The following is a 144179-nucleotide window of genomic DNA, read 5'->3' on the forward strand; positions in this document are numbered from 1 at the left end:
ACAGAACACGCAGGACCTCCTTACCTTACCCTATGCTGGAGAGTGCTCTGGCTGTTATTATCCTATTCCTACCGTACCACTGTCCTGTTTCCATAAAAATTACGCGTCAGCGGAATTCCTGACGCTCCACTTTATCCGATGGTCCGACTACAAGCAGCACGCACAGAACACAAAGGACCTCCTTACCTTACCTATGCTGGAGAGTGCTCTGGCTGTTATTATCTTATTCCTACCGTACCATTGTCCTGTTTCCATAAATATTATGCGTCAGCGGAATTCCTGGCGCTCCACTTTATCCGACGGTCCGACTACAAGCAGCACGCACAGAGCACGCAGGACCTCCTTACCTTACCCTATGCTGGAGAGTGCTCTGGCTGTTATTATCCTATTCCTACCGTACCACCGTCCGGTTTCCATCAATATACAATGCGTCAGCGGAATTCCTGGCGCCCCACTCTATCCAACGGTCCGAATACAAGGAGCACACATAGACTTTGCCGCAGACGAAATATATGTAACTGTACCCCACATGGACACTGCAAGGGACGAAACCGGGAGATAGATGATGCATGTCACGCCCCTGTGCGTGGAAAGTCCACCGACGCGGCCATGGGTTAGGAGGGAGATGAGAAGCGTGTGAAATGGAAGAAGGCTGTACACGTAGAGGAATCGGATTTACTGAATGAAGTTCAGCTCGGATAGACTCCACTTAATAGTAGGCCTCGCTTGGGTAAGCCCTGGATACGTGCAATAAGTCGCGAAGTGAAGAGAAAGGGTGAGAGCGAGTTGAGGATCGATTATTGAGGATGAGTGCATAGCCGACGAAGGCTAATCCGTTCGGTTGCCGGCGCGGGCCCCATAAAGCCGTGGCTATACGGAGACGATGCAGGCAGCCCGGAGGGACCTAGTGACCCCGCCCGGTTTTAAAAGATAGGTTAGGTCCGCTATCGGTCCATTGAGTGATCAGCGCAGGATGACATTCGATAAGCGACGTAGGTAGTTTCGGAGATGGTTAGGACCCCAGGCGTCCCAGCGAGGAGACGTATGCCGCCGGTTAAGTAATGTCCCGCGAAGAAACGTGTGATGCTGCAGGACGGGGGTGAACATTAAATACCAAAGCATGCGAGTCGGGTGATCGCGGTAAGTCGGTACTGGCCACCCCGCTGTCAGTCGATTTACTCCGGCCGTGCAGCGGTCATTTCGGTTAGGTCTGTGACGACAGCTTAACTACCAGCAACGGATAGATAGGGCTTCGGGCACCTATAACGCTGGTAGTCGTGGATTGTGTGAAGCCAACGGAGGCTAACCCGTTCGGTCGCCGGTGCTGTTTCAAAAGCCGTGGCTATACGGAGACGATGCAGGCAGCCCGGACGGACCTAGTTACCCAGCCCGGTTTCAAAGTTTAGATAAGCCCACCGCGGGCCGTGGTACGCTTAGTTTTCGTTTTCTTATAGGCAATTTGGCATAACTGGTAGTCATGGATTCGTGTAAAGCCGACGAACGACTAATCCCTTTCGGTCGCCGGGGGCTGGCCCGAAAACCGCGGCTATACGGAGACGACGCAGGCAGCCCGGACGGACCTTAGTTACCCAGCCCCGGTCTCAAATTTCAAATAAGTCCCCCGCGGAAACCGGACTACACAGTGTCCTGCGAGCCGTAGTCTCGGAACCGCTGGCCGAAGGACATTTATGTTTTTTGTGTAGGTAGTTCGACATGGTGATGGGACGGACCGCAATAAGTCACGTAACGCGAAGGTCGAGTGCCGAAATCTGTGGTGGGTCGTATCTCTAATTGTGTAGCGTGAGCGTTATGAAGCGTTTGTCTGATGTACGGAGCATTGTGGTTATGAAGGGATAACGGTTAAATGAAATTTAAGGCCAATGACTTAATTACGACTTGCGCACGTCTTAGCACCACCGGGGGAAGTTAGGAAAAAGAGGGAGGGATCGGAGACGGCTAACTCTGATTATTTTGAGGTATGACTGGACGTATGACAGAAGTGAGAGGGGATGGACAAGTGAAAGTGTGATTGTCGTGTATATCCGGTGGGAGATAGCCCTCAGCTAGGACGGGTGCCGTTGTTAAGAGTGGGAGAGCAGTTGAGTTGAGTTAATTTCTTAATTCAATGTGATCAGGGACAATTGGTTATCACTTATCACTCATCCCATCCCTCAACCCTAGCCTATGTGTTTCCGATGATTGATCGCCCCGGAAAGATAGAGTCAGAGTCGGAACGGGTTCGCGAGGGGCTGGACACTGAGAAGGGCTCCTAGGAGCGCACCGACGGAGCTCTCATCTCAATATCTCTCACTATCGAAAGAATGCCCGGTTAGCCCCGCAGCGACGCGAAACCCCGCTACATACTCATACCTATATTTCATTCAAAATTAGGAGGCATTATTACTGTTTTTTCTTGTAACATGAACTGAGTTTGGGTACGGTGCTCCGGAAACGTTGTGGAACTTTAAGCTAGCTAGAGCAGTTTCCATAAAAATTGTTTAGATAGTTGACATGGCTTGTTGACAACTCTTTTGCTGTTTCTAAAAAAGTGAAAAAAATATTTTCCTGCATTAAGCACACAAGGCATGTTATTCTCATAAGCTATCGAATGTGTGTGTGTTTTTTTAAGCTGTTTTTTAAGCTTTTAAGCTGTAACTTCAGTTACTTCACTTTAGAACATATTGCCCAGAATGCGTCACTGATCATGAGCTGGTATATCATATCATATGTAGCAAATACATAAATGAGAATAGTGTGTCATGAATTTTTGTGCATGCTTCTGGATCATCTGTAATTACATCAAAGGCTCGGCTCAAGAGTGTCCTGCCGACCAGCTTATGCCCAACCCTTTCTGTCCGCAGAACGTCGCCTGCGACTCCCGCACGCCGTTTGCCCCGGCCGTCCGTACTGGTCTTCGCGCTGCGAGCCGCGCTGGAGTTCGCGGCGGCGTCGTGGAGCTCCCATCGGGACGGCGTGTGATGCCCGCGTCGAGCTTATAAGCCGTGAGCTTCGATTGGCGGCTCACGCGGTCACCAGCTGTATGTACAGCCTCGGCCCCGACGACCCCGCTAATGGCCGAGACCGGCATACCCCCGGCATGGGTCCGCTGTCCGGCGCAGCGCTGGCCGCCCGCATGCTACTTTTGGCTGTATCGCTGCCCAGCGGGAGCGCGCTCCACGCTGCGGAAGACCCGACTGAGGACCGCAACCGGATGGTGACACGTCGGCCTCTGCGCCCTGGCCGGGGCAGGCGTGACCGACGTCACAGTGGAGGATAGAGGTGTCAATTTCAGAAATTTCTTGTCCGATGTCCGTCCAATGTCCAAAATCCTAGCTCACTTTTGTCCGAAAAATGTCCAAGGCATGGATTTGTCCGAAAACTGTCCGAAAGCTGGATATGGAAGGAGAGGATGGGGGAATTGATCTATATTAGGTATATGTTATTATGTACCACATGATAACTAAATAACCGATATCCGCCATCTGGTTTTGAGTGCAAAATATTGCCAACTAAAAATTTTGAAGCAATATCATATGCAGTAGGGAATGGGCATTTGGGCAAAAGGCCTAATCTGATATACAACACAAACACAGCATATTGAGACAATTAGCCTATTCTGCTTTAAAATGTGCTACAGCCTACAACTGAAGCTGAGTAAGCAGGAATAATGCAAAAGATTGCCTTATCCCTCAAACTTGCGTTCTCAAATATTGACTTCTTGCCGCATCCCTTTGACACTAAGCCACTTGATGATGAATTAATACAGCAATAATGCAAGAAGCTAGTCACTTACAATAATGCATATCTTCATCTTATATCACACTGGCTGACATGTAAAGTAGAACACTTCTTGCAAAAGCAAAATAGTTCAAGTTCATGTAAGAAGAAACATGTGAGATAGGTAGGTACATCTGGTAGAAACGTGCTCTTCACTGAGCAACACATCTCTGAATATCGAAACAAAATAAGCGATCACAAAAATAAAAATACTTGCTATGATTTAACACAAATTCACTGAAATTCACAAGCAAAAAGAAGTTGTAATGCTTGGTAGAATGGAAAACACATTTCATGCTACCATTCTCGGTAGAATGGAATATGGTATCCGGCTTTGAGTCGATGATGTGAAAGTAAATCAGTAATATGACGTCATTATCAGATAATTTGTCCTATTGAAGTACATTTACCATTAGTTGTTTGATTTAAATATAATATGCAGTGCGAAATATGATAATTTTTCAAAAATTATTCTATTGTTAAGCAAACTGACTGTATTTATTATTTTAGACGTCATTTTTTTGTCTCCTCTGATTCTCATCCGGGGGCCATCTTTCCTTAGGTGACATTTATGACGCTTTCGCCGCATTTCATCATCTTTTGGTAGGTAATCATTTTATTTGGATAGGCTATCGGCATAATGTAGCATTTATTCCATATTTCGGCACGGATTTTTTTGGGGGGAAGGGGTGGAAGGGGAAGAGTTTATGATAGGGGGTTCTAGGTAAGACTCTTGTGCTACTTGGCACACCTTGATATTTGCAATTTTCTTCAGCCTCTTCTGTTAACTTTCAAGTGAGGCAAGTCTATTTTTGGATTTCCTACTTTACTGCTTTGGTGTCTAGTGCTTCCCACAGGTCAATGATTGTACTTACATCATATTCATAACTGTGTTATCTAATGATGGGCCTGCTGACAACAATGTCACCTATTGGCTATTGCCATTCGTAAACACATTTTCAAATTTAGAGTTAAAAGTTGTCACAGTATAGGTGGGTATATATTTGACTCAGAGCTACGTGCTACATGCAATTATGTTGATGTTCATCTTGCACTATAATTATGAATGATGTATGAACCACCTATCCCCTGCCAATTTTGATGACATGTTTTGCAATTTGCATATTGATAATGGTATTAAGTTTGAACTTTAACTTATTTAAGAAATTTGTAATTTTCAACTAGTTTTCCGAATATGTCCGATGTGTTTGTCACTTGTCCGTCCGATTTCCGAATCGGAATTCGGAAATTTTCGGAATTCCAAAATTTTCGGTTCCAATTGACACCTCTAGTGGAGGAACGCCCAAACAAGACCAGCCCACCGTCGGAGCAGCATGGAAATATCATGTTCTGCCTGGACGTCGGACCCGGCGGCCTCAGTGCACCTGCACACGTGCGGAGAGGGGCGCTGGAGGCTACTCTGGAGCTTCTGCCATTCCGCGGCGCGACTGCTGGCAAAACGGCGGCGATTGAGGCGGTTGGGAACAGCTGCAGCAATGGTGATGGCGGTGATGGCGACATGGCGGTTTGGGACTTCATCTCAGCGCGGCCGCCGCTCAGGCGCCGCTGCGCCCGGCTGCTCAGCCACCTACCGGATGGCGGGTGGCCCTTACGGCCCTCACGCCCGTTCGGTCTGCGGCCACGTTGTGGGGTGGCGGTCGCGGGGTTAGCGGCGTTGGACTTCGTCCTTTATCCAGACTGCACCGTACCATCTGAACGGATGGATCTGCCAAGAAAGATGACATCCAAGGCGGCTATGAGGCGATCACAAAGCTTCACCAAGAGCTTCTCCTTCATGGAGCCGGCCGGCCGTTAAGTCGCAACACCGGCTGCCGAGTGCCAACAGCTGCGTGCGCTGGCGCCGACGCGTTGTGGGCCGCGCTGCTGACGCCCAAGCTGCGATATCAACCATCTATGAATAAGTGGCAGCGGTGGCGGCTTGTCAGTTGTTAACGTGCCTTAACAGACGTTGCGAATAGCCCGCGTTGGAATCGCATGGTTGGCAACACAACGCAAGTAAAAATGGGCTTCCTTGATGAACCTACTTTTTAAGCATTGTAGCCTTTGTAATTTTGGATGTTTTGCTGTAGATATTATTTTCTACATATATACTATATAGGCACTCACGTGCTTTAACCCTATTAGTGGCAGGCTCCTGGCTACCCCATATTAGTGGCAGGGGGGGGGGGCTGTTTACGACCCCCCCCCCTTGATATCTCGAGATCTAACCGGCCGATTTTCAAAATTCAAACGGCATTCGATTTGGCTCAACGAGATCTACATTTCTAAAAAAAAAAAAAAAATGTCAATAGGGGGGTAGAGGGGGGTAAAAACGGGCAAATTGCAGATACATTTTAGACTGTTTATCACGGCCAGGTTTCTGAACCAATCTTAACGCAACTTTTGCCGATCGATAGAGAATGAACCAGGAATTCACATGGATCCTAAAAATATGCATTTTCAAAAATCATAGGCGGATACAGATCATTGAGATTGAGGGTACACAAAAAGTATAGTAAATAAGGTTTTTGTTGGTACTGTTTCTAAAAAGGGTGGCAATGGTCTTGTTATGTTACAATTTTCTTATGGGAGAACGACTAAAATTGTATTGGTCATGCATAGGCGGTGTCAGGGCACCTATGTTGGGAGGTAAAAAATAACCCCCCTTTTTGGACGCCTGGATCCGCCTATTATAGCAAAAACGTGTCAAAAGAGGATGCACAATAACTTTGTATATGTTATCACATGATACCTTTCATTCACTGTTCGTAAAACTGGTGCAGCATCGTGATCTTCGCCCAAATGACTCGCTTCACGAATAGGACCCCCAATTCCCAGTGCTCTGGAGCCGCCCCTGGTAAAGTTATGAACTTGAAATTTTCAGGGAATGTGCCCAATTTAGTTTTAGGAAAAGTCAGAAAATTTCAGCATCGTAGCTTCAGCGGTTTCGGAGATATTCCCGAAAAACCTGAGGGGTGGATAAAAACAACCCCCCCTGCCACTAATAGGGTTAAATCGCGCAATGCAATTGAACCATGGTAAAGACAATGATAAATGAACTGAGAGCTGACATGCCCCATGCTTTGTGTGTGTATGTGTGTGTGTTTTTTTGTTGTTTTTTTTTGGCTAGTCGATAAAAGTGGTTTTGGACACTGGATGAGTTTTTAGGGGTGTGGTGAGGGGGGATGTAATTCCACAGACCTTCTGTCAGATTCACTAATCCAGTAGGTCTGTGCGGTGTTTAGTTATCGGAGCATTCTTTGAAAGTCGTGAATAGGGCCACCGAGTACCTAAAGCCGTGATATTCCCCCACAAAAACTTCTTTTAAATAACCGGGGATAGGTACATGAGCAGAGTAAATGCTATTACGAACGCCTATCACAATGCTGAGCGAATAGGAAAATCCATAGATGGAGAATTGTGCCGCGTTACGGGTGCTCGGGCGCAGCCAATCCACCGTTACCCCAGCGGTGACCTTGACCCGCATCGTCTGTCTCGGCTCCAAAGCCAAACCGGCGTGGAATTGGGAGCGTTCGAGCACTCATGGTCCAGCGCAATTCTCCACCTAAATCCATTCCTGATACACATTTGCTTGCTCATAGTCATGTAACCCCGGTAAATTCACCCAACTTTCATATTGGTCGCTCCATAGACAGATGGCCACAGAGATCAACTTAAAAGGCCATTGTTGCATTCATTTAGTGGAGATCATTAAAGAGCCGTGACAGGCCACAAGTCGCGTGACATCATACGTGTAACGACCAATGACGTCGGCCTGCAAAACCCAATGGAAGCGGCTAGCAGCGTGCAATAAAACAGGGCGCTGCTTTCTAAATGTCTGTCGTGCGCCATAAATGAATATATTCTTTGTAGCCTGGCAACTCAGTATCTTTTTTTAACTATTGTACTAGTATTTAATAATTTCATAATTTTATAATTGTGCTTACGCTTTATGTTGATATTAGTGATAAATCCTTAGATAAAGTAAATCGATGTGATATTTAATAGAAAAATAGCAAACTAACGCACCATTCATTCGAAAGCTGGGGAACCTACTAAAAAGAACTACTAAAATTCCTGAGGAACCCAAGGATCAAATGGGGATTAAATAGATGCCTGCTATTCCGTCGTGAAAACGGCCAATTTAATTAAAAAATTATATTTTTAGGCAAGATATAAATACGATAATAGCAAACCCAAAAGAGCTAATCTTCATCCGTGTTTTGAACATAGAGTCATCCCAACAAGTTAAGAAGTGTAAAGAACACAAGCGTCTAAAGTTGAAAACATGGCAAAGTCACCCCCGTTTACGGTACCGTAATCATTCGCATGTCGGAATGGTTGTAACTTTCCATCTCAAACCGGCTGAATGTATTGTTGCATGTTTTCAGTCATCATTTCGATATCCGCAAGAAGCAATAGTCTCTAACTGGCTGGAAGACCGGCCCACAACCTACACAGTCCACAGTCAATAGTCCACACCGTTCTTTGAACATTATAAATATGAAGGTCGGCGCAAGTGATTTTTTCGATCATGAATTTTGTTCTTCACGGAAGCTGAAAACGCCTGTACCGCAAAGCTCGTCAAAAAAATTGAAATTCATCAAGATCAGATGGCCATGGAGAGAGGTAGCATAAACTTAAGCTTAGCTAAAATCAAATTATTTTTTCTGTGTCTCAGAATTTCATGGCCAATGCCAACACTGCTGGAGAAAACTTTTTTGTTCTATCCCGAATTATCTTTCACATAATTTTTTTCACCAAATTTTTACTAGCACAATGAAAGTTATTAGCATGCTAGCTATGCGTAAAATGAAAATGTCTTCTTTCACGCACCCAAACGGCGAAAAGTAACTTTGGTGAGATTGTTGTAACTCGGGAAGTTCGTTTGTTGGTGACATTGAAGTAAGTTTACTATTCCGATCCACGGCTTGTGACTATTTAATCATGTCCTTCCTTAGATCATTTTCTCCTGGTTGTCACCGCTCATTTACCTGACCATCTGTTTTGGTGCGTGATTTCCCGGCCTCAGTCGTGTGCCAGTATCACGGGAGCCGAGCCGAGGGGCGCGCCGCCACCATCCATTAGGTGCGCGGGCCGCTGTCAAATGACGACAGGTCATACGATGGGTCACTGTGGGCCGCTAATGAGCGTGCTGACCGGTCGGCGGCGGCGGTGGCGCGGTACCTGGCGGCGCTGGGTGCCACACGCACCTGGGTGGCGCGCGACCAATCGGCCCCAGCAGGCGACCGCCTGCTCGCAGCGAGAGCGCGTCAGTGGCGGCTGCGGGGCTCCACCGCCTGCTGGAAGGGCTGAGACCTCAGACTACACAATGGTGACTTGATGGTACGCGCTATGTGATGCTGTGTGACGTTCTGTGACACTGAGGAACGTGCTGAATTCCGCCCGATCCTCGGCGAGTTAACCGCTCTAGAACGGGAATGACAAAGCTGATCACAACCATGCACTATGTACTACGTAGTAGCAATAAGAACACGTATGTCAGAACTTTTCCGTATTCGTAATGCCATGTAAACAAATTTGCACAAGACGAAATTTGTACCTCCGTTATTCTTAGCTACCTACATAAAATTGCCATGAATCTTTAAAGGTAGGTAACGGAAGTAATGCTAATATGCTTACTCGTATTATGGCATTGCTTTTAAAAAACTACCACCCGTCTACACGACTATCTTATAAATATTTAATCTCACAAATAAACGCCACGACCATGAACAAACACATCAACTTAAACCGCCGACTATCATGCAACGAGGTCAAGATTTCCAGGTCGCTATGTGCATATATCATGACAAGGTTACCGGTCGAGTCGCGAGTAACCATGGCGACACGGGCACGCCTCCGGTAAATACCGCCGCCGGGCACGGTTCGATCACCTGGTGCGGCCGCGCGCTGCGGTCACGTGACCGGCCGGCGCGCGCCCGCGCTCGGTCGGCTGGCGCGCGGTCAGTTGACAGCGCCTCGGGGCACGGAGGGGTCACGCGCGGTGCCGGCTCATGGGTGTGCTATATCGTGGTGGAACGGTGCGTCGGTCGAGGAGGAGCTGAGCTGAAGGTGGGTGCAAGGAGGCAGCGCGCGGATAGACGGGCCGGCAGACGTGGTTGGTCCAAAAGGTCAAGGATGCTGTATGTAAAAGGTGCTGCATAGACCACGCGTGCCTCGGTATATAGCTATGTCTATGGCTTCTGCCATTGATGCTTTCAATCATCCCTCTGTTTGATAACGCTTCGAAATGCGTTACCACTGCAAATATGCACGTGTTACCAGCGCTTGAACGGAGGTGCAAATGCACTGTATGGCTAGGAGGATCCTTTTATGCAGAGATTGAGATAAAGTGCTGATCACATGCGCCAATGGCGAGCGACGCCATGTGGCTATGCCGTAGAACGATAGGTCCGTAGGGGATACGTGAGGAAGGATACGTGACGGTAGTAGGCTAGTGACTAGTGCAAAATATTATCTCAAATAGGTACTCAAAAGGTAAACGTCATCAATGCGGATGCCAAGTCTAAGAGACATATTGATTCACATCTGGTTTAATGTAACGATTTTTTTCTCTCGACGAAACCGGTGAAAAAAAGATCGCATGAACTATTCAGCTTAATTATAGTTACGTTAACTTAGCTAAAATAGTTGTTTATCAAATAACTTATGAGCTGTCATACTTAATGCAAATAACGTCAGTCAATCACCTCAAATGATCCTCAAATTACGAATACTCAAATTAATAAATGATACCTCAAATGACACGGTTGTTTCGATACCTACATATTTATTTGTTTTAAAGGCATACCTATTGGTGCACCTAGAAATATCACATTGTAAACAATTGTCACATTACAACTCAACATGTCAAATAATGTAAGAGATGCAACATATACTTTACGACACGAATTTTATCTACGAGACAAGTATTACCGAACGAGAAACCAACTGAGTTTTTTAGACGAAGAATTGCCCGCGCTGTTACATATCCCATGTTCTCGTAGATAAATGTGTCTTTTCATTACCCTTGAAGAAGTTATAATAAACGAAACGTCGGGTAATTTTTGTTGTAATATCTTGCATATTTATGAAATAATTGTCACATTACAACTCAACATGTCAAATAATGTAAGAGATGCAACATATACGATACGACACGAATTTTATCTACGAGACAAGTATTACCGAACGAGAAACCAACTGAGTTTTTTAGACGAAGAATTGCCCGCGCTGTTTCATATCCCATGTTCTCGTAGATAAATGTGTCTTTTCATTACCCTTGAAAAAGTTATAATAAACGAAACGTCGGGTAATTTTTGTTGTAATATCTTGCATATTTATGAAATACTTGTCACATTACAACTCAGCTGGAATGTTAATGCATCGCCTATTTTGTTACAGCCACGGAAAGATATCATCCGAGACATAGTTATTCAGCACTGTTTTAGAACTTGTTGCGACGCTCAGATGCACGGCAGACCAAAGAGACTTATTTTACGGTGCCCGTTGTTATCCTATCACCCGTTCACTCGGGATTCCTCCCCGGCAGGAGCACCACTGACAATCTTGTCAGGCTCACAGTTGACGTGCAATCCAGCTTTGCAAGGAAAACCTGCACAGCAGCACTATTTCTCGACATACAAAACGCATACGACACACTGAACATCACCGCACTTCTCGCCTATCTCAAACGCATTGGCATAGATGGACACCTCATGGCCTACCTGAACAACTACCTCACAAAACGCACATTCAAAGTCAGACACCTCACACACACACATCAAACACACAGTACCCGAGCACCGGACTCATGCAAGGGACAGTACTCAGTCCACTGCTCTTCGTACTTGCACTCAACTCACAACTCAAACAGAACACAAGACAAGTCAAGATAGCCACCTACGCCGACGATATAGCAATCTGGACAACACAAAACCAGCTAGGAAGCACTCTAACACAACTCGAAAGGACACTCAACAACATTACTCAAAAACTTCAGACACTCAACCTTCACATCTCACCTTCAAAGACACAATGTGTCGTCTTTGGGCGACATAGCACCGAAAACAGCCAACCGCTCATGCTCAATGGCACACCTATCCCTTTCAGTAACAATGCAAAATTTCTTGGCATCACTTTTGACAAGAACTTGACATTCAGCAAACACATCAATGACATCCGCGACAGAGCGACACGACGCATTAACATTCTCAGAGCACTCACCAGCACGGAATGGGGAGGTGACAGACACACGCTCACCAAACTCTACGAAGCAATCATCCGACCGGTTCTTGAGTACGGAGCAATCATTTTTGAAAACGCTGCACCTACACACCTGAAGAAACTCGACGTCATCCAAAACAAATGCATTAGGACCATCACAGGCGCCTACCGCACTTCACCTGCAGCAGCACTCCACGTTTACAACAACACGCCACCTCTGCACTACAGGAGATCACAAGCACTCTTCAGATACTTCTTCAAAATCCAACAAATCCCACAACACCCATGCATTCCACTGATCAACAGGAGGTCGTGTTACACTACCACACGGAGATCACGCAACAGAATCACAATCGGCAGACGACTTAAACAACTATCAAAGACACTTGACATCACACTTCCAAGGTCACACCCTGCACCACCCCTTCCAGCCTACTGGGCTGACACAGCACCCACCACCCACACCCTCATAGATCAAAGCAAACACACACTCACAGACACAGAAATACAGCAAAGTTTCCTCGAATACATACACCATCACAAACCGACCAACATCTTTTTCACTGACGGCTCAAAGCACAACGACAGAACAGCCGCAGCAACCATTCTTCACCGACACCAAGCACAACCGACAATCACCTTCAGGGCCCGCCTCCCAGACCACACATCTGTATACACAGCAGAGCTATACGCCATCTACACAGCATACACCACAATCCAAGAACATCAACTAACAAACAGCATCATCGCAACAGACTCCAAGTCTGCGGTGACCGCTATCAGACACACCACTACGACCCGAACACACCCCATAATCCACCACATTCTATACACGCAACACCAACTTGACCCGGAACAACAGCCTGCCATTATCTGGATCCCCGGGCACTGCGGCATCCCCGGCAATACGCAAGCAGACGCACACGCCAAACATGCACTTCAGCAACCACAACCGATCCACATCCCACTCTCACTAAATGACTTTACACCCATTATCTCAGCCCAACTACACAAACACTACCAGTCAATATGGCACAACACACGAACCGCACTACAAACCATTCAACCACGCATAGAACACTGGCACACCAAGAACATGAACTCACGCAAAAACGAGAGGGCTATCACACGACTTCGCATCGGACACACCACTATCACACACAACTACATCATCACAAGAAGCCCGAGACCAAAATGCAACACCTGCAACACTTTCATCACTGTCAAACATCTGCTACTCACATGCCCACAATACCAACACCACAGGACAAACATACAAACGTACTGCAGAGACGCCAACATCCCACTAACACTCACAACACTGCTCGGGGACTTACACCCCGAGCTAACAACACTACTCATCCACTACATACACAACACTGGGCTGATAAATGACCTGTAAATCTCCTCCCTTAGAGCCAAGGACAAAAAAGCCAAAAAAGCCAAAAAAAAAAGCCAAAAGAAAGAAAAAAGCCAAAAAAAAACATTCAAAACAATGACAATCAAAATAAAAGACCCCAGAATGGCAAAATGGCAAAAAAAAAAAGAGACAAAAAAGCATAAAAAAAGAAAAAAAATAGAAGGGGCAATCCGGCTACCCGGGAGGAGATAGCTAGGAACCCTGACCCACCCCTCACCCCACCCTTTCGAGCCAAAGAAGACGACGGACACTGCAAGACAACGGACGGACCAACAATGAAGACGGACGACAGAACCGGGCCCAAATACAGGACGCTGTGGTGGCCCGTAAGCCACAAATACCTACCTACCTACCTGCGTATGGCACGTAAAAAGACGTCCGTGTACCTACTATCCGGGATGAAACATAAAACTGTAAAAATATGAAGGTTGAATGGCATTTAGGTAAATACTGCCTACGTACGGACATGTCATAGGTATCGTGTTGTCTGCGCCTATATAGCAACCAGAAAAATCATTGCGTAAAGATTAAAAATCGTTAGATGATCTAAGCAAGTGTTCCCAGCCACATGCGATTACAAATACTGATTGACCGACTTCGTATAGAAACGAGAGCTCGTGAAGATGGCTAAAAAAGCACGGTGACGACTGACGAGTTACAACCAGTGCAGCATACGAGCTACGGAACATAGCTTCTTTCCGTTGTGACTACGAGACAGCTTCATGTGTCACAATTCAGTGATTTTTTTCGGACATCTGCTTTGTGGTGCTGCCTTTTATAAAATTAAATATGTAATGGAGCTTTCATTTCTCATCAAGGGACTGAAGTCCGTTTGCGAGTACGTTACCGTGAGTGATAGTCGTTCTAACGTAGCTACAAGATGTTTGGCAACTACGAGACGCGAGCCAAAGTGTGATTCTATTCTGTGTATATGTATTCGTGACTCGAAAGCGTAACAACCATGGGTAGAATCAGAAGGGCGGTCTTGGACGCTGCGGGCCGTGCGGGGGGGGGGGCATACCCACAGAAAAGTTTCTCTAAATTAAAAAAATAATAATTGGATTTCGATTCCTTATGCACTGCTGTGCCGTTTAAAGCAATCTTTTCCAAATAAAAGTTTTTTAAGTTTTTTTTTATTCCAGAAAAAAAACTACAAATTTTCATCGACCTCTGGCGTTGCGAGGGGTGTATTTGGCCCAAATACACCCCCTGGATCCGCCAGTGGTAACAACATGATACATGTGGTCCGTTTCTTGTGTAACATTGCATGACATTAAAAAAGGGTACCTTATGACTGCGCTAATTTTGTCTAACGTTGCTGTCACTCCGCTGTCTCCTTGCATTATCGGGGGACATCTCAGACAGCGATTGAGAAAACAGCGACTTAAAAACAGCGGCTCACTCATAACAGCGTGCGTACATTGTACAGGCATTTCAAATTCTTTTCACTTCAGCCGAGGAAGGTCTAGGTTTGAGATTGCCGTCTGTAATTGCATTCTATAGTTTGATAACATTGGTTTTCAATTTTCAAATCCTATCTTGTCTTTACTAAATTATGTAGAAAATCAAAGTCAGCTGTGTTTGTCCCGCACCGATTGTACGGAAGTCTGCATGACGGTTGCTATAAATGAGTCATGATGCTTCGACGAACCGATTTGGATTTCCAGGGAAGGGTGACGCACGTACCGAGACCAGTATCTGTTGGCTGTTGATGTTCTTATTGCCGTAACGTGACGGCTTCATACAGGCGGTGTCTACTTTCCGTGAGGCCAGAGAGGGCATACCTCTTGTGACGGTGTGTGAGGTCAACCTAGAGCCGTGTCGGTGTTACAGATGCTACAAATAACCTCTGCTGTGACGATGGTGGAGAACGTGATATGGTCACAGAGGCGTACTTTTTATGTGACGGTGTCGACGCTGTACTTAACCCGCGCCCCAGTGGCGGTCTCAGCCAACTTCGCCCTAGTGGGGGGGGGGGGGGCATATGTTACCACCCACTTCTATCTAAAAAACTAAGAGGGCTAGAAAGACGCGGTAAAAAGCAGTCGATAGCTCTCAATGCGTACGTTTGAAAGTATTTCTGTCATTTTTCATCTTAGAGCAATGTTGGGGTCACCAGAGGTCATCAAAGGTCAAAATTTGCCAATTGTCATCATATTTTTCAGAAAACATGCCGTTATCTCAGGAACTATGGTGGCTAGAAAAACGCATGGAAAAGCAATCGATAGCTTTTGAACTCTTCTTTTGATAAGGTCACATCAAAATTGACCTCAGGTCAACGGTTTAGCCTCCAGAGGGCAAAAACTCCAAAAATAGCTGTTTTTACGAAAAGTGTTTTTCGACAATAACTTTCTACTGCAAAAAGCCACGACATTTCTATTGCCAGAATCGTGTTCCTCTCGCCGAAACGCGTCGAATGAACTATAATTTGACCTTGAAAGGTCAGCTTGAAAATTTGACCTCAGGTCAAGGTCATGACCTGACCGGAAAAGGTCATGTTGCATATCAGTCGATGCGTCTCAACAAGACAAACACAATGAGACCATCCAGCGTTCTATCTCTTTCCAATCGCGAGTTATTGGCAAAAATCTGTTTGTAGCCTCAAATGACCTCGGATGACCTTTCTAGAGACTATCAGCAAAAATGACACCTTGGTCATCACAGGTGATCCAAATCATTGTGATTCTGAAATATTTGGACTGTTCCTATGCGTACACACGGATCTAGAGGCATTTTCATTTTTCTCCATTGACTTGTAATGGAAAGGTCACGCCATTGACCTGACCTTAGGTCACGGATATAAAAAATCCGAGATATACAAATTGTAGGCGTCCATAACAGCATGCAATCCACCAAGTTTAAAACCTTTCTGACAAACACTGCAGGCTGGGCATGATTACAAACTTTTTTAGGCTTGGTCAGTTAACTTGACCTGATGACCTGACCTGACATGACCTGGGGTCAAAAATTTCACACATTGTCCAAAATTGATGTACCAAAAGCTACCCCAAGCGGCGCGGCGCTACACGCTGCGGTTTTTTATTCACACGCAAAAAACGCGACAGGGTGGTACCATATGCCCCCCCCCCCCTACTGGGGCGAAGGTTAACGAGAAGGTGTCGAAGAGGAAACAGCTGCTATGTCGGTGTCAGAGAAGTCATCCCATATGTTATGGTGTCAAAAGTCATGCCTGCCGTGTCGGAATGTCAGAGATCATACCTGCCGTGATGGTGTCAGAATCATATCTTGTCAGAGAGATTGTCAAAGATCAAACCTGCTGTGTCGGAGTATCAGAGTCCGAACTTGAAGTGTCATTGTCGGAGGTCATTCTACAATGGCAGTGTCGGAGAGACCGCACCTGACCTGAGTCCCTGACGGTATCAAAAGGCAAAAACCAAAGGTTCCTGCTATGTCTGAGGGGTCTGAAAGTTTATAACTGCCGTGACGGTGTCGGAGAAGTCATACCTGCCGTGAATGACTGTGAGACAGGGCGAACCTGCTCTGACAACGTCGGGGAGGTCATACCTGCCGTTGCGTTGCAGGGCCGTTGCGGTGTCGAAAACTGAAAAGGACACGCTTTACTCCTGCCTGGAAAATACGGAGGTCATTTTGCCCTGACAATGTCGAAGAGCGGCCGCATCTGCCGCGACTGTGTCGGAAATCATACCTGACGCAACTGTGTCAAGATCATACCTGCTGAGACAGTATTGGAGGTTATTCTGCCCCGGCAATGTCTGAGAGCGGTGGCACCTGCCGTGACTGTGTCGGGGGCAGGTGTGGCCTCCATCGTCCGTCGACATTATCGGTGCCATCGCGCCCGGGCCGCGCCGGCCGGTTGACACGGACATGCATATTTCAGCGTCACATCGACCTCCACCCAAGCAGCACCCGTCTCAGTTGCCAGGCAACGGCGTCACCAAACAGCGGCACTGATTGCGCGCCGGTGCCGCCTCCGCGCCACTTTCAGCCGCATCGAGACGGCATAGAGCTAAGGAAGGAACGGGCACGTGGGGGAAAACCTGCGCACCAAGGGGCTCGCAGTACGCTAAGCCAATGCCGAATGCGTAGGATTGATTCCCCAGAACAGTGTGGATGTGATTGCTTCTCGAGCCAGATGTAATCCGTGAAGAGATTCCGAATAAGTAATCTGAGTAATCACCATACGTGCTGGGATTTAGGGGATACTAATACTTAGACATATTTATGGGAAAATTTCACTTACCCCAATGAAATGATAAATATAGGTATAATGAAGTTATGCGAAAAGTTCTACGGTGGGAATGACGCCACGAGAATAGTTCCAAGGCCTTCCAAGATTCTTCCGAATTCTTACCAAAGTGTCAGCCACTTTGGTAATCAGAATAGCCCTGTCCTTGTAAGCCTGGTCTAAGCCATCCCGGTATGCATTCAGCCTCCGTTTACAAGTGTTTTCTGAGCAGAGCACCTAGAATGCGGGTGTGACGGCACGTTATGTTAACCCGCGCACCGACGGGTTAACATAACACTGCGCCAACTTCGTACCGACGGGGGGGGGGGGGATGACCGCCCCCCCTGAGATCTCGAGAACGAAGCAAGATAGCGACAAGCGGTAAACGGCAAGGAATACGCACGGACAAGGTCTACAATTTTTACAAAGGTCATTTTCAGGTCAGGTCAAAGATGACGTCACAGGGGTCAAAAAAGTCAAAATGGCGGCGCTAGGTATGGAGAGAGTTTTTCTCGAATAACTTTCGAACTAGTCAATATAGGAACAAACTAAGGGCAGCATCGTGATCCTCTCGTCAATCCGCATCGAATGATATATATGTTGACCTCGAAAGGTCAAGGTCAAAGGTTGACCTCAGGTCACGTGACCTCGAGGTTATCATGTATATCATTTGATGCGCCTTGACGAGCTGAACACAATGAGACCATCCGCGCGGCTGTATCTTGTTCCTGTACGGAGTTATTGTCAAAAAAACCGCTGGTGACCTTTGATGACGTCACATGACCTTACAGCTGCCCAACAGCAAAACAGACCTCAAGGTAGTGAAGGTTGATCGTATATGAGGTCATGTATGGTTTATGGGGCCATTCTGACCCGTTTTAGTGGTAAAAACAGGGAGTTGATTTTTCCCCCGTTGACTTATAATGGGGAGGTCGAGAAATTGACCTGACCTTAGGTCATCGATATCAAAATTCCGAGATATACAAATTGTAGCTACTAATGACCTTATAACATCCTGCGACTTTCAAAGGCCTTCGACATCTACCGTACCTCTGGCACGGTGACAAAGTTGCGAAAAAGTGACTTGAGGTTGGGTCATTCAAAGAGACCTGGTGACCTGACCTTAAAAGATAGGAGGTTCAAACTTGCACACGTCTAAAATTGATGAGAGAATAGTCGTACCAAATTTCGCGGCGCTACGCGCCGCGGTTTTCCCGCTATTTGCGAAAAACCTCAGGGGGGGGGGGCGGATATCCGCCCCCCGTCGGTGCGCGTGTTAAAGGGACTATCCCACCTTCTAAAATGTTGTTAAAACCAGTTAAATTGTGCCCGACTTTATAGATTGGATGACCAGGAACACGGTTCTGGCATTTATTTTTCATTAAACATCTTAGGCTTCCCATATTCCAAACACAAACTTTCAAATATGTGACGTCACAGCCCAAAATTACCTCCTTCCCCAGGCCACATTACTGTCATAAAGCTGATTCTTTTTACTCTGTAGGCACCACAACAAAGTTCAGACCAAGTTTTAAGCGATTTTTCAACGAACAAACCCATTTAAATCAGAATGACTAAACGAGGTGACGTCACACTAACGGTCGCTCCATGTTGAAGATAGGGCCTTGCGCAAGGCCCATTTTCAAATGAAGGGAACGAATTTCTTCAACACCAAGAGGCCGCGGGGGCTGCAACCTAGATAGATAGTGGTTTCTGAACCTCGCCGCAAACTTGGCTATCTCAACTCAAACCCCATGTTAAAGGTGGGATAGTCCCTTTAAGACCTAACTATGTGTATTTTGCCTTTTACCTTTTATTGCTTAGGGGTCAGGGTGTGCTAGTCTGTGCTGCTACGAATGTGATAACTCATGTCGCTAGCTGATCGACTTTTCGTGTCCCTTTTGAATTGTTAAAACAATGAAGACTTATTTGTCCGGAAACAGAATGCTGATATGTAAATACCGATATTGTCGTCTCTCATGAACTATATATATATATATATATATATATATATATATATGTAGGTTCCCACGGGCCACGGGAACTTGCGACCCATAAGTTCCTATGGGACTGCAGTCGCAATAACTCATGCAAGTCGACAGTCGTTATATTCTCTCGGCCCCCAACAACCCGTGTGCATAGCAACTCAATGAGTTGTAACCTGTCGCTTACCAATGTCTCTGACCAGTCCGCTGTTCTATTTCTCTATGTTAACTTGTCCCACCGTTCCTCGGCAGACGGGGATGCCGGCGTGCGGCGGCGCCCTCTCTGCATGGCCCGGCTGCTGAGTGTCCTCCGGCGCGCCGTGCAGCGCCCCCGGCCCTACAGCGGCGCCCCTGAGCCCTCGCGCCGCCGACGCCCCCACCGCCGGCCATGCCGGGAGGCAGGAGGGGCCTCGTCGCCCCGCAAAACACCTTCCTTGAGAACATCATACGTCGGTCGTCATCGCAACGTGAGTATTACTAGCGCTAGACGCGCTCACTGCACAGTGCACATGCAGCCTTTAAACTTCAGACGTACCGAAACTGTATGCGCAACTCGAGACCACGCACCACTGCATGCGTGCAAAATGCACATGCCAACTCCTGAAGTGCTCACTGCACGCCTGTTATGCCAACGCTAGCAACTCCGGGGTATCCTCCGCACGGCGCACGCGTCAAGCACGCGTAGAATGTCCAGTGTCCACTCCAGACACGCCCTGCATGCATGGTATGCCAACTCCAGACGCCTGAAATGTCAACTGGTAATTAGGGAGCGTCATGCAGTGACGTGAACTCATTGTTACGTGACAAAAAAAAATAGGCGGATGTTATCTGGAAACTCTTGTAAAATTAGTGTCGTTCTTGAATTTTATCTGCTTACGTCTTTATTGAGATACATATAGGCATCATTCCTAAGTCGGAGTCTATAAAGTTCATTTTTCTTTTTTGTTATTTTTCGGAATCGCTGAGCAAGCATGACATCATTCTTTAGGATTGAATGATTTGCGACATCAGTTCGGTCCCATTCTTTGATGTGGCTGTAAACAATGCATGTTTTGCTGTAATGCTTGTAGGGCAGTAGCATTTATGAGCCTCCTTTGACTCGTGAACGTCATGTCTTCATAATGTCAATGTCTTTACGTCTAAGTGGCGTCTGCTTATGTCATCAATACGAGAGATTGAGGAGCGATTATGTAATAACTGTCGATATTATGCAATTATAGATCCCCGACAATGCGTGACCAAAGTAGGTATCATTTTTCACCATTTTGACAGACAATTTCATCCCAAATTACCTCCCGTTAAGACTCATAAGATCTCAGCGGATATCAAGAGACAATCGGCAGACGTCCAACACAGAACCTATCCGTCCTTTCCCGAGTTTTCGTCGACATCGACGACCGCTGCGTCGTTGCCGTCGCCGGCGCGATGTCAGCTGCTGTGGCGGCCTCCAATCCGATTATCGGTGCCCGCACCGCACCTGGGACGGTGGTAGGCCCGGTGACGACTGATGACCACTTGGCTCAGATGGCCAGGAGGATCCGATAGCCGGAGACCAGAGATCACCACCGAAATACCGCCGAGCTCGCGTGCACGGAGAGTGAAAATGGAACTGCCATGTATCGAAAGATGGTGGAGTCATGATTTTTACCGCCAACTACTAATGTTGCACAATGCGCATTACTATGTATTTGTTGGAAATTTGGCTGATTCCTTGAATATGAAAGGCTGCATTTATTCGTTTACTTTGAATAATGAAATTCTTATCTTGCGCAGTATTTCTGCCATGACCAGCGAAATGGGACGTCAAGGAAGAGCTACGCCGAGTGGTTAGTATTTAAGGAACATTTTACGTGCTTCGTATTTTAAGAACATTTTACTGAATTTAGCTGGGAACATAATCGGCTCTCCTTGTTCCGTGCAGCCACATCATCCGATTTTCGCACAAATCTACAATGTCAGCTGCAACCGTTTCGTTACAGCAGCAACCTGCCAAGTCCGCGACGGGTAAAGGGTGCGTCAGTCATTTCGCTCATTACACCCGTCGCGATGCTCCTCCCTCGCACTCAGGGCTCTCCTCCACTCATCCATAAAACGCTCTCACTCCATCCGTCACTTGTTAACTCACATTCCGCCCCTCTCATTCCACCAACATTCCACGCACCTTTGTCGTCGCTATTTTCAGCTTCCACGACCTGACTGAAAACCTTTCCTTCGGCTCGGACGAACCTACATCCCAGCATTTCGTTTTCATCAAGGCCTGTGCCATCTGTCAGCCGTCATGCCTTGTTCGCTCTCCGTCTGCGTGCCGCGTCTTTCCCCGTCGGCACGGCGTTCCCCGGGGCTCGACACAGCGTCGCGTGGAGCGCGGCTCGCCACCCGTTCTCTCCGCTTCGTCATTGATTGGTCAGCTATTTCGGGTACTCCAGAGCCCGGCGCCGGGTATTTTGAAGTGCGCAGTCTCGTGGGACACGGTGGCACGATGGACGACGCGACAGGATGGACTCTGACTTTGCGCAGCTGGTGATGGGGATGGGATGTGGCCAAGCCGGCTGTCGCTCAGGGTGTTCGGCCACCGCGCAGTGTGCTACTACTAATGCATTTCAGACCCCATGAGACCCTGTTTTTCGGCGATAATTTATTTAATATTTATCCAATTGACTTCAAATTTTCGCAAAACCCATTTCAGCTCAAGCGCCAATTTTCGCTAATATGGTCTCTTAACAAAATATCAATTGTTAGAGTACCTGTCGTTGCCTCGTAATGTTAAAATCAGCTCCGTAAATTCGTCAGTGGAGTAGAGGCTATCCGTACGTAGGCGTGACGTCACAGGCACGTGACCATTAAGCTCCGCCCTCCCGGCGGACGGAGCGGTGACCTTGGCCGGCCAGTCGGATGCGTGGAGCCGACGGGGCAGTAGCTGCCGGACCCAAGGCCGTATGCCAGACCGGGGCGGCTCGCATTGGATGTGGCTGCCTTGCGGTTGACGTTGCAGTAATAACGATACAGCAGAAACTGGCGCTCGTAATAAGCGCACTAGCCTTCATTATTGCATTTATCGCAAATTAGCCTACACCATGTCAATCAATACAGATATACCTACTTTACTTCTAAGTACAGGGCTAGTGACTGCATTTTTGCTTGATTGAACGTCATCAAAAAAGCCGTTGATGTCAACTGACTGTGAACTGATGCAAGACTTCGGTCAGCCTACGTCAAATTTGCAAGACATGATAAACAATTACACCGTAGCATTTAAGAAGTGTGGTTGCAATATGAAATATATTATGCTTATGCGTATGCTTGAGATGGATTCATGCGATTGCGGTGCAACATGAACACCTTCAGAACTAACCCATCGTATAATTGGCTAGATTGAGGTCACCGTACTGGCGGACTGACTTGACCCCAGGCTTTCGTGTTGAACTGCAAATAATTGAAATACCTGTAAGTAAGTAACATACTGCCTCACTATTGGAGAGCTTGAAAAGTTACTTTAGTTTCAGAAAGAAAGACGCGATTTCTTTACTAGCGTATGCGCTTGTTTCCCTTATGCTGATGTCACCTTTCTACCATACGCAATAATTCGCACACCACATTTCCGCTCCTTTCTCAACGCTTCCCGAATTACGAACACAGCTCGTGGAGCGATGTCTTAGGCAATCGGAAGTGCTCGCGACTCATCGTCCTACTCTGTTGTTTTCTGCATATAGGTATAACAGCGTCTTCAGAAACAGCGATTGACGCAGCCAACCAATATCGATATTTTCGAGTAGTGCAGAGGCTTCGCATGACGTCATAGGTGACAGAATAGTGGCACGACCTGACCATGAGATAGGCGCCAGAATGTACATTCATTCAGATATTCAGATAGTGCATAACTCAGCTCTCTATTTAAGGTTGGTTCTGGGGAGGTTAATATCCTCATTATGATTATTCTTCATATTCTGAGCTGGATCGGTGTTGATATTCAAAAAAAGAGAAAAGCGGTTACCAGCTCCCCCAAATGAAGAGCAGGCTTTCGCTCAGACACTTCCTGTCGATTCCATGCATGTTTCCAGTGCGCGGCCCCGTGCGACCTCTCCGCGGTGCTGCCGCCGACTGAGCCTGCATAGACCCAGCGCGGTCACGGCCAGTGGGCGGAGTTTGGTTGGGCCCGGCGCAACGTGATTGGCCAGCGCTCCCATCCAATCCGCTGCGGTAGCGAACGAGCCTCTATCCGGGTGCAAAATCTAATTAGCATTACGAGCCTATGACAAGTGATCTAAATATTGACATTTTGTTAAGAGACCATATTGATGAAAATTGGCGCTTGAGCTGAAATGTCTAATGTCAAAATTTCAAGCCAATTAGACAAAAACTGAAGAAATTATCGCCGAAAAACAGGGTCTCATGGGGTCTGAAATACATAGTAGGTCAGAAGGGTGTCAGTGTGCGAGGTTTCTAGGGAATGCAAGAGAGTCAGCTGTCCACCGAAAACTGCATGATAGCCTGGGAAGCGGGTGGGAAGCCCAAATCTGGGAGCAGTGTTCGCTTATTTCTGTCTAAAAACCACTGTGGATCCGAAGGTCAAACAGAGTGCCCCGATGGGCGCCGCGCAGACACGTCAACTGGTCTCCAGCTGGTTTATGCTCCTGGAAATATCCAGCAGCATTTGCAGAAAGGGTTTGGTGGGCCATTTGTCAGCTCAGGCCGGTATCAATTGGATGTGGCGAAGCTTTTGAGCACAGCTGCAGCCGTATTTTACGGCGACCTCCCACCAGCTTGTCTTCAGTCGTGAAAAGGGAGAATGTCGATTTTATTGGCCAGTTCATAGGTCAGGAACTAATATGGCATTGTGATTCATGGTCTCATTTAACGAGAGCAGACACCAATAAATGTTTTGATCATGGATTCTCGTTTCCTTGTGTGACAGCGCGCCTGCTCTAAATCAGATCGGATGTCAGACACTGTCGCGCACATTTCCCGGAGGTCTTTCCATCAGTCCAGTGGCGTCTGCCTTAGAGAACTCGTTTGTAAATCAGGGGATCAGGAGTCATAGTGTGAACAGTGGACAGAGGCTCTCGCAATGATGAAGTCGCCACCTTCTGTCGCCGTCCGTTGCTGGGGTCGCCGGGGTCGTTGATTCCGTGTTGGTGCGCCGCGGTATTGGACATCGGATCTAAATCGATGGGCACCGCACAGTGGATCGACACGGGCTAATTGGACATGGCTTGCGGCCCTGCCGGCGGCGACAGTCACATCTCACGGCGCTAGTGAAGGGCGAAGCCCCCCCCCCCCCCCCGCAGGAACAAATGGCACGAATGCATCTTCATCCATCACCGTACCCTTGAACTACAAGGCCTTGAAACTGAGTTGTAACTTTCAATGGCAGATTGGCAGTTCATTTGCCGTTTTCCTGAAGTACTCGCCCATTTGCCAACGTCTGCCATCCATATTTATTTCCCATTTGGCGACTGACTTTGTTTTTATTGCATTTCCTTTATGTTTTAAAAGCACGTCCTAGTTCAATGCTTGCACTAGGTTGAATGAGTTTCGCGTATTTTATGTGATGAAATGTGTTCTCTTCGCGCATACTAGAAGATGTCCATATCCGATTCCGTTCATAAACGCTAAAGCTCTCTTTTTAATCTCTCTGTTTCTCTCTCTCTCTCTCTCTCTCTCTCTCTCTCTCTCTCTCTCTCTCTCTCTCTCTCTCTCTCACTCTCTCGCCTCCGTCCCGTCTCGGTCCCGTGTCTTGTCCCGGTCCCGCCATCGTCCCGTCTCCGTTCCGTCCCTCACTCGTCTCCACCCCGCCCGAGCCACGTCTCTGTGCTCCGTCTCCACCCCGCCTGAGCCCGGTCTCTGTGCTCCGTTTCCGTATCCCGTTGCACGTCGATAGCGTGCGCCCGTGATGGTTCCATGGGATGGAGCGGCCCGATCGACCCGGCTCCGACTGACGAGCCGGCCGGCCGGGCTCAACTGAGCCCCGGGGCAGACACAGCCCGATGGCGTCCACAGCGCAGCGGGGGTCGTGGAGCAGACACGTAGGGTCCGTGGTGGATGGTTTCAGATCTAATTTTAGAAGCTAAGAATGTGAAAGTCACGTGAACATTTGAATGGTTACAACCTCATGAGATCTTTATGACAGTTGAGTGATGTATAGACAAATAGATATATATTGAGTAGGAAAAACATACAGCACATGGGTGGACGCGTTTCGTCAGAGACTTTTTCAACACCCGAATATCGACATATTCGGGTGTTGAAAAAGCCTACTCAATATATATCTTTATGACAGTGTTTGGAATGGATTTCTAGCGACATTGATGCTAAGTGCATTGCATAATATTTAAAATGCACATGGCTTACGTATACTCAATGCACAACATAGCAAATGCACATTGCACATTCCTTTGTTCTAGCATAGGCTTGTAGGCTATTGCCTACTTATCAAGAAGCTTAACCCGCGCCCCACTGGGGTCTGTGTATAACACGCCCTACTGGGGGGGGGGGGGGCTATTCATAGCCCCCCCCTCTTAACTCCGAAACTACTGGGCCGATCGTCAAAATTCAAACGGCGTGTGATAGCCCCGGAAAAACTGTCGTGCGAAACCTAATTTCATTGACCTCGAGGTCACCGATGACGTCACAGGTCAGGTCAAAGTAAAAATTATTAGCATTTTGGCTTCTTCACGTTTTGGGCTCTGGCCGCCGTCTTACAAGTCAGATCAGGCTCATTTTTGGTTCACACACTCGTGAACAGATGCTCTAGATACTCTGAGGGTACCAAACTTGTACTTTGATTTTCAGGTCAAGGTCAGGTCATCACAGGTCACGAAAATATTATATCATCCGTCGGTCACGTGACACATGTTTTATGGTCCATTTAGGCCAAAAATTTCGAATTTGATGTCGGCTGTGTCATTCGAGGTCATTTTGAGTCAAATTTAGCTTAGGTCAGGTCACTTTCAGGTCAAAAAAGGTCAAATTTTGAAGTTAAAATTTTTCAACAAAAAAGGTGTCTTTTGGATGCAGTTTGAGCTCAGGAACACGATGGTGCTATTTATATTGGCGTACGATGTCAAATTCGTGCTGAAAAATTGATTTGAAAAATTAATAATTGTTAATTTTTTTTCAATAGTGCGTATAACTTGGCCATTTTTGAAGATATTTAGCTAAAACTTGCTAGAGTTAGTCATAATAATGCGTTCTATCACATATATTCCGGTTTTATCGAAAAGTCAAAAAAAAAGAAAAAATGTAAAAATATAAATTTTGAATTTTATTATATAAAATTTTTAAAATTTTCAAAATTTCGAAAATCCGAGATAGCAGTTTGATAGCGCAGTCTATTCTAAGTCCTCTCATGCAAAGAAATTGGATCTAGCTTAAAAAACTGAGCTCTTGGGAGCGATTGCCGTGGTTCAATGTTTTGCGTCGAAATCGGCCGAACATGACGTCACTCTGACGTCATTTCCGGCCGACCTATGTTAGGTACGAAGTTCAAATTTTGACACAAGGTTTCAAATTGATGCAGCCGAAGGTACTGAAAGTTTGGCGTTGATACGTCAAGCGGTTTGAAAGTGATTGCAGAAAAACGGGAGAGGGGGCTATAAATAGCCCCCCCAGTGGGGCGCGGGTTAATGAACTTACGATTTATAGTGCTTGGCGTGAAAGCAACTGTGCAGCAAAAAGCGACAACTGACAGAAAGCTGAACGCATATCACCTACGGCCTACCTGCTTCACGGCTTTGAGCTAAGCTGCTTTGCCTGACCGCTCCTGCATGGTTTCAACGTCCTCTTCTAATCCTGTCATGAACACCGCCGGTCGTCGGCCGGTGCTCGGACGGATCGTCGCTCTCGACACGTGGCTGCCGTTTTACGTGTCCGACATCCTCTCGACGGGAGAGCTACTTCAGCGCCGGCGGCATTTAGGGGACACTGCACTGCGCTGCTCTTCATTGTACCTAGATGGCCCAGCCTATCGGTGTTTGGCATGCTCTTGATGGGTGTTCTGACTTCTGAGGAATGTTAAAGCATGCCTAAAAGCGGGTGATGACAAAAATATATATAAAGATGATACCAGTAAAACGCCTTTTGGGCGAAGAACGAGCGAGCGAGATAGTGAGCCCTGCACGTGCGGAAGGGCGAGAGGGTACTTCCAACGGGCTTGTGCAAAGCACCCTTCTAACCGGTTGCTAGCGGTGTACCAAATTTGAACGCAATCGGCCCAGCCGTTCCTGAGATCTGGAGACGGCATTCTGCACGTGCGCACGTGCAAACGGGGTCCAAACTGACTTTTGCACGACACCCTACTAACTGGTCCCCAACCGTGTACCAAATTTGAGCGCAATCGGCCCAGCCGTTCTCGAGATCTGGAAGCGCCCCCTGCACGTGCGCACGTGCAGTAGCACCTTAACCGCAACACATGGGAATGCATTGCCTGGAGGGTGCCTACCTGTATGCCAAGTTTCAGCGAAATCGCCCCAGTAATTACCGAGTTATTAAAATGGGAACAAATTTGACACCTCTTATTGTTGTATTTTGCACGTGCACTGGGGGTGACCCACATGCATCGAGAGTATCCTATTTTTGGAAGAAGGGATGCTGCTACCCTACAAAAATTACCGCAAGTCAATCGCCCAAGCGGCTGCTGAGATATGAGCCTCTCAAAATCACCACTTTTGCAAAACAGCTTGAACACCCTTGACTTTTCACGTGGCACGTGCCACGACGGTCGCTGAGATGTATCAAAAGTAGTCAATTACGGGGTAGAAGGGATGGGGCTACCCAGCAAAAAAGACCGCAGGCCAATCGGTCCAGCGGTTGCTGAGATATAAGCCTCTCAAAAGCGTTACAGGCCGGGCCGGGCCGGGCCGGGCCGGGCCGGGCCGGGCCGGGCCGGGCCGCTCATACTGAGATTTTTCCCTTATATTGAAAAGACTCGCTTCGCTCGCTGCGCTCGCTCGCTCGTAATTAAATGAATGTTGGTCAGTGACAAAATGGGCATCGTTTCTACGTTAAACCAGCACGGTTTGTTAGCTCATGCGTTGGTGGCTGGTCGATGGTTTGTGCACGGTGCACTGCTCGTGTGACGTAGGGAAACTATTGACAGATCATTTCACTGACAGAAAGAGTGACAGCTGAATCGGCTGCTACAGAGCTTATTCTCGTTTTAAGTGATGCTCAAACACCGGCCGATTGTACTGACATGGGAAGGAGGCCATCCCATTTCATAGAGTATGAACTAAAAAAAAAACAAGCATACTGATACCTATTGCCATAAAATGTTAGGTCCTACGCGTTACATGCAAAGCTTGGCTAGTTTTTGCTAAGGAACAGACGCATTTTATAACGCGCAGCAATTTTCAATGTGGGGTTATTTTAATCGCTGATGACACTGGAATAAAACGTTACAACAGGCGGCTACTATCCGCACGCAGAGCGACCCGGCTGTGCCTCTGTAGGTCCGTCGCCCGGGGCCAACCGGCCGGTCAAGGCTTTGCCCCCGGGAGGTAGGCTGACCCGCTGTTGCTAGGCGACGGCCGGTGACCTGCCGGCGCGTGTAGGGGCTGAATGGGAGGCACACCCGTCCACACTCCGCAGCAGCGTTGTATAATAGCATTCCGAGTTCGTCTTATTCTGTTGTTCCTCGTCTTGTGGAAAACGTGTTAGGCAATAGTTGATCCAGCTGAACACATTTTTATTCCGTTTCGACTTGAATCATTTCCAACTAGACCGCCACTCGCCAGCCCCGCCAAAGATAATTAATATCGTAAATAAGATATAATAAATAAGATCGTGAACACATGGTTGTGTCAGCTTAGGTCACTTTTGAGTTGGATAGAGATTGCAGGGAATCGGAACTATCCCCTTATTGGCATGCCTATTGCCTACCTACTCCACGATGCCTATATAGTTCATTGTTAAAATTGCTCTAAGCGCCCGATCCATTGAGGTCCCCGGTGTCTTATATCATGTGAAATTGTGCCGTGCATATAAGGTGTTGGCTGAATCTGCGCTTTGTGATGATCTCATTATCACTTGGAGCTACATCAACCAAACTTACTCGTTTGTCTTTTTCAGCGGACAGCAGCTTTTTACTGGCCAATGCGCAGATTGTGGACTACCCGATCGTCTACTGCAACGAGACATTCTGCAAAATATCCGGCTTTAACCGAGCTGAGGTAAGAACAGTAAACTGGTGACCGTTCAGCTTGTAGCACAACAAAGCACTTCTGAAATGTATCCGGCTTCAATCGACCCGAGGCAAAACAGGAGCACCAAAGTCGTGAAGATAGGGTGTTTTTCTGTGGCTCTTTGCCATAACGATATCGATAGGTATTTGTTGACTATGGAAACTCCGGTGTTGCAACAACCAATGCCATAAAGATAGATTAATTCACAACTGCAGCATTACGTGTTTGAAATGTCAAGTAGAGACGTGTTTAAAGGGAGATAATGAGCTTCCTTTTTTCTTAAATAAAAATTACTCGACATCTATACTATTTCTACTGTAGTTTCTATAAAATATGAAAATTTCCTAGCACATTTTCGTATCTGAAAAAGGTTTTTATTTTTGCAAAAAAGAAGCAGTACTTGCAGTACTTGTAACACCCACCGAAATGCGTTGTCCTTCTCTATAAAAAAGTCGCAGTATATGGCGCTTTTGTTTCAAACAGCGACGCTTGGGTTTTTGTTTATGTTATCGCCTTGTCGTTGCTTGGTTGTAAGGATTCTAATTTGAATTAGAGTTAATTCGGTTTAGAATTAATTAGATTCTAATTCGGGGGTACATAGTGCCTAAGAGAAATGACACTGTTTACATTATTTTGCGCCACAAATGAACGGCATGCGCCAGAAACGCAGCCAAATCTTGCGATTGCGACTACGAAACCATGGTCTGGCTCGAGGAGCTCCAGAGCCAACGCCTCAGCATTCAACTCCCATCGGCAGTGCACGCCTCTGTTTGATGATGCCAAGATCCTCGACCGTGCCGCTCACCATCAGATGAGACTCCTCTTGGAGTCGGCCTACATCAGAACCGTAGGACGACGGGAGACTGTGTTAGTGTCACCAAATGATGCCAATTTGAACAGGAATTCAGGTGCTATGCTACAAGATCGCTGGCTACCCATTATCCGCAGTGCCTGCCGCTAAAAGATTGTACGATTTTGACTTGTCTTGTTTATATATTTCACGCCCCCCCCCCCCCCACTGCAATATGGCTACTTTTCTCGTGAACTTTATATCCTCCTTTTATTAATGTTATTAGTTGTGAATGTTCTAGCCTATTGATGGAGTGTTTTTGATCATTGCTATCATTTTTACTCTTTACCTATTGAATGATTTTCTTGGTCGTTTATAGTGTATTGTATATAACTGGTACCTTTGTTAGCCTATTACCTATTGATGTTGCATACATGTTTATATCACTTGCTATATATCCTAGGTAGGTCTTTATTACTATTTATCACTCTATATAACCCTTGTTATTTAACAGATTTAGATATAGTTAGAATGTATATCGCTTATGAGATATTTTCTTCTTTTTCATATATGTTAAATGTTTTATCATAGAATGTCACGTGCTATTTATCTATTTTACTATCTGTGACATGTCCTTGTCTGCCAAAGACGAATCGCCCTCAATTTTGCGACCGATACCCCCGAACCCGATTACGATACGCCGACGAAGCTTTGTAATACAATTCGAAAGCTCCGACCCGAACGATTTCTTGTGGAGTAAAGTCCTCATTCAATTATTAATAAACTTCGAGTTATGTCAAGTTTCATGTTGACACGCACAATGCAATCGACCGATTCTAGATCAAGAAGGTGTCCGATAAAGTGCTCAATTCTTCACAGTATGGCGCTATTAAAAGGGAAATCTGCTATCACTTCACGGCACTAGTTGTGGAACAAAGCCATGCTGCACATTTCCCCGATGAGAGCGGGGCGTGGCCGTGAACGATGAACCCCATGATTGATTATTTTTTGCGAACAGCCAACGGAAGAATATATTGGTTTTAAAATCACATCCGGGAAAAGATTTTACGGGCTATTCAATGATAATGATTATTCGAAGAATGAGGATACCTCGTCGCAAATTTCATTTTCCCTACATATCTTTATTTGGAGTCCCATGGAGCATTGCTAGCCAGACCTACGCTACGTTTCTATTAATTTTGTTATCGACATGCACGATAAAATGTCGATTTTTGACAAGCTTTTGATAAAGCGTTCAATTTTGCACAAAATGACACTGAAAATAAGGGATAATCCCACATAGTTTAACCCTCACCGGCACAGGGTCGTACCACAGTACAGGGTCGTACAGGGTCGTAACCCCCCTCCCCCCCCCCTGTGCTGTCGAAGGACTCAAAATGGCCTGTGCCGCGGCGAGGGTCACATCGCATGTTTTGTGGAACAGAAGGGCCGTCATTGCATATTAACCCGCGCCCCGTAGGGCTACCGGCGGACCCTACCACCCGTAGGGGGGGGGCCGTTTCGGCCCCCCCCTAAGATCTCGGAAAGTTACCGGCCGATTTTCAAAATTCAAACGGCGTTCGATAGCCCCACCCGGGAACTACCTTGTGACCAAATTTCATTGACCTAGGTCAAACCGATGACGTCACAGGTCAGGTCAAAGGTCAGATTTTCACCGTTCACAGGCATTTCAAGAAATGTGTTGTGAAATCGAGTTAATTGGTAATTTATTGAAAACCATCGATGGTACATTGTTCGTCAAACACATACTTTGCTATCTGAGGTCACTGATACCAGGTCAGGTCACAGCGAGGTCAGGTCACCGGGGTCACAATATGAAAGTGTCGTGTGATACATGTTTTATGGTCCATTTTACATGACAAATGCGATTATGTGGGTTAGGCAGCCTTTGGGGCCAGCCTAGGTCACGTTTTGGTGAAGGTCAGGTCAAGGTCAGGTCAAATAAGGTCAAATTTCAAAGTTGATATTTTTGCATAAAATGGGTATCGATTCGATGCAGCTCGTCACGGGGAGTCTAATGGTGGTCTTTGTTTTGCTCTACAAGGTCTAGAACTGCCACAAATTGAGTTTGAAAATTTGACGTCATCATTTTTGAACAGTTTTTTCGCTATAACTTGGCCAAAAAACGAGGTATCGATCTGAAATTTGGTATGTAGATAGAAGACGGTAGGTACTATCACATATATTCCGGTTTTTTCGAAACTCAAAAAACTTTTTGGATTTTTTGGCTAATATATCCAAAAAAATGCTTTTTTGATTTTTGGGGGTTAAAACTCAAAAATTTCAAAAATCCGAGATAGCAGTTTCGTAGCCCTGTCAATTCTACACCTTTTATGTCTTGATCATTTTTCTGTATCTTCAAAGCTGTAGGCCTGACAGGTCTTCTCGCGAAGGTCTTTTTTCGGTCGAAAATGACAGAACATGACGTCATTCTGACGTCATTTGTGGCCAACCTATCATAGCCTCTGGAAAAATTTTTGGTCACAATGTGTAAAATTGATGCCCGGAGGGGTCCTGAAAGTTTGGTGGCGATATCTGAAGCGGTTTAGGAGATATCGACCGAAAAGGACAGGGGGGGGCCGTTTCGGCCCCCCCCCTACGGGGCGCGGGTTAACGCAATATGGGAGCCTATCAGAGCGGCGTGTACTGTGTGCAGATTTGTTGCTTTTGCCAAGAAGAAAGGGAACGATAAATTGAATCAAGAATCATGCATGATACTAAATTTCATGAACTATCTAATGCTATTTATTATTCGAAGAACAATAACGCTGTTTTGTTGCAGCCTTTCAACTTTCTTGTTCATAGTTCGCGCCTCGCGGCTCATTCGGCATTGCTGGGCCTGACAACAATAAACTTTGAGTTTTAGTATCAAGTTTTCCTATTGACGCGCAAAATAAAATGTCAATTCTAGATAGCTGGTCGATAAAGCACTAATTTCTACGCAGTATAATGTTATTAAAAAGGGAAAAATATGATGGAACTCCTCCGCACTTTTGTGAAACAAAACGATGTCGCATATTTTCGTGACGGGAGCGTGGCGGATCCCGCGTGCGAATATATGCCGGCTGATGTTTCTTGCCAACAAACGTAACAATAATTGGTTTGTAGAATCGTGTCCTGGAATAAATTTTGCTAGCTATTCAATGATGCTAATTATTACAAGAATGAGAATGGTATCTGGTCGCAGACTTCATTTTCTTTTTGTCTTTATTTGGAGATTCATGGTGCTTTGTTGGCCAGACTTTGTATTTGCAGGTCTGGCAAGTATTTCTCTATGAGCGTTCGAATTCCGATAGGTAGGTATGTAGGGAAAATAAAATTTTCAACGATAGGTATACCATTTTTGTTCTTCGAACTAATATCATTTGATACCCCGTAGAATATATTCTAGGAAGTGATTCTATATGAAGAACCAGGGTACTTTTCCCTTGTTTATTAGCAGCAAACAATCGAACGGCATACATCGTTCGTGGCGGGGCCCCACTCCCCTCGCAAAACTATATAACATCCTTTTGTTCCACAAATAGTGCGGTGAAGTGATAGCCGATTTATCCTTTTCAACAGTGCCATACTGCGTAGAATTGAATGTTTCATTGCACAACCATCTAGAATCGACATTTCATTTTCCGCATCGATTTGAAAACTTGGTGCGAACTCGAAGATTATTGTTGTCAGGCCAGCAATGCCGAATAGGTAACCTGGGAAATATTAACGAGTAAGGAAATTGAAATCTGCGACAAGATGTTATTTTAATTCTTCAAATAATTGGTAGTATTGAATAGCCCGTTAGATTTGGTACCATATGTGATTCTAGATTGAATTTACTATTGCCTTGCTTGTTGGCAAAAGCAATAAATCTGCACACATCGCACGCCGCCCTGGACGCACCCACTGCATTAAAATGCAACGTCGGCTTGACACTCCTTCTGTTCCACAAAAAATGCGATCAAGTGATGGCGGATAATCCCTCGAATTTGGTGTCATTCTGTGTAGAATTGAACGCTGTATCTCATGCTTGTCTAGAATCGACATTTTATCGTGCACGTCCATAAGAAATTGATAGAAGCTGTATGCCAGAATTGAAGAATGTATAGCCAGTAGTGCCCAATGGGCCTCTAAATAAAGACAAATAGGAACCATGAAATCTGCGACGAGATATCATGCTCATTCTTCGAATAATCAGTATAATTGAATAGCCCGTAAAATGTGTTCCAAGATGCGATTCTAGAACCAATGTACTATTCCCTTATTTATTGGCAACAAACAATCAATTAGCACGCATCGTTCCCGGTGGCGCCCCGCTCCCATCGCAAATATATGCAATATCCTTTTGTTGCACAAATAGTGCGGAGAAGTGATAGCCGATTTATCCTTTTCAGTAGTGCCATGTTGTGTAGAATTGAGCACTTTATTGAACAGCCATCTAGAATTTACATTTCATTGTGCGCATCAACATGAAAACTTGGTGCGAACTCGAAGATTATTGTTGCCAGGTCAGCAATGCCGAATAGGTAACCTGGGAAATATTAACGAATAAGCAAATTGAAATCTGCGACGAGATGTTATTTTAATTTTTCGATTGATTAGTAGCATTGAATAGCCCGTTAAATTTAGTACCAAACATGATTCTAGATTGAATTTACTATTACCTTGCTTGCTGGCAAAAACAATAAATATTCACACATCGCACGCCGCCCTGGACGCACCCATTGCATTAAAATGCAACGTCGGCTCGACACTCCTTCTGTTCCACAAAAAGTGCGACGAAGTGATGGCGGATAATCCCTAGAATTTGGTGTCATTCTATGTAGAATTGAACGCTGTATCTTATGCTTGTCTAGAATCGACATTTTATCGTGCACGTCCATAAGAAATTGATAGAAGCTGTATGCCAGAATTGAAGAATGTATAGCCAGCAGTGCCCAATGGGCCTCTAAATAAAGACAAATAGGAACCATGAAATCTGCGACGAGATATCATGCTCATTCTTCGAATAATCAGTATAATTGAATAGCCCGTAAAATGTGTTCCAAGATGCGATTCTAGAACCAATGTACTATTCCCTTATTTATTGGCAACAAACAATCAAGTAGCATGCATCGTTCCCGGTGGCGCCCCGCTCCCATCGCAAATATATGCAATATCCTTTTGTTGCACAAATAGTGCGGAGAAGTGATAGCCGATTTATCCTTTTCAGTAGTGCCATGTTGTGTAGAATTGAGCACTTTATTGAACAGCCATCTAGAATCTACAATTCATTGTGCGCATCAATATGAAAACGTGGTGCGAACTCGAAGATTATTGTTGCCAGGTCAGCAATGCCGAATAGGTAACCTGGGAAATGTTAACGAATAAGCAAATTGAAATCTGCGACGAGATGTTATTTTAATTTTTCGATTGATTAGGCGCATTGAATAGCCCGTTAAATTTAGTACCAAACATGATTCTAGATTGAATTTACTATTGCCTTGCTTGTTGGCAAAATCAATAAATATGCACACATCGCACGCCGCCCTGGACGCACCCATTGTATTAAAATGCAACGTCGGCTCGACACTCCTTCTGTTCCACAAAAAGTGCGATGAAGTGATGGCGGATAATCCCTCGAATTTGGTGTCATTCTGTGTAGAATTGAACGCTCTAACGAATGGTTATCTAGAATCGACATTTTATCGTGCACGCCAATAAAAATTGATAAAAGCTTATGTATGGCCAGGAGTGCTCATGGTCCTCCAAATAAACACAAGTAGGAAAAATAAAATCTGCGACGAGTTATCATTCTCATTCCTCGAATAGCCGGTATCATTAAAAAGCCCGTAAAATGTATTCCCGGGCATGATTATAGAACCAACGTATTATTCCTTTGTTTATTGGCAACAAACAATCGAGTAGCATACCTACATCGTTCGTCGCGGGCCCCACTCCTCTCGCGAAACGATGTAACATCGTTCTAATTCACAAACAGTGCGGTGAAGTGATAGCAGAATTATCCTTTTCAGCAGTGCCATATTGTGAAGAATTGATTGCTTTATTTAACAGCTATCTAGAATCTACACAACATTTTGCTCATCGATATGAAAACTTGGTGCGAACCTCGAAGGTTATGGTTGGTGGGCGAGCGACGCCGAATAGGTTTAAGCCGGGAAGTATTAACGAGTAAGGAAATTGAAATCTGCGACGAGATGTTATTCTAACTCTTCGAAAAATTAGCAGCATTGAATAGCCCCTTGAATTTAGAACCCAACATGATTCTAGATTGAATTCACCATTGCCTTGCTTGTTGGCAAAAGCAATAAATATGCACACATCGCACGCCGCCCTGAACGCACCCATTGCATTAAAATGCAACGTCGGCTCGACACTCCTTCTGTTCCACAAAAAGTGCGATGAAGTGATGGCGGATAATCCCTCGAATTTGGTGTCATTCTGTGTAGAATTGAACGCTGTATCGAATGCTTGTCTAGAATCGACATTTTATCGTCCACGCCAATAAAACTTGATAAAAGCTGTATGCCGGAATTGAAGAATGTATAGCCAGCAGTGCCCAATGGGGCTCTAAATAAAGACAAATAGGAACCATGAAAACTGCGACGAGATATCATGCTCATTCTTCGAATAATCAGTATAATTGAATAGCCCGTAAAATGTGTTCCAAGATGCGATTCTAGAACCAATGTACTATTCCCTTATTTATTGGCAACAAACAATCAAGTAGCATGCATCGTTCCCGGTGGCGCCCCGCTCCCATCGCAAATATATGCAATATCCTTTTGTTGCACAAATAGTGCTGAGAAGTGATAGCCGATTTATCCTTTTCAATAGTGCCATGTTGTGTAGAATTGAGCACTTCATTGAACAGCCATCTAGAATCTACATTTCATTGTGCGCATCAATATGAAAACTTGGTGCGAACTCGAAGATTATTGTTGCCAGGTCAGCAATGCCGAATAGGTAACCTGGGAAATATTAACGAATAAGCAAATTGAAATCTGCGACGAGATGTTATTTTAATTTTTCGATTGATTAGTAGCATTGAATAGCCCGTTAAATTTAGTACCAAACATGATTCTAGATTGAATTTACTATTGCCTTGCTTGTTGGCAAAATCAATAAATATTCACACATTGCACGCCGCCCTGGACGCACCCATTGCATTAAAATGCAACGTCGGCTCGACACTCCTTCTGTTCCACAAAAAGTGCGACGAAGTGATGGCGGATAATCCCTCGAATTTGGTGTCATTCTGTATAGAATTGACGCTGTATCTTATGCTTGTCTAGAATCGACATTTTATCGTGCACGTCCATAAGAAATTGATAGAAGCTGTATGCCAGAATTGAAGAATGTATAGCCAGAAGTGCCCAATGAACCTCTAAATAAAGACAAATAGGAACCATGAAATCTGCGACGAGATATCATGCTCATGCTTCGAATAATCAGTATAATTGAATAGCCCGTAAAATGTGTTCCAAGATGCGATTCTAGAACCAATGTACTATTCTCTTATTTATTGGCAGCAAACAATCAATTAGCATGCATCGTTCCCGGTGGCGCCCCGCTCCCATCGCAAATATATGCAATATCCTTTTGTTGCACAAATAGTGCGGAGAAGTGAAAGCCGATTTATCCTTTTCAGTAGTGCCATGTTGTGTAGAATTGAGCACTTTATTGAACAGCCATCTAGAATCTACATTTCATTGTGCGCATCAATATGAAAACTTGGTGCGAGCTCGAAGATTATTGTTGCCAGGTCAGCAACGCCGAATAGGTAACCTGGGAAATATTAACGAATAAGCAATTTGAATTCTGCGACGAGATGTTATTTTAATTTTTCGATTGATTAGTAGCATTGAATAGCCCGTTAAATTTAGTACCAAACATGATTCTAGATTGAATTTACTATTGCCTTGCTTGTTGGCAAAATTAATAAATATGCACACATCGCACGCCGCCCTGGACGCACCCATTGTATTAAAATGCAACGTCGGCTCGACACTCCTTCTGTTCCACAAAAAGTGCGATGAAGTGATGGCGGATAATCCCTCGAATTCGGTGTCATTCTGTGTAGATTTGAACGCTCTAACGAATGCTTATCTAGAATCGACATTTTATCGTGCACGCCAATAAAAATTGATAAAAGCTTATGTATGGCCAGCTGTGCTCATGGTCCTCCAAATAAACACAAGTAGGAAAAATAAAATCTGCGACGAGTTATCATTCTCATTCCTCGAATAGCTGGTATCATTAAAAAAAACCGTAAAATGTATTCCCGGACACGATTATAGAACCAACGTATTATTCCTTTGTTTATTGGCAACAAACAATCGAGTAGCATACCTACATCGTTCGTCGCGGGGCCCCACTCCTCCGCGAAACGATGTAACATCGTTCTAATTCACAAATAGTGCGGTGAAGTGATAGCAGAATTATCCTTTTCAGCAGTGCCATATTGTGTAGAATTGATTGCTTTATTTAACAGCTATCTAGAATCTACACATCATTTAGCTCATCGATATGAAAACTTGGTGCGAACCTCTAAGGCTATGGTTGGTGGGCGAGCAACGCCGAATAGATATAAGCCGGGAAATATTAACGAGTAAGGAAATTGAAATCTGCGACGAGATGTTATTCTAATTCTTCGAAAAATTAGCAGCATTGAATAGCCCCTTGAATTTAGAACCCAACATGATTCTAGATTGAATTCACCATTGCCTTGTTTGTTGACAAAAGCAATAAATATGCACACATCGCACGCCGCCCTGAACGCACCCATTGCATTAAAATGCAACGTCGGCTCGACACTCCTTCTGTTCCACAAAAAGTGCGATGAAGTGATGGCGGATAATCCCTCGAATTTGGTGTCATTCTGTGTAGAATTGAACGCTGTATCGAATGCTTGTCTAGAATCGACATTTTATCGTCCACGCCAATAAAACTTGATAAAAGCTTATGTATGGCCAGCAGTGCTCCATGGGCCTCCAAGTAAAGACAAGCAGGAAAAATAAAGCCGGTATCATTAATAAGCCGGTAGGATGTGTTCCCGGACAAGATTTTGGAACCAACGTATTATTCTTTTGTTTATTGGCAACAATCAATTAGCATGCATCGTTCGCGGCGGCGCCCCGCTCCCATCGCAAATAGGTATGCAATATCCTTTTGTTCCACTAATAGTGCGGTGAAGGGATTGCAGATTTATCCTTTTTTCAAAAGTGCCATATTGTGTAGAATTGAGCACTTTATTGGACAGCCATCTAGAATCGACATTTCATTGTGCGCATCAACATGAAACTTGACGCAAACTCGAAGGTTTATGTTGTCAGACGAGCAATGCCGAATAAGTACCTACTACATGCCTAACCTGGGAAATATTAACCCTATTAGTGGCAGGGGGGGGGGGTTGTTTTTATCCACCCCTCAGGTTTTTCGGGAATATCTCCGAAACAGCTGAAGCTACGATGCTGAAATTTTCTGACTTTTCCTAAAACTAAATTGGGCACATTCCCTGAAAATTTCAAGTTCATAACTTTACCAGGGGCGGCTCCAGAGCACTGGGAATTGGGGGTCCTATTCGTGAAGCGAGTCATTTGGGCGAAGATCACGATGCTGCACCAGTTTTACGAACAGTGAATGAAAGGTATCATGTGATAACATATACAAAGTTATTGTGCATCCTCTTTTGACACGTTTTTGCTATAATAGGCGGATCCAGGCGTCCAAAAAGGGGGGTTATTTTTTACCTCCCAACATAGGTGCCCTGACACCGCCTATGCATGACCAATACAATTTTAGTCGTTCTCTCATAAGAAAATTGTAACATAACAAGACCATTGCCACCCTTTTTAGAAACAGTACCAACAAAAACCTTATTTACTATACTTTTTGTGTACCCCCAATCTCAATGATCTGTATCCGCCTATGATTTTTGAAAATGCATATTTTTAGGATCCATGTGAATTCCTGGTTCATTCTCTATCGATCGGCAAAAATTACGTTAAGATTGGTTCAGAAACCTGGCCGTGATAAACAGTCTAAAATGTATCTGCAATTTGCCCGTTTTTACCCCCCTCTACCCCCCTATTGACATTTTTTAATTTTATTTTTTTTAGAAATGTAGATCTCGTTGAGCCAAATCGAATGCCGTTTGAATTTTGAAAATCGGCCGGTTGGATCTCGAGATATCAAGGGGGGTCGTAAACAGCCCCCCCCCCCCCCCCTGCCACTAATATGGGGTAGCCAGGAGCCTGCCACTAATAGGGTTAACGAGTAAGCAAATTGAAATCTGCGACGTGATGCTACTTTAATTCTTCGAATAATTAGTAACATTGAATAGCCCGTTAAATTTAGTACCAAACATGATTCTAGAATCAATTTACTATTGCCTTGCTTGTTGGCAAAAGCAATAAATCTGTACATATCGCACGCCGCCTTGCTACGCTCCCATTGCGTTAGCATGCAACGTCGCCTCGACATTCTTTCTGTTCCACAAAAAGTGCGATGAAGTGATGGCAGATAATCTCTTAAATTTAGTGTCATTCTGTGTAGAATTAAGCGCTGTATCGAATGCTAATCTAGAATCGTATGTCATTGGTGTCCGTCTAGGCAAAGTTCCACTGCAAACTTGAATTTTCGCTTCGGAGCGGTCGCCGACGGGCCGAGCGTCACGTGACCCTAATCTCAGGAGCCGGTCAAGGTCACATGACCAGAGATCGGTCAGTAGTTCTCAGATTTACCGCTAGAGTAGCGCCACTTGTATCGATGTCCGCCCTTGGACCGTAACGCTATCCGCTCGGTTCGCGGCGATTGGAGCGGGCGCGGCGCCCCGGCAGCGCGGTAGCGGCGGGCGCGCCAGCAGTGGGCGCCGCTGCTTTACGGCGTGTCACTTCTGCGGCCGGCTTCCAGATCCTCCTTTGCGCCCGCCACAGATGGATGGCCGCATACGGCCGGCATCCGAGCCCGGTTCCGAGGCAGTTTGTTTTCGTTTAAGGTGAATACAGCAGACAATATGTTTCCTTCTCGCCAGCAGAACAAATGGGAAAGGCATGAAGATATCTGAAAAACATGAGTCGATGTTTGCACAGTAGGTGGTGCTCTCTGTTGCCTTTTATAAAGTGTGTCATTCCAGAACGTACAAAGTCGCCGTTACAATTATTGCTAGGATACACCCAAGTGTCGAAGACCTTCTCAATTCAGTTTCTATCTATTTCTTGTTCAGATGCGCGTGACATTTGGTCATTGCTGAAATTTTCAGAAACCATTTGACAATTACTTCTTCGTAGGTATATACATTTAACTAAAAAGGCTTTTTTGTTGCCGTCAGAGGTAAGGAGCGTTCTTTTTTTATAGCAAAAGTCTCTGGCTACTACCCCTGAAGTGTTAATTCAGCAGTCAGCACAATGCAACTGTATCACGCAACCACCACAACATTGATTCGTTCAGGCTGGTTTCATTATCCGCTGTTGCGAACAGGGGTCATCATGGCGGGAAATAACTAGCGTTCCTGGAGATCCATCGGTAGCTGCCCATTTCCGATATCATTTGTTTATCGGAGTGATTGATGTGACGTAGGATAGCCACCGAGACCCGGTCGCGGCTGGTCAGAGGCCGCGCCGCGGCATGGGGCGACTCGCAGTGCCCCAACGGCCATCACTTACCGGTTGTCTTACGTTCGTCCTAATACCGTATCTCCAACTGGTGACGTCAGTGGCGCTGATGACGTCAGAGAGATAATTAGCTACAGGATATATAGACTGGCCTGCATGCATTTCCGATAGGGAGTACCGCTATAGGTACAACACATATCGCCATTCGCCGCCGTTTCATGCGTGAGAACGGTTTGGGTTGAACGGTTTGGAGAGAAAATTGAGTCGGATTATCGTTTACATCACGGAGTTTATTGGCCTGAGAGGAAGCATGTGTTGCCGCGTCTGAGTCATAGTGATGCCATCCATGCGTGCCTACTCTGCGACGGTTGCGCTTCTCGATCGTATACCGTGGGACACTTTTCGTATCGTACTTTATACATCTGACATCCGTGGCCGACATGAAGCTAGCCCCAGCATTGGCCTCGCTAACTCTCGCAGCTGCTTCCGGCTGGTGACCAGCTCTCGCCCCGACTTTTTCCGAGAAATGCGCCACTTCTCCGACCACTATTGGTGCGCCATCGATTGCCTTGACCGCGCCACTTAGCGGACGACCACCGAAGGCGAATGAGACGCGCAAGGGTGAGCCTCCGGAATCGGTAGCGTGAAGCGCCTATGTAACTAGGTCACTGTTCGGAGACAGGCGTAATCATTTGTGGCAACATACGCTTGCTACTGCATGAATAGGGTTGCAGTTAGCAAATAGAAAATTAACTCCAGAAATGTTGGTACTAATCGGAGCATTTGTTAAGTCCCCTGAGCCGTAATTTATATGTGATTTGGTAGTTACTTATTTAGTTTTGCGTGCGTCGGTGGCTTACTTATTTCCCATGGGCGTTAGAAGTAAAAGTATTTCCTCATTCCAGAAAGCTCTCCACCCTGTTTTAATTATTGCAATGACTTGTACTGGACTGATTGTAAAGTGGAGGCCTCACTTCGCGTCCGTCGTACAGTCCCACAGGTTTAGCAATTACATTGCCGCTAAGTTGATCAGATAAAGAAAACCTCCTCGCTTGCACGTGGTATGTCGTGACACTTTAATTCAGACACTAGCCGCTAGCGAGCTCTGATTTGTCGCTTCGTCGTTCAGCTAATGGTCTGTGTTTGTGACGCATAACTACACAGCCGATTATCCGTCACGGAATGGGGCTGGTATATACGGGTTAGTCCACGCGGCCGTGACCTGATACAGAGGGCAGACGGTGGGCCACGGGTGACTCACCATGGATTGAAGGGACGAGTGTTTTAGAGCGATGGCCCGACTCTCAAGAAGTTTTAGGTGGGGTAACAGGAGCTTGAAACGCGTAGAGCTCTTGCTCTTTGCTGTCATTTATTTTACCGATCGGGCTGATCGGATTGAAAAAGCTCGGTGATTTATAGAAAATGGATTGGAATGGTTCGTTGATCTATAGAATATGTTTAAGCTACCAGAGGATCGCTTGCCGAGACATTCGTGGTCCATGTATTGGTGCGAGTCTGATTTGTTTATGCACGTTTTTGTGTGTATGTACCCGGCTTTCGAAAATTATAACTCCTATTTATGCAGGTACATGAACATTATACGTACAAAAATGATGCAGTTATATATAATGTATTAAGCTCACGCTAAGCATTATTTAAGAACGAGATTCTTTCAGCATTCAGGGCATTGTGTTAATGTTCCTTTTAGCAACGGCTAGCAATAGAAGCACGGCTTATTGCCTAATTGGCCTTTGACACAGGCCCACAACGGCGAAGCGGTTGGATGCGGCCCTGCAGTCGATTGATGAGCTGCCGGAATAGAAGGCGATAACCACGCCAGGGCTCGCTGATTATCTTCAGCCATATTTCCGTACCTAATGGCACTCGTTCATTTTAGGAGGATGAAATGCGCCTGAATTTCTGAGACCCGATCCGAAGCTGAATATGGCCTCCATATTGACATTGAATATTCATCCAGCTGGACAACTGAAATCCAACTATCGTGAACACTTATCCGCGATGACCCGCGCTAAACGTCTGTCATTGGAAATATGCGGCTATTGACTCGGTGGGCGAGCTGAAACTGCAGCCGTGAGGGGCCGACAGTGGCCGCTATCAGCCGGACGGTCTGTTGGCGGCCCAAGTTGCACCGATTTATTACCGTACATTTATCTGCAACTGGCTGAGAAGTTGGCTGCTAAATAACGACAGAGTGACGGGCAGACTGATACACATTGATGCATCAGGAATCAATGCCCGCGAGTCTGTAGCTCTCGATGGACAAAAAAGGAACTTCTTATCTTTTTAATAAGTAAGGACATTGTTCCACGATACCATCTGAATCAATGAAATGCCAACTGGATATGATTTACGCTAGATCGAAGCAGTGGTTAGACCGCTCCTCCACCTGCCTTGGTAGGTCTGCTCTCGAATCCAGATGCAGTGGATAAGTATTTCATCAGGTTTAGGACGTTGACATTCTTCTCGACGGCGTCTGTGGGAAGAAGCCAACCCCAGCTGTCCGCTCACCATCCCCAACCTACATGAGTGAGACAATCCCCAATCGTTCAACCGGTCAATTGACACAGTGACCCCAGCTGGTCATTCGTCCACATCCTTCAGCTGACCGTCCCCAGCCATTGGTCGTCTGACCCCACCAGGTTATTCTCGCAGTGGCTGTGCTCCCCTCCGGCCAATCGGCCGGGCCCCTCGTCGGCGGCGGGGGCCGCGGTGGCGATGGGTGATCTATTATGCACCTGCCTTCGGCGAGTAAGCGTCGGTCGACGATGTGCGCTGCATACGTCGACACGGTCCGGCCGACGGCCAATCTGCCCCGCAGCCCCGAGCGATGGATCCACGCTGTGTGAACTGAGGCGTCCGAGAGGTCAGAATTTTAGCTGGGAAGGGTTGGAATCGGGAGGTCAAGGCTTGGTATGGTGTCAACTCTACTTCGTGAATGTATCAACTATCAGTCATGCATAGAAATGTGTGAGCATGTAAACCACAACAAACAGCCCAGACATAACGGTCCCTAAGCGATTTGCTGGCTATTGTACGTCATTAACCCCCATGTTTTGTCGCATTCCGTGGCATACCTGTTCGACCTCTAATCAAATGCCGCGGTACCGGTGACCACCCGCCGGTACGGCCGTGTTTCTCGAGCAGTTATCGATCCGCAGAATTAGGGCGGCTGATACGGTGCCGGCACGAGCCGACATCACGCAGGACGTGTAATGACCTCACAGGTACCACTGATGACGTCATTAGGGGCACCGGCGAGGTCGTGGCAGTAATACCCAACTATATGACTGGAGGCAATAAAGTTCTTTGTCATTCCGTGTTGAGATTCAGTTATGGGAAGGAACTGCGTCAGGTATGCAGCAGGGTGCCATGAAACATATGTGGCTGACCTCCTAGTAAGGCTTGGCTGGAATGCTGCACGAAAACCTTTCGCTTTGTTTTGTTGTTCAGTTACAGTCTTTCGGCCCAGTAAGATAAACACAGCCTGCAGAGCCATGGGTTGAGAAGATGACAGGGAGACGTAGGCCTGAAGGGAATTACCGTAGTGTGGTGCTGCACCACGGGTCATCTAATCCTAGTGACCGAGCCGCATTGTCACTCAGAATGGAAGTTGACTCAGCCCGAGTGGCGAGCTGACAAACGACGGCTGAAATCGAGGATGGAGAAACGCCGTATGAATTTTGACCGATCAGAAAGTAGGCCGTAAACTGGGTCTGATTAATCGAGCAGCAGTTCGGTCAAAAGGTGATTATTCTGACCAAAGCCCCATGAATTACAGGGTCTTTCATAATGAATGTTACTTTTAAACATTTAGTTAGGAGCTCTTAATTTATCACTTCCGCGTGAATTTTATATGCGTATTGTTGCAAATTGATTAGGGTTTTGTCCCAAAAAATAAAAAAATTACAACGCCAATTTTCCTTCACGGAAAAGCAGAGTATGTCGACACTACTAAAACGCATTACGGATTACGGTCGACGGACAAGTCTTTATCCATTGGCTCTCCCTGGTCAACACTGAACGGGGTGGCTTACGTCAGGCTGCTCAAGGAATGCTTCTGCCTCAGGTCAGGGACAAGGTTCAAAGAGACGGTCTGTGGTTCCAGCAGGATGGTGCCACAGTGCACACCACGGCAGCTGTTGCGCCAGTGGCTGATCGAGAATTTCGAAGAACGCGTTATCAGCCGCCTCACCGAGCGACCATGGCCACCACGGAGTCCTGACCTCTCCCCGCTGGACTATTGGTTTTGGGGAGTCGCATTGGCAGATCTGAGACAAAACCCTCCTGCAGCCATCCACTGCGAACCAGTGGAAAGGTTTGCTGGAAGCCTGGACCCAGACGTTGTGAGGCGCGGGGTGCGACACCTTCGTCAGAGGGCCGAAACGTGTGCCTTAATTAAGGGCGATACAGTGGAAAATTCCTGAGGAGCATTAAAATGAAAGTTGTGTGTGCAAAAACGCTAATGTGTTTCTGCTTCATGTGATGGTACATATTACATGAGGAACATATATGTCCTGAGAAATAGCTCTTTCAAAAGTAACATTCATTATGAAAGACCCTGTAGGTCTCTGACGTCTTTGGTGACGTGAAGCACAGTCTAGGAACCCTCCATTCCAGGAACTGTGTATGGTATAGGTCTGACCTACCGATGACCGAAAGGTCACCACCGAACCCACTGAACGATCCCCACCTGACCCACTAAAAGGTCGCCGTCTGACCTACTAAAAGGTCATCGTTTGACCCACCGAAATGTCACCGTTTGACCCACCGGAAGATCGCCACATGACCCACCGAAGATCGCCACTTCACCCGCGGAAAGTTCACCGCCTGACCCGTACTAACAAAGGTTGCCGTTTTGCACTGAGAACGGTCGTCCTTTCATTGCGCGAGGGTCAGTGTCAGTTCCGTTGGCAGCCTTCAGCTGGCTGGTTGACTTGCAGTAACGGTACTATAGGAGTATTTAGATCGCGAGAATGAAATATGGGGGCTGACCCTGCGCGTGTGGTTTGTACAGTATCTCAGATATTTGACATGTGCCACAAGTAGAAAAAAGATTGTCGGTTTGCATCATATTCTTTTATTGTATTTATCGTTCATATCATCGTCAGTAAAATTGGAATGTTTAAACAAACAAACAAAATGTTAATTTTTGCTGGATAGCGGCTCTTTGTGCGTTGTTTCTAAGATAGCTACCACTGCTGAGTGTTTCCAAATGTGTCTGGCGGCTCATTTGATGGAAACTTGAAGGATTCACTGAACTTACTTAATAACGTTTAAGCCTATGTCGCCTCTGGCGCAATAGCGTCCCTTGCCAGCGTCAATCTCTGCAGTGGCGCCTCATTTCCGGTGACGGGCTGATATGGCGGCGCGGACTGAGCACAGGGGCCCGTTAGGCGTCACCTGCTCATCTGTGATATGTGCCGTTAGCCATTTAGGATGTGTCTGACCTCCCGGTTTGGCTGATTCGCCCATCCCGTGGAGTGGAGTGAGTCGCCTGCCATCGGGTGCGGACGGTGGACCCGCCGGCCGGGGGCGGGGGCGGCGGCGGCGGCGGCGGCGGCGGCGGCGGCGACCTTTCGGGCGGGGGCGGCGTGCCAGCTGTCGGCCGCGTCGCCCATGGCGGCTGCGGTCGATCGGCGCCTACCTGTCACGGCCTGCCACGCCGTCGCGTCCGACGCGACGCTCCGACGCGTTCGCGGTGTCTGGCGTGCCACCGCGGCTCCAAAATCGGCCCGGCGCCGGATGTTTTTGCGTCCTCGGCTGTCGTCGCTGTCTCGTATATATGACCGGTCTTACAGCATCGGCATCGAAAATACTGCTGCACGACTGACATTTGAACAGAGCTAATTCAATCGAGGTCGAACAAGTATCGACAAATTTATGGCCAAGATGCAACCGTAAAGCACATTGGTTTATTATTTCTCCGACGTACTCCGACCACAATACAAATTGCCATAATGGGACCTCCAAATCATAGCGGCAGTGACGATTTAATCCAATACACTGCGATATAATACCGATAGTACTCCGACCACAATACAAATTGCCATAATGGGACCTCCAAATCATAGCTTCTGTGGCAGTGACGATTTCAACCAATACACAAAATGGTCATATGGAGGCTTTGGTCAATTTTTATTGTTTTCTTGTCATATATTTTACTAATTACGAATAGCGGCAAACTCCCGCAATCGACAAGATTGCACAACTGCGTCGTCGCCGGATGGCGTGGGGTTCATCTGATGTCGGATTCGGCCAGTGCGCTTCCCATAAAGCTGTCAGTTGGTGATGATATGGTGTTTGACAGACGTTTCCCATTGGTCACTCTACAGCGGCGAAGTTAATTCGGCGATGACGGATAAACGGGAAGGGCCCGAGCGGACGTGGTGCTTCAACTTTTGAAGATCCGTGATATGACAGATAGGAAATGTGTGTCCTATGCGGTGATGTGGTATTTGTGCTGATTATGATTAAGAAGTAACGGTACCTTATTTTAATCTTTATTTTCATCATGTTTTCAATCTTTTTAAAACCTTGTGGCTCGTTCATAGGCGTAGGAACAGGGGGGGCCGGGGAGGCCATGGCCCCCCACTTTTTAGCCATTTTTTAAAGTAAAATCTTTATTTTTTATTTAAATACAAAACTAAGAGCAGGAAATGATTCAGCAAGGTGAGATGAGCACAAAACTGCAAAGAATTTCTTCATAGGGGTATTGGGGCTCCCACAAAGTGACATTGAAGTTTCGCTGGCCCCCCCACTTTTCGTGAGGTTCCTACGCCCATGGGCTCGTTAGTCGAATCACCAGAGGTAAGTTACATCACCAAGGAAGTAAGTCCTATGGTTGCGTCAGCATTGTGCGTGGGCGGCCGTAGTCCCCGCGTCACTAGCGCTCATCAGGCTCGCTCTCTGGAAGACAGCGACCGCCGGACTGTCCCACCTTGCTGTGTGGCGGCTTTTCCTTTCGGCCGCCGTCCTTAGGAGAAACCGTCACGGTGTCAGTCTCCTCTTACTGCCACTGTCCAGCTCTCCCGTCACGCCGTGTGTAACACTTCCCCTGAGAGTGGCTGTCGCCCGGTCCCGTCACGGTGTGTGACGCGACGTTCCCTAAGGGCCGCGCCAGCCACCTCCGCGTGCCAGTCCTCCCTGACTGCCGAGGGGCGGTCTGTCTCGCTCAGCGGACCGCTAACCCCCGTCAGAGTGATTGCTTGGCTTGGTGAGAAATGGATGGCATGCGATTAGGTTCAGTGGGAGGTAGATATCTGAAGAATGATGATTGGTATGTTCGGAAGTGTTTCGCTATTCCAAGCATAACTGCGTCGACGGACTATTCAGCACATATGTCATCTTTGATGTCTTGCCATATTTTTCCGTAACAGTGCTATTGACTGCGAAGATTCATTTATGTATATGCATGTTTTTTTTATAAACAGCACACTATGATAGCTAAACAATAAACATGCATTCTCAGTTTTAGTCGCACAATTTGTCTATAGCGAACGTGATGTCGCTATCATAAATGGCGGACATCCTATTTGTAAACCACTGTTTACCGCGACCCTCTGTCGGTCTACGGACGCCCCATTTGGTGCTCTATTTTAAGCTGACTCACTTTCCGGACCATTGGTCGTCTAGCGACCACCGTCCACAGTCCCTTTGGCACCCGACGGCCCGAAGACCAACTACACTGGCTGCCCGTAAAGCAGTAATGTGGCTGACCCTGACTGACGCCGGACTCTGGGCCAACGGGGATACAAAGTTATATTTAATTCAGAGTGGTAGAGAGAGAGAAAATAAGAGAGGGAGAGGGAAAGAGAGAGAGAGAGAGAGAGAGAGAGAGAGAGAGAGAGAGAGAAAGATGGAAAAGGGCAAGAGAGGAAGAGAGTGGATGGAATAAGGAGATGGAGGGGGAGAAAGCTAATTAGAAAGAGGAAAAGAAAAAGAGAGAGCTAGAGAGGAAGAGGAGCAATGGGTGGGGAAGACAGGGTATAAGAGGGATGGAGGAGCAGCACACACTGATACGCTCCTGATTTTGGCTATTTTGGTTACGCCGAGACCACTTGTTTTGTCATTTGTGTTACATATTTGACTCAGAGCAGGAGGTTTAGCTCTGTATTTATGTCGATCCACACATATCAACTGTGTTCTACGAAATATCCTTTTTAGTCAGGGGAAGGAGGCCCAATTTTGGGCCGAATAACGCAAAATTGGGTAGAGCTTAGCAAAGGGTGGTTTCTGGGACAAAAATGACCGCTGAATCCGAATCTGACCGGTGCGCACCTCTAACTAATGTTGCACCACTTCCAGAGCACGTGCAACTGCGTGGTTCTTCTTTTTTGAAGAATGGTATCCTTTTTATATATTTAAAAATAAAATCAGTCGTGTAGTTGTGTTGTCCTCTAACACTTTAATATTAGAGCCAAAATTCATTGCATAAATGAAAATCCTTGTTAACGCATATCGCAGACAATCTATGACGTCACTGTGACGTCATTTATTCGTAAACTGACGGGAAAATGAGGTGTGACAACAAAACATTTAACTTTATTCACGGGATACGCTCATTGGCGGGTTTTAAATGCATTGAGCATGCTCAGAAAATATCTCCCCGTTCAAAAAGTGAAAATCGTCTGGATGGAGGTACCATTTTGGCCGACAGGGGGCGAAATCCGCGGAGTGTGCGTTTTTACCCCAAATAGTTTTTGTGCAATAACTTTTGATACAATGCTTCCATGTCGTCCATTTTACCATCGTTGTGATTCTCTCACCGAGACGCATCGACTAGTATGCAAATTGGCTTCGATTGGTTAAGATTACATTTTACCGCAGTTCATGAGCTCAGGTCGATAATCACGCTAGTGAAGGTTATGACCTTACTGGAAATGGTCATGTAGTTTACCAATTGCTTTGGATTATCAAGAAAATCGCATGGAAAATGCTTTCATTGTTCTTATGTGGTTTGATCAAAAGCTATAGCTGAAAAACTGCTGATGACGTTTTCAGGACGTCACATGACAAAATTCAAAGGTAGGTATAGAAGTCGTTCATATATGTATTGGCGCCGCAAAGCATTCGTAAGGCATTCAGTATGCTTGTGAGATTTTAGAATTAGATGTGTGCTTAACAGGCGTAGTTTTAGTTCATTACGTTGGCATACGTACAGCCCACCGCTAAAGTAATGTAGGGTTTTACCAATCTCAACGGTTGGCTTTGACTGGCGATTGTTTAATGCGGAGTGATCGAAAAGAAGATGTCAATAGCTAAAGTTGCAGCTGCAAGGGTGACGATACATATAAGTTACATTCAAAGTTTCATTGTAGTCTGGTTAATCGTTCCTAAGCTTCAGAAGCAGAACATACCCATGACTGAAACCCCACATTACTTCTGCTTCTGCTGTGGACTGTACCTAATAAGGTGGGCGTAAATTTCGTCACAGAGGGTTTCACATGTGTTATGTCCCAAGTTCTAATTAATGTCTTGTGGTTATTCATGTTTTTAGACGCCACACCCGAGCATTGAAGAACACGTAACAACTAAACGGAGAGAATTTGATTCTGGTTGGTTGTATTTATCTCTTCTGGTATAAATACACACACACACGCACAGGCGAACACACATAATGTAGCACGGCTTCTATCAGGAGGCGTTCGGCTGCCGGCCGCCGGCACGGTGACTGTGCACCCTGGGCGGTGGCCTTCGCCCAGGACGTCTGCCTCGTCCATCCAGCGGACGCGTCCCAGCCGGTACGTGAACCAGCCGCCAACCAGCCGGTACGTGAAGTCGTCGGCCAGGTCGACGGAGCAGAGCGACTGGTCGTTCTCGACCGCAGGACTCGGATAGATGCGCCTGTTCCGATGCGTCAGCCTGCTCTCCCTTCTTCTTCTTCCGCGCACTGCCGGCCGTGCCCTAGGGCGCGGCAGACCGGGGCTGGTCCACAGGTGGCGTGGTCCGCCCCACTCGGTCGAGGAACTCCGTGACGTATTTAGCCGGCCCCGAGAGCACATCCTAGAGGGCGGGGAGCGGCCCCCAGAGCCAGGTTCGCGTTCTTGTGCGGCCGGGCACTCGCATAGCAGTTGCGCGACCGTGTTCTCTTCGCCGCACTGTCCGCAGAGAGAGCTGGTGGCCAGGCCAATCCTGAAGAGTGTGGCCGGACCAGGGGTGAGCAGCCGCTGCGGATCTGCGAGACAGTGGTCTGTCCCCATCGGTCGAGGTCGTCGTGGCCAGGGGTGTTCTCCAGATGTGGGTGGTGCTTGGAGCGATCGAGGGTGAGCAGGCCGGTTCAGTGTCCATGATGGCGATGCGCGCACAGGCCAGGTCAACTGGGATCCGACGCTGGTCGCCTGATGTCGCCGCGATGTTTGCTAGGCGGTCCGTTTCTTGTACATTACCCTCGACCCCCGCGTGGCCCGGGATCCACTGGAGACTGCTAGCTCTGCCCCCGGCCGCGGCAGATTGCAAGAGAGCCCAGATGCCCTGTGTCAGGGCCGATTCCTGCGCTGCCGGGCCTCGGCTGAGCAGTTGGAGGCCGGACAGGGAGTCCGAGCAGAGCAGGACAGACCGAATGGCAGCGATGGATGGCTTCGGCAGTCCCAGGAAACATTTTAACGCCTCCGCCATCGCCGCCAGCTCCGCCTGCATGCTACTTCATACGACTTCTGCCGGTACGGTACATTCGATCTTGCGCCTCTCACGGTGCAGAGGAGGGCTCCTCCGCCGCCTTTCTTGGTGCCGTCTAGAGCAGAGCCAGCAGACAAGATTGTGAGGTCTGGATTTGGGTAAGCGGCCAGGGCCTCCAGGGTTGCAGCCTTCCGTAATTCTGGTGGGTTCTTGGTAGGTTTCGGAAGCTTCAAGCCGAAGTCGACGTTGGTGTTGCACTGCTTCCATGGCGGTTCTCCCTGGTGCAGTGTTAGTGGGGCTACGGGCACTCCACCCAGTCCAGCTTCCTCGCACACCCACTTCCCCACTCGTCGGAAACAGGGTCGATGCTGGAGGCCAGCAACGTCCTCATCTGGTGGCGACGGCGCCGGCACTTCCACCTCCTGGGCTTCCTGTTTCTTCCGCATCCAATGAAGGTGGGCTCTGTACTGCAGTCTAGGTGGCGGTGTCTTATCAATGAGCTTCCGAGCGGGATCGTCCGGAGGGAGTCGCGTCAGGCGTCCATACTCCCGGCCTGCCAGCTCCTTGGCCCGTACTGCCAGCTCCGGCCCTCCCTTCTCCAGCAGCCGCATGCAGATTGCAGGTACTATTCAATCTCTTTTGGACTCAGACGGGCGAGTTGGGAGAGCTCCATATTCAGCTCGTCGTGCCCGTCATCATCAATCTGCAGCTTTGTCTAAAACGATTCCATGTGTGTTCCAAGAACATCTGATAGTGTCGAGCCGCATGCGTGTTGAAGGTGTCACCAAGCTTCAACTTTATAGGGCAATCATGAATCCATGCTCCTTTGGTACCAATGAATTTTCACTTGCAATGTAGTCCCAAGAAAATGCACTTCACACAAAACAGGTTTACGAGGAGGCATTCGGTTGTCAGATCATTTTTGTAGGTACTGTTTTGTACCTGCATCGTCTATCGTGTGGTCTCGCTTCGATCTTAGATTGTTGTCCTCAAATATCCAAGATATTTCACTTTCTTAGAAAGGTGATTTTTGCCCTTTTTGATAAACAACAGCTGTTTATTTTCTTTCCCAGTCTTCATGACAAGCACAATTCTGGATCATTTTTTATCGCTTGTTAAACGCGCGTAACGACTCAGGCTGAACCCACGCTGACTTTCCGTTATTCATAGGAATGGATATTTCCTTGAAATTTGCATACGACGGGAATAAAGTTAAATGCTTTAAGGACAAGACGACTTTTTCAACTCATTTATAGGTAAATGACGTCACGGTGACGTCACCGGCTGCCCGAACATTGCATAACTTCAGCTTTCAATTACGTCATGTGTTTTAAGCACACGGGGAAAATATCAAAACAATATCTCAAATATCAACGACGTTACACTGAAATTAATTAAAAAGGTACCATTCTCCAAAAAAGATGAACCACGCAGTTGCACGTGCTCTGGAAGTGGTGCAACATTATTTACAGGTGCGCACCGGTCAGATTCGGGTTCAGCGGTCATTTTTGTCCCAGAAACCACCGTTTGCTAAGCTCTACCCAATTTTGCGTTATTCGGCCCAAAATTGGGCCTCCTTCCCCTGACTATTTGTCAGCTGGTCCATCCTTTTAAAATCTCATGTGTCTTACATCGTGTCATACATTGTTATGTTTATTCACATTCGATGACAACACAAACAAATATTCTAAAAAGTCATAACCTCTGAGGCGCTCTGTAACGCTGATTGTTGACACCAGCTCCCTCTTTCTGTCGTCGGCAGGTGATGCAGAAATCGTGCAGATGCAGCTTCATGTACGGCGACCTGACCGACAAGGACACCATCGCGCGGTTCGAGGAGAGCCTCGAGGACCAGAACCAGGACCAGTTCGAGATCCTGCTCTACAAGAAAAACCGTGAGTATTTACACTGCATGAGTACACCTATCCATGCAGATGCGGCAGTATGTCAGACACGCTTATTGCAAGAGTCTTTGCGAATGAAAACGAAACGATAATGCGAGCGTGGCACGATGTAGATTTTCGGTCTTCGCTGTGAAATGTGATGAATGGTATATCCATTCCACCTGACAAGGTCTTTCGATTCGCGCACTCTGGTCAGTCGTTCATTGATTAGTTTGCTACTATGTCTTGATTTCCTTTTTGATGGCATCCAACGCATAAATGTATGAGTGTCGGCCAGTAAGGTAAGTTGAAATCATGCCTCCAAAGTATGACTCTCCTCTTCTCTATCAATGCTAAGAAAGCCTAGCCTTGTGTCCTGCTTAGCTTTTTATTGTCAGATATTGTCATAGCAACGTATTAAGCGTTGTCCACGGAATAGTGTACTATCAGTAAGTGCTCTATTATGAACGACTTATTTCAGATAGATCCAGATCAAGGCGCTCTTTTTTAACATTGGTTGTGTTGATGGAGCCTTGCGTTTTACGCAAATTGATGCTTCTTGCTAGCATCAACCAAAAGTAAATTGAGAGGTGTTTGTAAACTGTCCTGAGGTCTTTAATGGTTTCTTTACAATTGTTTTCCTGCTACTCAGCTCTAAGCGCAAGATTGAACTTTGTCTTTTCTTTCTGTGTCTTAAAATGTTGGCTGTGTCACCCTTTTTCACTAACCCATTTAGCCTGCGGCGTCACGGTATCGTCGCCTCAAAAGTACGCTCTCCTGTAGCTCACGAGTTGCGTTCTTCTGTAGCTCACGAGCCACGAGGTGCGCTCTCCTGTAGCCCACAAGCTGCGCTCTCCGGTAGGTACTCCACTATGGCTGCTGCTGCATTTAGCGCCCATCAAGAACGAAAAGGAGGTGGTGGTTCTGTTCCTTCTGACGCTGAGAGACATCACCGCTCTCAAACAGCCCATCGAGGCAGATGACAACAGAGGTGGGTCCCACGGTTAGAGAAATGATGCACGCGAATGCCTTCATGCAGCCTGGGCATCAGTCAATTGTCAGTCAGTCATAATGTAAGAAAGGCATCAGTGGCATCACACTGCTGACTCTCCCATTATAAATTTTATTAATGAAAGGAAGTTATTGAAAACGATACGACATCCGTGTATGTTCCTCATAATCAGGAGGCTCAGCTGAAGGTACCGAGTAGTTCGTAACGATCTTTATATAACCATAACCAGTAGCCTGTCTGTGAAACCCTTAGCTGTTTGCTCAGTGCACTGTGCTATATATTTATGTCGTTTGTTTGTCGTTTCCAGCGAGTCTGTCAAAGTTCGCCAAGCTGGCCCGTTCGGTGACCCGGTCCCGGACCGTGCTGGCCTCCCAGTTTGCCTCCAACGTGTCAGGCGTCAAGGAGAATGGCAAACAGTCCAACATCGCTCACGTAAGTCCGAGTCATTTCTTTGTGTCCTTTCTCCATCATAGGTGGACCACAGTCTACGGGATCTGGCTGAATTTTCGCAATGGAGATTGAAGGATAGGTAGATCCAGAATGGATTGCGTATGTTTGTTTGAATTGCCAGAGGGACTGATTGTAGGTAAGAACGATGTTGTTAGCTGTTTTCGGAGTAGCTATATGTGCCCTAGTAGTGGTAACGCAATGTTTGTTGTCACATGACCTAACTGGTCTTTCACCACTCCTTGTCTCGCGAATGTTAGTTGTGAGGCTCCAACCCTGTGTGTGCTTAACCTTATCTTCTCTGTTACTTCAATGTGCATTCATTTCTTTGCAAGCTTTTCACTGAACAGTATGTCTCATATGTTAAAAATTAATCATACAAATTGCTTTCCCTTCAAAGCAAGATTTTTTCGTGTGTCTTTCCGTTTTGCTTGGCCTTCCTACATCAGTTTTCAGTAAAGCGCTTTATACACATTCCCTGGCTTCGTGCATCAATAACCAGAGTGCCAGAGTGTTCCTTTTTAGTATAGATGCACCGATAAAAAAATCGGGTTCAACATGTTTAAAAAATAGTTTAATTTAATTTAAATTTTAAATAACTTCCAATAACCAAGACTGATTTGTACTTCGCTGATTTTCACTGTAGCTTTATGCTCTGTATTTTCGGGGAGCACATGATTCTTGGCTCAAAAAGCCAAAAGGCGTACGTTGCGGAGAATGAGTACGAAATGGATATATGTTCCAAGCCCTCATAGCAAACCAATAGCTACACGCAATGTGGTAGATGTGACCCTTTGAGCGTATTACATAGACATAGAGTGTTCCGAAGCCAATACAATATTGTGTGTCTTTACTCAATGTTTTCCTGATTGCTGCCGCCAGTATCAAGTAGGTATTACCAAGTTGACTATTCAGATATATCTTTAATAGCCGTAGTGGGTTAGATTTGCTTTGTCAAGTGTCTGCATGGTAAATTTATAATTGGAATGCCTAGAACAGCATGGTGGATATATAAATTGTTATTTAAATGGCGACATACTGCGACATTTGTTAGTACGTTCGTTATAGGCAGCACCCATTTATTGACAGGGCTACAATATTTTTCTTATTGCAGTTTTGCATCTTTTTTTTAATCCTTGCCACTTCTGTATCGTATTTTATTGTCAACCCTGTCATTAGCTCCGTTCCTTGATCCTTTTAGTTCAAAGTTCTAGTTTATTGTCAGTGCAAAATGATCGTGTCAGTGATAAACAGAGCAAACTGTTAGTGTTAAAACAAGTTTCTCTAGTGTGTACACTGTAATTGTACAGCTATTTCAATTTCATTCCTATTGCTCGTAAGTTCCTAAAAGGATGCTAGCACTTTTTACCACCATTGTGCTAGCCAGTGGTGTTTGCAAAGACAATTTCGGCGCATGTGTTCGCCAAATTTGTAATAATGTTGCTTTTTACATTAGTTTGTTAGGGGAATAACTACTGACATGGAAATGAAGCCCCAAAGTCACTTTTTGCCCTCGTTGCACTGCACTCACGGATTTTCCTAGCTTGGCTATAACCTTTTTTTTGCATCCTGTGCATTCAGCTAATCAATGTACGTGTAGCTTTATAGACCGCTATAATTCATTTTTAGACGCATATCTTCTTATTACAGCTGTTCTATGTCGTTTATTGCATGCTCACGTATTGTAATATATCTCTTTCATTTTGCATCGGCGCCAGTCTAACTGTATGTGAGACAATGAGCGAGGTACCTACGATCTTCCTCCAGGTAAGTGGATAAGGCGTTCGTATCTACACATGTTCTCGGAGGCAAAGGGTTGGCGGCTGGAGGAGGTCTTCGGCCTGTCGTTTGGCCCCATAAGAAGCTATACACGTATTGATTCGTGCCGTTATCGACATATGTGTGTTACCTCGAACATTCGGTATAACCGTAAACCTGGTGTGGGCACGGTCGGTGGTGGGTTCAAGATGTCATTTGAAATAAGACCTAATTATCGTATACCCGGATCACAGCCACTTAAGACCAAAGATGATAAATTGATGCACTTGCTGCTTTTTTATTATGTGGCAGTCCAATTGCAACAATTTTGTAGACATGTTTTTGATGCGAATTATGTTAATTTCTTTGTGGCATGTACATCTCCACTGTGTTATTAATCTTTGAATATTCAATGCTTAATTACACACGCGTGTGAAATTATTCCAGTGTGTCGGCTGATCAACATTTAAAAGGTGGTGTTGCTGTTTTCGTACAGTATGCCCACCTAATGTTCAATATTCAGTACCCAGCTCAACATTCGATCCAGTTGCTTCTAAATTTGTTCATAGTCCTCCTTACATATGGAAAGCTCCAACGCTCTCCTTTGTTTCCATTTAAGCCAGATTCAATAGACTTCTTCGCACATTGCGGGTATCTTCGTTTCCAGAGGAAGCCCTGAAAATTTCACAGACAAATTTCTCGTGTCGTGGTCTACACGGCGTCTGATTGATCCGGATTGGCGGAAGCCATCTCACTGTGAATTGTTAATGTCGGCTCGGCTAGCTCAAGTGACTCGGCTCGGGCGCTTGGGCCGCCGACAGTGGGGCGGTGTCGGCCGACCGTCAAACGGCGACCGGCACTCGCCCGGAGAGAGCGGAGCCGGCGCGAGTTAGGGCCGCGTAAATCTGCCCCGGGCCTGATTTGGCCTCCAAAGTGTCACCGCAGCCGCGTGACGCAGTACACTGAAATATGAAGCTGCCAGGGAGGTCAGGGCCAATGGTTGCGTGCGGCGGTAGTGTTTACACGGAAATGTTGCTCTTTAAAGATAGCGAGAGCAGTGTGATGTTCTAATTTGTCCCAGAATATCACAGTAAACAGAATGGATCCGATTCTACTTGTTAGCTTTTATGAGTCTGAAATTCAAGTTTATTTACTTTCAATGGGCTTCTCCGGGAATAGTAAGATGCAACCTCAATGATGCCCAGTATTTCTGCAATGTTTTCTGTTATATCGCTCGTTTACCCTCAATCCTCCCAAATGTAGGGCTCATACGTAAGGAAAGGATGCTCGATGACTGCGCATTCCCGGCAGTCAGTTGACCCAAACGGCGCCAAAAATGCGGGCGAAGCCTCTGATCAGTGTGCTCGATATTCTAAGCAGGCTTTGAGAGCCACATGAAGTGGGCGCGGGGGACCAAACACAAGGTCACGGCTACTCTCGGGTCAACAAGACCAAACTAGGCTCCTGGGGAGTCGTTTTGAGGTGATGTTCCCCGTGAGGTCGCTATCAGCCGGAGGTGCGGTCGATTCGGAAGGTCGCTGAGATGGCGCTCACCCGCACCGGGCATATTTTCGGAACATTTTCGGTGTTTTCGAAAGGATAGTGACGATAATAGCTGAGACAAAATAGGCACTGATACTGGTTTTGATCGCATTACAACAATATCTTTAAGTACAGTTGAAGTCTTCTACCTTCGTCGATCTCATGGGCCCACATCAAAAGGCCCAAGTCGGGCCCAGTGGAGTCCACCACGGCCACATTCCACATTCCAGCCGTCTCATCACTGCGTCTAACCGCTGACACATGCCTCAAGTCCTTTACTCCATCCGTCGTTTTCTGCGTTCGACTCGCAGTGGCAGGTATTGCTCCAACAGGGACGGGTGATGGGGACCGGGACAAGCGCAAAGACAAGGACAGAATAAGTCGACAGTGACGGGGTCAGCCATCAAGGATAGCCAGTATGGGACAGGGATAGAGGCCTACAGCGATACCTTATGAGGGTTCACGATTGGTCTGAGACATTTCCTCACCCATGGTGAGAGGCCCAGTGGCCGGTTTGGACCATTGGAAACCGGCGTGAAGCCCTCGGAGGTCCACACTGAGTCATCACCTGAGAAGAGACCCAGTCGATCGGCCTCGTCGGTCGCCAGAGGGCAGACGGTCATGAGCAGCGTCCGGCACACAGCGACCAACGCCGTCCCACGCCGGCCGACCTACCCCGCGTCCCACGGGCAGGCGTATTTGGACGTGGGGTCTATACCCAGGGGAGAGGCGGATCTCTGGACGGATAACCCAGGGGAAGGGACGGACCACTGGATGAGATGAACCCTAGGGAGGGACCGCCCACTGGATGAGATGGACGTTAGAGGAGAGATCACCCATTGGATGAGATGGACGCTAGTGGAGGGATCACCCATTGAATGAGATAAATGAGGAGCTGAACCCAAGGGGAGGGTCCATCCACTGGACGGAATGAACTTTAGGGAAGGAACCACTCTGTTTGAGAAAAATCCTAGGTGAGAATCCCCCCCCCCCCCCCCAACAAGACAAGATTGCCCCCAAGGAGGTACCATCTACAGGCTAACCAAAATGAGCCAACCGTCATTTTTTAAGTGCTGCCAGGATGCTAATACACCAGACAAGTTTAACACGCGCAGTGGAAGGGTTGCGAGTACTACGCCCAGTGGAGGGGGGGGGCGGATGTCGCCCCCCCCTAAGATCTCAGCTCCCACTGGAGCTAGAAAGACGAAATTTGGAGGGTAGGTGGGGGCCATGGGGAACTCTGCTGTGTGTGAATTTCATGACCCTAGGTCAATATCTTCAAGGTCAAATGAGGTCAAATGTGGTCAAATCTGTCATATTAGCGACTTTTTTGCGTTTACACGCCGATAACTCAAAATGTTACCGGCCGATTTTCTTTTTACTTTCACTATACGAAAGAACAAACATTTGGGAGTATGTATGGTGAATTTCTAGATAATCCAACAATAAATATGGCAGTTAGAAGCCTGGTAAGGGTAAGATGTCGCCGGCTGAAGCGGGATCGGCCGACGCGAGAAGCGCGGCAATCACAATTTTGTGTTTACACACTCATAACTCAAATTGTTACCGGCCGATTTTCAAAATTCTTTGACCATATGATTGCCTGCACATTTCTCAGTCTTCTCACTGAATTTGACGCGAATCTAATATAATCAGCGGTAAGGAGCGCGATGTAAAGACGGAACCGTCCCGTCCGGCACAGTCTACAATTCAGGCGGCGCGTAACGGCTAGCGCCGGCCGCCGCGCCGCCGCGCCGCCGCGGCGGCAGGATGTTTGACTTTACACCGCTATTACTAGAAAAGTGCTGAACCGATTTTCTTATTTCTTGCACGAGAAGATCCGCAATTCAATTTTGGACAGGTAGCCAAAATTTCACATTGATATTATGTTCGCGGCGCGAGTTATTGGCGAAAAACAGGAGGGGTGGGCGAAATCCGCCCCCCCCCCTTCCACTGCGCGTGTTAAGAAGTTGGCTCATACGAGTTTGTGCGCTTGTCGGCAGTTCATTATTGGCGATGTCCCCTCATCTTTCGTCGGAAGTTGGGAGCCTGTTTGTGGGGCAAGTGGGGAACGCGAGTCAAACTTTGCCAATATGGAGGTGTGTGTCGATAGTAGGCAGTGGCTTGCAGCATGATGTGCTCCCTCACGTGCTGTGAGGTGTGTTCAAAGTGATACGGGGACGAATACTGGAAGGTGGAACACCGATATAGGCAGTGGACCGGTTTAAATGATAGTAAAATCATTCACTTGCAGATGAAGCATCACATGTTTGACAGCATGGTTTTCAAATTTAGGAGAGATTTGTGAACTTATTCTTCAAAGTAAAGATCGGGATAGGCGAAGCAGCTTCTGCAAGCCACCTACAAAATGATAATCGATGTGTTCCTATTCGCAGGCAGGTAATACCACGCACCCGTAGTTTGGCCACTACTCACAGGAATTCAAAGCAAGCTTTTCCCTTCGCCACTCTGCCACATTCTCAGAAAATCGCCTTACGTCAAACTGGCATCTTGCACGAAATGATTCACTTATTTTGCGCATGCATACATACCAGCGCACCTGTGGACTCCTGTATAACTTTTCCGGCTCTCTGGGCCACATTTCTCCGCTCGTTTGTCGACTTTGTCTCCTACTCCGTCTCCGTCTCCGACTCCGGCTCCGTCGTCGGCTCCGGCTCCGTCTGCTGTGCCGGCGCCGATCCCGGGGGCCATATTAGCCTGTGCAGAGAGCGGTCGGTGCCGGGTCGACCCGTCCATCGACCGGGTGGCATAGAGAGACACGGCCGCCGGGCACCGAGAGAGTATTACCTGGGACGCCGCGGGCACTGAGAGCGTACTTTCCGGGACGCGGCGGGCACTGAGACCAATACTACATGGATTAAGTGGACACCGGTGCTGCACTACCTGGGACACGTTGGGCACTGAGACCGTATTACCTGGGACACGGTGGGCACTGAGACCGTATTACATGGGACAAAGTGGACTGGACACCCGAGGCTGCATCTTGTTGGAGTTTGTGAGAGCTGTCACCACTTACACTAAAAGCACTGTTGGAGCCGGATCAGTGTAGCGCGTTATACCTAATCATCACCCCTGTTGAGAACTGGTGCTGAGTCATGTAACGGTAAAGGGATTTGCACTATTGTAATGCTTCATTTATAGTTCCAATGTTGTGGCTTTTTTAATGAATGCTCGGCACCACTCTGCACGCATAATCTTATACCTACCTCTCATTTGAACTAAATACATTTTGGATGATCTCAGCACTCATTGTTCAATTGTCCAAGTGGTTATTCTAAGTACCTACCTTAATTATATTTTTATAGTCTGTAGAACGAGTTTAGTTCCAAGCACCTGTAAAATTTCATATTTCTTTTTCACACGAGAAATTGTTCTTATCTTGCTAGCAAGTAGCACGTATCTCTATTGCACGACAAAATAAAACTTTAAGCTGCCCGCCTCCCATTTGAACTAAATACATTTTGGATGATCTCAGCACTCATTGTTCAATTGTCCAAGTGGTTATTCTAACATTCAGATAATGTTTACAGTTTGGTAATATTTTTAACATGAGCGCCCATACCTTTTTAGGGCAAATAAACCTTCGTTTTATCACGAGCTCTCAGCATGTAACCCCTTCCGTTGCATTACCTATTGTTCATAACCTCTGGCACCATGGCGGAAAATGCGTGTCACCAATTAAGACTTGCGTCCCAAATCGGTAGGTCACACCATGTGCCCCGAACGCCACCCAGTCCTTGTCGTGTCACTGTTGAGTGTTGTGCAGATGAACGTAAATACTAAATACCCTGTCGCCCTTTAACACCGTTCATATGACGCCATGCCTCTCCTCTGACGCCCCGCTGTCTGCCCGCAGATGATGTCTCTCAGTTCGGACGTGCTGCCCCAGTACCGTCAGGAGGCGCCCAAGACACCTCCCCACATTCTCCTCCACTACTGTGCCTTCAAAGCCATCTGGGACTGGGTGATTCTCTGCCTCACATTCTACACCGCCATCATGGTGCCGTACAACGTCGCCTTCAAGAACAAGACGTCCGAGGACGTCAGCCTGCTCGTGGTGGATTCCATAGTGGACGTGATTTTCTTTATAGACATTGTGCTGAACTTTCACACGACATTTGTGGGGCCCGGCGGGGAGGTGGTGAGCGACCCGAAGATCATCCGAATGAACTACCTCAAGTCGTGGTTCATTATCGACTTGCTCTCCTGCCTGCCGTACGACGTCTTCAACGCCTTTGATCATGACGAAGATGTAAGTAGCTGCGCAGTCAGCGTCACGGATCGCAGTGAAAATGTGAGTATCGCGGCGGCGGGCCGGAGCAGCAGTGCCTGCCGCCTGCCCCCCTGCACCGCGCGCCCCGAGAGTCGCCAGTAGGCTGCAGCGACACCTCCAGTCGCACGCAGTAGGGGCACAGCTGCCGCCCGGCGCCTGCCCGCCAGGCACATGTGCATGGGGTGGTGCGGCACTGCGCACGTGCAGTGGGCTAAGTTTGGCCGTGGGACATACACCCGACCTTGGCGTGGAACCTTGCGGTGCTGGAGACCTTGGCAGATAGGTCGGAACACACGCTCTAGACAGCGCCACCAGCATGTCTCCAGCTGATCAGCTTCGTCAACGCGGTAGATGCCCGGGAATGAAATGATTTGATTACACCACGCTCCTTTCACGGGTTTTTATTCATTTGTTTGTCATGATATATTTTATTGCCTTCAGTAAATCTTAAGGTATATACTCACTCCATTTCTTTTTCTCACGGCACTAGAATAGGTGGTGCACAACTTTAACGAATGCTGTACATTTATCAAAACCTCTATACGTGCGATAAATGTGTTAGGGGGTCACATAGTGACAGGTTTTTGTACTTACCGACCCTAAGCACGTAGCTGAATACCCTTGAGTAGGGAGATACCTTTTAATGCATTCATTTCTGGTCCAATATAGTATTTTCCTTTATTTACCACCTGTAGGATATCTGATTGGTCGACCCTTACTTAGCCTTAGTATAATACCCAAAGTCGGTTAACACAGCCCACATGACGGTTAAGGCATCTATCTTGGCGAGCTCTATTTGATATTAGACGCTAACAACTTTCAGGTGAGTACCAATAAGTAATGTCGTTTGGCGTGAAAATGTAAACCGAACAATCCTTCCATCAACTACCCAGAATGACCCAGAACAAACCACTTATCATGGAGGAAGCCAAATAGGTGCCAGACAATTTACGTGAGATGAATCGAAATTTTTCCACAAGGCTTGCTTTGCTTGACGGCAGCTATTTTCTCAGTATTCTCAAAAAAGGAACAGGCGAGGCTCCCGAAAAAACGACAATTATTGTGCACTTACAGTATGGGCGATTATGTGGTATGCGATTATGGGCGGTATTACGCTTTCCAGCGCGCTTACCTACGTTCTGGGATCGCGACTGTTCCGCATTACACTCAAGTACTGCGGTACAGTCTACCTTCCAGTCGAACGCCGCGTACCGCTGCGCTGCGTCGGGTGGCGTTGTGCCAGATGATAGCTTTTTTAATTGAATTGCAAAAAAAAGAGAATTCATAATAACTGTGTTTTTTTATTTAGTATGTGAACAAATACGGCAAACCTTTCAAATTAATCCAGTAATAGAACACTTAACCTTGCGATATATCGGCGGGTGCTCTCTTATTCTGAACTGCTCGAATGGCACTCTCTTTCTCTGTCAAAGAGAGTGACGGAGGCTGTGGCATATAGGACATCACCGTCTGGTCAGGCCGACACGGCGGTATTGATCTGTTTTGCCAAATGAATCCACTGCGCCGGCATTCGTCACGCCATGCGGTCATCTGCTGGGCCGTATCTGCCCGCGCCTGATTACACGTTCACGGACACGTGACCGCGTCGTCCACTGCGCCGGTGACCGCGCTATCGTGGACATATATTCAGGAGGATGGGCTGTAAAAAGGCACTGGCCCTCGGGTGCTTTGTAGTTAATTCTGGCTCCTTTTTGCTGGTGCAGCAACTGGTCAGCTTTTTTAGAGGACTCTACTCAGCTAGTTACGCAAGTGCACCCTGTGGGGGCCAGGAGAGATTTGTTTAGGAGACGGAAGAGACCAATACAATATTTTAGTTCTTGATTTTTGTTGAGTGTTGTGCTCTTGCACACATCATTGCAGACTATCGACTATTTTTTTCGTTTCTCCATCTCTCTTCAGCTCTCGTAAATCCGGTTGACTTAAATTGCCTTATTTAAGAGCTCAAAATGTACAAACAGTTGCGACGGAATATTGGCCTAAAATTTCAAGTACATTTATTTTAATCAAAGTCAGATCAAATCACATTTTAAGCCGCTGCCGCGAGTCACGCCATTGTTGCTTTAATCCGACTTAGAAGTGCCATTCTTGCCGGCTGTGATTGCTCCGTGGCAGTAACCCCTGACCCTGACGTCCGTACCCTCTGCCCCTGCCATATAGCGTGTCACCATTCCTGTGACAGCCAACGCCCGTCCGGGTCACCGCAGTACCCGACCCGGGCTCGCTCCGCCCGCTACCGTCCTCGGACAGGGTGCATGCACGGACGAATAATCAGTAAAGTGCGCCCGCGGCTGCGTCACTGGATATTACCGCCGGCCTTTCTGCAGATTTCGGCCGAGAAGGGAGGGCGGGGCGACCCGGGCCGGATAGGTTCCCCGGGCCATTAGACGGGTCGGGTGGCTCGTTACCCAATCGGAGACCGTTGTGTCGTGTCATGAAGACCGTCACGGTAATGGTAACGGCGTCACGGTAACGATAACGGACCTGCGCGACAACATTAGCGTTATTAGCGCGACCCCCAGCGCCAGATTTGGGCTGGAACTGCAGGACGCGCCAGACGCTCATATTCCTTTATGTGAGAACTTTTTACATTCCATGGCGGACTGTACGAAAATACCGCCGGTAAAATTAAATCGCAGCAGCTCTATGGGTGCCTCTGGCTTGACATCCATTCCATAATAAGCTACCTCGTATAGTTACTTACACACACAAACGCCAGAAATAGCGACCTTCTGGCCAGCCTGTGTTCGGCAAAACGTCGCCACACCTCAGACCTTACATACATCTGTTCTACCGGTCTCAGCCGCCCTGGGATAGACTCAGCTGCCAACCCAGCTCAGCCAATGTCCTATTCTTGACGCCCAACCAAAGGACTCTATTCATAGATTGACCGATTGGCTTCCGAGTATGACAGCTCCTGATAGGTAATACAGATATATAACCGGCGAACGTCACCGAAAATGCTCACCGGACATGAAGAGTCAAGATTACTTATGAAGAGTTACCTACAAACGGCTAGAGGACCACCAAATTTTCCTGAGGTAGATTTTTTGTTGATTGCATGGCTTAAATGAACTGTCATTTATAGAACTGTTTTAGTTAGAAAATGTTCAGTCATTATTGGCCCATTCCAAACTACCAGAAGCTAACATTTTCGAGGATATCTTATTGTTGCTATCCTTGTCTAGAGGTAGGTGCTCGTCGCGTGCCACATTTACATGTAAGTAGGCAAATTCGTTTAAATGCATACAAGAATATGACTCATGTTCTATTTCTGGAATGCTACTGTCGCTAAGGGTGACATCAAAACAAGACTGCTGTTTGATGGTGTAATTATGTCCGAGACATATGATAGGCACTTAGGCAATGCGCAATATTGGTCAATTACGTATGTATAGCACATCGTGTATAGCACAGAACCAATACAAATAGGACAGAGTTTTTACCTCGGCTGTGACGCACTGGTTTCCTTGTAACGTCAGCAACATTATTGTTCTTATGTGTGATTAAGGATGTAGATATTGCCGACTGAGGCTAGACCGGGTCAGACAGTCTTACCAAGCAGTGTAGCCATATTCACGTTGCTTGGTAACATCCATGATTATTGATAATGCTTACCAATGTTGAAAATTTCATGAAATGAGTTTCATTATCCATGAATGCTATTTTTTGTGCCTAAACTTTTGAAGTCCTTCACATGGAATTCCCTCTTCACCCTCATGGTATCGGAAGCCTCTCCATTGCCACTATACCCTTTCCTCCGGGTAACGACAGTCTTCACATGACCCTCTTCTCTCCACCCTCATAACCCCCAGGGTATCGATAGAATGTTCAGACGTCCTTTCCCTCCCTCAGGGTAACGGCAGTCTTCACATGAACCTACTACCCACCTTATGACCCTCAGGGTATATCGGCAGTCTGTTCAGATGCCCCTTCCTCTCCTCATGATAATAGCAGCCTCTTTACATGACCCTACCACCTTCATGACCCCCAGGGTATCGGCAGCCTGTTCAGCGCGCTGAAGGTGGTCCGTCTGCTGCGGCTGGGCCGCGTGGTCCGCAAGTTGGACCGCTACCTCGAGTACGGCGCCGCCATGCTCATCCTGCTGTTGTGTTTCTACATGCTGGTGGCTCACTGGCTGGCCTGCATCTGGTACAGCATCGGCCTCTCGGACGCCGATAATGGAGTCACCTACAGGTGAGGAAAGTCGAGAGTCGATCGAGGGATGATGAAGGTTGAGAGAGTCGACGATCGGGTCAATGAAGGCGGGGAGAGTCGACGACGGGATGACTCTCGGGGAGAGTCGGCATTGGTCATCTACTCGCAAACACACACCAGGGTCGAAAGCCGGAACCGCGCCGGCCAGCAGCGACGCCGGACTCAGTGAACCGACTGCCGTGGAATGTATGTAGATCTCACGACACGACCGATGTGTAGTGAAGCTGCTTAGGCCATTCCATGGCTTCGATGCATGACAGTTTTATCGGTAAATCCCTTGACAGTCTGTCACTTTTCTGGTTCTGTCTTTTTGTCAGTTGAGCGAATGAGGTGTTGTGTTTGTATTTTGTATCAATATGTAAGTCAGAATTATCTAAAGGATACTAATTGATAATCAAATCACATTGGCTGTAAAAAGTTCTTGTTGCATGTGTTGCTCCTTCATAAGTAAGGTTGGTGTATTTAGACCACGTCACGACTATCCAGCATCCACATACTGAATTTCGGCCGTAACCATTGTTTGTTTGATGAGCCAAAGCTGTGTCGTAATTAGATACCGCAGCGACTTAGGGATGAAGATGTATGGTAGCTTCGGTTCCTTTGTCAGCTAGCTCGTCCTTTGCTTTGATAGACCTCCCGCCCTGATACAGCGGGCAGGCTGGGCCACGGAGTGCTGGTCGTGTAGAGCAATGTTCACTTAGTGAAATGTTCTATTTGTCTGCAGTAGAGTGGGGTTTATTTGCGCGCAGTGGTGGCTGATTCCAACAGTGGCATTCTGAATTGCATTCTGATTTTGAATCTGGAAAAGCTCTGAGGTAGAGTGGTGAAATAACGCCACATTCCGGGTGTTTTATTCACACATATCTTTGGGACAGAGCAAAGTTTCCTTTTGGACTTTTTTCAAGAATATAAATGAGGGAAACTCTTTGGCTGTCCTTGAAGGCTGCTCGGGAATCCACCGCCACGGCTGCATTGAGCAATGCGCATATTTTTACGAAGAGAATTAGAACGATCTTGTGTTTCAAGTGTAATAATTTTACTATATTTGTGGAATGATGAGTTTTTTTTTCATTCTTTAGACGTTTACAACCTTTTTTGTATTGGCTTAATATGTAGCGTGCACCTTTTAAATCATATCGAGGTGACATTAAACAAAACAGAGCACGCGAATGGATAAACCTCCCCATTGTGTCTCGGCCGTAAGATTGTCGCTCCCCCGTGTGACCGTCCGTCCTGCACCGTCCGCAGCTGGCTGTGGAAACTGGGCAACATCACCCAGACGCCCTATTCGTACCTGTGGTCCAACGAGACCATGTCACCGATCCTGGTCGGTGGTCCCTCCAGGAAGACCATGTACGTGACGTCACTCTACTTCACCATGACGTGTATGACCAGCGTCGGCTTCGGCAACGTGGCCGCCGAGACGGACAACGAGAAGATCTTCACCATCTGTATGATGATCATTGCAGGTGAGCGGGCGGACAGAGCGAATGAAAGGGATGATTTGAGAAAGAGAATAGCTGTTTTTGGGTACGTGGGATGGTATCGAACATTTACCACACCCAAACAGTTGTGAAAATTGTATAGTCTTGTGTGGAGGAAAACTGTCGCAATGCCAGTAGTACTTATTCCGGAGCTGTCCAAACACACATTGCAGTGCATATCATGTTGTCATATATTTCACGTTGCAACACACATTGAAACTGGTTAGAAGAATTAAATGGCGATCTCCTAATTCTCCTTTCATCCCTTAGCTCAAACACTGGAATGCTGACAACACCATCTGACGTTTTATGAGCTTTTTATGAGTCTTTCTCATAAATACTGCCGAAATGTTTTATCAATGTCGCTAGATTGAACATCCGCATTGCGGCAAAATTTAACAATTGAAATAATTCGTGGAAAACCTTGTCAAGTATGAATATAAATATGGAAATGTTTTGCGCTTTACGGTTAACCAACTCCCACGGCTTATCTCGTGTTCCTCGTTATGTACGACCTCGTGTGCACCCGGGGTCACTTATGTCGGCGGTGACGGAACAAACGACCTTCTGTACAGCACAATCTATCTGTGGGTTAATTCGGCTGTCGTATCGTCGGCTGACCCACCGTCGATGGTGTACCTCAGCGGACCGCTATGTGTCTCTGCAGCCACGCTCCTCTTGTCTCTGTGGCCAGTGAGTCCCGCCAGTGTCGTGATCGAATCCCAGCACGAACGGCGCTTACTGAACGGAGGAGCGGTCTTCCTGTTCATTGTCTCAGGACTGTCCATCGTAAGGGTCCCTCTGCGTTAGCACAGACAGCTCGTAACTCGACGGAACTCCCCCTGCATCCAGAGACTCTCCTCATCTCTCTCGCCAACGTTTAATTGTGCTTGCACTCTACAGGTTGTCATCTTCCGTAAAATGCTTACCTTATAAACTTCGTTTCTGACTTATGAAGGTTTCTCTTACAATTTGAGACTTTTGCCAAATCTTCTGTAAGCTTGACATAACTTCAATGTTGAGCTTTTAAACTTGCTGATGATAACATCGCTATTCGCGTTTCCGTCCGGTTTTCACTGTCCTTTTCAACGGTGCAGAGATGTAGCAGTGAGTGTGTCAATATCCGGTCTCCAGGCAGTCAATTCGCTTCACTTCGTACACACGGCTGCTCTGTCCGAATTGACTTAGGGTGTGCTTGGTCCAGCCATACAACTAAGGTCGTGTTGATGGTCTTTTAACAATTATGTGCGTCCGAAGCATATGGTGTGGTCGGCCGACGAGCAGCAAGAACTACCACGCGCCGAGCAGAGTTCTTATCGCTTTAGTCGGCCTGTTTTAGTTGGATTAGGTTTCTTTTGAATCGATCAAGTGTCGGAATAAATCAACTCGGAATTAAAAGCTGCTGATAGCGTGGAACTTACGAGTTGTGAGGAATTGTCTTTTCGTTTTTGCTACGAAATCACCACAGTCCTTCTTTCTTATTGGCAATGGAAATGGAAGGTGAGACCATGTCAATTAGGTAATATTCAGGTAAATTGCATAGGAAGTCAACGTTGCGTTCTTTGAGATGTTTGAACATGCGGGATGCAACGAATGAAAGTGTTATATATTGCATAATACAAAAATGGTGCAAGATTTCTTGCTAAAATTGGATCTAAGCATAATTTGAAATATAGCCTGCTCCGTAACATTCACAGAGCTATTTGCCTTGCTCGGCCGCCTTATTACCTGCAAAATAAGGTTAAACACACTCGGCGCACTGCGGCTCACACAGGAAGACGCGGCGGCAATATCCCGGCGAGGGAGGACAATCTGGTTAAGAGCCGAGCCCCGAGGCCGCTGTCGTCGCTGCAGTGGCCGGCTCATTTCGTCAGATGAGGCTCCTGACACCGCGCTGCTGACTGATCGTATATACTGGGGCTTCCTCCGCGCTCGCTACCGCTTCTGCGCCGTCCGCGCGTGGCTATCGTAGCGGCGTGGACTTGGGTGGGGAGGGGGACTGTGTCAACCTGGCTGCAATCTAGGTGGAGGATAATAAGACTTAATTAGCTGCATGGACGATAGTGGTGGGCGGCTGGGTGGGGCGTGCAAAATCGTGGGGTTCGTGGGAGTGGAAATGGGTTGCAGTTCGAGGATGATGGAGGCCGGCTGTGGTACCGATATGTGGTAGGTAGGCATGTGGTGGCAGGGCATTGCTGGGCGGCAGTATGACGTAGATAGGTATACATATATGGCGGTGATAGGCAGCCTGCGGGGGCGTAATCTGTTGACATCACCTGCAGTATTCAGGCCGATCGCCTGTCGGCCGGCGCGGCTGCACCTGGCCGGAGTCGGCGATAATTTGGAGAGCACGCCACTGGCTCTGTCAGTGGCGGCCCATAAAGCGGCCACGGTCGTAGCGGCCATCGATTCGAGCCGTCCCCGACGAACGGATCGAAGCACCGGCCAGGACCGCCCCGAAGCCCCGAAGGTGCGCCCACCCCGCACCTACCCCGCCCCATTGGCCTTTCACCCCACCAGAACCTTATGAGGCTCGGCCGACCGGCTATCCCCGGCTCAAACCGGTTTTACCATATTCACGGTCATCGAGGGAGAGAAATTTGAGAAGACTGGGAATAGACCCATGCGTCCGTTATGAACGGTACCTACATTTGGAACGTTACGTAGATAGATTGATTGACGAGATATCTTCATTACTAAGCATTTGGCGAGAGTCGGGGGAGGGGTATAAGGGCTATGTCGTGGGCGTGTATCAGCATACCTACCTATTTATAGTCACCGTGCCTTTAGCAAGGCCCAAAGAGCCCATACTCTCTGACCAAGAGTTTCGGCATTCGCACGTGACGCTTCTTACGACTAGCCCCAGGCAATACATACACTGCAAAAAAAATCGTTCCATTGTCCCCAATTTGCCCAGCTTGACGCGTCATCGACAAAATAACCCATCACGAACATTCGAGTCATCGTCACTATTGTGCGCGACGTCAATCCGCCTCTGTGTGACGTCATATCGGCTATGACGTCACGTCATGGGTGGGCGGGAGCGGCTGTTTGCCCGGCTCGTTGGACGCAGTATCCGCTATTGACCGGGCTGGCCGTGACGACTGTTTGCTCAGAGTGGGACGCACGGCCGTAGTCGCCGTCGGCCACTTTACCCTATCCTCTCCGGACGGTCGTGGCCCGGGCTGGGCCGTATTGTGCTGCCGGAGAGCGGCCCATGTGGATCGGCACGCACAGTGGCACCTACTTCCGCAGAACAGCCGGGCCGGGTGCGTCGTCCGGTCGGCGCGGATACTGCGGCGATCAGTCGTGCTTCCGACGGGGATGTGCTTGGAGAGAGAGAGAGAGAGAGAGAGAGAGAGAGAGAGAGAGAGAGAGGGAGGGAGGAAGAGAGAGAGAAAAAAAGAGCAGTCTCCGTTGATCACTGGCCTTTCTCTCTTTCTTTCTCCCTCTTTCTCTATGTGTCTATCTCTGTCCTTCGCGCCCTCGCTGCCTCCCATTATCCCTATTTTTTTCTATTCTCATGGCGCCCTTCTGATGCCCCTCTCGTTTTGTCCGTCAGCGCTGCTGTACGCCACCATCTTCGGTCACGTGACGACCATCATCCAGCAGATGACCTCAGCCACGGCCAAGTACCACGACATGCTCAACAACGTGCGCGAGTTCATGAAGCTGCACGAGGTGCCCAAGGCGCTCTCGGAACGCGTCATGGACTACGTCGTTAGCACGTGGGCCATGACCAAGGGCATTGACACGGATAAGGTAGAAAACGAGGCGAGTGTATGACTCCGTTCCGGCGGCGGCACCAGGCGGGGTAACGTGAAGCGGCCAGCCGGGAACACCGACGGAGGAGACGCTCTGGTCGACGTGTCCCAGTGGTGGTCAGTGTCGGCCGCCGAGCGAGACTGGCGAGTGCCGAGGCCACCCCAGAGTGATGAATTCTTGAGACATCTCATGACCTCTGAGTCTCATGCAATAAGCTCCCCAGCGGTGACGGGTGACCTTTTTGCTCTGCTATTCCTCTCGCTCCGTGGCCGGCCAGCCAGCGCCCCAGGGTCCGCCCTCGCATGTTTCAGGGCGGGCACCGGGACATGGGCTCACGCTCGACCGCCTCCAAAACCGGAGGAGGAGCCGACAGAGACGTAACCATGAGGTCTCGTCTCATCGGAAAAGTCTCATTGTCGCTGTTCCCGCGGGCTTCAGCGAAATTATTTCGATACGACTTATCTCTCGATTACAGTATTTCTACTTTTTTGCAACCCTTTCTCACATGGCTTGCGCTATGACTTGATTTTCCGTTTATCCCCAGCTTTTCTGCACCTGCCCTTTGCGTTCGATACCGTGGCCCTTGGCGAGTAAGGGTGGCCGTGCAAACGAATGGTAAGCAAACTGAAGGCAGGCTTTCGCGCAATCAAACACTGGCAAGCCATTTTCTATGACGAAAAAGAGGACAATTAAAGAGTTCGAACATCCCTTTATAATCTTGTCTGTCGCCTCTTCCTGAACATTATTTGACATCTTAATTTATGTTTTATTATGTGTTGAAAAAGGATCTACTTTGTCCGAACCATAAAAAACGAGATTCCGCTTTTTTGTTCGCCGTCATCTATCGACTTACCATTTTATTTTTAATCAAACATATGAATGAAGAGTATTTTTCCACTATCAAGTGCATTTATTAAAACGAATTTAACCTATCCTGGTGCTTCGACGCGGAACGATATGTGCACTTGTGTGTACCTCAATGTCTTTCATGTTGGATGTTCTCTTCCTTGATCTATTGCAGCTCAGACCTTTCGGACGGTTACTGTGTAGATGTTGCACTTATATTTGCATCAGCCTTCTGTATCAGAGACCTTCGCAGAAGCGTAGTTGTTTCAGCTAGACTTAACAAAGGTCCAATCTCATACGGCCTTGGGTCCAATATTTGATCAAAGCATCATGCCGCTGAATATGCATTACAGGGATGCATTGTTGAAGAGGGTTGAAACGAAATGCGTCTGATCTCTTTAATTTTCTTCGTATAGATCTTCACGAAAAAAGAGACACGTGACGGTTGACAAAACTTGAATTGCATACACATTAAACACTTAACAAAAAGTGTGCCCAATGTCTAGGACATGTAGCCCGGTTGACAAGAAAATAAACTTCTTAGTATGTGCGGAAATGATGGAAGGGGTAATCACGGTCGCTGCGGGCCATTGTACGAACTAACGCCCTTTAATCTGCTTTTCTATGGCCACGTTAATTGTTTTGCATGCGCATGGACGCACATTTTGCCGAAACACATTTCGTACCTATTGAAATCTGAATTAACATGCACTATGTTTTTGATCGCATCAAACCCGTACTTCCTTATAAGGAGGAACAACTTTTCAGCAGCCAGAAGGGAGTAATGAAAAATTAGTTCAACTCATAAGTCCATAAATTTGTATCTAGTTGTATAGGGATAATTAAGGAACTCTACATACTTATCTGGCAACTGCTTTCGGTATAAAATTTAATACGCTTTTCCAATCTTTTACAGTATTCCATTTAATGTCGCTTTATTTGTTTTCTGAGCTTTTTCAAATTATATTTTTACTTTCATTAGTATTTCGCAACATGGAACAACAAAATAGGTACTCCTTATAATTTGTACGCACCGTGGCACGCGCCTGAATATCTCCTTTGGAATCCCTTGCAGCAAGAGGTCACCGATAGAAACCATCTGTGTTTTACGGTTTTGGCATGGCAACAGCAATGCATGACTATATGTAGAAGTCGTGTCGGCCTTGATTGCTTGAGTTGTTGTTGAGCTTGAAATATTGAATCGTTTTTGTTGTGCACGCAGGCTGGCTTGTATTTGTCCACCTTTTGTGTCGTGGAGACTGCATGGACGGATGATACTCATTTGGTAAGCTGTGGCATGCGTTGAGAGCTTGAGACCTGTAGATCTACCTATGTTCCTGTTAACGATGCCATTTGAAATATTTTCTTTGGACATTTCTCGGCATTCTATCCAGAGCTATTTATTGTGGAATTATCTTTAATATCATTTTGTCTTCTACTTAGTTGCTCTCTACAAGTTATATAATCATAATTGTACAGGCTTGGCACATATTTCTGGCGTCTGTACTTTGCTAAATGACGAATGAGAACCTTTACCCGGAAAGATAATTAGACATGGTTTGATCTTAACAAAGCACTAATCCCTTCGCCACCTGAGCCTCCACTTCCCCTTTCTTCAGGTTCTCAACTACTGTCCAAAAGACATGAGGGCGGACATATGCGTCCACCTGAACCGTAAGGTGTTCAACGAGCACCCGGCGTTCCGCCTGGCCTCGGACGGCTGCCTGAGGGCGCTGGCCGTGCACTTCACCATGTCACACAGCGCTCCGGGCGACATGCTCTTCCACACGGGCGAGAGCATCGACACGCTGTGCTACATCGTCTCCGGGTCGCTGGAGGTCATCCAGGATGACGAGGTGGTAGCCATCTTGGGTGAGTAGCCGGTGAAAAGAAACGGCTGACACCAACTGAGTATTGTTTAACCTAAGCGTAGTCTTTTTCCCAGCTAATCTCTTTTTATAGTATCAAAAGTGTATAAGTAAGGTGTTCAATGTTAGGTATTATGCTAAATGAACTGGACACAAATGACTGTTGGAGCCGAGCACTTGAGCATACTGATTTGTGCTCTCAGGTGATGACATTTTTGGACATAAATCTTGTTTAAAAAAATGATGAAAATAAAATAACTGCTCACTTTGCAGCAGTAACTTTGCAAAAGGACGGAGCCAGGTGTCAGTCGAGAGACCGCTTCACGTCAAGTACCACTGAGCTGTGAAGAGCTAACCAGCAGGCTCTTCCAAAGCCACTTTTCTCCGACTGCACATTTCGCCAGTAAAATGGTCGTGGATTTTTGTCAGACCCACTTTAAATGGGATGGATTGAGCTCACGGCTGCGCTGCAGTTGAAGAGCACTACATATTATTTCGGAACGGAGAAGGGGCGTTACGCACAGGACTGAGGCATATAGAGACTTCCCGTCCGCGCAAATAGGCTAAAGAACACCAAGCCCATCTTTCCAGCAGGCTATAGGTGAACCGTGCGCACGATTTGTCATTGAGTATATATTATTTCAACTCCCAATAATCATTAGATATAGACCCATCGCTTTGTATTTACATCCCTCGAACATTTAGTGGTCAATCGTTCCTTATCCGTCGACTGTCTTCCGTGGAATAGTCATACCTATGCGCGGTGAAAACCACAGTACAATCACGCAACGCGCTAAATCCCTGCATCTTCTTGAGGGCTTTACAGCACCGTAGGAGGCCCCCTCCGATCCGACTCTCGCTTGTGTCAGACTCAGTCCCGCCGCCGCGACGTTTAACACTTAGTCGAGTGTGTCGGCGCTACAGCAACGAGCTCCTTGACACCACCCCACGCGCCTCTGGATCCAAGAGAGCGATAAATTGGGCGAAAAGGGCCATTTGCCTTGAAAGGCTATACTTTTTGTCGTTATTTGTGGTGTTTGGTGCTCATTAGCGAAGAAAAGCGGCCGGCAGGATACGAAATCGGAAATCCCTATGGGGGATGGATATGTTGAGAATTAAGACAAAATTGGGGACTACGCTGAGTACGTTGATAAGGATAAGGAGACGCTTGGGTCCATTAGGAATATCATCTTATCAGAAATTGTATTGATTGTCATCAGAGGCCAGAGTCTGTGCATTGTGCACTGTGCAGTAAGCATTGCTTAGCGTGGGTTTTAGCTTGGACAATTCACCATCCGAAAATCCGGTGTTCGAACTGAACGTCAATAAGAGTTGGTATAAATCACTTTTAGGTACTTTTCCAGTAAAAGATCTATTGATTGAAAGTAATTTGGTGAACGAGCAAAATATAACCTCTTCGTATGTGCGATACTTTCCAGAATAATTCATTGAAAGTTGATGCGAACTTATCATTTTGTTCAGCCATTTCTCAGTATGTGAGTTCGCAAAGGGTGCCAAAATAGATCTGACGACCTGACGCGTCGGGCGGCGCTTGCAACGTTGCATGTCAAGCAGGCACGCCTCGTTATGGATTAGACCGATTACATCGGCCATCGAGGCACCGACCGTTGGACCCACGATAATAAAGACTCCTCCATCAGTCCTGTGAAGTTGCAGCCATTGGAAACATTACGAGCAGCAAGTGCACGTCTGCTTCACATGGGATAACTTCCGTTATTCGCGCGGATTTAAGTCGCTCGTCTTACTTAAAAGTACGGCTATAATAGCAATATAGAGCTAGAAGCAATGGTCAAAGGACAAATTGATGCAATATTTCGATACCGCTTGGGGTCATTTTAGCATTGACTCGTTCTTCCTTCTGCCGCTTTGGCTGGTGTTACATCTTTATTGATTTGCGGGAATAAGGCTATTCTCCGGTACTGCTCATTTCAATAATTTAGCGGACTTTTGGTTGACTTTCCTAGCCTACAAGTTTCATACGTTCCCATTCGGGCAGGGTTTCGTGGCGTCTTAGAGCATAATTATGCAACACATTAGACGGAACTTTACATAATGGTCATTCTAGCGGCGAGTCTCTGTAGCGTGTCATCCATCACAACTCATTATGAATAAGTTTGCATACTCATGCTCCTCAATTCAGCAGTATCGCCGGTATAATGATGTACACAAAAGTGGATTTTAATCCATTGTGCAATGCTGTTTGCAGAAAACGTGGTTTCGAGCACTGTATATCCTTTATACATTTGGTATGGCTTGTGAGTTGTGTCCTTGCTCACGAAAGGTGTGCTACGAACGTCGCTCGGCTTATTTTCGCTTCATCCCGGTCGACCTTGAAGAAATGCTTCCACACCGTCACCTGAATAATTTGTTGCATTTCCGAGTCGACTTTCGAGGCGCCAAACTTGACCCAAATTGGCGCCTTGTTTGTTTCCCGGCTCCCCGATCGATCTAGTGAGGGAGGGAGGGGGAGGGGGACGTCCCGCCGCGCCGCGCCGCGCCGCCTGGGGAAGGGGTCACGGTCGCCAGCCCTCCCTCCCTCCTCCTTCTCGTCCCTGTTGGCGTGCCGCAGCCCATCTCAGCGGAATCAAACAGTGGCCGGTATTGACACAGGGGGTGGAACTTTTACACAAGGAGGCCATCAAGGACTTGGCACAGTTCTCCTCACACGCACACTACTTTGGGTGCTTTATTAGTGGTCGGTCAGTGGTCGCGAGTCAATGGATATGTTTTGTGTTGAATAAACCTCGAAGGAACGTTTCCTAATGACAAATGATGTGTATTTCAATTTCGTTTGAGGCATAAGAAAGTAACTACTTTGGTCATCTTCAGTTGTAGGAAGAATTTTAGGTATAGCACGCAACAATTCACGTCATTGCATTCCAAACTATCAGCTTCTCTCTAATGAACCATCTTGAAAACACATGCACTGTACGGTGTCAGCAATCTGTTTCATTTGATAGGCATTCAAAAAGCTCCCAAGACACATTTCATGACAGGTCTGCTCCAACATCAGACGGACTTTTGAGCATTGGTCCTCCCTCCGTCGTCCTAAGCTGACCTTACCTCCCCTCTGTCGTCCCTAGCTGACCTGGCCTTCGGTCATCCCCAAGTGACCTGACCTCTCTGTCATCCCCAAGTGACCTGACCTCTCCTTCATCACTAATTGACCTGATCCAGCCCCGTTCACGAGCTCCAGAATCCCTTTACCGTGACGTCACCACGGCGGTAGAATCTCTTTTCACCCATAGGCATGCATGCAAATTTCATCATCTTTCGAGCGAGCTGGAGAAAAAAAAAAACTAGGATTATGTGTCATCAAAAGCTGTACCACTGTAACAATGAGTTCGCCTCATTACGATAAATGGGGCTGAAACTAAAAAAAAAAGACTATATCGAGCCAAAACCAGCAATTCAAATGAACTCTTCATTTGAACGTAAAGGATTTCCTCTGATGACGTCACCACAGCGCCTTTATTTCCCTAGTGAACCAACCTGAGTAGTAAAGGAATCTTGGACCTGACCCTCACTCATCCCCAGCTGACCTGACCCTTGCCATCCCCAGCTGACCTTTCTGTCATCTCCAGCTGACCCCCCCCCCCCTCGCCGTCCCTTAGGTCAGGGTGACGTGTTCGGTGACACGTTTTGGAAGGATCCGACCGTCGGCCAGGCGGCGGCCAATGTACGAGCGCTGACCTACTGCGACCTGCACACCATCAAACGGGACAAGCTGCTCGAGGTGCTCGACTTTTACCACGCGTTCGCCAACTCGTTCGCCCGCAACCTGGTGCTCACGTACAACCTGCGACATCGGGTAGGTGTTTATATGCACCCTCGATGGATGTTTTTGTGGCTCGAACGCTGAAAAGGCGTTAAATGTTCAAAGCACCATTTCCTTCTCATCCCTTAACCCCTAGTGATTATTGACATCTCTTTGAATTTATGCTGATATAACCTAGAATTTACTCAGCCTTGTTTACCTTTGGCATTCAAACTATGTTCTACAAGTTTCATCTTGATATATTCCTTTATTCGTGGTCCGTTTCTGACCTACTTGTTTCTCATTTTCATTCTGGGCTCGCCTTATTCGCCCGCGCCTGCTATCTGGCGTGGCTTGTCACTTTAATCGTATTGTTTGCGGTTTCCATAAATCCATATGTGCCTTTCATAACGCGAGATCGGTCGTGAAAGCGCCCTGGAAAACGCAGTGTGCTTGATAACATTGGTGTGTGCTCTCTAGATACTACTCAGGCGATAGGCGATGCTCTGAATACCTTTAGAAAAGTTTTGTGCAAAAGTAATGAACGAACATTTGCCTCGCATTGTTGAGTAACGTCGAAACTCGAAGCAGTATCGAAAGGTACTTTATAATGCTAATGTCAGTTCTTGACCGACGCCTTTGAATTTCAGTTGATATTCAGGAAGGTCTCCGACGTCAAGAGGGAGAAGGAGTTGGCAGAGAGGAGGAAGAACGACCCACCTCCCGATATAAGTCAGGACCATCTGGTTCGGAAGATCTTCTCACGGTTCAAAAAGTCCAGCGACAGATCCAACAGCCAACAGGGACTGAGGTATGCGGGGAATTTGTCTTCATAGTGAACTTGTAATCGTCAGCTTAATTCAAAGGCAGTGTCACCTACTTATGAACAATGGATGACACGTTAATCTTCTCAACTCTCAAGTGCAAGATGTGTTTCATTTTTCCATCATTCAAGCACCAGATGAAAGAATATCGTATTCAAACAATGATGACACATCTTGTCATTTCCTGAGCTGCGGGACCTGGCGACCTTTCTGCTAATTTCCCCGCGGTGTGCTCCCCCAGGGACCTGGAGGCCGGTCACAGGACGGAGCCCGACACGCCTGGCTCAGCTGCCGGCGGCGGTGGTGGCGCGGGAGCCGCGGCCGTCGCGAGCGTGGATGACCCCTCACCACCTGCTCTGGGTGCTGTGAGTGCGGCCGGAGCCACCGGTGGGACTGGAGGAGGAGGAATATTGTCCTCCGTCAAACTGCCCAGCGTTGGAGAACAGCAGGCCATCAGCAAACGCGCGCGGACGAGATGGGGTGCCCTGGGAGGAGGTGGCGGCGGCGGCGGCTCAGCTAGTGTGGCAGCTGCCGCCGGAGCAGCCGCTGCCGCTGCCACCACTCCGTCAGAGGAAAAGAAGGAGAAACCCAAGATCAAGTGGGGTCCGAAAGTGGCGCCGCCGCCGCCGGAGAGGACTGAGGCCGGTGCGGACGAGGCGGCGCGTCCTCCGCCGGTGGAAGAGCCCGCTCGGCCTCCGGCGGCGCCGGCCAAACGGCTGGAGGTGGTCGATCCGGTGCAACTGGTAGCCGGCGCCACACACCCGTCCGAGCTTCAGCAGCTGCTCTCCAGTCTGATGGACTTCAAGGTGGACCTCAAGCTGGAGATGCAGAGGCTGCACCAGCGGATCGGTCGACTAGAGGACTCTCTGACCGATGTGTGCGGACGCGTGCCGTACGCTGCCAGCCCGGCGCCGGGCTCGCGGCCGTCCAAAGACCGTGGCGCCGGCAGGCGGGGCGATAGAGGCGCCGCAGCGGACAAGGCGATTGTGCAAAACCAGACTCGGCCGTCCGGTGCCGGCGCCGGGGCCGAGGCGGCTGCCGGTAAACGGCCGAGCAGGCCGCGGTGTCAGTCGGCCACGGCGCGAGTGAGCGAGGACAGTCCGACGGACTCGATGGTGCAGCGAATGCTGGAGGACGAAATCGGACGGCCGGGCGATTCCTCGCCGCGGCGGCACCCCATTTACGGTGACGACCGGCCCGGCTCGCCCGAGGAGTACTTGTAGTGACGCCGATCGTCGCCAGGTGTCAGTATACGCCAGCCTCTCAGCACCTTCTGCCTTCTCTGCAATTCCGCACCAAGTCCTCGAGGTTGTCCGAGTCTGTCCGCCTGACGGAGCAACGACAGACTGCGACGAACGCGTTCACACTTCACTCTGTTGTTAAGGCGATTTGTAGGTATATAACATTCGTTTTTGCCTTCATGTTCATTGTTCTGAACATGGACGAGTGTATATTTCATATCGAATGAATTTTTGCCGATCGTTTCAATATCGGCCTTGTTGATTACTGATAGGAAGTATTATTCTGGGAGATATTGATGTCATATGTTTGACGGATTTCCATGAGATTTAGGAGAGATATGATCACTTATCGGACTGATTGATCTTGCATGACTACGCGAAGAACATTTCCCAAGGTCCGCTTGCGACGTTCGGCTTCTCCAGAAAGCAGGGTGTCCGAAATTTAGTACTGCGACTTCAACATTACGATGGCTACCGTTAAGATATATAACTTAAAGGGACTATCCCACCTTTAACATGGGGTTTGAGTTGAGATAGCCAAGTTTGCGGCGAGGTTCAGAAACCACTATCTATCTAGGTTGCAACCCCCGCGGCCTCTTGGTGTTGAAGAAATTCGTTCCCTTCATTTGAAAATGGGCCTTGCGCAAGGCCCTATCTTCAACATGGAGCGACCGTTAGTGTGACGTCACCTCGTTTAGTCATTCTGATTTAAATGGGTTTGTTCGTTGAAAAATCGCTTAAAACTTGGTCTGAACTTTGTTGTGGTGCCTACAGAGTAAAAAGAATCAGCTTTATGGCAGTAATGTGGCCTGGGGAAGGAGGTAATTTTGGGCTGTGACGTCACATATTTGAAAGTTTGTGTTTGGAATATGGGAAGCCTAAGATGTTTAATGAAAAATAAATGCCAGAACCGTGTTCCTGGTCATCCAATCTATAAAGTCGGGCACAATTTAACTGGTTTTAACAACATTTTAGAAGGTGGGATAGTCCCTTTAACTGAAGCATGACGAATCGTATACCGGTCTTAACGGCAGAATACTGACACATTTTGTTACATTTTAATTCGAAAGAGAGAGACAGAGAGAGAGAGAGAGAGAGAGAGAGAGAGAGAGAGAGAGAGAGAGAGAGAGAGAGAGAGAGAGAGAGAGAGAAATCCCTTAATTACTTTGTCTCTGTTATCACAATACGATACCAAGCATCGTGCACAACTATATAGTATTATAAGTGGGATGGGTAATTTGCGACGCATGTTCCTTATACCGTTAACGATGATGCTTAACTTGATCACCTTCCCCTCAAAGTGCGCGTGACATGAACTACTACCAAATAGTATGCATGCCTATTGCCTGTGCGTTATTTTCTTATGATTCGTTTATGTTTGACGGTTTTCGGGAATGTCACACGGCAACACTCATGCTGGTCCTGCAATTTTGGTCTGCTCGTATATTGATACCATGTCATGAATATTTGCCCAAACTTGTGAGTTAATAGTTGAAACATTCCTTGACGACCGAACAAAAGCGTTAGCTGCCTCAGGACGCGTTGCATGTATGCACTGACTTTGACAATGTCGAGAAATTAGTTTCGCCATCGGCGAAACATTTCGGAAAGCTGGCAAGTGGACTGATTTTGCAGGATTGCCCACGGTTGTTTTCTTTTTGCTGTTGGTTCCATGCGTATATGGTAGGCGCGTTTTGGTCCTATGTAAAATGTGTTTACATGCTGGTGTGATGCGAGTGAAGAAGCATAGGTCAGGTGGATGTGAATCTGTCGACTAACTTTGTTGGGGATATTACTGGAAAGTGAATCGAGTATTTAGTTTTTTTTAACATGTCAGCAGTCGTCTTATTTGATTATTGTTTTAAATAATTGAATGTTGGCAGCTGATTTAGGATTATTTATTATGCCCGACATCCGCTGTGCGCTGGACTTTGGACCGTGTGAACGTGTGTCCGTTTGTGAAGGTATAAGTGATTCGGCTGTGTGAGAGCGGTTGTCGTGGGGTGACGGTGAGCGTGCGCGTGTGTTACGTGCGTGGCTGTCGTGGGGTAACGGTGAGCGTGCGCGTGTGTTAGGTGCGTGGCAGGACGTCGGTTCGTCACGATGTGGCTGGTGGGCCGCGCGGCCTCCTCAGACGCCATATCACTGGGTGCCGCCCAGCCCGGAAGGCACACCCATCCAAATCACAAACGGATATAAGCAATAACAATCTCAGACGGGGAGTTGCGCCGGAGCTGCGACTCCATTCGAAGACCTGACAAATGTGTGTGTACATTAATTGCGAAAGAAAATGTACAGTTTTATTCTGGAAAACGGTGACATTATTAATAGGAAAATATTGGTAAGAAAAGGCTACTCGGGCTACGTTTTGTTGGAGACCCGTAACTACATTTGAGCTTGTATTCCCGGCCAAGATTCGGTGCCGTAATTGAACCTGTCGAATTGCATGCACACCCGCTCGTACCGGGTTTGTCCCAATACTCACGATGTCTGATGTGGAATATTCAAAACGTATCTGTGATTTAGACATAAACAATGACGCCCGCGTTGGTATACAAGTGCTGAAGTGGACGCATACGCCCTTACCAATTGTTGACATGTAGTTCTTGATTACATCGTGTCACTGTATATATTCATACTTTGACCACCGTTGTAATAGATTCTCGATACATACCGTGGTGCGTTTTATTAAGTCCTATCCCCTCTCATACAAATCACATTCCCCTATCCGCACCCTACCTCCCTCACTTTGATTTGCGGTCCTGAAACATTGATTACAGACAATGTTTCGGGCGCGGGGCATTTTTGCGTGGGAATGAGGCAAGAATTGACGTCCTTATGTGAAATGAAGAGTAATAGCCGTATAAATATGACTAAGACTAACCAGGGCTATGCCGTTAAAGGATACAAGTTTTTGGCCAAGTTGTGCCATGACAGCATGATTTCTTCTCCAGACTTCTTCTAGCCAGGTCAAGGGTCATTGCTACATACAGCTTGGAATCGTGTCGACTGTCGCCCCCTGAGAATAATCATCCCTATAAGATACGACCGAATTATGTCCATTCCTTTTATGTTCCGGCTGCTATAGTTCAGTTTGGAATCATTTCTTCAAGAATTATCGTCCGAGTGATTAATGTAGCCGCGGAGATATGTCTCTCGAAAGGAACTGTAACGCAGTTAGTTCCTCGTTTACTCGTTATTAATGGCTCGAATCTGGTGAGAGAGTATACAAAATCCATCATGATCCTTATCAATTATATGAGTACTATCGGTTTAAGAGTGTTCCTTGCTTGGCGCAAAATATAAGCTATCACCAATCCAAAACACAATATAAAATATGTTGTATTTTATTTTAGATTTACTAGCTGGCGGCTCATGTTTTTGTGGCATGTTGACTGAACCGACTACACGATGGCATGGTGTGCTGCAGAGGCAGCCTATCCCGTTTGGACAGAAGTTTGCCGGTGACCAGGTAACACAGCTTATAGTCAAACAGTCACCTAGAAGTGAAATGTTCCCATGGGAGCTGCCGTCAACGCGGTGGTATCTGTTGTGTGACCTCCAGCCCGGAACAGGAAAATTGTGATCGCTGAGAGGGTAGACTTAGGACGGATAGCTCTTCATCCGAACTATTTGCGGCTGACTGCTAGGTGCGGTTTTCTCCTCTTATTGTGGTAGTAAACAGGTTAATATACTCGTATGTACGGCTCTCGCGAGACTAAGCGGTAGGTTTTGCCCTTTTACATTTCAAGTTATTCTCAGAAACTAATCGATCTACGATGAAACCATTTTATACGATCATGGCAGGATTGTGAAAGAACAAGTCGATCGCATCTTCAATACCTAAAAGCTTAAGACGAAGAAGATATAGCCTGAAGTATACTAAATTTCAAAGGGGCAAAAACTGCCGCTAAAACCCGCGAGACCTGTGCATATACCTGTGTATACCTGTGCAGATGGTAGCAATGATACGCACGCTTGCTTTTACGTGAGACGTAAGCATCACACGATGAAGCAATTCATCATTTTATTACAAATACAAACAGGTGAGTGCCACGTAACAGCAACGATGAAGTTCATCCACATTACAATAATCTAGGCAGTAGTAGGCACAAAAATACAAGCTTACCAACTGTATGGCATTTGTGACAAACATCTTCGCGTGATCACCACACTAAATTATGCCTATTACAGAGCATACAAAACATTTATTAATAAAGAAAAACGTTCTAGTCTTAACCCACGAGCCGCTGGGGGGGGGGGCTTAAAGTTGCCCCCCTTTACGTTTGGTGTAATATCTCCGAAACCGGATGAGATACGAAGCTGAAACTTGGCATAGCTTCAAATGAATACCTAGCGCACATTTGAGGAAAGTTTGGTGGTTATAGCCCTCAAGATGACGTCACAGTGACGTCATAAAGTTTTGTCGTTTTCCGTTATGGAGCGTTTCCGATGTCGCTGACCACGAAACGCAGCGGTAAATGAACTAAACAGCACCTGTTGTCATTCTGACACATCTAAGTACACTTTCAACTAGATCCTGACCAGTGATCGGCCCTATATATTTGGTCTCATATGTCGGATACATCGTGAGGAAACCCAGAGACGCAAATCTATAATTGGCTTTCTGACGTCACTGTGACGTCATTTCAAGTGGGATCGACACGAAATTTGAACACAACCACCTCGGCTAGGTATTCAGGAATATGTGTGCAAAGTTTCGTTTCTCTATCTCTTCGCGTTGCGACGATATCATCGGAGAAGTAAGGCGGGGGCAACTATATGCCCCCCCCCCCCCCAGCGGCTGGCGGGTGGCGCGGAGGCCCAGCGGCCGCCGGGTTAAGTCATCTATTGAGATCTTGTAGTTTCATGTTAGACATAATTCCAACCCCAATCACAGTTTGCTCCTAATTTGTATTTTATTCCAAAAGCTATGCATCAAACCCTTTCGGGTCACTGGCATTCAATAATGACCAAATCACTGCAGGTGGCTAGAACGAGTATCACGTCGCTTGTTAAGCATCGTCTTTTGTCGGTATCACACAACTCCATGCTGGTACAGGGCCCATAAATAATCAACACCTAGTGAAATATTTTACTTCTGGCACCGTTTTCAATCCCCCCCCCCCCTCAGCTCGCGAGCGAACGCAGAGTTTCATGTCCACGGAGTTTTAGCGCCATTCACGGTCCCCTTTCCAAACACATGTCCTTTTGTTCACTCATATGAGTTTGAGTTTCGCATATACACTGAGATCTGACACAAATCCCGTTCCCCATCCACTTAATCTCGTCACTGGCGTATCACACAATGCTCTCATGCTGGCTGCTGAGCAGGGCAGCCGCCAGGTGACTGTGTTCTCTGACGTCGTCCGCAGCCGGCGTCCTGCGTTCGACCCGCACCGCCGGCCGCTCGCGTGAGCCCCCACCTCCGCCACCCTGCGGGTAAGTAAGTACACAGTCACTGGACACGCGGGCGAGCCGGTGCCCGAACCGACAATCAGGGGTGTCAGGGCTGCCCGCTTGGCGCCCTGACGACGGGGATCGGTAATGACGTCGGGCGTAATACCAGGCTTGAGGCAAGACGGCGGCTGCGGGCTGACTCACGCCGGGGAACTCGAAGTGCCTACGTGTATTTTTACCAGCGTAGGACGTAGGTATGCGATTCCCCATACCTGCTACATTGCATGATTAAATCGAGACATCCAGGCATTTAAACGGCACGTGCACTGTACCACACTTTTCAAATATTAATGCAATGCTTTAATATTACAAGCCGTGTGGTTCAAGGGGTCAGGGGGCTGTCATCCCGAGCTTTCCTATGTGCCGGGCGCCCGACTGTTTAACATTACCCGTGACGTCACGGGGGCGTACACTTGTCAGCTGGCCTTCCCCGCAAGTTTGGCCTTGAATACGATTTTGAGGGTCACGGTTGTAAACAAGTTCCTTTCCGGAAACGTTCCGGAAACGCTGCAAACGTTGTCATCCTTTTACTTTCCGGAAATTGCTTCATTACTACTTTGCGCCTAAAATCACTTTAACCCTCGCCGGCACAGGGAGTTGAGTTGATGCAACCCACCTAAGGTTTTTTCGCGAATAACTCGCGTAAAAAGCGGCCGATTGCGACGAAACTTTCAGTACCCTCGCATTGATCAATTGTACACATACCCTGAAAATTTCATGACCCTGACCCAAATGACCTTTGACCCGTGGCCTACTTTCCGAGACCATGTTTGGCCGGAATCGCGATTCGGCGTATGTCGGCTCGCATTAGCCGCGCGTTTGCAAGCTTTTCGTGGTTTCAAACGTTCAAACATGTGATTTGATGTTGCTCTTATGCATTAGGGTGGATGTCAAGGTCACCTGAAGGTCAGCTCAGGTCAATGACCTTTGGTGACCTCGGTTCACTTTTTCGAGTTTTACATGTTTCTAGGCTAGTTTTTGGAGCTGATTTCGAATCTAGTAACCATTTGAACATTTACGAAGTAGTTTTGGTGCCTTCGTTACATGTTACGAAGCTGTCAGAGGCGGTTGACACGTATTACGAATACCCGTCACGACCCCTACCGGTTGACCTGACCTGACCTGACCCCACCTGGTCTAAATGCTTAAAGACATCATCTCTGATCAAAACTAACACGATATTCGTGATCAGCACCCCGGAGAACTCCATAGCAGCCACACTTTACGAGTTTCTAACAGGTCCCGATATTCCTGATTTTTGGGTCATTGACCTGACCTGGAAGGTCACCCGATGACCTAGGATCTTAAAATTGGATATCATCGGCTTCCTCTCGTGACGGGCAACACGCTCGTTTTTCCGCGAAGCTCTAGCTCAATCAGGGGCCAAACGCGAGGGGGGTCGTACCACCGTCGAATGATGCAAAATGGCCTGTGCCGGCGAGGGTTAAGAATAGGCTACTTAACGCTTTCCTAATTGTCAAGTGTTGCATTGTCTGCATGGTGAGGAGAACGCTAACCGGTCAGAAGGGCGATGTGTTGTGAGGAGGGCGCCGACAGGTCAGGAGGGTGCTGTACGATGAACGGCGACGCTGACTGGTCGGGAGGGCGGTGCATGGTGATGAGGGCGCTATGCGTTGCAAAAGGCGCAGGCTGGTCAGGAGGGCGCTGAACGCGAAGATGTCGCCGACAGGCGAGGGCGCTGACAGGCTCCTGACTCAGGAGGGCACTGCACGGTGATAAGGGCTGCGACAGATCTGGAGAACGCTGTCCGTGAAGAGGGCGCCGACAAGGCAGCAGGGCGCTGTATGGTGGGGAGAGCGCCGACAGGTCAGGAGGGCGCCCATGGTGAGGAGGATGCTGTACGATGAGAAGGGCACTATACGAGTGAAGAGGGCGATGACAGGTCAGGAGGACACTGTATAAAGAGGAGGGCGCGGACAAGGTGAGGAAGGCGATGTACGGTCAGGAGGGCGCCGACAGATCAGGAGGGCCGTCTGCAGTGAAAAGGGCACCGACTTGTCAGGAGGGCGCTGAACGTAGAGGGCGCCGGTCTGGAGGGCTTTGTATGGTTAGGAGGCCGCTATACAGTGAGGAGGATGGCGACAGGTCAGGAGGGCACTGTACGGTGAGGAGGGCGCTATAATACGATAGGCGCTGCCAGGTCAGGAGGGTGCTACTGCTGCCAGGTCACGACGGCGCTGACAAGTGTGGAGGGCGAGACAGATCAGGAGGATGCTGTGTGATAATGTCCATGAGGGCGCTAACTGGTCTGCCCGGAGGGCGCCGAATGTGAGGAGGGTGCCGACAGGCCAGGAGAGCGCTGAAGGGCGAGAAGGGCGCCGACAGATCAGAAGGGCGCCGACAGATCAGAAGGGCGCCGAGCAGACAGAAGGGCGCTGAAGGTGAGCCGAGGGCGCTAGATGGTCAGGAGATTGGGAGTGGATATCCGGCATTTCAGGATTGTGGGTGCATCTTCACCCACAAAGAGATATAAAATTGTAAATCTGGGCGCCAGTACCGCATGATGACGTCGCAATGGCTTACCGTCGAGGGCGACTAGAGTGCTGGACACTGAAAATGCGCCATCGGCGCACAGAATGATCGTGGAAGGCGGCGCCCTGGATGGCGTCTTTCCAGAGGGCGCCTGCTAGATTTGGAAGGGGCTAAAGCCACGTGTGCCCTTCCCCCTTGGCTGCGCCCCTGAGTCCTTTGTCTAGCGATCTTCGAAGCATGTATCGCGTCCGTAGGGGCCTTGGGAGCTGCCGAAGAGCACAGGGGCCTTATAAGGCCCCTGATGACTCGGGACCCGTAGGCCGTATACGGCCTACGGGTCCCGAGTCATGTGGGCCATATCACCACAGGGCACCGCATTTTTTTCGAGATAAATGACCGTTCTTAAGCGTGTCGCATTTTCCTGAGCATGATCTGGCGTTTACATAATATTAAGCGCCTGACGGCCCCTCTCCTGTCCGGCTGACAGCTTACTGACAAGCCACCTGGCGATCTCCAACTCAACCCTAATTACGACGTTGTCCGATAGGTGGCGGGGTCATATGTGGTGCGCCTGCGTTATTCGTTATTCGTTGCCTCGTCTCGATGATGTAACAACCACGTGTGTCGCCGGCCGGCACGGGAGTCCCCGTACCGAACTGTGGTGCGCCTGCGTTATTCGTTATTCGTTGCCTCGTCTCGATGATGTAACAACCACGTGTGTCGCCGGCCGGCACGGGAGTCCCCGGGCCGGCGCAGACCGATTCGCGCGCCGACTTGTTGTGACGTTGCTACCCCCCCCCCCCCCCCCCCCCCCCGGTGCTGGGGGCGGCCCAGGGCGCGCCAGTGAACCTTGTACCCTTTCACGAGACGACCGCGTGTCTGCAGCCTGCAATGCTGCAGTCTGCTGACCAATCCGCGCTCGATCCGTCGCCGCGTGGTCTCCGAGTGTTTCTGCGCATGTCTGGGGCCCGGCCGGCTGCGTCGGGCCGCGCGCTCTCCCGACATTCTAGGCCTAGCTCTTGACCCGAGCAGACGCGTCACGTCTGGCTCCATTAGGCCCGTTCTGTCCGGGATTTAGAACTTTTAGATTAGGCAGGGCATTCTTGGCAAACTCGGATTCCATTCTCGTCTTTTCGTCGCTCCACTGCATGATTCGCTGTTTTGGTTTTTGCCTTCGTTTGGAACTTAAAATATAACAACCCGCTCTTAAATTAATTCTTTTACTTGGGGCCGTTTGGATCGAACTGATTGAATTTTTGGAACACGCACCAGGTTGATATTTTCCATTTCTGATTAACGTAAAATCCAGTCACTGATATGTGGTGAACTGCCCCACAGCACCACATATTGGTGACCCCGACGTGATTCTTGTTCGATTTTTCCATACTTCCGGGTTGTCGCCTCCGCTCATTCCCGAATCAATTATTTTATATTATTCCCCAACATGGATTGCTATTCCGTCGCTCCACAGTGGCTTCTGCGCCACTTTTCCATGATGGTTTCTGTGCCATCCCTCCGCCGTGTGATTAGTTAGGCATTTATCTTCTCAGTGATTTTATTTCGGCGTTCCATTGGCTCTTTCGGATTTTGCACTCGGTGTTTTAAATTTTAATTGTTGAGTGCATTGCAAACACCGGCTATACTTTAACGATCATTACGAATGAGGACACGATGGAACCCGCTCATGCTGAGCCGGTCCATCACGTCTCGATCAAGCCGCCGGTTTTTATGGACACCGCGGTTGACGGCTGGTTCGCCATTATGGACGCCCAATTTAACATTGCAAAAATCACCAACTCGCAGACAAAATTCTACCACGTTCTCTCTGCCCTTCCTCCGGAAGCCATCTCGCACATTCCGCGTGCTGTTTTGAGCAACAAAAATTTCTCTGAGCTACAGACAGCCGTCACTGACATGTACGAAAAGACAAAGCCAGAGATGTTTGAGAAACTGATCAGCAAAACGCGTCTGACGGGCCGCCCCTCACTCTTTCTAAGCGAGCTCAGAGAGGTGGCCGACAAGGTTGGTGTCGGAGACGATCTCGTTCGGCACAAATTTATCCAGTCGCTACCTACAGGCATTGCAACGGCCCTGGCTTCTCAGAGCGAGCTCTCATTGTCGCAGTTGGGCAAACTCGCGGACGAGCTGATGCCTCTTGTGCAAAACTCAGCTACTAACATGGTTCACTGTCAGGATCAGGACCCACAGTCTGACTCACAAGCGTTCCTTGTGGCTCAGCAGCACCCAAGGTACCACAGGGCCACTCAGCCGCAGAGCCGAGCCGCCACACACTCCCCTGCTCGTGGTGCTCGTGATTCAAGGGCGTCTCTCGGTCTCACGCCGTTCCACCCTGACCAGAAGCCGAAAGTATGCCGTGCTCACCTGTTTTTCGGCAGCCGAGCACGCACTTGCAAGTCATGGTGTCACTGGCCCGACAAAGCTGCTGATCTGACCATGCAGCCGTCCTCACGAGCTGCATCTCCCTCCCGTGCAGCCTCAGAGTCGGGAAACGAGAGGAGCAGGCCGTAAACGCAGCCCTCGGCCTGCCGCTCCTTAGGGTCACAGCCAAGGTGAATGATCAGCCCCTGAAATTCATTGTGGATACTGGCGCTGGTGTATCCCTGGTTCCACCCTCCTATGTGAATGGAACTCTAATTCACCCATCCGCTGTTTCGATCACGACTGCCAGCGGGCAGCCACTGCGCGTGCATGGCGAGGCCACTCTCGATATTGTCCTCCCCACACTCAGACGCAGTTACACATGGACATTTGTAGTGGCTGAAGTGACAGAGCCACTACTCGGTAACGATTTTCTCGCTCACAACTCGTTGGTTGTCGATTGTGGTTCCCAAGTTCTCCGCGACTCCACCACTCTGCTCTCTGCTCCCGGTGTACCGACGACCGGGGAGTCTGTTCATTTGGTGATAAATGATCTCGCTCAGGTGCCTGAGGCAGTGCGGCCTATCCTAGAGGATCACCCCGCTGTTCTCAGCCCTAACCAGCCGGATTACACAGACTCGCCAATCAAAACCACTCACTTCATCGACACCGGCAGCGCTCCTCCCACGTTCGCCAGCCCACGCAAGCTGCCGCCCGACAAACTAACCGCAGCAAAGCAAGCACTCGATGTGCTGCTCAAAACAGGAGTGATTCGTCCATCTAGGTCCCCGTGGGCCTCACCCATCCACATGGTTCCGAAGAGTACCCCTGGTGAGTGGCGTGTCACCGGTGATTACCGCGCGCTCAACGCCGTAACCAAACCGGATCGCTACCCACTGCCGCACCTTCAGAGCCTCTCAACCAAGCTCCACAACGCTCAGTGGTTCAGCAAAATCGATCTGCTCCGTGCATATCACCAGGTGCCTATGAACCCCGCTGACTCAGAGAAGACGGCCGTCACCACGCCCTTCGGCTTGTACGAATACACCTTCATTCCAATGGGGCTTCGCAACGCAGGTGCCACATTCCAGAGGGTCATGGACGGCATCTTCCGAGACGTGCCGTGCGTGTTCGTCTATCTCGACGATATTCTGGTATTTTCCGAGAACCAGGAGCAGCATGAGAAAGATTTGCGCCTCGTGTTCAGCAAGCTGGCTGAGCACAAGCTTCGCATCTCACTGGAGAAATGCGAGTTCATGAAGAAGTCACTCATTTTCCTCGGTCATGACGTCACCAGCACAGGTGTCACACCTCCCAAGGCCAGAGTGAAGGAGATTCTGGACCTCCCTCTACCGCATGACTCAGAGTCACTGCGTCGCTATCTGGGACTCATCGGCTTCTACCGGCGCATGATTCCGCGATTCGCCGATGTCACGTTCCACCTGACCGAACTGATTCGACTCAACCCAAAAAGCAAAGAACTGACGTGGACAGAGGAACAGACTCAGGCGTTCAGTGACAGTAAAGCAGCGCTGGCCGGCGCCTGCACTCTGCCACACCCAGTGCCACACTGCGAGCAGTACGAGCTCGTCACTGACGCATCACAAGTCGCGGTGGGTGCCGCGCTCCATCAGATTGTGGACGGAGTACCCGTTCCCATTGGCTTCTTCTCACGGAAGCTCAGTCAGGCCCAACAGAAGTACGCCGCGTATGACAGAGAGCTACTCGCGGCTTATCTGGCCACACTCCATTTTCGTGACATGATCGAAGGCCGCCACGTTATCCTGCGAACGGACCACAAGCCACTCGTGCGCGCTTTTCACAGCCCGCACACGGCTAAATCTGACCGCCAACAGCGCCACTGGTGTGTCGTCACGGAATACATCACGGAGGTCGCGTACATTCGTGGCAGTGACAACGTGGTGGCGGACTGCCTCAGTCGCCCGGTAAATGCAGTGTCCCTCGATGCATGTGACCTCCATTTTATCGCGGCGGCTCAGAAGCAGGAAAAGGAGAGAGACGCCGGCAGTGCCGATTCAGAGCACCAGCATGCCGAGTCAGGTCCAGGATCGCGCTCAAACCCGCAGGACACCTCCCGATTGGAGCCGGTAACACTGTCTGGCGACATCACAGTCCTGTGTGAAAACACTGGACCACATCCACGCCCGTACGTACCAGAGGCATGCAGGCGCGCCGTGTTTGATCGTTTCCACGGCCTGTCGCACCCGGGTAGGAAAGGCACCACCCGCCTCATCAGCTCACGCTATTTCTGGCGTGACATGCGCCGCGACATTGCTCGATGGGTGAAGGAGTGTGAAGCGTGCCAGGAAGCCAAGCTGCACAGGCACACTCGTTCTCCGCCCGGTCGATTCGATGTGCCCTCGCAGCGGTTCGAAACTGTACATATAGACATAGTCGGGCCGCTGCCCCCGTCAGTACCCCACGGGCACCCCTTCACCGCACCATTTCGTTATTTGTTGACATGCATCGATCGCGCCACGCGTTGGGTCGAGGCCGTGCCGTTGGTCTCGATCACCGCGGAAAGTGTAGCCTCTGCTTTCCTCGACACTTGGGTGTCCCGATTCGGAGTTCCGCTGCATGTTGTCACAGACCGCGGTTCCCAATTCGAATCAGAACTGTTTTCACACTTGTCTTCAATGATAGGCTTCCATCGCCTCCGAACCACTGCTTATCATCCGACATGTAATGGGATGGTGGAAAGAGTCCACCGAACGCTCAAAGCCGCCATCCGGGCGCGCAGGCAAGAGTGGCTGCGCGCGCTACCCGTCGTTTTGCTAGGTTTGAGAGCCATGCCAGCAGAGTCGGGTTTTTCGGCATTCACTGCTGTCACAGGCGCGCAGGTGCTGTTTCCCCGCTGCGCCGTCGAGAAGGTCCCCGTCGGGACAAAGTACGTCCAAGAACTGGCAAAGCGTATGTCAGAAATCGATTTTGTCACACTCTCACAGGGCTCGAACCATGCCCGCACACCACCGACACATGTGCCACCCGATCTCATGACATGCACACACGTGTGGGTACGCGTTGACCGCGTGCGGCACTCTCTGGAGTCCCCGTACCGCGGCCCCATGCGAGTCATCAGACGCAGCCCTAAAGTGTTCACGTTGGAGCTGCCGACTGGTGCCCACGACACTGTCAGCGTCGACAGACTCAAACCGGCACACATGCCGCCACCTGAGGACACGCTTGGTCCGAGCAGTACCGAGCCTACGGCTCCGGAGCAGCAGCCGTCACCGTCGACCTCGCTCGGGCCCCTCGCCACTGGGGCGCCCGACGAGCCGACACAGACGCCGACGACTACAAGACCGTCCAGCAAGAGGACTTCAAAACCTGGAGTGACGTCTTCCGCATCGCCGGACAAGGACGACAAGCCGTCCGCGGCTGCGCCGGTGCACACCCGCAGCGGCCGCCGCGTGCAGTTCCGGCCGCAACCGGACTTCCGATACTTTTAAGTGCGCCCGCGTACGTGCGTTCGAGGACGATCCTGATCGCGTGGCGCCGACAGTGAAGAGATAACTGCGTCGCGCGGTGTAGTGATTCTTGCGTCCCGCAGGACCGTGCAATGACAATTGCGTTGCGCCGTACCGTGTATGTAGTGATTAGTGCGTCGCGCAGTGAAGTGTCGATCGCGTCGCGCACCGAGTGATGTGAAAAGTGATTGTCTTGGCTTATCGTGTATGCGCTCCGCGCTGAGGCGGTGAGAACTGTGGTGCGCCTGCGTTATTCGTTATTCGTTGCCTCGTCTCGATGATGTAACAACCACGTGTGTCGCCGGCCGGCACGGGAGTCCCCGGGCCGGCGCAGACCGATTCGCGCGCCGACTTGTTGTGACGTTGCTATCCCCCCCCCCCCCCCGGTGCTGGGGGCGGCCCAGGGCGCGCCAGTGAACCTTGTACCCTTTCACGAGGCGACCGCGTGTCTGCAGCCTGCAATGCTGCAGTCTGCTGACCAATCCGCGCTCGATCCGTCGCCGCGTGGTCTCCGAGTGTTTCTGCGCATGTCTGGGGCCCGGCCGGCTGCGTCGGGCCGCGCGCTCTCCCGACATTCTAGGCCTGGCTCTTGACCCGAGCAGACGCGTCACGTCTGGCTCCATTAGGCCCGTTCTGTCCGGGATTTAGAACTTTTAGATTAGGCAGGGCATTCTTGGCAAACTCGGATTCCATTCTCGTCTTTTCGTCGCTCCACTGCATGATTCGCTGTTTTGGTTTTTGCCTTCGTTTGGAACTTAAAATATAACAACCCGCTCTTAAATTAATTCTTTTACTTGGGGCCGTTTGGATCGAACTGATTGAATTTTTGGAACACGCACCAGGTTGATATTTTCCATTTCTGATTAACGTAAAATCCAGTCACTGATATGTGGTGAACTGCCCCACAGCACCACACATACAATCCAAGTCAGGACAAGGGATTCTCATAATTATTTTGCTATCATATTTTCCCCCTTTTTAAAGTCATTTAAAAGCGCTATTGCACAAGTAATTTTTTGATTAGCAGCGATTCCAGCCGCCGCATCAGGGTCCGGATGGAGCCAGGGAGCGTATGCCCCGGTGACGTCACCGTAGTGTTGCAGATTTGTAACATTAGCGAGCCCGGACGATCTTACCTAACTTATACGGCCTTGCAAGGGGTGTGGTTAAACATGTTGAACCACACGGCTGCTGACGTCACTATCATATAGTTGTGAGCTTTTTGGCAGGTATGGGAAACACCTTCCAGCCCTAAGGCCGGGAATTCAATAAATGTCACCTCGCTTTTTTAGCAAAATCACCTCGGGCCAACGGCCCTCGGATTTTTCGCTAAAAAACCTCGGTGACATTTATTGAATCATCCCGGCCCCGGGCAGGAATATATTAATCTAAAGAATGGACGATTGCAAGGGCTCCGCCACAGGGGGGTACGCGGGGGTCCGGACCCCCTCAATAATTTACCTGGGGGGTACAGTACCCCCCAATATTTCGAATAACCACATGGGGCCCCCATGTAGTTTTCGATATCACTGAGAGCCTGTATAAGCTTGTTTTCGCATAAGAATGACTAAATCATTTACAGAATGTGTTGAATAATTTAGAATACATTGACAGTCGCAAAGCTAAGGAATTTAAGGTCTAGAAATGTAGGGATCCATTAAAATGTTGTGACACACGAAGTGCTCAACTCTCGCCGACCTATACTCGTATGTACGGGAGTGCCATTATTCTACCGTTTTGCTATTAAAATGAATGCGTTTAAAATTGCCAAAGGATTTTTTATTGCTATAGGATTAGCTAAGCATGCCAGAATTTATACAATAATTAATTTAATGTAATTTCGTACTTTATTGAAATTAATGTAATTTTGTGAGAGAGGTCCAGCTTGCATTGCAGGACACCTCTTAGACACAATACCCGCCCTAAATGAGCTTCAAATCGATCTGAGAATCCTTTTTCCATGTGAGGTCAACCGATAGTGTTGGGGGAAGGGGGTTAAGCCGGTCTTTCGAGCACCGTACTAGTCTAAGCCGCCTCACACCGTTCTGAGGTAATCTGCAATAATCTGCACAGGACTCTGAATGCAGGTCGGTAGAGGTACGTCTACAAATCACAACTCTTACAGAATCCCCTGCATAACCTGACCTTTGATTCAATTGCAGCATTTTGATATCCATTTTCAGGTCAAGCTAGGTCACTTTCTGATCACAGAGACTGAATGTCAGTATCTAAGGAGTCCATACAGCTATATGCATGGGTGGAGAACCTGCCCCGGCCACCCCGGCCGTGGCCGGGGTAACTTTCAGCTTACCCCGGCGCGGCCGGGGTAACTTTTTCCACTCTTAATCCTAAAAGCTAAAAGCTATCCTAACAGCTGTCTCCACACGAAAAAACTGCCACCTATAGAAGTGTCTCTCATTAGGTATTTTTATCTACCTTGAAAAGTTTTTGAAAAATTATTTATTTTGATTTGGAGCTTCCATGTACTCAAATCTTTTCATCGCGGAGCCCGACAAGTTTTATCAAACAAAATTAAATCATATTTAACCCTCGCCCTTTGGGGGGGGGGGTCGAACGCCCCCCCTTAAACGTTCGCGGCTGAGAAAAAAAAAACACCAATACGGGCGAGGGCTAAGGGCCGTTATCGTAAGGTCAAGGCCATATATAGGCGTAAGGTGGCACTGCAAAAAAAATCACAACACAGGACGAGGGTTATAGCCGTTTTCACGACGGCCATCTGGTACACATTTGGTGCACATCTGGTACAGATTAGGTGCAGATCTGGTCAAATCAGGTTCGGTGTGTCTCTTAGCAGCTATCAGCTAGGGTTGCACTAATTGCTTATATGCCTGCTTTGTCATATTATCAGAGAGCATTATCGATTAAAATACTGAAATAAATTCATAAAACGTAGATATTTGCTGTAAAAGAAATTAGGTGCAGATTTGGTCAAATCAGGTGCATTCGCCGGATAGCCCGTCGTAAAAACAGCTAATATTAGTGAGATAGAAGAGCATCAAGGACGAGCTGCTGAGGCTCAAGGCTCCCCGCAACTTAACTCGCGCCAGGGTGGTGGCCCTATCGTAACACGTTGAGTCGAGAGCCGTGGGCGTTTCACGCTCCTAACTCGGCTACTGGGCTACGAGGCGAGAAGCGGAACGACGTTTGAAAGAACGACAAACGTGATCAGAGAAATCTGGTCATGTTTTAGGCAAGCTAAATAATAAAATTACCATAGATCATCAAAAGCCAAGTTTCTCTGATTTTAGCGTTCTCCGAAAACTTTTCTCACAGTTCATGAACATAACGGAGCTACAACACTGCAAGCAAAACATTCGATAACTAGTTTAAGGCTCGGTCGCAAATAATATTTCAGGTGCGAGCTAAAATCAATAAGAGGGCCAAAACAGTCAATGTGTGGGAAGGTTGCAACTTTCACGAAATAAGCTTTGCAAAGGGCATGATCGCAGTTTTTTTGGCACGATTATCCAGCAAATTTGACCTGATGACCTGACACTAGGTGACCTGCGGCCGAAACTTTAAGGTTTGATGCAAAATTGTCGTTATAATTACGAAATTTTGCACACCTGCGTGAAGCAGTTTCCCCTAAAAACATAAAAACTGCAGATATCCATTATTGCATGCCACAGAATAAGGGTTTGTTGATAACCGTTGACAAATATTTGAGCATATCGTCTTTCTGACATTCGGTCGCTGGCCGGGGTAACTTTTTCGAACATTCTCCACCCATGGCTATATGTATGAGGGCAGGGCTTTCAAATCCCTTCAACGACTCCTAAAGCCCTGCGCTTTCCTTTAACTACGGCCTTGGAGGACCCGGCACTGGCCTAAGAGCCTACATAGATATCTGAGCGTCTATGAAGGTCCCTAAATTCCCAAGCCCATGCCAGTCACTGAGAGACTAATGCGCTGTCTGATGGCTAACACCGCCCTTGGAGCGCACAACAGCGGCCTCCATTCCTCAAGAACCCTGATTTGAGAGGCCGCAATGTCGGTGTCAATGGGCTCCGCTTCTCGGATTTCGATTCCTTGTGCAAATTGAACCTTGGTTTTTCGGTTTAAAGCAGAATTCTCCCGATAAAATTATTAAGTTTTCTTGGAGCTCTAGAAAAGCGGCGATTTTTCATCATCTTCGGGAGCTGCAGGGGGGAGGGGGAGGGTGAATTCGCCCAAAATACCCACCCTGGATCCGCCAGCGAGGTTTTGTGTTTTGGGTCGGACCCCCCCAATCCCAAAACCGTGGCGGAGCCCCTGGACGATTGTTCAACAGTTAGCCATGTCGGCTATCCCTATGTCATTATTAAAAATGTAGGCATCCAATCCTTATTGTGGGTTGAATGCTATAAGCTTTAAATTTTACTATCTTTCAGTCGTCCTGTCTATTTCGATGTCCTAGTCGTGTAGAGGACAGATTGGCCGTCTGGAAAACGAGTGTCGAAAACTGACCTTGTGCCTCAGTTTTCTGCTGCAGGCTGCGACGCCCTGATCCGGTATGAAGCTGTTCGGGGCCTCTGTGCTGATGTGGTTCAACAGATGGGCCGATTCGCATGGCCCGTGATGATGTTCTGTGAACAAAATCCAATGTCGATCAATGAATGTTTCATTTAGGTACGATAATTTTTCAAGGAAAAATGAGTTGAACGCTCAGAAAAGTGATCAAAGATCACCAGTACCTACGTACGACATTGAACTTCGAGCTAGGCCCTTGATGGAAAGAAGGGAAAAAATAGAAAAAGAAAAATTAACAATGAAGAAAAAGAAGGATGTGAGAGAGAGAGAGAGAGAGAGAGGGAGGGAGAGAGAGAGAGAGAGAGAGAGGGAGGGAGAGAGAGAGAGAGAGAGAGAGAGAGAGAGAGAGAGAGAGAGAGAGAGAGAGAGAGAGATCAGATGAGTATAGAAGAGCCGTCCCAGTCGGCTACCCACCCGGTCGACAGGGCACCACGTCAGGGCTGCTGTCCTCCAGTTGACAGACTGTCAGTACCCGCGCCGGCTCGGCCTCGGCATCGTCCATCCCGCGCTCGAAGCCGCTGCTGAGCGCCTTCTGCAGGATGTGCTGGTCCGAGCTTCTGTCGGCCACCGTGTGGTGCGACCTGCGGCTGAAAGACCAGGGCACGCTCTCAGATCGGTGGTTGAAAGGCGAACGGGGAACGGTGAGCGCCGATGAAACATTGTCGCAATGGGTGATGCAACTCTACTTCCAAGCAATTAGCAACTGGTTTAGTCATTTGCTACCTGACGTGGCTGCTGTCAGGCACACAAATATCACATAGAGGATATATGAATCGTGAGTCCTAGAGCGAAATAACGCGACACAGAAAATGTTGGGGGCGGGGATTATATGTATAATGTATATTCCACGTTGTCGTCTCACCGGCTGTTTCGTGTGTAGATAACGGCCCCCACGGTGACGAGAACCAGCGAGACGGCCGCTCCGGCCAGACAGGCCAGGGCCGGCGTCAGGGGCACGCCCGACTCTGCCCGATCCTCTGCGACAAAACGAGAAAGAACGGACACTTAGTGCAATTAACGGCGATATTTGGAACAGCTCCTTGGGATCCGTGGCATAACAGCCTGAGTCATCGCTGATCCGTAATCCTGTGAGAGAACTTTCAGCTGTGATATCAGTAAATATCAGTGTTAAGATGAAAGGGTGTTCTGCCGTCTGCATAATCAATATGTGCCACCGGGCTGCGTGCGGTTGCGTCAGCAATTCCTGGCCCATTTACCGTAACCAGAGGCTGAAGGTGGCCACGAGCACGCAGGTACACAGTTACACACATTATATTACACACAGTACACACGTAAATATATAGCCCGTATCGGAGCCCTGATACGCACACCTACAGGGCCGTGTGATCGTGAAGATCAGAGGTAATCGGAGCTAATTAGAGTATTGCGTGGTATTGCGGAACTACGTCACGCCAGGGTAAGGGTAGAGCTGAGGCTGGGGGAGAGAGCGGGGCGGCAAAGGAGTGGTGGAGTAGGAGCATAGCGAGAGAGAGAGAGAGAGAGAGAGAGAGAGAGAGAGAGAGAGAGAGAGAAAGAGAGAGGGAGAGAGAGAGAGACAGAGAGGAAGAGAAAGGGGAGTGAGGAATCAGGAAGGGAGAGAGATTGGTAAGAGTCTGATCCGCTAACTAGGTACTGCATTCCTCGATGCAAACTCTGAGCCTGAGAGGAGGTAGCATCATGACTAGACAGCAAATGACTGAAGTTGAGTAAGACCATTGCTCTTCAGTCATACTATGTTCGAAGAGTCTTCTAGAGCCGTGTTATGCATCGTGAAATGCAAGGAATCATTGCTACCATTTCAAACTGCAGCGAACAAATGATACCACTGCACCTGCCTAATGTCGAGTTTCGGTTTTATGGCCCGAGCTTTCCGAACCATTTGTGATCGTCTCGCAGTGTTGAGCTTTGCTCGAGTTCGGACAGAGGAACTCGTCTACTGTAGTCTGTCGTGAACGAGCCCCATTGTCCCCATTTCTGGCTAGCTACTTAGATACAGGGTGTCCACGTCAAAAGTGTACCCAGACTTTTCTCCATATTTTATCTTAAAAACATCACACTCACGAACAATTGCCCTCGTTTGAGAGCCAAGGCAATGGCAAAACATTTGCTATGCTTTTCAACTGTGCTCGGCACTCTGCTGACCAGCGCGTGCCGTCTAGAGCAACTGCTCTATATGAGCCCCTTTGCGTCGGGCCACCGCCGGCAGATGGAACGTCTGGAGGTGGGTGATCGCCTGGTCAACCATGTGGGAAGGAAGGCGACGGATCTCGTCGATGATGACGTCTTTCAGCTCCTGGGTCGACCCTGGATTGCCAGCGTATGCACAAGTCCTTGAGAAAGCCCCACCAGAAGAAACCTAGAGGGCTGAGGTCGGGCGAGTGGGGAGCCCATTCCACCGCGCTTTTCAAGCTGATGTGGCGGTCAGGAAAGTGCTCCTCCAGGAATTCCAGCGACCGTTTGGCGGTGTGAGGCGGCGCCCCGTCTTGTTGAAACCATTCTTCATGGCGACGGATCCCGCGTCTCCGCTTCAGCTCTCGCCAGAATCGTTCCAGTGCCTCCGAGGCGTAGCGTTCTAGCGTTACGGTGTTGTGTTCGTCTCTCCCCTGTCGTCTTCGAAAAAGAAGGGGCCGATAATGCCCCCTCTATGCCTCATAGCCACCCAAACCGATACTTTCTTGCTGTGCAGAGGCATGTTCTGAACTTTTTCTAGGCAATGGGATCCCCAGTGCACGGGGCATTGTGGGATTTCACATGCCGCGGTCCGTCTGCCGGCGGTGGCCCGACGCAAAGCGGCTCATATAGAGCAGTTGCTCTAGACGGCACGCGCTGGTCATCAGAGTGCCGAACACAGTTGAAAAGCATAGCAAATGTTTTGCCATTGCCTTGGCTCTCAAACGAGGGCAATTGTTTGTGAGTGTGATGTTTTTAAGATAACATACGGAGAAAAGTCTGGGTACACTTTTGACGTGGACACCCGGTACATGTCAAAGGTCAAAGGGGTCAGCTATAGATACGAAAGTTATAAGCCTGTTACCTATATGTAATTTACTTACCGTTGTTTTTAATGTCAATGACGTACGGAGTCTGATTGCTTTGTTCAAAACTGTAGTGCAATTATTCTATTTTCCTTCAGATCGTGTAGAAGTTCGAACATTGCTTTGAACCATGAGGTTTGTCCCTCAATGGAGGATACAAATGTAATAGAATCGAACTTGTATCAACCAAAACTATCAGTCCCTCCAACTTCTCCGTTCGATTCTCTAAATATATCTTAATTCAGATCATTTATCCCTCTATCAGTCTATACATCTCCCTTTCTTTCCCTCTCTCCCCTCTCTCTCTCTCTCTCTCTCTCTCTCTCTCTCTCTCTCTCTCTCTCTCTCTCTCTCTCTCTCCCCAACTCACCAGTCTCTGCTCTCATCCGTTTCTCGGCCGCCTTGAGGCTGAATCCATCTAGTAGCACCGCAGCACTCCTTCCATGCCTGTTGACCGCGTACAGCTCCAGCCGGAGCTCCAGGCCAGCCGGCAGCCGCCGCAGCTCAAAGCTCGGTACTGGCGAGCTCACATTCTGCAGAAGGCGGCCGTCGGGAACGGCATACAGCTCGGCCACGAATGACCTCTCCCGAGCGCCGGCCGTGGTGCTGTCGCCGTGACCGGGACCCCCTCCGGAACAGGCCACCAGCAGTGACTCGGACGTCTGGTTGAGCAGCGAACAGTTGGCCGGAGCACTCGGAGGACCTGTGACACACGTATGTACGGGCCAGATGTGACTGGCCGACACTGCATAATGAAGACGGGTGTGGCGCTGGCATGCAGAGAATAGCGCCGCAATCATGCTAATGGTTACGCCGGTTATGTAAGCAGCTGATCACTTTCGGCGCCGAGCCGTGCTGCCGGTTATCTAAAACTGGAGGTTAGACTGTGCCGCAGCGCAGCCGTGTATGGCGGCACAGACTACCTACTCCAAACGCAGGAAACACCAGCTGGACTTTGCGCCCGACAACGCTGTAACGACAATGCTGTAACAGAAGTTTGAAGATGTGTGTGCACTGTGTGCACCTTGCACTCTGCACTGTCTGCTTATCGTGAACGACCCGAGTGAATGACCTCTACTCCTACACACTGACCTGCCAGAACAACGTCGAACACGCAGGGCGCTGCGGCGCGGCCGATCTTGTTTTCCGCGGTGCAGAGGAGCTGACCAAAGTCCAGCTCTGTGGTGGGTGTGTAGGAGACCGTGCTGCTGAGGCCGTGTGCGGAGCTCTGCGGGAAGAGCAGAACACTCGGTGAGCAAATGTGGATAAAGAAAGGAGAGAGCGCGAGAGCGAGAGAGAGAAAGAGAGAGAGAGAGAGAGAGAGAGAGAGAGAGAGAGAGAGAGAGATGATAGGATAAATAGCCAGAGGAATAGAGAGAAAGAGAGGGAGAGGCAAAGACATGGAGACGGAGAGTGATAGAAAGAGAGGAGACAGAGAGTGGAGAGAAAGAGACAGAGAGATGGAAGGAGAGGAATAGAGGCTAGAGGTAGTTAGGAGACCAGGATGATTGATAATGATGACGCCACCATAGTTATCAACTGAACGGCTGATTACTCGAAAAGTGCAACGGAACGTAAGTAAGTACATACAATGTACATACGAGTACATGCTAACGACAGTCAACAAAAAACAATGATGAGCATGGAGGTCAACTTGCTGTTATGCCTCTGACCACAAAATCGCACCATTGGTAATTGTGAAAGGAGGTGCATGCATGACACGTGTGTGGAGATAAATCAGCTAGAGTGACTTGAGGAAGAGATGAATGAGAAATAACTATTCACGGTCCATTGAACAGCGACCATTAACAAATATTTGTATCATTTGAAAACAGTTATGATGAACTATGCCACTTATAATTTATTGGACCAGAATTTGCGGCTCTGTCTCGCCGTTGACAGGCCTCGTTCGATGCGAATTATATGGCTCCCAGTTGTAGCGTCCAGCCAAGGTTAATTCAGCCCCGCCGGTCCAGACGTCCGAGACAGTGTCGATTTACGGTCGGCCTGCGTAATCGCAATCCGGAACTGTGATGGAAATATGGATTATTAAGGCTGTGCATTAGCCATGTATCATGGCTCGCGTGCGTGAAATGATAGACATAGTCGCAAAATCAGCAGCCGCTTGGCTGAACCAGATCAAAGCATCAGCATAAATTTCAGGCAGGATATGGAATACACCCCCCAATCTCGAACTGCTCCGGTTGTTTTTCAATAGAAAAACACAATTCTAACGAATAGTGTTTGTCTATTTCAAACAACCTGCGGTTATGTAGCTACAAAGTGGATGTTTTATCGCACTCGTTCCTTAGTCCTTACCATGGAGAACGGTAGGTCGAGGGTCTCCAGAGAGCTGTTGAACTGCCATCTGTAGGTGACCTCGGGAGGCACGGCCTCCACCTGGCAGGTCACCCGGGTGGTCTGGTGCAGGGTCACGGCGTACTGCAGCCGCTGGCCCGGCGAGCACACGGGTGCGTCTATAGACAAAGACGGTGGGAGAGTTATATCAATGCACACTGAAAGTAATAAGCCACAAAGCCGCTTACAAAAGAAGACGATAAAATCCGCTAAAAATAACAAATAAAGAAACACTTTACAAATGCGCATTCCATTCACTTCTTTAACCCTATTAGTGGCAGGGGGGGTTGTTTTCATCCACCCTTCAGGTTTTTCGGGAATATCTCCGAAACCGCTGAAGCTACGATGCTGAAATTTTCTGACTTTTCCTAAAACTAAATTGGGCACATTCCCTGAAAATTTCAAGTTCATAACTTTACCAGGGGCGGCTCCAGAGCACTAGGAATTGGGGGGTCCTATTCGTGAAGCGAGTCATTTGGGCGAAGATCACGATGCTGCACCAGTTTTACGAACAGTGAATGAAAGGTATCATGTGATAAAATATACAGTTATTGTGCATCCTCTTTTGACACGTTTTTGCTATAATAGGCGGATCCAGGCGTCCAAAAAGGGGGGTTATGTTTTACCTCCCAACATAGGTGCCCTGACACCGCCTATGCATGACCAATACAATTGTAGTCGTTCTCTCATAAGAAAATTGTAACATAACAAGACCATTACCACCCTTTTTAGAAACAGTACCAACAAAAACCTTATTTACTATACTTTTCGTGTACCCCCAATCTCAATGATCTGTATCCGCCTATGATTTTTGAAAATGCATATTTTTAGGATCCATGTGAATTCCTGGTTCATTCTCTATCGATCGGCAAAAGTTGCGTTAAGATTGGTTCAGAAATCTGGCCGTGATAAACAGTCTAAAATGTATCTGCAATTTGCCCGTTTTTACCCCCCTCTACCCCCCCCCCCCCTATTGACATTTTTTAATTTTTATTTTTTAGAAATGTAGATCACGTTGAGCGAAATCGAATGCCGTTTGAATTTTGAAAATCGGCCCGTTAGATCTCGAGATATCAGGGGGGGGGGGTCGAAAACAGCCCCCCCCCCCCGCCACTAATAGGGGTAGCCAGGAGCCTGCCACTAATAGGGTTAAATAAAAACAATTTAGTAAAAACGCAAAGTAATCGTGCGGCAACTACAATGTGTTCGAAAAATGTTTGGCAGTCTGATCGCACTGCCTGGCTACTCTTTGGGTCGTCACTCGTTCCACTCATTTCATTGTCACCCCGTGTCTCACTATAACCACCAACGCACACGTTCCACGCTCGCACTCCTCCCAGCCGGAGTGAGACTCACACTGGACGCTGAGCTGCACCGGTGGGCTCTCCCCACTACCCTCGGGGTTCACTGCAGTACAGGCGTAGCTGCCTGCCGCCGAGCGCGTCAGGTTTCTGATCACCAGACTGCGGGCGTTGATGGTCACCTGGTCACCGGTGCCGGGTCGCAGAGACGGCTGGAGCTTCTCACCCTGGCGCCATCGGGATGGGAGAAAGGGGGGCTCTTTTGACGCAGTTGGAAAACATGATACTATTTGGGATCATAATGGCTCAATCATTGCAGCTGAGACATCAGAAGGCACGATAAGGAAATGGGGCTTTGACACTCGTGTGTATGTTGTTGATTGATCAATCGGCTCGGATGCATGATACGAAATATTATCAATAAAATAGTTATGACGCCAACGATATTAGACACCGGGCACGGTAAAAAAAAAAAACAGAATTTTAGAGGAGCAAGCCATTTTCCGTTTCAGTTTAGCGAATGGCACTTGGAAACATGATCCTTTGTTTATCCCGTTGCTACGGAAATAAATTAACAATTATAAGTTAATCGCACTGTCCCTGCAGCCAAGCTTGTTTATGGCTTGAATTAAAACGAATTATAAGGGGGCTGAATCTAGCCAAGCGGAAACGATTCGTCGTCTGGCATTGTTCACACACGGAAGTTAGTAAATGTTACAAACAAGACTAGCAGTGAACACGATAGTGAATAATTTCAATTGCCCACTGGGCCCATTAAGCGTGGTTTATTGTGTAGTTACTCGGCTGTGACTCTGGAGTTGGCCAAATTAGGGCCAACTGCGCCTGATCAGACCGGTGGTTATGTGGGCCGGCACGCAGCGAAAAGAATGAGCTGGCAAAACACATGTGACTGGAAAAACATGCACGATGCAAACATCTGACTGCAAGAATAGGCTTTTGTAAAATGAAATGTGGGTGCAAACTACCTGCCATGAAATACATGCAAGAATGTGCAAGAATAATTATTGGACTTAGATGAATGAAATATGAATATGTGCAAACGGCGTGCTGTCCTACATGTGGCAGAGATTACAGCTGTGTTTAATGCTTATGCTATGAATGATGGCGCAATTATTGACTGCGTCCAGTCACCAGTGCCCTTGCCAGTGAACCCGACCACTGACCAGGGTGGACGTCACTGGGTCATTCTGCACTGGCGTCTTATCTCGCTACTGACCAGCGTCACTCACTCACTCACTCACTCACTCACTCTCGGACGCCACTCACGTTGTGTAGCCAGGTAACGGTGAAGGCAGCCGGGTTGGCGGTAATGCTACACTCGAAGTAGACGTCAGTGCCCTCCCGAATGCCGGTCGGGTCAAGAGCCTTTCCCAGACTAATTTTGACGGTAGGGGGATCTGAAAACAATGAGCAGACTTAGGTATATGTATGACTTGTTTGAAGTGACACTGAGACATAACCCCGCACAGCTGGGTGAGAAGTCAACGTAGAAGCATACTCTCTGCTTTCCTCGCCATCTTTTTCGATGGTAGGTACGATAAAATATGCTGAAATTTTGGAGCACCATGAGCACTGTCGAATTGAAATATAAAAGTAATATGAAAATATTGGGCACAAATTTGGTCGAATGCTATCTTATTATCGCGACCTTTCGTGAAAACAAAGTTTGTTTTTAAATCAGAAGGACGTAGAGCAGATATTTGCTGATACTGGCGCGTCTGAAACTTACATCGCACGTCGAGCAGTCGCCTCGCCTCCATGGCCGCTGGGGTCACGTGACTGTTCTCGGCCCGACACACCAGCTGGCGGCCGTGGTCACGTGTTTCTGGTCTGAACGGCACCGTGCTGGTTGTTACTGAACCGTCCTTGGAAACCTGACGGAGAAGTCGGGCGCTATCTAAAACGATAAAAAACTGCGTCTCCTATAGCGAGCCCTTCTGCTTAAAGGTAAATAAATCGCTACGTTTGATCTTGATCCGCTTGTTGTTGTTGATAATCAACGATAACAATATGATTAGCTGCTTTCTTGATCTCGAAAGTTTTTTTTTTTGCTCCTTGTCCTTTATGTTCACATTTTCCTTGTTATTCATACATTATGATCATATTCCTTATTATAATCATATTTTGTGCGAATGCAAAATGTGATTACAAGTAAAAGCATACACAATCACATAAGAGATTCATTGTAATGAAGTAGCTACCGATCCGCCAGGTGATCTCTGGTTTCCGTGCACGTGTCGGTCCGTACCGCGTCAGCCTGGCCGCGCAGTCTCTCCCCGTCCAGCCACCAGGTGATGTTGGCTGCTGGTCGAGAGCCCTGACTGCGACATACGAGGCTGTAGTTCCACTGGGCCGTCATCGGTGTCAGGTGCGAGCCCAGAATCGTCACAGACAGTGGCGGAACTGTGAGATGAAAAGACCGAGAGCAAGTGTAAGAAACAATTCGTCATCTGTCAAACAAGCTTTCACCTGTTAATTGACAGCTCCTAATATGTCAGCTTGTAAGAGAAAAAAAAACAATAGTATCTTTGAAAGTGTCAACTTTTTATATTTGCTTCTTCAACAGCTTCAGAGTAGATGGACTATTATAACGTCGTTTCATTAGTTTATTTAACTGATAATCGACAGACAACTATATAGTTGTATAGTCCAACAACGGCTTCTGTACACTGGGGTTCAAAGGTCTGTGGGTCCAGAAAAATAAATATCCATTAAAGTTAAACGAATTCGTTATCGTTCAGCTGTTAAAACCCCCACACAATAGAGTCGACAGAGAGGTCAATCAGGGACCTAAGGGCGTGGGATCTGTTGAGGTCTCTGTCACTGGATGTGATGGTGGGAACATTCAAAAGTCAGCCAGCATTTCATGAATGTCGAGTAAAATGTCATGTAAAGGTTCAGATATACAAAAGGCGACAGCAAAGTAAATTCCAAAGCCAGGATAAGTTGTAGTTGGTTCAAACGTTGCGTGGGGGCTCGCTCAACAGCCAGCTGGATTGTTTGTTTCCCAGCCGCCATTATCTACTCACAGCTCAGGTCAACCAGCACCTCGGTAGTTGCCGGCTGGGTCACGTTGCTGTTTTCTGCCGAGCACTGCAGGCGCGCGTGCAGGTCATCCCGGGTCAGCCTCTTCATCCACAGCACGCTAGTGACCTGACCTGACCCGGGGTCACTGCTGACCTCTGCTGCTTGTGGACGACCGTTACGCAGCCAGCGTAACCGGGGTCGCGGCCGACCTGAGGTCAGGTCGGAGAGGTCAGCGGGCCGTCTAACTTTCAGGTACTGTTTGCCAAAATTCAGCGGACAGAAATCTGCATCATGGTGAAAAAGTTAAAAGTCATTTTTTTTTCTTCGTGATTATTGACGTGTAGGAGGAACGGCATACATTCAACCCTGCTCATGAAGATATACTATTATATTCCTACGCAACGCCAATCGACATCGTCGCGAAATCAACGAGGCATGGAGCTTCCACCGACGAAAGCACCACGAACATCCTTCTAGCTGAATTAAAGTACTTTATAATATCTTTTACTCCTCCGGAGCCTAGTCTATAAAAAAACAGCTGAACACGGTTTCTGTCGGATGTTGTGAGTAAAGCTGTAAGCCGATTAGCATGTTCGTGGAAAGCATTGCTCAGAAAAAATAAGCAAGCAAGTGTGCAGCGTTGATATGAGACTACATGCGTAGAATCTAAAGGCCTGGCTACACTATGCGTTTTCTGCGTGCGTTTTTTGCGGGTTTGCGTTTTTTGCGTAATATCGTTCTAGAAAAAGTTAAAAATAATATAACTTTTACATTAGTTACATGAAAAAGTTAATAAAACTCTTATATTTACTAAAATTGAATGTAAAAAACATCACAAAAACGTAATATCGCTTATTTTTCTAGAACGATATTACGCAAAACCCGCAAACACGCAAAAAAAACGCACGCAGAAAACGCATAGTGTAGCCAGGCCTTAAGTCAGCATGAACTCCATGGTGACCGATGGTAGGGGAAGTTGGGGGAACGCCGAATACTTTTTTTTCTGACGCCCGTAGCACACAAGGTAGACAACATAAGCTATTCTTGTTGGCGTCATTCGAGAGGCCAATCTTTTGCCTTTCAAACATACCAGGCGCATTTGATGAATTCGCATACCGTTAAGCGCACAAACTAGAAATATCAAAGAAGTGACTTTTTCGGCGTTGCCCCGGACTGCGGGAAAGCCGAAAATGGGAGAAATGATCTACGGGGAATGCCGGAATTGATGTTTTGCCATTTTATCTCAAACTTTATCCAGAATTCATCAAAGCTGACATGGGCATTAAGAGCTTGAGGACGCTTGGTGCACACTGGAAGTTATAATTGTGTGATATAATAAGAAAAGGCCAGGTAAGTCATTCCTTAGAGGTAACAGGCCGTTGTGTCGGTTGAAAGTGTAATTTGTGTGACTAAAAATACGCGTTGCTATTCTACAGCAGTAAAGTCCACGTAGAGTGCTTTAACGTGCGTAATTGCACGTTTTCGGCATTACCCCAGCCAGCCATACTTTTATTTGCAGGCCCATAACTTTTCAACGTGCTGTATAAATTTCAAATAGGTAGCACACTTATGCAAAGACATGCTGAAGATTACTTGACCGAATTGGCCAGACAAACGGTAGCATAATGAGTAAGAAATGCAGCTTCAAAGGCGCATGTAGTACAAGGGAAACGTACCTTGAAAACGCTCTTGGCGCCCTCACAGCCGAAGTATTCCGAATGACGACTCGTAACAAACATGCGATAATTTTAGTCACTTAAGCTTCAGAACATCACTGACATGTGGCATCCATGTCGTACGGTTTTCGAAATATCTTGAATTTCGGCTTTGCCCCAACTCCGGCATTGCCCCAACTTCCCCTACCGCAATAAAGAACAGTGAGAAACACCTACATGGCACGGATTTAGTTCCTGCGCAAAGTGCAGTGCGCATCGTGAGCCCCGGACGCAGTATATAATTGGGTATACATAGCCGTTCAGGTAAGCTCTCCCTGGAGTGCCCAGAACGCTCGAAACGCCCAGTCGAGTTGAACTAATGAGCCACTTGTGTATCCTCAAGACGGCTGAGTAGCCGACCGCACTGATTAAATTACGCCACTTTCAGTCTGAAAACTCATCACGGCGGGCTAGTTTCATAACCAGCCCCCGTTGACCAGGTCAGTGCGCGTTTGTCTGGGTCTCCGGAGCTGCTGAGAGGTCTGATGGCAAGCGTCAGTAATGCTAAGGCGCTCCGGCCGCGAGCGGCCGCTCTGGCCATCAGTTACCACCGGTTTCTGCCTGGCGCGGGCCCGTGGGCCGCGCCGTGCCGCCCCCTGCCACTCGGCGGCCGTAAAAGGTCGGCGGCGGCGCACGCCGATACGTCCTGCGCCACCCGCCCCCAGCGACGCTGACGAATGCGTCTCTTTGGCCGGCGCGCTCGCGGCCGTCCGCCCGGGGGGCCACTGCCATATTTCTTGGCCGACCGGAGCGGCGCGGTGGGCGACCTGCGGCGATCCGGCCCGTCGGCCCACGGCCCGTCTCTCGACCCACGGTCCGCCGGCCCACGGACTCACAGTTCGCCGGTGACGGGGGTCAAATAGCGACTGCCTGCCGGCCCGGCGACCCACCCATCGGGTCTCAATCAGCAGCTCATAGCTTATGCATTGGTTCGGTGGTGGCAATGCCGTCGAGATGTGGCACCTGGGCCGGTAAGTCGACATTGCAGGTAGTCGCCACTCACTTCGTGAGGATTTTCACGCTAGGAATGACGTAAAAAGTTGATAGAAAATGTCGGAAGTTGAAATCGTCTGCAGGCTGACATTATATTTCATTTTGCGCCTTTTTCAGTCGGACTTTTTCACATTTTCCACGTCTCCACATTTTCGGAGATTCTAATATTAATAGTTCTCCAGAGAAGAGAGTCTGCTTTAGCACATACCTCGATGAACACAGAACAGTGCACAAGTGCTCAAACACACAATTCCGCAAAAGTGTGACTAAAACCCACCTCCACGAGACGAGCACACCAGTGTGAGTGGTTCTCCGAGCCGGAGCGGGCCCAGCAGACCCGTCATCGGCCGTCCCTCCAGAGTGATGACTGGGTCTCCGGGAGGCACTGTGGAGAGAGCGAGACAAAGAGAGAGAGAGAGAGAGGGGGGAGGGATGGATGGAGAGAGAGAGAGAGAGAGAGAGAGAGAGAGAGAGAGAGAGAGAGCGGAGAGAGAGAGAGAGAGAGAGAGAGAGAGAGAGAGAGAGAGAGAGAGAAAGAGAGAGAGAGACAGACAGACAGACGACAGACAGACAGACAGACAGACAGAGAAAGGGTGAAAGCGAGAAAGGGAGAGATTCGTTATTCGATGTTGCAATCTTTCATAATATAGCTTAGGTACAGGCTAACTTAATTTTGACGACCCAAAGTTCAATTTTTAACACGTTGAACGACTCCGACGTCTTGCCAAATTGGCATTGTATGCCTACCAATATAAAAGTTATCAATACAAACACGCCAAAATTTAGTGTTCAAGTTTGCGCTCTCATCTGCAGGCTAGTTAGAAGACTTTACCAACTAATTAAAGGCCTACCTTATCTCCATTCGCCAGGGATGGCAGCAAAACAACTGACTTTTAAAGCTGCACTTCGTCACGTAGGAACAGCTAACACAATAAGAGAATGGCGAATTTAGGTGTGAAAAACTTATTTATTAACATTTCTGTCGATTCAATCAATCAGAAGCTTGTTAAAGCTGAGATATTATCATACAATAAGTCGAGGGGTAACATGTTGGAATGATAAGTGCCAGAAGTAGGAGTGTTACCAGCTGAGCAGCGTCCACTAACCTCTCAACTTGCCCAACCCGTCAAAGTCTCGTTCACTCAGCACTCTATTCAGCTGTCTCTTATCATTCAAGACATGTGAAGACAATATGATTATGATGAAACATAATTTTACGAGAGATCTAGTAGAATATTTGACAATTCCATCAATTATTCAATTTCCATCTCAGCACCCATGGTACAATGAGACAATCACTGGCGTGTTGTGATGAATCTGGGATTTATCGCCCCAAAGGAGTCGTTTTATTAACTCTGTTACGTTCAGCGGACTTACTGGTGATTTACTGCCAAGAAAACAACTATGTAGGAGTCGATTCCATTACGGGGCTACATTTTGCTATGCAAATAAAACCGTGTCGGGACCCCCTGTTCATGATTGTCCTTGAAGTGTGGGTATAACTGTATGACCATTACCAGCACAGTTACACATGATTTATTGAGTCGGCTTTTAAATAATTGCTGCATTGGGAGGTACCAAAGCAGCAATTTTTCCCAGTATGTACGTTAATCATGTTTTCAGATGGTGGAGGATGTCGAGTCAATACTACATACTATCACTCGTCCTCTGCGGAGTACCATGTTATAGCGTGGCGCATTCTTATGGTCTCGTGATTATGATTTTACGTTTATTAAAAACGAACGGATATTAGAAAGAAAAAGAGAAATACAGTCTTGCTTTGGAGGCTCACGACTTTGCACAGCCATTAGGACCCGACATGGCGCGGTCGGTAGGACTGTAAAAACTAACGTTTTGCTCTCACACATTTCTCAATAATGGCTAGCGGTAGAATGGGTTCACGCCGGAATAAGAATGCCGGGGAAAGGGCAGCTGAAGCAGAGACGTCGCCCTCAGATCATGTCGTGGACAACAGACAGCTGTTGAGCTTAATTCAAGAGCAGCAGGCAGCCTTGACGGTGGTGTTGCAAGAGCAACAAAGGATGAACATGGAGATGAGAGAGTCACGGGAGTCTCGGAATAGCCACGACACGAGGGCAGCTGCCAAGATGCCCGCAACTTCACTGCCTGATAAGGCGTCCTACGATATGTCGATGCCACAATGGAGAATATGGAGGCGCGACATACTGCAATTTGCCAAAATGTCAGGCTGGAATGACGAGACGACGGTTGCCAGCATTCGACTGCAAAGTGAAGACAAAATAAAACGTGTCCTCGAAGCCCAATTCGGGGAGCGATGGGAAGGACTCACTGTATCAGAGGCCCTGAATGCCGTTGAGGCGGTGATTCGAAAATCCTCCAACCCAGCTAAGGAGAAGGCCAAGTTTCACCAGCTGCAACAGCAAGCCGGTGAGACTGGGAAGGAGTTTGTTCATCGGTGCGAGCAGCAGGCCCTCGAATGTGACTTCCGGTGCCCACATTGTCACGGTGACCTTAGCGAGGAGCTGATAAAGGACCGGGTGATGACTGGACTGGCCAATGAAGCGCTTAAGTTAGACATGCATCAACACTTTGACTAGTACAAATCTCTTGAGGAGGTCATCATCAAGATAGAAGGTTTTGAATCAGCAACATCTTCGGCACAGATTGGAGCAGTGGAAGCCGACGCACTCACAGCACTGGAAGAAGCGGCTGGCGGAGACGAAGCCGTGCTAGCGGCGTTACATTCCGCCTACAAGAAGGCAAAAGCTGACCGGCTGAAGTCTAATGTCCGTAGCGGTGCAAGCGCAAGCCGCCAACAGGGGGCAGGGAGGCGGAACGGCAAGCAACAAGGTCGAACGACTCTTGAGGACGTCACGTGCTTTTTGTGTGGCCAGCGAGGCCACAAGAAGTACCGATGCCCTCAGAAAACCAGCAATCTTGCAAATGGAGTGATGTGTGACGGCGTCCCTGAGAATGTACCGAACGACATATGTTCTATTGCTGAGACTGGCAACCGCCTGCTATGGTCCATCAATAAAGTAACAAAATCCTACCGGCGTGGAGTCTCTGGTATGGAGGAATTATCAGTGTCAATTCAGTACCAGCATAGCCAGATTTACCGACTGCTGGCCGTTGCCGACACTGGGGCTGAATGTTGTGTGGCAGGGGTGGAACAGATGCGTGCGCTCCGTCTGACGGAAAGTGAGCTAAACCCAGCTGATGCCAACCTACGCCACGCTGGTGGAGGGGCATTGAGAGTGGTTGGATCCAAGACCTGCCGCATTGAAGTAGCCGGACGAGTGACGGTTCAGCCGGTCTTCTTCGTGCGGGGCGTGCAGCGCCTCTTCCTCTCTGTCGGAGCGTGCAAGGCACTGGGTCTGGTGCATATTAACTTTCCTCACCACACCCACACGGACGCCGTGATCAGTGCCGCAGTGAAGCAAAAGCCAACTGAACGGCAGAGCAGTGACCCGCAGTGGCAATCACCTGCGGTAGAGCCACCCAATCGTCCCGGCGACCTGCCGTATCACCCTACAGAGGACAACGTACCGCAACTAGAAGAGTTTCTGAGGCGGAGCTTCGCCAGCACAGCCTTCAACAACGAAGCCACGCCACTGCCGGCCATGAGAGGCCCCCCTCACACCATCCACCTGCTTCCTGACGCCGTGCCATATGCAAGACATACTCCCATTCCGGTCAGCAAGCACTGGGAGGAAAAGGTGAAGGCGCAGCTGGATGAGGATGTGCGGCGCGGCGTGATAGAAAAGGTTCCGGCCGGTGAACCAGCCATATGGTGCGCTCCTATGGTGGTCGTAGCAAAAGCGAATGGACAGCCGAGACGAACAGTCGACTACCAAGAGCTTAACAAAGTCTGCCGGCGCGAGACACACCATACCAGACCGCCGTTCGACATGGTGTCATCAGTGCCAAACCATAGCTACAAGACGACCCTGGATGCATTTTCTGGGTTTCATCAAGTACCCCTGGCCGAGGAGAGTCGCCCGCTGACCACATTCATCACGCCGTGGGGCAGGTACAGGTATCGACGTACGCCCATGGGCCACGTGTCAGCTTCAGACGCGTACACCAGAAGATTTGATGACGCCATCGTGGACATCGAGAGGAAGTTCAAGTGCGTAGATGACGTGCTTCTCTTCGACAGCACCATCAAAGAAGCGTTCTGGCACTGCTGGGACTTCTTGACAAAATGTGCTGAAGCCGGGATCACACTCTCCCCGGAGAAGTTCAAGTTTTGCAGGAGAGAAGTGGAATTCGTCGGCTTCCAACTGAGCTGGAGCAGCTAGCGGCCTACGGGAGACAAGGTGTCCGCAATCGCCGATTTTCCTATGCCGCAAAACCCGACAATCACTGACATCCGCTCCTTCTACGGACTAGTGAACCAGTTGGCACCATTTGTCGCCACAAGCCCCTTGATGGAACCATTTCGTGAGCTCCTCAAACATACACAGTCGAAAAAGGTGTATTGGGACGAGCATCTGCAGCAGAGATTCGAAGAGGTGAGGAAAACCCTTTGTAAAATGGTGGCGAAGGGTCTTCAGTATTACGATAAGGAACGGCCGACCGTATTACTGACAGACTGGAGCAAGAATGGCATGGGATTTGTCATCATGCAGCAGTATTGCACGTGCTCTGGGCCGGACACGCCGTTCTGCTGCAAGGACGGCTGGAAGTTAGCGCTCTGCGGCAGTCGACACGCCACGTCAGCCGAACAAAACTACGCTGCAGTGGAAGGCGAGGCCACTGCGGTGGTTTGGGCGCTGAAAAAGGCCAGACTATTCCTCCTTGGCTGCCCTAAGCTGGAGATCATAACGGACCACAAGCCCCTAGTGAAACTCCTGACTGATCGGGCTCTGAAAGATATCTCCAATCCCAGGCTGTTCAGACTGAAGGAAAAGACGCTGCCGTACCGGTTCAGTATCCGGTACCGACCGGGTGGCTCCAACCAGGCTGCAGACACGTTGTCGCGTTATCCAGTGGGGAGGCCTGGGCCGACTGAGGCTGACCTCGAGCTGGACGACGAGATGAATGCGGCAGCGATAACTGCGACCGCCGGTTGCAGCGACACCATCATGATCAGCGATGAGACAGTCCGCCGTGCCGGTGCAGAGGATGACATGTACCGGCGACTGCAGCAGCGTGTGCAGACGGGTGACTGGCCAGCCAGCAGCACTCAGGAGACCGGTGAGATGAAGAACTTCTTCAAAGTCCGCGAACGGCTCAGTCTAGTGGATGGTCTGGTCTGCTACACATTTGAAGGCGGCCCTCTCCGGCTCGTCATTCCGGCATCACTGCGACAGAGGGTGGCCAGGAGTCTGCACGCCGCACACCAGGGCGTGGACGGCATGGTGCGGCGTGCCCGCGACTCGGTCTACTGGCCTGGTTTTGAAGCCGACATCGAGCGCAGTCGCACCCAGTGTGTTGACTGTGACGAGCATGCGCCGTCACAGCCCAGAGAGCCGCCTATCATGACGCCACCGCCGGACTACCCATTTCAACAAGTAGTAGCCGACCTTTTTGAGATCGGAGGAAATAAGTACATCGTTTACGCTGACAGGCTGACGGGCTGGCTCAGGCTAGATGTTCTCAGGTCGGCCAGTTCAGGTCGCCTCATTTCACTGCTGAGACGATATTTCAGCGAGTGTGGAGTGCCGGAAGAAATTTCCGTCGACGGAGGGACCAACCTGGTCAGCGCCGAGATGCGTGCGTTCCTGGACCGCTGGGGCGTGGCCATTCGCCAATCGTCAGCCGGCTACCCGCAGTCAAACGGCCGGGCCGAGGCGGCGGTAAAGTCGGCCAAGGCGATCCTGCGCACCAGCACGTCAGCCAGTGGCATAGATTCGGATAAAGCGATCGAGGCGCTGATCCAGTACCACAACACGCCACTCCGAGACGGCGGCAAGTCGCCGGCTCAGCTGCTCATGGGCCGGCAACTAAGAGGTGGTGTCCCGGTGGTAAAGAAGCATCTGGTAGTGAACGATCACTGGACGGATCATCTGCAGAAAAGGGAGGCAGAGATGACTCAAAAGATGCTGGAAAGAGCAGCCCCGACGTCTGCGAGGAACAGGGACCTGCCAGATGACTCAAAAGATGCTGGAAAGAGCAGCCCCGACGTCTGCGAGGAACAGGGACCTGCCACGCATTCATCCTGGGCAGACGGTGCTCGTACAGAATGAGAGGACCAAGCGTTGGGACCGTAGTGGCTTAGTCGTACAGGCCCGGTGCGACATTCGCCAATACACTATCAAACTGGATGGCTCAGGACGCTTAGTGCTGCGGAACCGAAGGTTCCTCCGACCACTGCTCACCGGCCACGCGCTCCGAAGTGCACATGACTCACCACAGCCCATAATGCCGCGAAGGTCCGAGCGACTCCAGCAGAAGCACATGCTGATGTCTTGAGGATGGAAAGCTCGGAGTTCGGAGGGGAGATGGAGGATGTCGAGTCAATACTACATACTATCACTCGTCCTCTGCGGAGTACCATGTTATAGCGTGGCGCATTCTTATGGTCTCGTGATTATGATTTTACGTTTATTAAAAACGAACGGATATTAGAAAGAAAAAGAGAAATACAGTCTTGCTTTGGAGGCTCACGACTTTGCACAGCCATTAGGACCCGACAGATGGTGCGATATAAGTTCTCAGAAAATAAAGGTTAGGCGGTGTGTTCATCATATTTGACTGCCAGACGGCATTTTCTCACCTCCCTCTTTGACCTCTAGCCTTTAACGGTGAGCTGTGTCCGCCGTGCGGCCGTCCCACCGGTCCCACCTAAAACGGTGAGATATGCACACTTTCATCTCACCTATAAAGGTGGGATGTGTCCGCCCTCTCACCCATAACGGTGGGTGAGACCACTACCTTACCTGTAGCAGTGAGACGGCGCCTGTTCACTCACCTATAACGGTGGGCTGTGTTCACGGACGTATAAATAAACTGGACTGACAATCCCAATGGACCTCCTATGGAAGATACTGAAGCCGACACGGCGCCATTTTACGTTGCCAAAAAACCGTGCCGTGAAAGGTAATCGAGCCAATACAATTGGAATTGTGTCTAAACGGATGATCGGATCGAGATGCTGGTGGTACCATTCGACGGGTAATGCCTTGAGGCAGGTGATGATGCATGTCACAGGTCACCCGGTGTCACATGGCGCGTGCCACGTGCCGACAAACTTACAAAGGGCAAAAACCTTTAAGCGACGCTTCAAATCAAACGAAGGGCGGCACAGGTGCCAAACTCACAGGCCAGATGTCCCAGTGTTTGACCACTAACATATGGTATGCTCGGCATCAGGGGGTGCGGAATGCACGCGTTAGTGGCGAAAAACATGTTTTGAGGAGGCATTCTCCGATTCCGGAAAACCTTGACCTAGGCACACCAAATTTGGCACACTGACACTACTGGACACGCGCTTTAAGGTGCTGTACAAATAGGCGTGCTGGGGTACACAGTGCACGTGCTGTGCACGTGCAAACCTTTTGATGTTGCACTCTGTGTCACATATGCGGGTAGGGCGGGTAGCGCTGGCAAGCTCAAAGTGCCAAATTTACACAGGCTCCCCAGAATGCATTCCAGCATAGTTATTGAGCATATCCATCTCCTGGTGGCCCCCAAAGGTGCGCTCTGCACGTGCAAAAAAAAAATTATCCGCGCCGGGCGGTGGGGATGCTAGGACACCCTATGTGGATTTATGTAAATATCGCGAAAACGGCGTTGTGTAGCGCCGCCGTTTTTGGCACACCTTTTCATACACCTTTTTCACACATGCTGCGTAACTTTCAGACTTAGGTCACTCAAGGTTAGGTCATCAGGTTACGTCCAAGTGACCTTACCTTAGGAAAAGTTAGGTATAGTGCCCGTCGTAGCTACACGGACTGAACAATCGGTTTAAAACGTGCAGCGATTGATAAGAGCAACAGTATATACGTAGAGTACCTCTACCTCGGAATTTCAATATCACTTGCTTGCTCAATGCTCAGCTCGTATTGTAAGAGCACTGCGGCACAGCATAGATGCAGGCGCTTTGCTACTGCCATCTGTGGGTGAAAGATGAAGATAATGGTTATTGCGGTACAGTATTACTGCAGGCGCAAACAACGTAGATAACAAAGATACCTATGCTATGCTGCGCTGGCCGGCGATTGAGGCGTAAATTTGCGTTGCTGGGTAGCAAAAAGTTAAGGAGCCCGAATTTGACAAAATAAATGATTTGCCGTGCTGGTGGTCTGAGGTCGCAAAATCAACAGAACCCTAGGTCAGTGATATTGAAATTTCGAGGTAGAGGTAGGTACTCTACGTATATACTGTTGATCTTATCAATTGCTGCACGTTTTAAACAGATTGTATAGTCTGTGTAGCTATGACAGGCATTATAATTTTTCCTAAGGTAAGGCCACTTAGACGTAACCTGGTGACCTAACCTTGAGCGACCTAAGTCTGAAAGTTATGCATCATTTGTGAAAAAGATGTATGAAAAGGTGTGCCAAAAACAGCGGCGCTACGCAACGCCGTTTTCGAGATATTTATGTACATAAATCCACATAGGGTGTCCAAGCATCCCACCGCCCGGCGCGGATAATTTTTTGCACGTGCAGAGCGCACCTTTGGGGGCCACCAGGAGGTGGATATGCTCAATAACTATGCTGGAATGCATTCTGGGGAGCCTGTGTAAATTTGGCACTTTGAGCTTGCCAGCGCTACCCGCCCTACCCGCATATGTGACACAGAGTGCAACATCAAAAGGTTTGCACGTGCACAGCACGTGCACTGTGTACCCCAGCACGCCTATTTGTACAGCACCTTAAAGCGCGTGTCCAGTAGTGTCAGTGTGCCAAATTTGGTGTGCCTAGGTCAAGGTTTTCCGGAATCGGAGGATGCCTCCTCAAAACATGTTTTTTCAAAAAAATGTTTTTCGCCACTAGCGCGTGCATTCCGCACCCCCTGATGCCGAGCATACCATATGTTAGTGCTCAAACACTGGGACATCTGGCCTGTGAGTTTGGCACCTGTGCCGCCATTCGTTTGATTTGAAGCGTCGCTTAAAGGTTTTTGCCCTTTGTAAGTTTGTCGGCACGTGGCACGCGCCATGTGACACCGGGTGCCATGTGACATCCATCATCACCTGCCTCAAGGCATTACCCGTCGAACGGTACCACCAGCATCTCGATCCGATCATCCGTTTAGACGCAATTCTAATTGTATTGGCTCGATGACCTTCCAGAGTACGGTTTTTTGGCAACGTAAAATGGCGCCTTGTCGGCTTCACCTGAATGGAGGTGGTTGCGGGTCCAGTTTATTTATACGTCCGTGGCTGTGTCCGGTTCTCTCACCTATAACGGTGAACTGTGTCCTGTTCTCTCAACTATAACGGTGAGCTGTATCCGGTTCTCTCACCTATAACGGTGGGGTGTGTCCGGCTCTCACCTATAACGGTGAGGTGGGTGCGCTGGTTGCTGGTCGGACTGCGCTGGAAGTCCACCCGACACCGGTACGTGCCCTCATCCTCGGCCATGACCGATTCGAACCGCAGAGGTAATTGGTCGGTACTGGCTGACCGGTCGGCAGCTGACCGATCGGATCCGCCACTGCGACCGTCCCAGCTGAAACGGTCCGCCAGCTCTGTCACAGCCGGGCTTAGGGACGACAGGAGCTTAACCTAGAAACGACAGGAGCCAGACTTGGGGATGTTCAGCAGCATTTATTGTTGCTGTGAACGTAAAAAACTCATACAATAAAGTGCATAAGTATTTGTGGATCTCAGTAGTTTGGCATTCTTTCCGGAAAGCAATGGTCTGTGAAATGCTCAAATTTAAGGTACGACTGCTTATAGGTACGTATTTATACGTGCTATTATTCGTTGGGATGGCATACCGGAGAACATATTGAAGCTTAGATGCATTTGGCAATACTTGTGATAGCCTGTGAATTAAGCTGATAAGCGAAATAACCATGTTTCATGCATTCGCATTATCCAAATGATTGACTTTCTCCTTCTTTGGCAGAGTCCATTTGAGACACGTATCTAACCACAAGGAAATAGCCCTATTGGAGAACATAACCGATATTTATCTCATTTATTCGGCACCGTGTGGGGAAGCTCTCCGGACTATTTAATTTGGGAAAGTTTAGGGGTCGGACATAGCATGTGGGTAGCACGTGTTGTCCGACGCTCACGAATCGACCAAGTTTGACCTTTGAGAAGTCACCTGGGCTGGGAAGAGAAACACCAAGGCATTGCTCTTTCGGCTCGAACCCAGTCTGGGTTCGGCTTTGAGAATGTATTAGGAGGAGGCTTTTCGGACACTGAAGAGATTGTCATTAACACAATTTAATGGATCGTTGGAACTTGTTTATGTAGACCATCTATCTGCATTCTGCATTGTTAACTTTTTACTTTGTTCCGAGCTGTGTGGGTCAAATTAGTCCGACTTGAGTCTCATATTATACTAGGATCGAACGTTGCAATATCCGTTTTTTGTGGTGAGTGTAATTTCATATCTTCTTTATCACCGTAACTTCTAACCTTCATTTTAACAGTGTGGACGGCCACCTTTGCATGACGTGCAGCAACGGAAGACTGCAATCTTATTTTGACATCACGCAGATCCGAATGATCTACATTTGACACATACCTGAACGTGGGTGTTGTTTCGTTGTTTTTGTACCAGATGATCAGCTTGGCGAGGTCGTCGTCCAAGCCTGAACTGGTGTTACAGGGCAGGTCCACCCGGCGGCCCACCACGCCCTGGACACGCGTTACGTGACCTGGAACACGAACATAGTCGGGGTGAGGGCTCCGGCGCTCTCCTGCGGTTAACTTGGAAAGCTAACGGACTATTCGCCGACCTTGGTTAATCATAAGATCTATAGATATGTAATGATATGCTTTTTCGCTTGAAGCATATCAGCTTCAGTCTTCAACCAGTCTGCCTCGCCTAGCATTCGTCTGAAAAAATAATCCCATACATTTTACTGTCGTAAAAAGCATATGGATAAACCCCAACTGATGGTCGTCACTCGTCAGCCAGCATGATAATCCTGCTCAGTGCCCACCCGGGATCTGCTTCAGCCCACGACCGAACTGAACTTCCATTGGACATAACGATCTGTGTCCTGAACCCTGATGGTCGCATATTCATCGCTTTTTCGAGTTTTTGTGTTTTTCTCTAGCAGTTGTTGTGTTATGTCTGAATTCAATGATTGGGAATTAGATGCACTCAACATTGTTTTAACAATATGCACGAGAAAATAGGAACGAAAGCGACAAACCAAATTGTTACTGTGATTTAGACGTGACATTGCTATTGGAATAAATGTAAATGTACTGATACAAATCAAATTACGAGTGTTCGAGAGAAAACGTACCGTGCCGCACAGCGACGGCAGCGCGCGGCGGGCACGGCCGAGCCCCGCCGTCCACGTGGTCCTCTGCAGGGCCTGGGGGGTCATCTGGAGCACATATGTGTGCTGACCGGCCCCAACGCGCCGGGCCGGCCGCCGCCGGCCGGCTCGGCAGTTCGCGGCGAAACGACGACGACGGCGCGGCTCCGCCGGCGCAACGGCGCCGGCGTCGTACGATTCGATTGAGGTGCAGTGTGTGACGAGTAATCCAGAAATAGACATTCATCTAAGAACTCTTTTGGTCCTCCGGTTAATGAAACGATTCGATCACATACGCAATTATTAGTGAACTCGACGATTACACGAACACTTTGGTCTGCCGTGCTGGATCAGAGTGAACGACCACGATTCACACGAACATTTTGGTCCTCCGGGCCGGATGTATGTGAACTAGTGAGTGAATGGACGTACAGTCCGACACGAGTGCAGTGAACGAGTGATGTCGGAAGCGAAGTCCGACGCAGTGATGTCGGAAGCGAAGTCCGACGCGAAATCGACCGCAAAGGCGGTCGCACGGTGTGACGCTAAATCTACGCGCAGCTCGCGGGCATGTCATACCCGCAGCGAGAGCTTCGGCAGCGCAGCGTCGTCCACCATCAGCGCAGCCCGCCGCCGAGCCGCGCTAAGCAAGCTCGCAGCGGAGCAAGGCCAGCGCGCGGCCGCGGCAAAGGTGGAGCTGGCACGGCAGGAGGCGGAGACGCAGGCGGAGCGGGCGCGTCGCGAGGCGGAGACGCAGGCGGAACTGGCACGACAGCGGGCAGCTCTCGAAGCTCAACAGCTCGCCGACGAAGCTGAACGCCGTCAGCTGGAGCTGGAGCTGCTCGAGGAGGAGGAGTATGACCACCAGTCATCTGCCGTCGACCGACAGGCTCTATCTCGGCCTGCTGCCGCAGCTCCAAGTGAGCCAGCCGCCCTGCTGCGTGAGCCGCTGCAGCCGGGTGACAGGTCCTCACGCACCCGGGACTGGGTGGAGCAGTCCTCCCAGTACGGACAACTGGTGAGCGCGCGGCCATACGACGACCGTCACCAGCAGGAAACACGACGCCCGCTACAGCCCGTGAGACAGCAAACGGCTCCACAGCTGCCTCGAGTGACCCTGGATAAGTTCAGCGGCTCCGCTCTGGAATGGCCGAGATGGATCGCGCTGTTCAGGGCTCTAGTGCACGATCGAGAGGACCTGACTGATGTCGAGCGCCTGACCTATCTCCAGGCTCATCTCACCGGGCCGGCCAAGGAATCAGTGCGCGGTATGTTGTGCGACTCTTCTCTGTACGGTGAGGCTCTGCGTGAGCTAGAGGAGGAGTTCGGTGACCCGGCGCGGGTCATTCACGCGACGATGAAAAAACTACTCGATTCGCGGCCGGTGAAAGATGGTGATATGTCGGCTGTGACAGAGCTGTCACGTGACCTTCGCACCGCGGTCCGTGTCCTACAGTGCCTTCACTACGACGCAGACATCTCGGCTGCCACCAATGTAACAGCTGTGATCTCGAAGCTTCCCGCTGCGCTGGCGCTGAAGTGGGGCGAGCACGCTGTACACAGCGGACTCGTCCGCCCCACTCTGGCCGACCTGGACAGCTGGCTGCGCCGCTACGTGGCCGCGGGGCGTGCGTCCCTGACCCTGACGGGCCACAAGCCATCCAAGGCCGAGGTCAACAGTGGGGAGGGCCGGCCACGGCGTGTTTACGCGACAGCGTCAGCGCCGGCCGCGCTCCGGGAGGTCGTAAAACCGAAGATGACAGCAATAAAGGCGGCGGTGCCGGCCGGGAGTGAGGACACATGTGTAGTCTGTCATGGGGCTCATGACATCAAGAGCTGCGACAAATTCCTACAGCTGACGGCGAGCGAGAGAGCTGAAGTGGCCGGTCGAAACGGGCTCTGCTTCAACTGTCTCGTGCGAGGCCACATCAGCGCCGCGTGCACGTCTAGTACAAAATGTGGACACGAGAACTGTGGGAAACGTCACCACACGCTTCTGCACAACGGAGAGCGTGTGTTTCCACGGCGCAGTGCTGCCAGCGGCGCGCCGTCAGCAGTGAAACATGTGGGCACCGCGGCGGCCGAGCCGCCCTGTAAGGTTTTGCTGCAGACACTGCCGATAACAGTGTATGGCCCTAACGGGAGCTGCACATCCCATGCCCTCCTCGACCTTGGAAGCCAGATCACACTGGTGACTGAAGGCTTGAGTGACCGGCTCGGTATCTCTGGACCTATCAACAGCCTGGTCTTAAGTACCATAAACGGGAGCGAAAGACTCAATTCACGCCGTGTGTCCTTCGAGATCGAGCCCGTCAGCAGCAGCGGTACCCGTCATGAAATACGGAACGCCCAAACGACGCCGACGTTAAATGTATCGAACCACGCCATAGACTGGTCACGAGAGAAATGCAAGTGGTCTCATCTCGCCGACCTGGATCTACCAAGCACGACACGAGGTCAAGTAGAAGTGCTACTTGGTACTGACATGATAGAACTGATCGTGCCACGTGACGTAATTGAAGGGCCGGCCGGGACTCCGTGTGCCGTGAGGACGCTGCTCGGGTGGACAGTCACCGGCCGAGCACCGAGTCGAAACCTGTCAGACGACCGAGTTGTGAATCATGTCCGTGTCGGCGACGAAAACAGTGCGCTCGTCGAACTTCAGAACCAAGTGAGGCAGTTTTGGACGACGGAGGCTTTCGGTACGAAATACGAGAGCGCACAACTGCCCTCCAAGGCAGAGCAGAGAGCCATGTCCATTCTGGAGAGCGTCACGAGACGGACCGGAAACCGATACGAAACTGGTCTCCTGTGGCGCGCCGACAATGTGCAACTCCCGGACAACCGACAAACCGCTCTCACTCGTCTAAGAGCGGTCGAGAGACGTCTGGCTCGCGACCCTGACCTCTGTCGGTCGTATCAAGCCACAATGAACGACTACATCGCCCAAGGTCACGCCAGTAAGGTCAGCGGAGAGCACCGCACGCACGAGCGGACGTGGTACCTGCCCCACCACGCCGTTCAGAACTCAAACAAGCCAGGAAAGGTGCGCGTCGTGTTCGATGCAGCGGCGAGATGTGGTGGCACGTCACTGAATGACAACCTCATCACCGGGCCGAACAATCTGAACTCACTCGCCGGCGTGCTCATGAGGTTCCGACAGGGCAGCGTGCCGATCGCGTCTGATGTGAAACAGATGTTTCACCAGATAACCATCCGTGCTGAGGACCGACACGCACAACAGTTCCTCTGGCGAGACATGGACATGACGAGGGAGCCAGAAACGTATCAAATGAACGTGGTCATATTCGGTGCTAAGTCATCACCAAGCACGGCCACCTACGTGCTACGACGGTGCGCAGAAGACGGCAGAGACAAACACCCTCGGGCGGCCGACAAGGTCGTCAGTCGCTTCTACATGGACGACTACCTGGACTCCGTCGACACCGAGAGCGAGGGACGGGAGTTGGTCAACTCGCTGAACTCTCTGCTGAGCGCCGGCGGCTTCCACCTGACAAAATGGACGAGCACGTCAGACGTGGTGCTGAAGGACGTGCCGCCTGAGGACAAGTGTGAGGAGTCGCGCGACCTCGACCTGACCGGGGAGAACAAATGGATGAAGACGCTGGGCGTTCACTGGTGCGCTCAGGATGACCAATTCAGGTTCAAGGTCAAGAAGGTCGACAGTGGGAACACCAAGCGTTCCATCCTGAGCATCACATCAGCAGTGTTCGACCCGCTGGGCATGTTGGCTCCGTTCATTGTCCGCGCCAAATGTCTCATCCAAAAGATCTGGCTCGGCGGATGGGACTGGGACGAGGCCATCAGCGACAGTGAACTCCTCGCTCAGTGGCACAGCTGGCAGCAGGAGCTGAACGACATGGACTGCGTGCGAGTGGGCCGCTGTTATCGCCCCGATGACAGAGCGGTCGTAAACTGTCAGCTGCACGTGTTCGGTGACGCCTCTGAGCTTGCGTTCGGCGTGGTGGCTTATCTGCGGTTCGAGTTCGAGGATGGCACCGGCTACTGCAGCTTCGTGATGTCCAAGGTGCGGGTCGCACCCATCAAACAGCTCAGCATACCTCGGCTGGAGCTACAGGCCGCTGTCATGGCCGTCCGCGTGGCTGACACCATCAAGGCAGAGCACGATATGGCCATCAACGAGACCATCTTCTGGAGCGACTCGTCCACCGTACTCCAGTGGATCAACAGCGAGAGCAGGCGGTTTAACACCTTCGTCGCAAACCGCATCGCCGAGATCCAGGATGCATCAGACGTGACTCAATGGCGACACGTGCCAGGGCCACTGAACCCAGCGGACATATGCAGCCGAGGCTGCTCGGTGACGGAGCTGGCGCCCGGCGGCGTGTGGGTTCAAGGTCCGGCCTTCCTGCGGCGCCGTCGCCAGGACTGGCCCGCCGCGCCGCCCCGCACGACGGAGCGCCCGAGAGACGAGGAAACGGCCGAAATGAGGGTAATAGCCTGCGCCACTGGGGGAGCTGAGCCGGCCATAAACCCCAGCCGGTTCTCATCATTGGTCAGGCTGCTGCGTGTGACAGCGTGGGTGCGCAGGTTCGCTCACAACAGCCGCAGCCGAGCAGCTGCTGATCGGCGGACGGGACCGCTGACTGCGGAGGAGCTGAGGGAGGCTGAGCGCGTCTGGCTGCTCAGCGCACAGGCCGAGCAGTTCGCCGATGAAATCGCAGCTCTCCAGCACGGAAGGCGACTCCCATCGAACAGCCGACTGCATCAGCTGACCCCCTTCCTGGACTCGACCGGCCTACTAAGAGTGGGGGGCCGGCTCCGACACGCCCAGATGGACTTCGAGGTCAAGCACCAGGTGATTCTACCCGCACGCGGAGACGTCACTCGGCTGATCATCACCGACCGACACAAGAAGCTCGCCCATTCCGGTGCTGAACACGTGCTGACTCACCTGCGGCAGCAGTTCTGGGTCATCTGTGGCAGAGCTGCAGTGAAGCGGTACACACGTGCCTGCATGCTGTGCCGGAAACGGTCAGCCCGGCCAGCGCCGCCGCTGATGGGTGACCTACCAGCCTTCCGAGTGGGCGAGCCGGCCCCGGTCTTCGCTCGTGTAGGAGTGGATTTCTTCGGCCCCCTGACGGTGAAGAAACATCGCAAACGAGAAAAGAGATATGGCTGCCTGTTCACCTGCCTGTCTACCCGAGCAGTCCATATCGAACTGGCGCACTCACTGGACACCGACTCGTTCATCATGGCCATGCGACGAATGATGGCGAGACGGGGCAACGTCAGCCTCGTGTGCTCGGACAATGGCACAAACTTCCGTGCTGGTGAGCGGGAAATGCGGCAGGCACTGCAACAGTGGAACCAGACAAAGATAGCGGACACGCTGTCTCAAGAAGGGGTTGAGTGGCGGTTCAACCCACCAGGAGCACCGCACTTCGGTGGCGTGTTTGAGCGACTGGTCAGGTCAGCCAAACGCGCACTGACGACTGTGCTGGGAGACCGAGCCGTGGACGATGAGACGCTTCGAACGGTCGTCACCGAGGTGGAAGGGCTCCTGAACGGCCGTCCGCTGACCTACATCAGCACCGACCCCGACGACTACCAGCCGCTCACCCCCAATCACTTCCTGATCGGTCGCGCGTCTCCCCAGCTGCCGCCCGGTGTGTTCGTCGACGGTGACCTGTGCGGCCGACGGCGCTGGAAGCACACCCAGGTGTTAATCGACCACATCTGGCGGCGCTGGCGACGGGAATACCTCCCGACGCTCACCACGCGGGTGAAATGGCGCGCAGCCACGGCTGACGTGCAGCTCGGGGAACTAGTGCTGGTGACAGACGACAATCTGCCCCGCGGACACTGGCCTGTGGGGCGAGTGGTGAACGTGTTCCCTGGCGCCGACGGCCGAGTGCGGGTGGTTGAAGTGGCCACTGCCACTGGACGCTATAGGCGGCCGGTCTCTCGACTCTGCCGTCTCGAGTGCGATGGTGACGGACAGCAAATGGACTCAGAGGGATAATGTGTGAGCGAGTGGGGCGACTAGTGAGCCTTTTACGACCACCGTGTGCCGCTGCCGAGCAGCGTCGGAGTCTGAACACTTGTGAGTGTTAACTGCGTCCGTCATTCGTGTTAGGTTGACGTGTGCGTGTGTGAGAATGAGCCGCTCATTCTGTGCGCTGTCGCTTGTGTCAATTGTCATTTGTTTGGTGATTAGCCATTAGCTAACAGCTGTGAGCCGTTCGACAGTGCTACGCGTTCACACTGTCATAGTGCCCCTCCCGGGTCATTCGGCCGGTCGGTCTGTGCGATTAGCAGTTTAGGGCCTTAGAGTGTAGCAGCCTTAGATTGGGACCGACTCGCGGCGCAACCGAAGTAGTTTACAGCCTTAGCTTTAGCGTTCGTTTATTGCTGTACGATACGGACGGAGATGCTGCCTGCGAGCAGCTGTTTGTTGTTTCGTTTGTTTTCTCTCTTACGTTTAGAATTTCCGCGAGCGACGCGAAAATTCGGGCCGGCCATGTTCGAGAGAAAACGTACCGTGCCGCACAGCGACGGCAGCGCGCGGCGGGCACGGCCGAGCCCCGCCGTCCACGTGGTCCTCTGCAGGGCCTGGGGGGTCATCTGGAGCACATATGTGTGCTGACCGGCCCCAACGCGCCGGGCCGGCCGCCGCCGGCCGGCTCGGCAGTTCGCGGCGAAACGACGACGACGGCGCGGCTCCGCCGGCGCAACGGCGCCGGCGTCGTACGATTCGATTGAGGTGCAGTGTGTGACGAGTAATCCAGAAATAGACATTCATCTAAGAACTCTTTTGGTCCTCCGGTTAATGAAACGATTCGATCACATACGCAATTATTAGTGAACTCGACGATTACACGAACACTTTGGTCTGCCGTGCTGGATCAGAGTGAACGACCACGATTCACACGAACAACGAGATTGTTTTACCACGATTTGTGCGAGCATCGTCGCATGACTGACGCTGCCACTAATCGACGGTATAATTTCGGCAGCCGATTAATCACCTGATTCCTGGAACACCGGATGTGCAGGTAACTCCGGCGTCAACTGCGTGGCGGTCTGCTGAGCCAAAACCGGCCCGGCCTTACCTGGTAGGGACAATCACAGAAATAGGCATCCTGTAGTGGAAGCCATAATGCGCTTACCTCATGCTGATTAAGGTATGGATTGGTGCCCGGCGCTCCCAGCGTGGGTGCGCTCCAGAATGCAGTGGTTGTGCGATAAATGAGTGAAAAACCGGCCGATATTGCAAAAGTTTGCCGCAACTTTTAGTCACGTGAATACTAATGCTCAGCGGGGAAAATATAATACAGAAAACAAGTAAGTCATGCAGAGTTCCAGAAGTCTTATAGACCAAAGTCGATAAAAAGCATGTTATAATGCGAACACACTGCTCTCTTAGTGACCAAATAATGTCCTCTCGAACCATGAATGTAAGCACCATGTGTTGGGGAGCGACGCACGGCCGCCCGGCCGGCCGGCGCGGCGGCTGGTGGCGGGCGCCGGCCGCCAAACCTGCAGCTCTGCCTGGGGTGATGACGTCGGTGGCGTGGGGGCCGCTGATTGGTCGGCGGGCGCCCAGCCCCCCTATATAATGCGGCGCATCGCCGGCTGGCTGACCTATCCGTGCTTCTATCCTCAGGAATCAGAAATCCTTCTCCTCCACGCCGCAACCCCCCTCCGGGCTGGACAGGCAACTTTATCTCATGCGGGCTGCTCCCTTGGAGCGGCACCGCTGCTCCCGAGGGAGCTGCACCCCGTAGCCGGGTGCAGAGAGTGCTTGGGGGGCTGGTCGGTCTGTCCATTTGGACGGGCTCAGCCCCGGCGACTCTCTAGGGTGCCTGCCCAGACCAATGTCTCCCCCTAATTCCTATCATCCTTCCGGCTCTGCAATGGTCTTGTCGACCGAAAGGGCCTAACCCAACAAAACAAACAAACAAACAAACCGGCTGGCTCGGCGAGAGGAGCTCGGGCTGAGCGGGTAGCTCAGCACGGGGAGTTCGGGCGGGACGGACGACAGAGGCTGGAAGGCACGGGGAATCAGCACAGGGTTGTTAACTGGATTAACGTGTACCGTACGATCATTGTAAATATACTAATCAGCTGAACCGAGGTGTTTGCCGGTGGATGCGCGTCCGAACAACTGGCGCGGTCGGTAGGACTGTTCGGACACAAGCGGACGCGCATTCGTTGGCTTACACCATTTCTTAAGTAAATTTAAATCTAGTTTTTTTTAATTGACCTCAGTGTAGCATCGTAAGATGGAGAGAGAATTTCTACTCTTGACCAACTTTGAAAATTTCACGGGGGAGAACAAACAGGCATGGGGTCGATGGTACCGACGATTCCGGGCAAAGACGGTCGCCTTCTCGGAAGAAAAAAGGCTGCAGAGCCTACTCAGCCTTCTGCAAGGCAGCGCTCTGGATTACTTCGCCTCGCTGTCGGACGACATCCAAGGCAACCTGCAACAAACGGTAGCCGCACTGGAAGCCCGTTTCGGCACGGCAAAAAATGCGATGCAAGCGCACGCCGAACTGACAAATATCCGGCAGCAGCCCGGCGAGGCGACACGTGACTTCGCCGACCGGGTGCGCCAGGTAGGCCGGGAGGCATACCCAGGGGCGAGAGCCGGTGACCTGTCCGTGGAAGCGAACATCGTCAGCCGCTTCATATGCGGCCTCCGAGAGGAACAGCTACGGGTGCGGGTGCTGACAAAAGACCCGGCCAGCCTCATCGAAGCCGTGGAGGTCGCCGACAAATTCCAGAAGCAGCAAGACGCACTCCGGGCCATGCGCCCGCCCAACGAGGGCGAGGCGTTGGCGGTCCGAGACCGGGACGCGCCCGGTACTACTCGTCTGGACGCCTTGGAGAGGGGCATGGGGGAGCTGCAGCGCGCCCTGCAGCGTCTCGACACGACGGAAAGGCGGGACGACCACCGCACGGGGTACGACACGGGGGCGAGGAACCCCTAGCGATGGTCATCGAACCCAAACAGGCAGGGCCCGGGGCGCCGCTGTTTCCATTGCAATAGCCCGGACCACCTAATCCGCGACTGTCCGGCGCGGCAGGCGCAGGCAAACGGTTACCAGCAGGCGGCCATGGAGTGGGCGGAACGCCCCCGTGGTCCGCCTGAGGAGGCCGGCGGGTGGGCACCGTTCTGCCCCGGGTGCAGCCATGGGGGACAGCGATGGGCGGGATGCCCGCCTGCCCCCGCAACTGCAGCCGTAGGTACGACCGATATCCCGTCGATGGAGGGTCCAACAGCACACATGGGGCACTGGCAGCGGGGAGGCACGACTCAGGCAGCGGGGTGCGGTCGTGAGGGGCGGTGGAGGGTGGGTTACCCACCTGCCCCCTACGGCACACCCACCGCGGGGCAGCCCGCACGTCAGGGACAGGGGTGCCCTCCCACACCCGCGGTCATGCAAAGAGACACTCACGTAGCTGCGGTGGGTCAGCCACAGGGAAACGAGTAAGTACCGGTGCGATGGGACGAGTGCCGGTACGGAATCCATCAGAGTCCCACAGCGCGTGGTTGACGGCATCAGCCGTAAAGGTGCGGGTTGCGGGTCACCGGGCTTGGGCTCTGGTGGATACCGGGGCCGACTTCTCCATGATGAGGGGGGATTTCTGGGACATGATCGGGGAAAATCTGCACCTCCAACCCTCACCGAGCACGCGGCCCGCGAGGGGGGCCGGAGGTAACGAGCTACAGATGCTAGGAGTGGTGCACAATCTGGGGCTCGAGATACAGCAGAAGACATTCGTCTGTCCGGAGGTGGAGATAGTTGGGGGCCTGCTGTACGACATTGTGCTCGGAAGAGACTTCTGCTGCCGCGAAAAGACGGTCATCGACGACGGGAACGGGGTAATCAGGCTCGGGAGCCTGACGCTCCCCCTACCGAGCCACGCGGAGGTGAGGCTGCAGGGGCCCGGGCGCTGCGAGCGTTCGGGGGCCGCGAACACCGGTCTGGCAAGGCGCTGCGCACAGGCCTGCGAGCGGGCAGTGGCCCTAGTGATGGGCACTGCTCGCGCCGTCTTCCAGTCGGCAGGGTTCAACCGACAACGACACAGTCCAACCCAAGCGACCCCATGTGGGGTCCCCGTCGAGCCCCACGGCTCCGGGACGAGCCGTTGCGGGGGCGGGCAGCCCAGCAGCGGCTACTTCGAGGACGCAGTGACCACGAATGGACCAGAGACGGAGAGCGTGAGCCGCTGCGAGGGCGGGTCGCCCAGCAGCGGCAACGCACGTCAAACAGACAGGGAGACCGTCCTGGCCAGCAGTGAGGTCAACCTGGCCAGCGAAGCACTTCTGGTGGCGGACAGACACGCACAGGCCAGCAGCCGTCCAGGAGTCGACGGCGACGCAGGCGACGCCAGCTCGGTGGAGCGGAGCGACATGCGAAGGGCGCAAGACGAGAGCCCACCACTCAACCACGCCCGACGGTGTTTCAGCGATCAGACGCCCCACGACAGCTCGATGCTGGGAGAGTGGGGCAAGGTCTTAGGACCAGGAGCCCACCATGTCCGGGTGGTGAACGACCTCGTCGGCATGACCACGGCGAGTGGGTTCAGGGCGGCGGTGCCGCCTTCCCTGCGCACCCATGTGATGCAGCTGGCACACGAGCCACCGACGGGCGGGCACATGGGACACCGCCGCACCACGCTAAGGGTGAAGCAAAACTTCGTGTGGCCCGGAATGTATAAGGACATCAAGGAGCACTGCAGGACGTGTACCCTCTGCCAGAGGCGGAACAAGATGGCACCGTCGCCAAGAACCCCGACACAGACGGAACTGGTCACACGTCCCCTCGAGCGCGTACCTGGTGGCAGAGTGAGACCACCGATCGCTAAATGGTATGCGCAGCATCGCCCAGATCGCGGCGCGGGACCCGAACCGCCCCCTGCCGCCCTCGGTCCGCCTGCGCCGTACCGAACGACGTTCGGGCGTCTCAACCGCCCCCGGTACAGTATCAGGCGGGGTCCGTGAACCGCGTGCATTGTGGGCGCTGTAGTGTATGTGTGTGAGCGGCCGTGCTCCTCTCCTGTGTGTAGGGGGGGTGTGTGTTGGGGAGCGACGCACGGCCGCCCGGCCGGCCGGCGCGGCGGCTGGTGGCGGGCGCCGGCCGCCAAACCTGCAGCTCTGCCGGCGGTGATGACGTCGGTGGCGTGGGGGCCGCTGATTGGTCGGCGGGCGCCCAGCCCCCCTATATAATGCGGCGCATCGCCGGCGGCGGGCAGTCGCTGAGCAACGCTGAGCGGGTGGCTCGGCGAGAGGAGCTCGGGCTGAGCGGGTAGCTCAGCACGGGGAGCTCGGGCGGGACGGACGACAGAGGCTGGAAGGCACGGGGAATCAGCACAGGGTTGTTAACTGGATTAACGTGTACCGTACGATCATTGTAAATATACTAATCAGCTGAACCGAGGTGTTTGCCGGTGGATGCGCGTCCGAACACATGTGACGCAACTTGCCACGGGCTGTGAGCAGGGATTACGGGAACTTCTGGACATGCATTGGCGTCAATAGTCACGCGATTTAAGCCCACGTAGGACGGTCGATGGATCAAGGATCAGAACATGTCGAACATCTGAGTCTGCAAACAACACCGTTGATTCAGACAGCGCGAAAAGAGTAGCAGGCCCTCACTTCAGCATTTGGTTAACGTCCATCATGAGCTGTATTGTATTTTACTCAGTCATTTAGTACATTGCGGGTGCCAGGCTACCGGTTATGGGTGAGAAGCTTAGACGCTGAATGTTGAAAGAGGAAATAGAATGAAGCCAAGTATTTACCCATACATACATGGCATATACATTATACAAAGCCAGTTTGTTTTATAGTTCGCTCGAAAAGAGAATCTAGTTTTATTACGGACGGATGAGTGAACACCGTCTGGTACTTAGCGCTAAAACCCTCCTTCAGCCACCATACATACACTCATTCGGGGCTCACCGCTACAGCAATATATTTTCAAGGAGGAGGCACAGTGTGTTACGCTTCATAATATTATTGGACATGCTCAAGCATTCTCCAATGTGACAGCTGCACACCCAAAACTGTTTTCTTTGGGCGGGTAAGCTCTTGACTGATACAAGGCAATCATCTCGATGTCACACGCAGCATACGCTGTTAGGACGTCAACATTAAACAGTCACGCCCACGGGCTGCACACGTACTGAGGCGTACGCACGGTGCGCACACACACGAGCAGTCTGCGCTGGTCACTAGGACATCTGTTTATATACGAACATATATGATGGGCCCTCCAAAGTTACGCGCTGTATGCGAGGATGTGACGCAATAATTTTAGCGCACAACGCATTTCCGCTCAGCGTCTAGATACTTTGTTCAACAAAATGTAAAGTACGTTGTTCGTCATGCTGATGATTGTTTCCATCACATCAATGTTATTTATCGCCTTATTTAACATCAGACAGCCGCGAGGCCGCCTCAGCGATAGCAGCCCGTTGACAGACCATCCTAACTGACAAATCGGTCCTCCGCGGCGTGCCTTTCGCCGCCCACGGAACTCCACTCGATGGTCCTTAACTCTCAAAGTGTTCAACATTCGGCTTCAATAACTAGGTGCCGATTTAGTGGCCCGGCGTCCATCAGCATAAATCGGGCGGCCGGCGATATGGGCCCCATGGCTCGACCTTAGAGCCGGTGACACGGAGCTCAGCTCGAGCGCCCCCCTCCCCTCTCCCGGTGCTCCGCCCCCGCGGACAGAGGACACCGAACTTGGATTGGAGTCCGCCGGAAATGATGGAATTTCAGTGTGGCCGTTTTACAGCCCTCTGAAGTACCGTGTTCACGCCCAGAGAGCCAATCCGGACTGGCGGAGCTCAGCGCAGTGTCCCCTTCCTCCCCAGCATAATCCACAGTCCGCTCCAAATCCAATTTCTGACATGCGCTTCCATAATTGGTATGAGGAAAACTTGTGTCGATTTGTTATCTGTACTTTTCGTTGATCTAATTTTTACGTTATTTCAGTTTCACAAATTTCGCTCAATGAATGACATAATGCCTATACACTTCGGCGTCGAATCCATAGATGCCTACTACCTATATCTAAGTAAATAACTGCAGGATGAACAATACCAGCACATGCAGTGAGTTTCATTATCTGCAAGGTGTGAAAATAGCTACAATAATGAAGAAAACGACCAATCGCTTTGTTCTCTTAATGGTTCGCTATGACATCAGCTTAAGGGTAATGGTCTTTAGCTAACTAGATGACGCTATTAGTATGGAGATTAATAGTACTTTGTGATGAAAGTAGGCAATCTGAATAATGTGTCTATTTTAAGGCGAAGGAATTGAATACAAGGATGCCATCGCGAGGTGTTCCGTAAGTGAGCCTGAACATGTTCCTGCAAGTGGGGTTATCAATGCCTCCATACGTCTCACAGAAGCAGCATGCGAACAGAATTGCTCATCGTAGGTTGTAATCCATTAAACATGAAAAGTTTTGTGAATCTCCGTGTCCTGCCGTTTTGTAGAAATTATAATGCGCTCGGCCAAATGTATGCGATTATTCTCACACTATTGCAAATCATGCCTCCAATATGACATCGTTTCCTGTTCCCTCGATTCGAGCCTTAACTTATTCAAGCAATTCGCTTTAGCCACATGCATGGAATGATATTGCAGGCCCATTTCATGGAAGCAGGCACATCAGTTGAGGAGATCAAATGTTTAACGTATTTGCAGCAGCAATGAATTTGAAAATATGCTTAAAGACGACTGTATGTGGCGCTTAGTGCAGGCATTGAAAGTTTCGTCAATTACACTTATCCCCGTTGATGTCTAAGAGTCGGGTATCGTTGTTTTTTATCAGAATATGTGAACTCCCGCCGATGTTGAAGAATAAGACTTTAAAAACGCCCACTACTGTAAATGTGTCGACCAGCTGGAACTCAATTGAAACTTGAGATTGGATTAGCTCAAGAAAAAGGTTAGTTCAGTCAGTAACAGCTTGTTTTCGTTTCGTGACAGTGAGGTCTTGATCAGTATTGGTCGGATCTCGGTCTATAACGGTCATATCTCGATCTGTAACGGTCTATAATGGTCAGTTCTCGGGCTATGAATACCTAGTCTCGGTCTAGGATATTAACTCTCGGTCTATGACGCTTATCCTCGCTCTATGATGCACTGCTCTCGACCAGTGATGATCTGCCCTCGGTTATTGAAGGTCCGTTCTAGGTCGTTGCTATGTCATTACATGTCACCGAGACGAATTTGCACGGCTGAGCGGCATGTTCTCTCGGGCAATTACACCAGTGTCGCTCGACTGTGATGTCTAGTCTTCCGTAAGCACCTCCTAATCGACCGCAGTCGCCAGAGATTAACCGTAACTCCTGCAGGCTGGCGGTAAGTACTTCCTGGTTGGGCACGAATCGCGAGTATGTAACGGCGAAAACTGCGTGAGGCATGCGAGTACGAAATCTTGGTTTGATATAAGTTCTAGCTAGTCGTACTTAGCCCCTAATTGGTCATGAAAACTCCTGGCTGGGTAAGGGTACCTCCTAAGTAGCTGCTAGTTAGTTCTGCAGACCTGCCATGAGTAGTTCGCCTCCAGCATAGATCCCTCCCATGGCTCCGAAGCCTTTTCAGCGGAGGCTCTTCACTATCCCGTATCAGCCAGCCCACGCACTGACGTGGGCGGCTGCGGGAGCCGCCGCTACGGAGACTCCACGCCGCCCCACCCGCGGACAATGGCTAAACGAATAGTGCTCCACGATGGCTTCCTCTCCACGAGCTCCTTTGGTGCTTTGTTGCGTGATTCATAAATCAAAAGGATATCTCCAAAGGCCGTCATTCATACAGCACTTCACACGGGTTCAGCTTTTCCACATCCTGTTGAATAAAAAGTCAACATAAAGATGCATAGCATTTGGTTTGTGTACCAAGCTTTTCCATCATCAGCTTGTAGTCGTAGCGCTCCAATCTCGCTGCATGGCCGTTCCGCACACACCATTCTCGCTCAACTTTCAATCGCATCAGCTTTACACAGCGTAAACCTAGCCGCTCTGGCCGATTTTGCCGGCGTCGTTGAGCCGTGATCAATGGCTTGGTGGTATTTGCGCTGAGCCGACCCCTCAGTCGTGCTGCGCTATCGACCATGACCGGGCTGACGGTGGCCCGCGAGCCCAGCCGCCGCTCGGCCGCCGCTCCCCGTCTCCGCTTCGCTCCATTAGGTTGGTTACAGCTCAGCCAGGCCGGACCTCGGACGAGCTCAACGGGGTGGGGACGGACGGACTGACGGACGACGGCTAGACGGACGGACGGACGGACGGACGGACGGACGGACGACTCGATAGATGGACGGACAGACGGGCTGCCAGGTGGACGGGCGAATGACCAACAAACAGGCGACTGACAACTCACGAGCTTGCAGTTGCCTCCGTCAGTTGGACGGACCACTGACAACTCACAGGCAGTCGGGCGAACGAACAACCGGACGACTAAAGACGTTGACCGTCTTCTGACAAAGTTTACAGGACGATCGAAAAAGACAAGCAAATGCTGGCAGAGGATTCACACTTCACACCCCATAGACGAGCTGAAATCTGAATCATAGATGAAGACATTGTAGACGACACGCGAACGGTCAACCGTCGAACGGACACGCGACGCACACTGGACAGGCGAGATAATGAACGACCAGAGCTTCAGAGAATTGGATATGCCCGTGTAGGAGATCGTTAAACACCTGGGTAGATTTAATGATCTTATATTAGCTTATATTTTCGTCGTCCATATCGTCGTCATTGCATATTTTGTGCCACCTATACTGGGCCGAAAAGAGGGCAGTAGCCCTTCATAAACCACATGTCGGCAGCCTAATCCCGCTATATGTCGCAGCGTTCCGTCGTCACCTGCTGTTACCAGCTTCGGCCCGAGGCAGCTGCTGCCTCGCTGTCCGGCTCAGGACAGCTGTTGCCTACTATCTCGCTGAAGGAAACTACTGCTTTCCTGTCCAGTTTGAGACGGTTGTCGCTAACTGCCCGTCCTCAGACATCCGACTAGTGCCAGCTGTTGCAGCTCGCGCTCGCTCCTACTCTCCATCAGCCTCGTCGTCAATTTTATCACCCTTCCCTCTGTCCCCCATCACCCCGCCGTCGGCGCCCGGCGGCGTGTCGTCGTCGGCGTCAGCTCGTCGACGGCCAAATCGTCGGCAACGACGACAGATAGCATTTGTGACAACAGGCCGCCGACGTCTGCCCGCCGGCCAACAGATTGGCTGTCTCCGTATGCTCGCGACGACTGATCGGAGACTGAAAAAGACGTGTGGGAGTGGGGATGTCTGCGAGAGTTATGCAAGGAAGTGGGCAGAAAACGTTGCTCATGACGACAAGCCTGCGATCTGGGAAGCGTGAGAAATCATTATTCTTAAGCAGATATTAGCCGTTTTCACGACGGGGTATCCGGCGAATGCACCTGATTTGACCAAATCTGCACCTAATTTCTTTTACAGCAAATATCTTCATTTTATCAATTTCTTTCAATGATGCTCTCTAATAATATGACAAAGCAGGCATATAAGCAATTAGTGCAACCCTAGCTGATCGCTGCTAAGAGACACACTGAACCTGATTTGACCAAATCTGCACCTAATCTGTACCAGATGTGCACCAAATGTGTACCAGATGGCCGTCGTGAAAACGGCTGTAGTCAGCCGTGCAACTACGACCGAACATGTTACTCAGGTCCTTTGACATTTCGTAAGACATTTGGTTCCAGCTAACGCATGTTTGAGAAGTTAAGGAAAGTCCACCTCAAATGCCGTCTTATTTAAATAATAAACTCATGTTAAACTTACTTCTCTGCAGGCGTCCCACTTCGTCGATTCTCTGCTACTCCGGTCGGATCACTACCGACTGCAAGCGGCAGTCATCGCAAGCCAATCAGACCAACGAGCTGGCCGACACACATTTCTTTATTTCATTCAGTCCCCCTGAATTTCACGCCATGTAAAAGATTCCACCAGGCAGTAACTAGTAGGCATCAAGACTAGGCAATCCTGCAGCAGGTGTTCCTGTAGATGCGTTTTGTGCTTAATTATTCATTTAGCACAATGCTCAAACCAATGACAGATATTGGCAAAAGCTATCAAATTTGCAATTCATGGTAATTTTCGCCAGAACAGCACTAAGCGAAGATTGAAAATGTATGCATGCAATGTTTTGCGTTGCAGATAACATAGTTGCAGCGATCAGATAACGCGCTTTGCATTTACGCATGCGGATCAAGTGTTTTTAACGAAGCCAGGCATCCAAAACATCCAAATATTTACTCAGAAGGAACGCTATGTAGATTATTATTAGTATTATTTCATTTATTTTCACTAACCACAGAAACGTGAGCGTAACAGTGAAAATATACTCAACTATCATTCAAATGCTTTTGAAATGCATCGCCTTATAGACCTGACACAGGTTCTGGATGGCAGATAACGCTATAACAAAAGTAAATATTGATTCATTCGCCACAACGGACGTAAGTAATTCATTCAATTAGCATAAACGACTATGTAAGCCCCCAACCCACAAGTTTACGTCTCCTGTAATTCTGTTCTGCATTGGGTTATCTCATGATGCTGAATAGCGACAAGGAGCATGAGACCCTAAAGACCAAAGCGAAAACATTACGATAGAACCTTACATACATTACATGTTAAAGACGACGTCATCGTTCGCTATCACTCGTTATCTTATATTTCTTCATGTATGACGTCATAATTTTCATATGCATGGGCCAGAACGACGTAAAAAAACAATCGATGGCTATCTCGCGGTACATTTCGGGCTTTGTTGTCAAGGGTGGGGAGGGAGGGAGGGAGGGAAAGAGAGAGAGAGAGAGAGAGAGAGAGAGAGAGAGAGAGAGCGAGAGCGAGATGGAGAGAGCAGTGCGCGTGCATGGTTGGCGCCCCGCCCACCTCTCCATCCGTCCTCAGGGATGATGAGCTTGACCCGATAGATGGGTCCGGCCACACTACCGACGCGACGGCCGAAAGGGATGAGGGTTTGGCCCGTTTGCCCAAGATGTTTTGATCGTCTCGACCGATAGCCAGCAAGGATGACGGGTGCGAGCTAAGATCGTACACCCGCCTTGATCGTATTTCCCCCTGTCGGCGGGGATGAGGGGTTCGGTTTCCCATCTCCCCCATCGGCAGGGATGACGCCACCCCCCCCCCCCAACCCCCATCGGCAGGGATGACGGGTCCGCTCCGCCCCCCGCCTCTCCCCACTGGCCGGGATGATGGGCCCGCCCCTCCCCCCCTCTCCGTCGGCAGGGATGACAGGTCCGCCCCCCCCCCACCTCTCCAGGGATGACGGGTCCGCCCCCCCCCACCTCTCCCCATCGGCAGGGATGATGGGCCGCCCCCTCCCCCTCTCCGTCGGCAGGGATGATGGGTGCGGGAGTCCCGACCGGCAGCCGGCAGGGATGACGGGTCCCCCCCCCCTCCGTCAGGGATGATGGGAGCGGCAGTCCCGACCGGCAGCCGGCGCTGTTACGTCCGATTGCTGTGTTTCGCGAGCTGGCACCGGCCGAAGACAGATGGCCAGTTTCTGGCCAGCTATTTTTCACGGACGGTGCCGCGCCCGACGCCATCACCGACCCTTGGGCGATTGTTGGTCATTGAAGATGGCCGGCGGTCCGGGGTAGCCGTCAGAGGCGGCACACAGGTCACTGGGGGATAGGTGACCGATGACCTGGGGTCACACGGTCAGATTGGGACCACCGGTGGCTTTGATGGTGGCCGCTGCCCGCTAGGAGGTTGGCTTCTCAGTTGCGTTGCAGTTTAAACAGGTGCAGTGTTGAGAGACGTTGGGACACGTCAATGTAAGCTTATTGTCATTGAGTTGTGCTGGTTCATTAGACGTCTATCCAGAAAGTTCAAAGTTTCTTTTTTGTGACTAATGTAGCTGATAAGTTATCGTAAGACTTGAATCGGTGACACGATTTTGCCGGAATGTCTAATGTGTTTCGCCAGCTTTTGCCATTCATTGTGAATAAATCTGGCTACTTATCTAAATTAACAACGGCGAATGCTTTGCAGCCCGCACAGCTTGGCGAGCTATAAAGCAAAAACGAGATAATGAAGACTGGTATGTCTTTGTCTGAAAATTTATTTAAGGAAAAACCAGCGAGCTGCGTTGAAAATCAACTCGCGAATTCAATCTTTTCTTCCTTTCAGCTCCGAACCACTATCACGGTAAGAAGAGGGTGTTCCAGGCCGTCTAACGCAGTGGAAAACCGCTTCGCAGCGCCGCTGAAAGGATTCCGGTGGGGTTTATTGTTGGTGGCTGCACTGTTTGGCCACTCTATAGCTCACCGAGGCTGCGTGCCACCGTCACATCGACAATGCCCGTCGACAAACGGGCGGAAACGGAACTTATAAATACGGCGCCGGCCGGCCTAGACGGCCAGTGAGGAGGTCACTGCAGAGCCGAGTGCTCCGAGAGGCGGACGTGAAATGGGGCGGTGGTCAACGAACATCGCTTCTCGATGCATCTTGATCGAGTGCGATACATTTGGGTTAAATGACGGAGGATAGATAAATATTCTTACAGGTAGCCTTTCATAAACGGGATTACTATAAACAACAGGTATACCAACTGCCCCTAAAGACGCATTTTCCCCGGCCGCCTAATTAATACTCCTTGTCGCCCATTTAACTTTGCAGTCGCCACCGGCCAACTCCATTATCCTCTGATAACTAACCAAATAAAAGTGACACAACTTCGCGGCACGTCCCATTTAACACCGGCCATTGGCTCCGGGTGCTGATTGAGGCATTCGGTCGGCGGCGCGACCGTTCTGTCGTCACATCGATTACGACCAAAGAGCTCATGGCGACTCATAAAGCGTCGCCGACTGAGCCGGACGGCGTCTGGCGACACCACTCTGGGCCGCCGACCGATCTGATTTCTCGCGAGTAGTGCGGGCCAAACCGACACCCGGTGGCCGCACGGATAGCTCGGCGTAAAATGGGAGCACTGCTGGCCGGCCGGACGGACTCGCCGACGCCATATGCAGGCCTTCAGCGGGCCGTGATAAAGTCGCGAATGACGGCCATTCTGCGCCACAGTGCCTCCAGCCGGCGGCAAATACGGGAGCAGTGCTACCAGTCACGAAAACCATTCTGTAACAA

The 144179-nt window shown here is 49.4% G+C and overlaps 4 protein-coding genes across 5 annotated transcripts; 3 read left to right on the forward strand and 1 right to left on the reverse strand.

Moving 5' to 3' along the window:
• The first annotated feature begins 9777 nt into the window (after nt 1–9777).
• LOC122389951 (potassium voltage-gated channel protein eag-like) lies at nt 9778–73751 on the forward strand. 2 transcript variants are annotated; one of them, XM_043382464.1, is made up of 11 exons: nt 9778–9852; nt 19871–20085; nt 29684–29784; nt 54605–54737; nt 55588–55716; nt 56045–56169; nt 57067–57072; nt 63362–63799; nt 67791–67993; nt 69263–69483; nt 73061–73751. In XM_043382464.1, exons 2-11 carry the CDS (start codon nt 20007–20009, stop codon nt 73282–73284), a joined length of 1659 nt encoding a protein of 552 aa, XP_043238399.1. In that variant the 5' UTR covers nt 9778–9852; nt 19871–20006; the 3' UTR covers nt 73285–73751. The 2 variants fall into 2 exon arrangements, with proteins under 2 accessions (XP_043238399.1, XP_043238400.1); XM_043382465.1 differs by having other exon boundaries at nt 63362–63757; nt 73061–73529.
• Nucleotides 73752–75752: 2001 nt separating this feature from the next.
• Nucleotides 75753–81802, forward strand: LOC122389936 (potassium voltage-gated channel protein eag-like). Its single transcript, XM_043382444.1, has 5 exons — nt 75753–75981; nt 79613–79809; nt 80406–80566; nt 80821–80966; nt 81123–81802. Exons 1-5 carry the CDS (start codon nt 75753–75755, stop codon nt 81800–81802), a joined length of 1413 nt encoding a protein of 470 aa, XP_043238379.1.
• A 5319-nt stretch (nt 81803–87121) lies between these two features.
• Nucleotides 87122–110020, reverse strand: LOC122389937 (nephrin-like). Its single transcript, XM_043382445.1, has 11 exons — nt 109915–110020; nt 109134–109288; nt 108615–108759; nt 108152–108282; nt 106920–107091; nt 105525–105682; nt 104298–104433; nt 103576–103908; nt 101033–101147; nt 100643–100757; nt 87122–87256 (listed from the first exon to the last, which is right to left on the reverse strand). Exons 1-11 carry the CDS (start codon nt 110018–110020, stop codon nt 87122–87124), a joined length of 1701 nt encoding a protein of 566 aa, XP_043238380.1.
• An 11568-nt stretch (nt 110021–121588) lies between these two features.
• LOC122389938 lies at nt 121589–130015 on the forward strand. The gene is made up of 4 exons (XM_043382446.1): nt 121589–121621; nt 124835–125026; nt 125465–125687; nt 126933–130015. The coding sequence occupies exons 1-4, from the start codon at nt 121589–121591 to the stop codon at nt 130013–130015; spliced, it is 3531 nt and encodes a 1176-aa protein (XP_043238381.1).
• The last annotated feature ends 14164 nt before the right edge of the window (nt 130016–144179 follow it).

Source organism: Amphibalanus amphitrite, unplaced genomic scaffold (genome assembly GCF_019059575.1).
Source record: "Amphibalanus amphitrite isolate SeventyFive unplaced genomic scaffold, NRLGWU_Aamphi_draft 000377F_arrow, whole genome shotgun sequence".
Classification (NCBI taxonomy): domain Eukaryota; kingdom Metazoa; phylum Arthropoda; class Thecostraca; order Balanomorpha; family Balanidae; genus Amphibalanus; species Amphibalanus amphitrite.

Bases quoted from the DNA above. Each gene is read 5' to 3' on its own strand.
- LOC122389938 (XM_043382446.1), top strand. From the start codon at position 121,589: ATGTTAGTGCTCAAACACTGGGACATCTGGCCT. The intron at 121,622-124,834 runs GTGAGTTTGGCA...GAACGCCGTCAG, and splicing joins AACACTGGGACATCTGGCCT to CTGGAGCTGGAGCTGCTCGA. The intron at 125,688-126,932 runs GTGGGGAGGGCC...GGTCGTATCAAG, and splicing joins ATCCAAGGCCGAGGTCAACA to CCACAATGAACGACTACATC.
- LOC122389937 (XM_043382445.1), bottom strand. From the start codon at position 110,020: ATGAAGAGGCTGACCCGGGATGACCTGCACGCGCGCCTGCAGTGCTCG. The intron at 107,092-108,151 runs GTGAGTGGCGTC...CGATGGCGCCAG, and splicing joins CCGTTACCTGGCTACACAAC to GGTGAGAAGCTCCAGCCGTC. The intron at 104,434-105,524 runs GTAAGGACTAAG...CTCTTCCCGCAG, and splicing joins TCGACCTACCGTTCTCCATG to AGCTCCGCACACGGCCTCAG.
- LOC122389951 (XM_043382464.1), top strand. From the start codon at position 20,007: ATGCCGGGAGGCAGGAGGGGCCTCGTCGCCCCGCAAAACACCTTCCTT. The intron at 29,785-54,604 runs GTAAGAACAGTA...TGTCGTCGGCAG, and splicing joins CCGGCTTTAACCGAGCTGAG to GTGATGCAGAAATCGTGCAG. The intron at 54,738-55,587 runs GTGAGTATTTAC...GCTCTCCGGTAG, and splicing joins CCTGCTCTACAAGAAAAACC to GTACTCCACTATGGCTGCTG.
- LOC122389936 (XM_043382444.1), top strand. From the start codon at position 75,753: ATGAGGGCGGACATATGCGTCCACCTGAACCGTAAGGTGTTCAACGAG. The intron at 79,810-80,405 runs GTAGGTGTTTAT...TTTGAATTTCAG, and splicing joins CGTACAACCTGCGACATCGG to TTGATATTCAGGAAGGTCTC. The intron at 80,567-80,820 runs GTATGCGGGGAA...GTGCTCCCCCAG, and splicing joins AACAGCCAACAGGGACTGAG to GGACCTGGAGGCCGGTCACA.